General features: G+C 42.1%; 2 protein-coding genes, 3 long non-coding RNA genes, 2 other non-coding genes and 1 pseudogene across 15 annotated transcripts; 5 read left to right on the top strand and 3 right to left on the bottom strand.

The window, feature by feature from the left end:
- Positions 1-35,946: 35,946 nt before the first annotated feature.
- On the top strand, positions 35,947-39,869 carry FXYD4 (FXYD domain containing ion transport regulator 4). Of its 3 annotated transcripts, none has more exons than XM_032491767.1 (8): positions 35,947-36,084; positions 37,443-37,518; positions 38,137-38,169; positions 38,278-38,301; positions 38,976-39,050; positions 39,179-39,215; positions 39,480-39,517; positions 39,691-39,869. In XM_032491767.1, the coding sequence occupies exons 1-8, from the start codon at positions 35,974-35,976 to the stop codon at positions 39,708-39,710; spliced, it is 414 nt and encodes a 137-aa protein (XP_032347658.1). In that variant the 5' UTR covers positions 35,947-35,973; the 3' UTR covers positions 39,711-39,869. The 3 variants fall into 3 exon arrangements, with proteins under 3 accessions (XP_032347658.1, XP_014421324.1, XP_032347659.1); XM_014565838.2 differs by having other exon boundaries at positions 35,983-36,084; positions 37,459-37,518; XM_032491768.1 differs by lacking the exons at positions 35,947-36,084; positions 37,443-37,518; positions 38,137-38,169; positions 38,278-38,301 and adding an exon at positions 38,318-38,503.
- A 9,964-nt stretch (positions 39,870-49,833) lies between these two features.
- On the bottom strand, positions 49,834-69,041 carry HNRNPF (heterogeneous nuclear ribonucleoprotein F). Of its 4 annotated transcripts, XM_032491764.1 has the most exons (4): positions 58,167-58,347; positions 57,211-57,345; positions 55,572-55,631; positions 49,834-51,775 (listed from the first exon to the last, which is right to left on the bottom strand). In XM_032491764.1, exon 4 carries the CDS (start codon positions 51,722-51,724, stop codon positions 50,480-50,482), a length of 1,245 nt encoding a protein of 414 aa, XP_032347655.1. In that variant the 5' UTR covers positions 51,725-51,775; positions 55,572-55,631; positions 57,211-57,345; positions 58,167-58,347; the 3' UTR covers positions 49,834-50,479. The 4 variants fall into 4 exon arrangements, with proteins under 4 accessions (XP_032347655.1, XP_032347656.1, XP_032347657.1 ...); XM_032491765.1 differs by lacking the exons at positions 57,211-57,345; positions 58,167-58,347 and adding an exon at positions 68,947-69,041; XM_032491766.1 differs by lacking the exons at positions 57,211-57,345; positions 58,167-58,347 and adding an exon at positions 67,808-67,901.
- A 5,445-nt stretch (positions 69,042-74,486) lies between these two features.
- Positions 74,487-88,266, bottom strand: LOC116667253. Of its 2 annotated transcripts, none has more exons than XR_004324068.1 (3): positions 87,511-88,266; positions 80,420-80,701; positions 74,487-75,302 (listed from the first exon to the last, which is right to left on the bottom strand). It is a non-coding gene; the product is annotated as an uncharacterized LOC116667253 (long non-coding RNA). The 2 variants fall into 2 exon arrangements; XR_004324067.1 differs by having other exon boundaries at positions 74,487-75,305; positions 87,511-88,263.
- A 228-nt stretch (positions 88,267-88,494) lies between these two features.
- On the top strand, positions 88,495-104,431 carry LOC116667254. 2 transcript variants are annotated; one of them, XR_004324070.1, is made up of 3 exons: positions 88,495-89,145; positions 101,468-101,608; positions 102,037-104,431. It is a non-coding gene; the product is annotated as an uncharacterized LOC116667254 (long non-coding RNA). The 2 variants fall into 2 exon arrangements; XR_004324069.1 differs by lacking the exon at positions 101,468-101,608.
- Positions 95,094-95,165, bottom strand: TRNAG-ACC. Its single transcript has one exon. It is a non-coding gene; the product is annotated as a tRNA-Gly (tRNA).
- A 3,203-nt stretch (positions 104,432-107,634) lies between the features above and the next one.
- LOC116667382 lies at positions 107,635-107,761 on the top strand. Its single transcript, XR_004324271.1, has one exon. It is a non-coding gene; the product is annotated as a small nucleolar RNA SNORA18 (small nucleolar RNA).
- Positions 107,762-116,470: 8,709 nt separating this feature from the next.
- Positions 116,471-123,787, top strand: LOC116667249. Of its 2 annotated transcripts, none has more exons than XR_004324063.1 (4): positions 116,471-117,459; positions 118,017-118,075; positions 118,403-119,531; positions 120,102-123,787. It is a non-coding gene; the product is annotated as an uncharacterized LOC116667249 (long non-coding RNA). The 2 variants fall into 2 exon arrangements; XR_004324062.1 differs by having other exon boundaries at positions 116,497-117,459; positions 119,369-119,531.
- Positions 123,788-127,187: 3,400 nt separating this feature from the next.
- On the top strand, positions 127,188-127,918 carry LOC116666860 (annotated as a pseudogene).
- The last annotated feature ends 16,261 nt before the right edge of the window (positions 127,919-144,179 follow it).

The raw sequence follows: 144,179 nt of genomic DNA, 5'->3' as shown, positions 1-144,179 counted from the left end.
CCACCACCAACCCATTCAACTCACCCATTTAGCCTATGCAAAGACAGTAGACATGTGGATCTTGGAGAATGCCAGTGAACTTAGGTGTTCATTTTTCCTGAAGGGAGACATGGCCAGAGGTACGAGTCTCTGCTGATTCCTGGGCCATGGCCAATGCTTGGGTGATGCTCAGGGACTCAGAAGGAGCACAACTGGAAAATCAGTGACTGAAATTTAGGGATATTTAGGGTATGTGGATAGATTTCTCTAAATGGGCAAAAAGGCATTTGTGTCCTGTGTGAATGCTCACCAAAGGGTGACCCCAGCAGAGGAGAATTTTAATAATCAAGTGGACAGGATAAACCATTCTGTGGTTACCATTCATTCTCTTTCCCCAGCCACCCCTGTCATCACCCAACAGGCTCATGAGCAAAGTGACCGTGATAGCAGGGATGGAGGTATGTCTGGGCTCAACAACATGGACCACTCATCAAGGTCAACCCGGCTACAGCCACTAATGAGTTCCCAACCTGCCAGCAGCAGAGACCAATACCGATTCCCCGGTATGGAGCCATTCCCCAAGTGGATTATGTTGGATAGCTTCCATCATGGAAGGAACAGGACTTTGTTCTCACTGGAATAGATATTCTGGAGATAGACTCTTTTGCAGATGGGATTCTGGCTGTTCCAATATGGCAGTTAAAAAAAATGGCCATGAATTCTTTGAAACTTCTCCCATTCTGAAGTGTAGTCTAGGTCCCCTGCCCTTAAATCTGGGCAGCTCTTTAACTGCTTTGACCAAGAGAATACAGAGGAAGTGGTGCTAGGCCAATTTGGGGCTCAGGATTTTAGAGACTAGATGCTTCTTCCACTTTATGTCTCTCAGAACACTCAGCCTTGGTGTTCTCAGCTGCCAGGTAAGAATTCCTACTACACCCTTCTGGAGAGGCCCTGTGGAGAGGCCCTGAAACTGCATAGAGAGAAAACCCACTAAGCCCACCTTCTGGTCATCTCTGCCAAAGCACCAGGCATGTGAATGAAGCCATCAGGGACCCTCCAGACCATCCTGGCCACCAGGTGAACACTAAGTAACCCCACTGCACACTCATGGAGCAAGAGAAGTGGTGCCTGAGCCCTGCCTGCAGACCTGGCCCATGAGATCATGGCTATTGTTTTAAGCTACAGAGTTTTGGGGTGGTCCATCATACCACCATGGATAACCAAAACAACTTATTCTGTGTTCATCACTGGCAGCAGAGTTAGAGCTGGGGCTGCATTTTCCATGGTGCTGGGCTGGCAGAGAGACCTGAGAACTCAGCTCATGGGCAGAGGGGCTGCAAGCAGGATGAAGCCATGGCTAGGAGAGAGATAGAGATAGGAGTGGAGTCTTCCTTCGTCCTCATTCATGGTTGGAGACACATTTGAGAAAGAATGTTTGTCCCCTCAAAGAGCTCCCCATAAAAATAGCTAACATTGACTACCACCTACCCTCCATCATAAGCTCCTTAAGCCTTCCTCCAAACCCTGTGATGTGGGTAGCATTGTAAGCAGATGGAGAAAGCGAGGCCCAGAAACATTAATTACCCAAGGACACAGATATTGATTGAACTAGAATTCAAACCCAACAGACAGCCTGGCTCCAGAGGGCCCGCCCTTGCCCTCCAGGCTTCACAGCTTCCAGGCTGGAGGCCTGGAAAGGGAGGGAATGGGTGGGATGGGAAGGATTCAGGTGGGTTAACATAGAATATACAGAAGGGATGCTCATAGACAGATGGACAGACTGGCTGTAGAAGATGGAAGAATCTAGCAAGGGAAGGGTCAGCCTGGAATAGGAGGAGACAGGGAAAGGGCAACTTTGAGTTCAGACTGAACAGGGTGTGGAGGTCCAGAAGGAAGGAAGGGCTAAGTGGCAGAGAGATGGGGAAGGGAGAAAGGCCCCAACTCAGGGGTACTAGGCATAGGGAGCTGGCATCCCACAGGCTTAGGTTGGCCCCATCCCCTCTGAGCACTCAGGCTCCACAGATGGTGACTCCTCCCCTTGCCTGCTGGCCTCTTGGCACAAAGAATCCAAAAGTAATAGGGAACTAGAGGGTGGGTATAGCTCAGTGTAGAGTGCATGCTTAGCATGCACAAGGTCCTGGGTTCAATCCCCAGCACCTCCAACAAAAACAAAGCAAAGTTAACAGGGGACAGTCATGGCTGCACATTTGCTGATGCAGTCATTCTCCTCTGGAGCCAGGACCTCTAGGCTTCCAGAGCTGTAGAAATAGAAAATCTAAATTCCCCAAGCGGGTTACTGAGAGCGAGGGCCCCCACCCCCACCCTTTGGAACTCTACCCGTTAGGAGGTGACACAGCCTCACACAACAGAGGGTGGCACCCCCTCCTTGCAGGATTAGTCTCTTAGCTGGTGCCTCAACTGCTCCATCAAAAGTCCGTTCCAGCCCCCTGGTGGGTGGCAGTTGCTGGGTGTGGTACATGAGGGAACCAGAACGTGGTCACCTGCTCACTGCCACACCATCGTTTGCTGTAAAGTAGGTCCCTTAGTCCAACTCCTCAGTTACGCAGAATCCCATGTTGATGGTTGAAGCACCGTCTATGCCCTGGATGGTGGAGCAAGACAAACACACACAGAGTATGTGTCCTGCTCCTGTCAGGATGATCCCTGTCCTCCAGAGTGGAAGGGTCCAGGGTGATCAACTTGCCACCGAGTAGCTGGCTCATCTCCTCGAGAAATAATGCAGTATTGCAGGCTCCGTGTTGTTCTCTGTTGCTGGCAGGCTGGACAGTAGGCCGGGGCGGCATACAGGTCATCCTTGGGGAATGGGAGCCCTTGCTGTTGGGCCCGTGCACACCCCACTCCCACCACCATGGCCACCTTGTTCACTTGCCCATGGTGCCCATGCTGGCTGATGCCCATGGGTGAGGCATGCTGTCTACGTGGCGAGTAAACGCGCCCTTCTTGGGAATCTGATGCGCGCTCCCGCAGGCCCTCACTTTGCCTCACCTGGTCTGTCAGTTTTCTAGCACTATCAGAACAAATTACCACAAACTTTGTGACTTAAAAGAACAGAAATGCACTCTTCCACAATTCTGGAGGCCAGAAGTCTTAAACCAAGGTGTCGGTCAGCAGGGCCACATTCCCTCCAGAGGTTCTAGGGGAGAATTGGCTCCTTGCCTCTTCCAGCCTGTGGTACCTGCCGGTGTTCCTTGGCTGATGGTTCCATCATTCCTGTGTCTGCTTCTGTGGTCACATGGCCTTCTCTTCTTCTGTGTGTACCTAATCACCCTCTGCTTCTGTTTCATAAGGACACTTATGACGGCATTTAGGGCCCATTCAGATAATTCAGAATGATCTCCTCATCTCAAGATCCTTAAGCTCATTCCATTTGTAAAGATCCTTTTTCCAACTTAGGTCACATTTGCAGGTTCCAGGATTAGCCCATGGACATATATTGGGGTGGGGGGGGTGCAATTTTCAGACTCCCGCCCCTCCTAATCCTTCTCCTTGTAAGTCCCCGATTAACCGGCCAAGCCGTTAGTCATGGCCCATGAGCTCATGTATGATCGAACCTCAGTCCACTTCTTCCCACATGAAGTGAATGACCAGATGTGCTGCCTGAAGTTCTGCCCATTGGGAGGATTTCCCCTCACCACTGTTCTTCAGGGCCCCCTCATGTAGGGCTGAGGTACAGAGCATCTTTGGCCTATATCAACCTACCAACCCAAGCTTGGCCCCTTTCCTCCCTCCTCCGTCAGCTGTTTATAAGGGACCCTGCCTGCAGCCCCAGTCAAGAGCTGGGAGAGAGGCCCTGATGCAACAGTAGCAGATGACATGGGGCTAAGGCCACCTGCCCACTGGTGCTGACTGGCCCTGCCTGTGCCCAGTCTGGGATGAGCCACAGCCATCTTACTAGAGATGTTCTGGCTGCAGAGTAGTTTGATGTCTCTTAGTGGGTACTCTGTTTCCATCAGGGTCCATAGCACGCTGGGAGCTGTTTTGTTTTTCAGATGCTGTATATATAATTCTCAAGTACAGGTGTCATGGCCTTGATCCAGAACCTAAGTGTCTACCTTGTGGTTCTCCCATGGGGGCTTGCCGTAAATTCTAAACAGCGTCTTTTCCTACTACGGGTACCTCAGATACTGTAAGGTCTGCCAGACTCTATGGCACAAGAGCCAGGGCTGCCAGCACCACAGCCTGAACTTGCTACCAGCCCTTTCTGGCTCAGGGCCCCCGTCAACACCATCAGCCTTCCTTGTTCCTCGGTAAGTGGGTCACAGAGACATTCCCACTCATGGAATTTGCCAACCTCAGGCCCACAGGAGCCCCACCCAACATTGTGCTTCATTCTTATCAGCAGGATGTATGAGACACAATCATTTGTCCTTTACTTTGGAGGGACTGCCTAAGCATGCCCCAGACCACTGGACCCCGAAAATCTTCACTGAGCAGTTTAGCAGGTTGGAAGAGACAAGGTCAATATATATGTAAATAATAAGCAAAAAATAACTCAAAATGGATCATAAACCTAAATGTAAAATCTAAAATTATAAACTTGTATAGCATGGGTTAATTTCAGCTGATCTGGCTTAACTGACACATTTACCTCTAGGTTTGGCCCTTGGCCGATGCTGTGGACTCTATTAGCTAAAGGTAAATGATGTTCTATACCACGGGTCGTGAGTTGTTTCAAAGCAGGACTGCCAGCCTGTCAACGCTGTTCAGTAATCACTCAGCGTACTATTTGTACCTAGTCTTAAGGGGTCTGAGAGGTGTTAAAGGTTAAGGCTGGTCACGTAGCTGGAATGTACCTATGTGACCAGCTCACTGCAGGACCCCACCATGAGCAGACTTTGGGTTTCCTACTGAGGGATTTCTCACACACAGCGTGTAAGTGGTTTGAGACCTGAAGTCACAGTGTATCCTGTGCTACCCAGCAGTACAGAGACTCCCATGCCTGAGAGCCCCAGACCCCTCCAGTGTAGATTCCCCTGCCGCGGCTGTGCCTCCTGTAATAAAGCATGAGTACAAACTCAGTGAGTCTTGTAGGGCCTTTCAGCAATGGAATACGGAAGGTGACTAATGTGTAATTAGCACAAACTTCTAGAAGAAAACATAAGAGAAAATCTTAGTGACATTTGGTTTGGCAAAGATTGCTTAAAACACAAACAGAATAATCCATAAAAGTAAAAAAATCAATAAATTGGACTTCATCAAAATTAAAACCTTTATTCTTCCAAACACACTGCTACAAAGATGAAAAGGGAAGCTATAAACTTGGAGAAAATATTTGCAAAATATATATCCAACAGAGGACTTGAATCTGGAATACATAAAGAACTCTTATAACTCAGTGAGAAGACAAACAATCCAATTCTAAAATCCAGTTAATAAAAGAGCAAAAGACATGAACACACATTTTGCCAAAGAAGATATACACTGACAAATAAGTTCACAAAAAAAATGTTCAACATCATTAGCCATTAGGGAAATGCAAATTAAAACCACAATCAGATATCACCATATATCTATCAAAATGACTGAAATAAAAAAATAGTGATACAATAGCCAAGACATGGAAACAACCTAATGTCCATCGACAGAGGACTGGATAAAGAAGATGTGGATATATATACAATGGAATACTATTCAGCTATATAAAAAAATATAATAATGCCATTTGCAGCAACATGGATAGATCTGGAGATCGTCATTCAAAGTGAAGTAAGCCAGGAAGAGAAAGAAAAATGCCATATGATATCACTTATATGTGGAATCTTAAAAAAAAAAAAAGACAGAAATGAACTTATTTACAAAATAATAGATTCACAGACATAGAAAACAATCATATTGTTACCAGAGAGAAAGGGAGTGGAAAGGGATAAATTGAGAGTTCAAGATTGCAGATTCTAACTACTATATATAAAATAGATAAACAGTAAGTTTCTGCTGTATAGTACAGTGAACTATATTCAATATCTTTTAGTAACCTATAATGAAAAAGAATATGAAAAGGAATTTTTGTACATATATGTATGACTGAAACATTATGCTGTACACCAGAAATTGACACAGCATTGTAAACGGACTGTACTTCAGTAAAAAATAAATAGTGATAACACTGAATGATGGCTAGGATGCAGAGAAACTAGATGACACATACATTGCTGGTGGGAATGTAAAATGATACAGCCACTCTGGCAGATAATTTGGTGGTTTCTTCTAAAACTGAATGTACACATGTCACACAACCCAGCAGTCACTCACTTAGACACATAATTGATAAAGGACTGAAAGTTCACATCAAAACTCGATCACAGGTGTTCATTGCAGCATTATTTGTAATTGTCAAAAACTGGGGGGAAAATGTCCTTCAATGGGTGAGTACATTCTTACCAAGAAATAGCAGTAAAGTGGAACAAAGTATTAACATATTCAGCTTGGATGAATCTTGAGTGAATTTTGCTGAGGAAAGTCTATCTCAAAAGGCCACATACTATATGATTCCATTTATATAACATTTAAAAATAACAAAATTGTAGAGGTGGAAATCAGAAGAGTGGTTGCCGGGCTTAGGGGCAAAGGAGAGGGAAAGAGGGGGATGGAGCTAAGTAAAGGGCAACCCAAGGGAGTCAAGGTGACAGAATTGTTCTGTATCTTGATTGTGATGCTAATTACACAAATCTACCCCTGTGATAAAATTGTTTAGAACTATTCACACACATACGCACAAATGAGTACATGTAAAACTGGTAAAATCTGCATAGGCACTGCAAGTTCCTGGTCTTACATTGTACTGTATTAGGGAAGATGTTACCACTAGGGGGAACTGGGCGAAGGGTATTTGAAATGTCCCTGTACATTTTTTTACAGCTTCTATACAGATCTATAATTATTGCAAAATAGAATTTAAAATTTCATATATATTGTTCTTAAAAATGTCTCCCCATCCTCCTGTCCATCAATGTACTTCTTTTTTCTCTCTCTTTTTTTCAAAATATATTTTTATTGAAGTATAGTCAGTTTACAATGTTGTGGCAATTTCTGGTATACAGCACAACACTTCAGTCATATAGGAATTAGTCATTAGGGAAATGCTAATTAAAGCCACAAAATATACCTACACATCTGGCTATAATCCAAAAAAACGGACCATACCAGTGTTGCCAAGGACATGGAGAAACCAGAATGCTTTATGCTACTGGTGGAATGTAAAATGGTACAACCACTTTGGATAACAGTTTAGCAGATTTTTATAAAGTTGAACATACACATATTCTATGCCTCAGCCATTTCACTCCTCAGTGTTTGCCCAAGTTTAATGAAGACACACACCCACACAAGATTTATATACTAATATTGATAGGAACTTCATTTGTTGTAGCCAAAACCTAGAAAACATGCAAATGTCCATCAGTGGGAGAATGGATAAAGTACGGCATATCCATGCAGTGGAATACCACTCAGCAAAAAAGAGTGAACTATTGACCCATTAACATGGATAAATCTCAAAGTAAGCATGCTGATGGAAAGAAGCCAAACAAATATGACTCCATATTATATAAAATTCTAGAAAATGCAAACTAATCTACAGTGGGAGAGGGCAGACCATATGTTGGTTGGGGGCTCCCATTGGGAGGTGGGTGGAAAAGGGAGGGATAGATTATAAAAGGGCACAAGGAAATTTTTGAGGTGATGGGTATGCTCATTATCTTGATTGTGGTGATGATTTCATGGATACAGACATATGTCAACACTCTTCAAATTTTACAATTTACATATGGGCAGTTTATTGTCTGTCAGTTATATGTGAGTGAAGTTACAACAATAAAAGCCTTCAGTGATGTGAGGTCCCCTGAATCTTTGTAGGACTTATCTCCACCCTCTGGAATACAGAGCTTCCAACATATTTCCACACTTCTTGCTCACCTCGTCCAATCAGCTGGTGACACTGATGCTATCAATGCATTGGAAGAATGTGGTGAGCTCCAGACTGCCCAGATATTCTAAGCCCTTTGGCTCTATATTTTGACAAAAGGAGAATCAACAAAGCTCTGGGGCAACACTTTACATGTATCGTGCTGTCCACTCCTAGTGAGTGTCGACTGTTCCTGGTCTTCCACCCTGATAGGGATGGGAAGGAATGAGTTTTGCCAGAATTGCTGTGAACCATGCGCCTGAGGACATGGTAATCTGCTTTAGCAAAGATACTACATCTGGCACAGTAGCTACAAATGGGCCACTACCTGGTTGGTAGAGATAGTCCACTATCATCCTCTAAGATCTAGCTGGTTTTTGTAGGGGTCAAACAGGTGAATTAAATGGGAATAAGAAGGGAGACACCAGACTGCATCTTAAAGGCCTTTTGGTCAGGTTTGGGGGTTGGGAGAGCAGAGTTCAGAAGTTTCCACTTGGACTTCCCCAACTATGATAACGCTTAACACAAGGAACCAATGTAGTTGTTCTCCAAACATCAGATATGTCTTCCAATCATGCATTCCGAACCTGGGAAAATGATGTCTGAGAGGGTCCTTGGACACAGTGGACCTACTGTGAGCTGGACTTGGGCCAGGGCTTTATTTATTACCTAGCTCTCAAATGCCCCCAATACTAGAAAAGGATTACAGTGATGCTTTGGGTCCCTGTGTATCACTGTTAACTCAGACTCTGCATCCTATTGTCATTGAAATATTTGGATTCCCCTTTACTGAGTGGATGGTAATTCAAGTAAGTGACCATCGTGTTTTGGGGAAGAACAGAGCAATCATCACTACCCACCCTGCTGTGGTGATACCAGGTCCCTCCTCCTGGGGGCTCAGCCTCTCCTTTGGGCACTGGGGTCCAGGAGGGAAACTTACTGAGTTGACTGCCTTCAGCCTCATACTTATTCATCTCTGATTTCTGTTGATGGTGTAGATTAAGCAGTAACTCTGTTGGCTGCTTGTCTTTGTTGGGAATAACTTGCTCCATCAGGACAGTATGGAGGTTCCTTAAAAAACTAAAACTAGACTTATCATTTGATCCAGCAATCCCACTCTTGGGCATATACCCAGAGAAAAATAAAATTCAAAAAGACATATGCACCCTAATGTTCATAGTAGCACTATTTAAAATAGCCAAGACATGGAAACAACCCAAATATCCATCAACGAAGGACTGGACAAAGAAGATGTGCTACCTATATACATTGGAATACTACTCAGCCATAAAAAAGACTACAATAATGCCATTTGCAGCAACATGAATGGGCCTGGAGATGGTTATTCTAAGTGAAGTAAGCCAGAAAGAGAAAGAAAAATACCATATGATGTCACTTATATGTGGAATCTAAAAAATAATAATAAAATTAAAAATAAGGACATAAATGAACTACTTAGTATTTATAACTTAGATGATTGATTTCTTGAATATGTATAAGCACATTTGACTGTCCTTTATGACTGGATTACTGTGCTCTGTTGATTCTTATTTTGTGGCTGACTTTATTCCTTTGATAACTATGTAAGTTTAAAAAGCTATAGTTCTAATCTGTTCTTAGAAACAATGATCTGTACACATATGTAAACTAAAAACAAGTGCAGTATATTGTATATATGTATTTACATGCCATATAATGTATATGTGCAGTCAAACTGTAATAATTCTACCTAATAAAACTGAAAAAGGAAAAAAAGTTTCTATTCTCTAGCACAGGGAATTATATTCAATATCTTGTAGTAAACTATAATAAAAAATAATATGAAAATGAATATACATATGTATATGTATGACTGAAACATTATACTGTACACCAGAAACTGACATAATGTTGTAAACTGACTAGACTTCAATTAAATAAACAAACGAACAAACAAACAAACAAACAAACGTGCTCCATCAAAGGTCTCCATCACTCTCCACAGCTGGGGTCTCCCTGGCTGCCACGCTGATCCTCATTACCGTTGAGCCCACCTTTCCTCTGAAGGTTGAGCTCCCACCTGGTTTCTGCTATTTCGAGCCCTCCTGCTGGTGAGTTCTCCACTCTAGCACAGCCGCTTCTCTGAGCCTGGTGATCCCTTCTTCCACTGTCTGCCACAGCCCTCTGGCCTCTCTCCTTAGGGAGGGCCATTGCTTCCTCCAAGCTTCCAGGAGCTACAGGCAGCGCGTGGGCACCACCTCCTGGGTCTTCCCAGGATATCACATCCTCTATCATGGAAGAGGGCTCTCCCATTAACAAACTCTGCCTTATCCAACTTTATGTCTCCCCACCTCAGGACCCCACACATACTCTCTCAGCAATCTTGGCCAAGTCCCACAACATCTCCAGAGCTTGGTCCTTTTCCTTTCTTATCAAGCCCAACTCCTCAGCCAAGTTTAGTTGAGTCTCAGTTCAAGTTCCTGTTGTTGTTACTGGGGGGGAGGGGAGGGGGAAGCCTGAGGGGAGGGAAGGCACTTCTGCAGGTGCAGAGAGTTCCTGGAAATCTGAGCACAATTGTCTGATCAGATGTCCCCATGCTAAGCCGCAGGGGACTTCTGAACCAACACAGGGAAGGGAACTTGCTGAGGGTGAGAGTTCACCACTGCTCCAGCTCTAATTAAGCTCTGGGTCTGATTCTCAGTGTTTTCAGCCCTCAAGCAGCAGGAAATAGGGTCTCTTTCAACACAGCCTGGAAGGCCCTCTGACTTTGACAGCTTCCTGATCAGTTAGTGATGAGTCATGCTTGGCTTTTCATTGTCTTTCTCCAGCCCATGGTACCAGCAGCAGCTATCCAATTCCAGACCTTATAATTAGTCCTTCCCAGCACCTCTCAGAAGCCTGAGATATTGGGTCCCCAGGGCATTTTTTACCCTCCAATTCACCACCTGTGAAAGTGTTAACAACTTCACCTATTACCAGCATGTCAGGGGAATCAATACACCCCCACCTCCAGTGATGGCGGGTTTTGTCACCAGGCGGCCAGCAGCAATGACCTCCAGAACCTCAACCCACCATGGGTCAGCTTCCTCAACCCACCATGGAACCCACAGCCTTGGGTCAGGATCCCCAGGAAAAAGACTAAACTGGCCATGTGCGTGCAGGACATTTACTGTAGTGTTCTTGGGAACAATACCCGTGGGAGAGGGAAGGAGACGGGGTGGGCAGAGGACGACTGAACCAGGATGCCCTTCCAACAAAGGCCTCGTTCAGATTCACGGAGCAGCTCGGGAGCTGGGCTGGCTGCTCAGGGATGCCCTGCCTTGGGGCCAGGGAGCCTTTACACCCCACACTGCCAAGTCACTGGAGGTGGCTGCCCCAGGGGAGGGGACATGACCCTGGGCTAAGGAAAGTTCCTGGAGGAGCAGCCACTACTCCCAGCAGCTGGAGCAATGGGTGCCTCTGTCCTGAGGGGATCTAACCGGGCATCCCAGCCCCCACAGCCAGTCCTTCCCTGCGGTCCCCAGTGTACAGCGCACCAGATGCCTCTGAAACTCCCTTCCAGCACACTGCTCCACCCTGGACTACACAATGCTGTGGACACACCTCCAATTCCAAATCCCACAAGGGCCAGGCCGCCTGGCCACACTGGTGATGTGGAGAAGAGAACAGAATAGGCCGTCAGACTGAGCACATTGAGTTTGAATCTATATGGGCATCTGGCTGCCTGGAGCAGGCACAGGGTGTTGGGGAAAAGCTGGAGATGGGGCCGAATAGGCAGGGAGAAGTCAAGGGGGCAGGAAGATGCTGGAGTTGGAGCTAAGGAACCAGACATGACTAGAGAGGAAGCCGTGGGACCAGGCATGGTGAGAGCAATGCTTGAGAAAACTGACGTGGAGGGGGGAAGTGGCCAAGGAACTTTTTGTAACTGTGGGCGTGTAAAGGGATAAGGTGTGGGATAAGGGTCAGTCCCGGGAAATGAGGGGAGGAGGCGAAAGAGGATCTGGGAGACATCTGGAGGTGGCCTGCAGAAAAACTGGCCCGGGGGGTGGGGCAAGGCAGGCACCCAGTTCAGCCAGAAAGACCAGAAGAGCAACAGCAGGAGGAAGGTCAGAGGTGCGCACAGGCACGCATTTCCTGGGGCTGTGCCAGGGGCCCAGAGGACAGCTTTCATGACCTCCAGGAGCGTCAGGACCGGGAAGGAGGAACACAAGAGGTAGAAAGGAACGTGAGAGGTCGGTGAGGCCGAGGCAGGGCCCCTGGAGGGGACCCAGACCCCAGGGCTGGGGTGGAGCTAGGGCTACATCTACACTGAGGCCCTACAAGATGCTGAGGGAGGGCTGAAGAGAGGACTGTGCATCTGGGGTGAGTCTTGAGCAGAGCAGGGAAGAGGTGCCCTCGAACCAAGGGGCCAGTTTTCAACATTGGCTCTAGTGCTGTCATCCATGTGGGATGCTGGTACCGCTGTCGGCTGTGTGGGATGCTGGTACCGCTGTCGGCTGTGTGGGATGTTGGTATCGCTGTCAGCCGTGTGGGATGCTGGTACCGCTGTCAGCTGTGTGGTCCTGGGCAAGGCCACAGTCTCTCAGTACCTCCATCTCCTAATCAGTACAAAGGTACAAAAATAGTTCCTGAGGGAAGGGGCGGTCAGAGAGGCTGGGACTAACCCCAACTCAGGCCCAGCATCTGAGGCAGGAGACAAAGTCCAGTAAAACACCTATGTGTTGCATGTGGGGCCCCTGGTCTCCTCCACCTCAGCTCATCCTCAGGGCTGTCCTGCGGGGAAGGGCTGCTCTCATCTTCCCCTGTCCGGAGAGGAATCGGCTTCTCCCAGGGGAAGGGACAGGCCCAAAACAAGGCAGCCAAGAAGTGGCTGGGTCAGAACCCGAAGCCAAATGGGCAGCAGAATCCCTGTCCCCAAACATCAGGCCAGGATGCCCATCATGAAGTTTCAGGAGGTCAAGAACAGAGAGTACCAAGGAGAGCCTGACAAGGTGGCCCTGGGATGCAGGACTTGGGGCGGACAGGAGGGGAATGGTGTGGTGGGATGGACACTCTGAGAAGGAGTCTTCAGGAAGGGAAGAAGAATCCCAGTGGCGGCTTGGGGGCCTGGCAGTGCCTGGGAGAGCCTGTTACAGGAGAAGGGGCGGGGCCACAGTGAAGAGGCGGGGTGGGAATGAGCTCCGTGCTCTGCGCGGGTCACCAAGAAAGGCAAGGGGAGGACCCTTGCAGAGAAGGAAGACCAGAGACTCCGGGGGGACTAGGGTTGAGGAAGGCCTCTTATATGTTTTAATTTGGAAATGATGTGAGTGTTAAAACCTGCCGCAGCCACGAAGGAGGACAGTATGGAGATTCCTTAAAGAACTAGACTTACATATGATCCAGCAATCCCACTCCTGGGCATATATCCTGAGGAAACTCTGATTCAAAAAGACACATGCACCCCAATGTTCACAGCAGCACTATATAGAATAGCCAAGACATGGAAACAACCTAAATGTCCACCGACAAATAAATGGATAAAGAAGATGTGGTATATTTATATAATGGAATACTATTCAGCCATAAAAAAGAATGAAGTAATGCCATTTGCAGCAACATGGATGGACCTAGAGATTATTATATTAAGTGAAGTAAGTCAGACAGAGAAAGACAAATGTATGATGTCGCTTATATGTGAAATCTAAAAAAAAAAGAAATACAAATTTTATTTACAAACCATAAATAGACTCACAGACAGAAAATAAACTGGTTACCAAAGGGAAAGGTATGGGAGGGATAAATTAGGAGTTTGGGAGTAACAGATACACATTACTGTATATAAAATAGATAAACAACAAAGCCCCACTGTATAGCACAGGGAACTATATTCAGTTTCTTGTAATGAGTTGTAATGTAATGGGAAAGAATCTGAAAGTATATGTGTATATATATATATATATATATATATATATATATATATATATATATATATATATATATATATAATTGAATCACTTTTCTGTACACCTGAAACTAACACTGTAAATCGACTACACTTCAATAAAAAAAAGAATTATAAAATTAAAAAAAAAAAAAAACCCAGGAAGGAAAAAAAACAAACGTGCTGCGGGAGCCAGAAGGGTGGAGTGCTGACCCTCAGGAGATTGAGGGCCACCTTTGTATCAAGGGAGGAGGAAGAAGCAGGCAGTGGAGAGGCTGGCCTCGAGGCATACGCTGTAGTCACACACATCATGATAAAATGCACGCTGTCTGGGATGATGAGAATGCCACCTTGGGTGCCATGGATGGGTAAGATTAAACAATAAAGAAGATGAGGAATATGGGGGACTTATATTTAGAAAGTGGTATTTGAGGGGAAAAAAACTGAAAGACATGAGCTCCCAAGGGAGTGAACAAGTGGAAACTTCCTTAAGGTGGAAAATGCCTGATGCACTTGGTGCCTGGTGCTGTGGCTGGAACAGCAAGTGCAGCTGGAACAGAGGGAGCAAGAGTGAGGGGAAGAGTTGGTGGGTGCAGAAGGAATGAGGCAACATCATGTAGGATCTTGTGAGACCCTGCAAGTACTGTGGATTGTAATCAGAGGGAAATTGGAGCCATTTGAAGGTTTGCAGCCAAGGAGTGACATGATTAAAAAAAATATTATGTGGTTGTGATGCTGAAAAACTGAATGAAGGAGAACAAATGTAAGCTTGGGGAGTCCAGTTGGGAGGCTTCTGCAGTAACCCAGAAAATGCTGGCTGGCTGTAACCAGTTTTGTAGCAGGAGATGTGGGGAGAAATGGTCTAATTTTGGATGTATTTTTAGCCTTGATGCAACAGGATTTGTTTATGGGTTGTGAGTTGGGTGTGAGAGAAGACAAGGCTGAGGGTAATGGTTGATTCTATGTGTCTATTTGGCTGGGTCACAGAGCCCAGACATTTGGTCAAATATTATTCTGGGTGTGTCTGTGAGGGTATTTCTATGTGACATTAACATTTGAATCTAGCTAAAACAATCTTGAGAAAGAAGAACAAAGCTGGAGGAGTCAAGTTCTCTGACTTCAAACAATACCACAAAGCTACAGTAATCAAAACAACATGGTACTGACACAAAAACAGACCCATAGATCGATGGAACAGAATAGAGAGCCCAGAAATAAACCCACATACTGATGGCCAATTAACCTATGACAGAGGAGTCAACAATATACAATGGTGAAAACATAGTCTCTTCAATAAGTGCTGTTGGGAAACTGGACAGCTGCATGTAGAATGAAATTAGAACATTCTCTAACACCATACACAGAAATAAAATGGATGAAAGACCTCAAGGTAAGACTGGATACTATAAAATTCCTGGAGAAAAACATAGGCAGAACACTCTTTGACATAAATCACAGCAATTGGGAGGAGAGGAGTGGAATCTGTCTCCTAAAGCAAAAGACATAAAAGCAAAAATAAATAAATGGGACTTAATTGAACTTAAAAACTTTTGCACAGCAAAGGAAACCATTGACAAAGTGAAAAGACAGCCTACTGAATGAGAGAAAATATTTGCAAATAACATGACTGATAAGGTAGTAATAGCCAACATATATAAACAGCTCATAAAATTCAACATCAAAAAAACAAACAAACCGATTTAAAAAATGGGCTGAAGATCTGAATAGACAATTTTTCAAAGAGGAAATGCAGATGGCCAACAGGCACATGAAAAGATGCTCAATATCACTATTCATCAGGGAAATGCAAATCAAAACCACAATGAGATATCATCTTACACCTATCAGAATGGCCGTCATAATAAAGAATACAAATGACAAATATTGGCGAGGCTGTGGAGAAGAGGGAATCCCCGTACATTGTTGGTAGGAATATAAATTAGTGCAGCCCCTGTGGAAAACAGTATGGAGGTTTCTCAAAAAATTGAAAATAGAACTACCATATGACCCAGCAATTCCACTCCTGAGTTTGTACCTCAAAAAAACAAAGACACTAATTTGAAAAGATGCGTGCACCCCACCCTGTCCTCCCAGTGCCTGCTGCCCTGGGCCCCAGACCTCATTATTCCCTGTCCTTCCCTTGGGTCCCTCTCCCGGGTCTGCTTCTCACCTCCAGTTCCATTTCTCTGGGTTACAGTTGAAAGGATGGAGAGGGTAGCCAGATGAAGGCTGAGGTTTACCACCACCATGGAGACAGGTAGCAGTTGGTCTGTCGAGTGTGGGGGGGCCGGGGGAGAGAGGCAGGCTCTGGGGCTCCACTGGTCCTTCCCCCACCATCCCCAAGGGCTTCTCTCCCCCTACTGCAAGTCCTACAGCCCCAAGGAACTGGATTCTGCCAACAACCTGGCTGGGCTTGGAAGCAGAATCTTGCTCAGAGTCTCAGATAAGACCCCCCTGGCCCACACCTTGACTTGGCCCTGACACTCTGCCGGAGAACCCTGCCCAGCACACCTGGACTTCTGACCCCCAGAACTATGAGGCAATAAACAGGAGCTGTCTGTGGTAATTAATCAAACTGCAACAGAAAATGAATACACCTTTTTACAGTTTATTTCTGAGTAAATGGTAAATGATTTAGAATGCTGGGCCTCAGGTTTTAAAGGCTCTAGTGATTCTGACACACAGACTAGGTTTAGGAAGCCTCGCCTGTGTCAGATGGACCTGAGTTTTGGCAAGCCCGGCCCCATTAACACTTTTCAATTGGCACCACTTATATACGACCTCATTTCACCCTCAGGGCAGTGCTGTGAATGGGTCACTAAGATTCCAAGTCAGAGTAGCTGGTAGTGGAAATAATACCACAATAGGAACCAACACAGGTCTGGAAGTTTGTCAGGTCCCTCGCTCGGTGGCATCTTCATCTAAATCTCACAGTGACCCAGACGTAGATACTGCCATTAACATCAACCAGGGGAAACTGAGGTTCGGAGCCTTGCCCAGTTCCCTCAGTGATGGAGGGCAGACCTGGGAACTGGCTAGGAGGCCTGCTGGTCCACCAAGCTCTGGGCGCCCCTGAAGCTGGCCTTCCTGACCCTTCCTTCTGCCCAGACCTCCCTCCAGCTCACAGACACATTCTGTCTCCTTACTTGCTCTGGGAGACGCCAAGGTGAGAGCAGGGGGAGGGGCTTTGAAACGGGGTGCTGCCCCTCAGGGCCAAGTAGTCATCAGCAGAGGTGTCTCCGGAACCGGGCTGAGCAGAAGGCGGCTCTGTTGGGCCCCGTGGAGGAAGGAACTTCTGGGTTCCTCACCAGAAGTTCCTTGCAGGCTGGGCGTCCACAGCTCTGTGGAGTTACATTTCTTCCTATCAGTGCAGACACGTGAACCTCCCAAGTGCTGTCAGTGACTTACTCACAGTATTCACAGAGGCTGGTTAGGGCTCAGGCAGCCCTGAGCACTGGAGGGCCAGGCCTGGGAAGCGCTGGCTCCCTTCACGCTCTCCTGGCCCTCAGATCTCACATCCCTAGCAGTGAAGTTCCTCCACTGGCAGTGGTGAAATGAGATGTTGTACCAGCCCAGATTTGATGGTTATTTACCTGTTCCCCATTAACTCTCTTCTCAGTTCTGTTAGTCGACCTTAGCTTGAATTATTGTTTATATAGGGACAGGCTGGATGTGGACTGGGGAGGTGTTGGGGTGGGGGTGGGGGGCAAAGTCTCTTCCAGCATCTTCTGGGTCTTGATTGTTTTCAGCTGGAAATAATCCACATGCCAAAGAGACATTTTATTTAGAGTGGCAAATGCTGTTCCCCTACAGCCCGGAGATGATTTGTGGCCTGCCTAACCTGCCCTGGGACCCCCTCCTCCTTCTCAGAGAAAGGGAAAGGACGGTGAAAAGTGAAGTACAGGTGAGCTCTGGAAGGAGGGTGTCAGTGGAGCACAGGTGGAATCCTCGGCACAGCAGTGAGCCACATGTGTGACATGCTGGCCTGCAAGCTGCTGCCACCATGAGCCACGTCATCTCAGGCTCTGTCCTGCATAAGAGGAGCAGGAAGGACAGGGACCTTTGGTAAGAAGTGTAGAACCAAGCGGGGACACACACACACACACACACATGTGCTAAATTGAGACGTGCTTCACGATGACAACCAACCCCCACCAGTGTTGGGGGGTCGGGGAGGTCTGAGGGCTGAACCATCCCTGGGGGCCTCTGTGTGTAGACCAGCGTGAGATAAAAAAAGACCACTGAAAGTGCCACCTCCAGGATGGCGACCTGAGCGAAACAAGCAATGTGGGGAAAAACTATTTTTCAAAACTACACCATTTGGGGTAGGGTATATAGCTCAGTGGTAGAGTGCATGCTTAGCATGCACAGGGTCCTGGTTTCAATCCCCAGTACCTCTGTTAAGAAAATAAATAAACCTAAATACTCCCCGCCCCCCAAAAAACTACACCACTTAAAGTCTCTGGAAAAGAGTAAAATAAAGTCTCTGGAAATCATCCTAAGGGCAGTCAACAAATGAAGAAATGTTTATTCAGGAAAATCTACTAACACTCGGTAAGAACAGTGCGAGCCTGTGGGACCTGAAACACATCCTGCTCCTTCCCTTCTCCCTTCTCCCCAGCTCAGCCTGAGGGAGGCCCTACAATGGGCAGATGAGCCAAACAACAAGGGTCCCTCTCCCCTCAGCCCCAGTTAAGGGTGCAAAATAATAAAATATTCATGTTGGTCTCTGCCCCTGGTTCCTGGCACAGGAATCCTAAAACCCTGGTAACCTCCTGCGTGGTCAGAGCACTAGGGGCATCTTTTATTCTAACATTTGGTCTTTGACCCAAATTCCTGACTCAGCGCTCCTAAGCCCCTTGGAATTTCTGGGATGATAGGAGTCTCTTTTGTTCTAAGGATGCAACTCTTGGTGGGCTCCTGGGTAGGTTCAGGATCGGGGCTGGTCACCAGAAAGACTAAGTCATGATTAGAAGTTTGGAACTTTTCCCCCCACCTCCCACCCTCTGGTAAAGGAAAGGAACTGGAGACTCAGTGACTGACCAATCATACCTATGTGATGAAACTTCCATAAAAATTTCCGAAGTACAGAGCTTTTGGTTGGGAGGTGCTGGACGAGTGACTTGGCTGGAAAGTGTGTGGGAGCCCTGTGCCCCTTCCCACATGCCTTTCCCTGTGTATCTCTTCATCTGACTGCTCATCTGTGTCCTTTACTATATCCTTTTTTAAATCAGTAAATATAAATAAGTGTTACCCTCAGTTCTATGAGATATTCCAGCAAATCATCAAACCCCAGAGGGGTCATGGGAACACCAATAGCCTGTCAACTAGAAGTACAAGTGACAACCTGGGACTTGAGATTGGCATCTGGGGCAGTGGGACCGAATTCTTAGCCTGTGGGATCCGATGCTAACTGCAGGTAAAGAGTGTCAGAACTGAATTGGATTGTAGGACACCCATTTGGTGTCACAGGATTGTTTGATATGTGGAAAATCCACACATCTGGTGTCAGAAGTGTTGTGAGCATGATAGTAGCATGAGAATAAAAGAGAAACACAAGAGCGGTTTTCTTATCCAAAAGGTTAGTGTATTTCACCAGGAGAGGAAGGCCACCAGCATCTCCCATCTACAACTCCAAGCTGAAGAGGCTAAGTTCCTGGGAAGTGTAGCCAAGAGGCCAGGGGCTCCCTTCTTGGACCTACAGGGTAGAGGCTCGAGCCCAGGTGCAGCAGGCCAAGAATACTGGGGTCCTGATCACTCTTTCCCCAGCTCTTTGGTAGGACAGAGGTTCCATACCAGGAAAAGCAAGCCGAGAAGACCAGAGGCTACCACACCCACCCAGCCCCCTGCTCAGTGGACAGGGCAGCGAGGAGGAGCAGTCAATTAGAAAGAGAGCTCTGAAGCTCTCCCCAAAGGAACTGACTTTTTTGAAGCAGAGTGTGAAATTCAAGTTTAAGGGTATTCTTAAAAACTATAGCTCCTCTTAATTAAGAGCAACAAACTAAACCATAGGCCAGCTAATTCACCAGAGAGAACCAGGAAAACAGATAGTTCCTAGGAGCTCACCTGCTCAATAACTGGCATCAAAAATTACCCTTGCCTGAATTTAATTGGATCAGACTGATGAACAATTTATGCCCCAAGGCACTGTAGAAAACAATACAGCGATTAGCCAGTGATCAGCGGAGCCTAGGCTATGGGTGTGATACCAATGAGACCGACAGCTTAACAGAGATCAAAGGAAGCAATAGTCAAAAGAGCCCCCCTGAAAACATGGTCGCCCCAGGGTGAACGTGCATGAGCAGAAGACTGTGCCCTCTGAAAAGTATCACCAGAGGTTCCACCGTCCAGGGGAAATAGACTTCACTAAAATAGACAAATGAAGTCACAAAACAAATAAGCAAACAAACAGCAACAAAAACAAACCAGGAAAGGTGGAGGGGAATCAGCATTCAGAGCTGCTTTTCCCCTAAGATCAGGAAGTAAGACAAGAATGTCTGCTCTTGCCACTTCTATTCAAAATTGTACTGGAGAAATAAATATATTTTTTACTGGGACATATACACCAGAAATTGACACACTGTAACTGACTATACTTCAATTAAAATTTTTTTAATTTAAAAGAGTAAAAATTAAAAAAAACAAAATTGTACTGGAGGTTCTAGCCAGAGTAATTAAGCAAGAAAAAGAAAGAAAAGACATACTCAGATTGTAAGGAAGAAGTGAAAGTGTCTCTACTCACAGGTGGCATAATCTTGTTTATAGAACTATAAAAACTATTAAAACTAATAAGTGAGTTCAGCAAGGTTACAGGATAAAATACCAATACAAGAAAGACAGTTGTATCTGTATACACTTGCAATGAACAAACATGAACTTAAGAAAATAGTATTAAAAAGAATAAAATTCTTAAGAATAAATTTACTGGCGGGGAGGCTATGGCTCAGTGGTAGAGTGCCTGCTTAGCACACATTGATGTTCTGGGTTCAATCCCCAGTACCTCCATTAAGAAATAAATAAATAAACCTAATGACTTCCCCTAAAAAAATTTTTTAAAAAAATTTACCAAACACTTGGAAAACTTGTACTCTGAAAAATATAAAACATTATTGAAGGAGATCTAAATAAATGGGGAAATACCAAATGTTCATGAATCAGAAGATTTAACATTAGGATGGCAATTCTCCCCAAACTGATCTACAAATCCACTACAATTCCTATCAGAATCTCAGCTGATTTCTTTGAAAAAACTGGCATGCTGATAGTAAAATTCATATGGAATTGCAAGGAACATAGAATGGACAAAACAATCCTGAAAAAGCATAAAGTGGGGGGAGAGTGTAGCTCAAGTGGTAGAGTGCATGCTTAGCACTCACGAGGCCCTAGGTTCCATCCCCAGAACCTCCATTAAAAAAATAATTAAATAAAGCTAGCTACAGCCTCCCCTAACAACAACAAAAAAAGAATAAAGGAGGAGGAATCACATTTCCTGGTATTTTATTAGTAATTACTTTAATTTATGAACTTTAGTAATTTAATTACTGAATTAATTAAATTGATTACTAGTAAGTAATTAAAACTTATTACAAGGCAATGATAATCAATACAGTGTGGTACTGGCACAAAGATAGAGAATGGGATGGAACTGAGAGTCCAGAAATAAACCCATGTATCTATGATCAGTTGATTTTCAACAAGAATGCCAAGAGCAGTCAATGGGGAAAAAACAGTCTTTTCAACACATAGTGCTGTGTCAAGTACATACCCACATGCAAAAAAGTTAAGTAGGACACTTACTTCACACCATCTAAAAAAGTTAACTCAAAAAGACTTAAATGTAAGAGCTAAAACTATAAAACTCTCAGGATAAAACATGTGGTAAACATTTTGTGACCTTGGATTTGGCAAAGGATTCTTAGATATGACACCCAAAGCACAAGCAGCAAAAGAAAAAATAGATTAAACTGGACTTCATCAAAATTAAAGGCTTTTGTGCTTCAAAGGACGACATCAAGAAAATGAAAAAGACAACACACAGAATGGGAGGAAATACTTGGAAATCATATATCTACTAAGGGACTTGTATCTAAAATGTCAAAAGAACTCTTATAATTCAATAATAAAAAGACAGATAACCCAATTTTAAAATGAGCAGAGAATCTGAATAGACATTTTGCCAGGGAAGATATATGAATAGCCAATAAGCACATGAAAACATTCTTGACATTAGTCATCAGATCAATGCAAATCAACACCACCATGAAGCCACTTCACCCCCACTAGGATGGTCAGAATCAAAAAGTCAGGTAACAACCAGTATTGGTGAGGATGTGAAGATCCTGGAACCCCATACACTGTAAGAATGTAAAATGGTGTTTGGAAAATGGTTCCCCAAATGAACATGGTTACTGTGTGACCCAGCAATTACACTTACAGGTATACACCCAAAAGAAATGGAAACATATTTCCACACCAAAACTTGTACACAAATGTTACAGCACCTTCGTTCAATGATAGCCAAAAGGTGTAAACAACCCAAATGTCCATCAGTGGACGAATGGAAAACAAAATATGATATACCCATACAATAGAATATTATTTGGCCATGCAAAGAAATGAAGTGTTGATTTATGCTCAGGTCATTCGTAACTTGAATGTATATAAAGCAAACTGGTAGAACTCAAAAGAGAAATAAATGGTCAAAGTCACTATGGAAGAGCAAAATTTACACCCCAAATTGTGTCTCTTTGGCATGAGGATTAATTTAGGCTGATTATTTTTAACCTTTTTGACCTTCCCTGTAACTGCCTAACGGGTGCAGATAGGGGACCCATCCCAGGAGGGGAGCTATCTGCAGTAAGAACTAGGTGTGTACGCAGCGAGGAATATAGCCAGGTCTGTTGGTTAAAATTCCCGTGTCTCCTTGTCTCTGCAGGACCCAGCAAATAATTGTTTACGGAACATTTGCTTCTTCACCTCCATGTCAGTTGCCTTCCTCCTCTTTGAAGTCCCAGCCACTACCCCCAATATCCTCTTTGTCTTTTGCCAAAGACTACGTTTAAGATGAGGGCTTCAACCATTTTGGAGGGTCACTCAGTTTTCCTGGGTCTCTCCCATGTACACATGTTATTAAACTTTGGTTTGACTCTCTTCTGTTAATCTGGCTCACATCAATTTAATTCTTTAAACAGCCAGAAGACCCTGGAGGGGTAGAAGAAAACGTCTTCTTCCCCAACATCACCATCACGGTAAGAGACTTTAGCAATCCTCTCTCCGTGGCCGCCAGAACCAGCAGGTGAAAAATTAGTAAAAATATAGAAAAAACAAACAACATGATCAACAAACTTGACCTAATTGACACTGTACTCCCTCAACAACAGAACTCCCATTCTTCCCATATTACACTTGAAACATTTGTTAAAATTGACCATATGCTGTGCCTCAAAGAAATACACAAGAAATTTATAAGGATTAAAAAAGGCAGTAAAATTTATGGGGAGGGTATAGCTCAGTGGTAGAATGCATGCTTAGCATGCATGACGTCCTAGGCTCAGTCCCCAGTACCTCCATTTAAAAAATAATTACCTCCCCTCTAAACAAATAAAAAAATAAATATTTTTTTTTAAAGTAGGTAAAATTTGATCAGGCAAGAATGATCAATGGTGCTAAGTCCAGAGGGAAATTTTGATTATCAACAGGATATTTGCACAGTCTTAAAGTGTCTCTCTGCAGATTGCTTATTAGGTGAAAGGAAGGGGAAAATTAATGATTACACAGCGGAGAAATCAGGCAAGATCTAAATTAACATCAGCAATGGGAACAGGTGAACACACATGTCTCCAGCCTGACACCCTGAGGACATGTCACCTACCGCCCCAGTGTTCTGACCAAGAATAAATAACCTTAATTTAATCATGAGAAAACATCAGACAAACACAAAACAAGAAATGTTTTATTAAAAAAGAAAAAAAAAACAGTCTGAGCAGCTCAAGCAGCTCCTATGATGGCAGCGACAGGGAGGATCCACGCAGAGACTTCCATTCCCTGATTGTGCTTGGCCCACCCCCAAACGCTGAGGACAGAGAAAGCTCCTCTGTAAAGCGGATGAGGATGGACGCATGGGTGACCTAAGGCTTCCAGGCTGGTACCTTGTGTTACTGCAGTGAACTGCCCTACAGATCTAAACTGGTAAATAAGGACATGAGTTAGGTATATTTATATGTGCATACATACATATATATCCTTTTACATATATATGTATGTGGGTGTGAGTGTGTGTATGTGCGGGTATGTGTTACATACACACAATCAGGCACTTACCTGTAAATTCCGTGTAGATTTGCAGATGTGCGCCCCATGGCAAACAGACTAGCCGGTAGGCAGAGTCTAGTCTGGCACTTCCTTGGACTACTTGTTTCATTAGATAACCAGTTTTTGCAGAGAAATGTGTACCCAGATATGTAATCCTCCCACGCTAGCTTGCAGGAACCTAAAGGGCCCCTTACTTGTTTTATTTAACTGTGCAGTGACTGTAGTTACTTAAGAAAAATGCTTTGTAGAACAGAGCAGTGGAAAAGCAGGAACCAAGAAAACAGTACTACTCAACCATAAAAGTAATAAAATAATGCTATTTGCAGCAGCATGGATGGACCTGGAGAATGTCATTCTAAGTGAAGTAAGCCAGAAAGAGACAGAAAAATACCATATGATATCACTCATATGTGGAATCTAAAAAAAAAAAAATGAACTTACATATAAAACAGAAACAGACTTACAGACATAGCATACAGACTTGTGGTTGCCAGAGGAGAGGGGTGGGAAGGGATAAACTGGGAGTTCGAGATTTGCAGATATTGACTGGTATATATAAAATAGATAAAGAAGCTTGTACTGTATAGCATGGGGAAATACATTCAATAACTTGTAGTAGCTCAAGGTAAAAAAGAATATGAAAATGAATATATGTATATTCATGTATGGCTGAGGAATTATGCTGCACACCAGAAATTGACACAACATTGTAAACTGACAATACCTCAATAAAATTTTAAAAGAGAAAAAAATTACAAAAATAAAATAAAGGGGAGTTTGAGAGGGAAAAAAAAGGCAATACTGTACATAAAATGTCATTTATATTAATTACCCAACCTGGCATGGGTCTCTGTTGAAAAAAGTGGGAAGCGTTGTCTTTGAAAATGTGAATGTCGGTGGGAAGGGTATAGTTCAAGTGGTAGAGCACATGATTAGCACCCGAGAGGTCAGGGGTTCAATCCCCAGTACCTCCATCTAAAATAAATAAGTAAATAAACCTAATTACCTAACACCCCCCTAAAAAAAATTTTATAAAACAGAGAAGGAATCTGACATGCCATCTATGCAAGAAATGTATTACACATCTATCTCCCTACATATAGAAATGCAGACTGGTTTAATAAAAATTATGTGGTTAAGGAGTGAGGGTATATAGTTCAATGCTAGAGCGTGTGCTTAGCATGCATGAGGTCCTGGATTCAATCCCCATTACCTCCATTAAAAATAAACAAATAAACTTAATTACCTACCCCATAAAAAACTTTTAAAATAATAATAAAATAAATAAAACAAAAAAATTATGTGGTTAGACAAATATAGTGGTTACATAAATATTGAAAAAAATGAAGAAAAAGTGCTTAAGTTATTTCTAAGTGGAGAAATGTTATAGATATGCAAATATGCACATTTATCTCTGTAGATTGGCCAAGATAGCCATTTGCATATATAGTAGTTAGATGAATATTATGTTTAAAGTGGATACTATATATATATAGGGAAAAAATTTTTATATTTTTAATAGATAAAGTGTATGCAGTGATTCAATAAATATATATTAAGACACTTAATGGTTAGTTAAGTATAGTTGTTAAGGCATCTGGATGCTATTAAGACAAGTTTTTCCCACCCAAATCTCCAGCCAGGTCAAGCCAAGGATGGTCCTGTCCAGTCCAGTGCGAAGGGCACCAGTGGGAATACTGACCCAAGGGGGTAGCACCAGCCAGTGGTAAGAATAGATGAGAAATATGAGAATTGATGAGAATAGCATTTCACAGGCACTGAGCACTAAGTATGTGCCAGGCGATCTCCTCAAATTACCTCCCCAAGGTAGATTATTCCATTAACCCCAAGTTAGAGTAGAGGAAACTAGGGCCTAACAAGGAACATCTGGCACAATAGTAACTTAATAAACCTTTTAAATGTCAGGAGAATTAACGAGCTACTTCTAACTTTTAAAGAAAACTTCAGGTTAGAACAAATTTGCTGCACCCCAAATCTACTCCACGCTCACCTGTGCAGTGAGCGCGGCAGAGGAAGGGAACGATGCTGAAACAGTCCTTGACTGCCGCCTAGTGGCCATTGCGGGTAGACTCGGCCCAGTCTCCCACGGATGGGATCCCACATCTCTTATTTGCCTGACTCAGAAGCCAGGCCACAGAAAGGGCCCTCCCTGGGTGAGTAAAATGGTGAGCTAACCACTTGCTTTGTGCCTCGTGGGACTGTGGCCTGAGGGAGGAGGTGCTAGGCTTGGCCTGGAGGGAGATACCAAAGGGGACATCTGGACCACAGTAATGTTACAGAGAGGCAAATGCAGGGAGGTATTGAGACACCTGGACACAGCAAAGATACAGAAATAAAGATGCCTACAACTCAGAGACCAGAGAAATCGGGGCGGGGGGCCGCGGGAAACAAGGTCCCAGACAGACACAGAAAGCAACACCAAGGGTTTGGGAGACAGACACATAAAAAGGCTGAGGGCCAGGTAGGAGGACCCGCCAACCAGAAGAGCCCTTACCTTTGCTGTTCCCATGGGCTTCCAGGCAGTCCTCCAGCCCCACCCGAACTCCCACTTTCAGAAGGTCCTAGGCACCTTAATTCCCTTTCTGGGACTCATTGATAACAAATTAGCTTATTTCGGGGCTTTCCCCAGGACAGGTTGGGGTGCTGCCTCTGCTGTGGTAGGTCCAGGCTCATAGCTTCTGAAACCTGGCTGCCATGGTCTGTTTCCCCTCCTCCTTCCCCTGGTGAATGCGTTTCCCTGTTCTCCTTCATACACATGATGTATATTTTCCTATACATAAAAACTTTTATAGCGTTTGCCTGGAGAAAACAAAACTGACTGTGGGTTTCCTCCCAGCTACCTTTGTCCTGCTGAGACTAATAAAGAACTGTCAATTTGAAGGACCCAGTGACCTTTCTGGGCTTCGATGAAGACCCTTGCCTGGTTGATGAAAGCGGGGCCTGTTCTAATCCACTGAGGACGGCTAATGGCCTCATCCACCCCATGCAGTCTGCTCAGTGCATCAGCAGAACCAAGACCAGCTCCCTGCTGGCACTTAGCAGGCTCCTGGAGAATGTGGGGTGAGTTAACAGTGGAGGGACTTGGGAAGACAGGAAGCAAGCGTCAACTCTCAAACTCAATCCACCGTTTTCCAACATTCTCCTCTTCCCCTCCCCCACTCAGTCTCACCCCCCAGGCCACATTTGGGTTTCTTCTACAAACACTGCCCCTGTCTATGGCCTGGAGGCCTAGATTATGGAACCTGACCTTCCGGATTCTAATTCTGGTCTCACCACTTGCCATCTGGCTTCTCCTTGCCTCTGCTTCCCCAAATATAAAAAAGAGTATTGAGAGGGTCAAACTTCATAGTGCTGTTGTGATGCAATGAGTTAATATTGCAGAGTAAGGGCGGGGCAGGGGGTGGCGTGAAGGGAGGGTATAGCTCAGTGGTAGAGTGCATGCTTAGAATGCACAAGGTCCTGGGTTCAATCCCTAGTACTCCCATTAAAAATAAATAAATCATAGATAAACCTCCCCCCACCCACCCCCCAAAAATGGCATAGTATTACAAAGTGTGGTGCTGAACAGATACCGGGGACTCTGGAGTCAGACTGGTCTTGGGGAATTCACTTAATCCCTCCAGGCTTCCGTTTCTCACCTGTCAAATGGGCACGATGACCTAATTTAGAAGCTTGTGAGCATCTAATTAACTGCTGAGAAAGACCCTGAAGGACCTGAGATGGGAGACTTGGCCCTTGTGGCTTTGAATTGTCCTGTCCCTTCAAATGTGCTCCCTCACCCCTCCATTTTGTCATTCTAGATCAAAATAAACTTTCACATAAACTTGTTATGTTCATAGTTTTGTGTTCTTTTCTTAGATAGCACTTCCGGCATTGGGCCCGTTTTTATCCTACTTCCGGGACCTGCCATTGGGGATCTGCTGGGGCAGGTGTGTCTGCCCTGAGGGACACACCTAGAGCATCTATGCTGGGCACCATGTTTGCTCTATTTCAGTTTTCAGACGCAATGCCTCTTGTTTTCCAAGGCAGGTGTGCCAACTTGCAAATGGAACTGAAATGCGGTGCACCCTTCTCTGCCCAAGCCTAGGAACTCAGAAAGTCTGCGTCACCACGGATGAAAAAGTGAAATATAGTCAACTCCATCCACCCCTAGCCGCAAAACTGGTTCTCCAAATGCTCTGTGGTGGAGGGGGTGGCTTCAGACCCTCACTGTGGAAAATTCCAACGTTGATCATTAGAAGTTAATATATTAATATTTTACTAGTTTATTAAGAACTTGAAGGCAAGTACTAGCTCTCAAGACTTCATACGTCAAACTACACGACGTTCTACATGACAGGAAAAAGGTTAAAACTCTGCTACTCAGTTTTTTTACTATGACTTATTTCCCATTGTTTACTAACCTTCAATAGTTCTTTTTAATCTTGTAAACGTTGCTTGGAAGTACTTGTTATTCTCTCTTGTAGTCTGATGGGAGTAGAATGCAACAATAGCTCCCTTTGTTTTTTGGTAAAACTACATAACAAATGACCGCAAAATGTTGCCCGGGTTTTAGATGAGCTGCTGCAGTGAAGACAACAAACACTTTGTCAAGCTCGGATTGCATTTGAATCCAGATTTCAGGTGGCCACAGATTCAATGCATTCTTTATTTAACAGACAGAGTTCTAGAAACTACTGACACCCTGAGTCACATTCTGTGCTAACAAACACAGAACTAAGACCCTTTCCAATCACAGTACCTATGATCTGTTGAGCCACTATTTTCAGTTTTCAACTTTAATTTTTTTTTTATTGAGGTATAGTCAGTTTACAATGTTGTGTCAATTTCTGGTGTACAGCACAATTCTTCAGTCGTACATGAATATACACATATCCGTATTCGTATTCTTTTTCACCATGAGCTACTGCAAGATATTGAACATGTTTCCCTGTGCTATACAGTATAAACTTGTTTATCTATTTCAGTTTTCAACTTTAATATTCAGTGCCAGTAAAAACATTCCTTTACTCTGTTACTGCCAAATAAGTAAGTAATTCTCCTTATCAGACACTTAATCTTATTATAACTAACTTATACAAAGATGTAGATAAACAAGTTAGGAGGAGTGACATTTCTTGGAAGAAGAGCAACTGGTTCTAGATAAGAAATCCTTCTCATAAATTATGCTCTAATCTAAAACCTGGGTATATATTTGACTTTGTTGGCTTGGTTTACAAGGGGAAAAAAAAAAAAAAGGGAGCAAAGGGAAATTTATGACCATGTCAGACAAATGTTCTAAACCTAAGTTTCTAACACTGACCAGCTCTAACCTCCCAATCTCACAAAGCAGTCTCTCTATTGAATCACTCGCTGCATCTCAGCCACTTTCTGTCTTCACTACATTCATCAATTAATACTTGAAATACTATACCATCTATTTCTTTTTCCTACTAGACCCCATCATGTCAGCCACTCGGTGCAGTTCTGCATTACCTGATGGGAACCCGCAGTTACCGGAAAAATGCAGGAACAGTAGTGAGATTCAAAATATATGTTGAATAAAAAAAGGGGGCGAGGAGTAATAGCTCAAGTGGTAGAGTGCATGCTTAGCATACACAAGGTCTCCTGGGTTCAATCGCCAGTACTTCCTCCAAAAATAAACAAACAAGTAAACCTACCTCCCCCCACCAAAAAAACAATGTGTATATAGAGAGAGAGAGACAGAGAGAGTCAGTAAAGAAATATCACATAATCATATTAGAATGAAAATACCTTGAAAGTTGTAAAATCAAGTTATAAATTATTTCAAAAGCATGGTACACATAGTACATGGATAGTAAGACCAACTTTTCAACAATTGGCACCCTAATGAAAAGAAAATGTACATTTATTGACACAAAATATCAAAATAGTCATCAGCCTAAAAATCACATACACATGCAGGACTAAAGAAAAAAATATTTATATATAAAATGTGTACAAACTCTGTAAACATCCTTAAAAACACTGAAATTGTACAGTCTAAAGGGGAGAATTGTTTAGTAGGTGAATCATAACAAAGCTATCTTTAAATCACAGAAATAATTGATCATATGCACAATTTAACATGGAGAGTGGTGGTTAAGAGATGCTTCTGGGGCCAGGCAGCCACTTCCAGCAGTGAGGATGGGTACTTCTCCTAACTTCTCTTCACCTCATTTCCTCATCCATAAATCAGATGAGAGAGTCCTCCCTGGAAAGACTGTTGTGAGGATGACATGAGTTAATGCACAGAAAGTCCTGGAGAACAGACTGCCAGGTAGCAAGCACTCACCAAGACTGCCATTGTGGATGCAGTGGCTGCACAGAGCGACGGGTGCTAGTTCCCTTAAGGGGGTCATAATCTGAGGGGGTGACACGTATCAAACAGATAACCTACAGATGATGTGCTTAGTGGTGGCCTGTGTGACCAGGTGGATAGGGAAGTGACCTGAAATAGACAGGTTAGGACTGGGGGAGGTTTTTTTCATAAGTTGTTGACTGGGAGGTGTGTCCACACGGTACTTCGATCATAATGCCAAGGGCTGAGTAGTCTGGTGGATGAGAGACAGACATGCGCAGTAGTTGGGCAAGGAAGCTAAGCGCCCTGTGGGGTAGGAGGAAAGCATTACTGAGCTAACGGAAGCGAAATGAAGAAGGGTCATGAGAAGTCGCCTGGCAGCTCAGTTTTGTGAACCCTTGCCACTCCTCTCCTCTTGCACACGTCTTCATCCTCACCCTTCGATGGGCCCTCTCAAATGTAAATCTAACAACGTCTCTCCCCTGCTTGAAGCCCTCCCCGGTCCCAGGTCCACCTGCTGGCTTCCCGACCTCACTCCACACGGCCGCCTCCTAGGCTCTCCCGCATCCTCCCTGGCCTGCTCTGAGCTCACCCTATGCGCTGTCCTTTCACCTCAGCTATCCCTCACAGCCTCTAGGCTCCCTGTAAGACCACGACCTCCAAAAGACTGTGGCACTGCGGCGGCATGAATGGATGAATGGGGGGCACAAAGGAGCCAGCAATCACTCAACCAGAGCCGGCGCCTTTACAGGAGGACGCTGAGGATCAAGCAGCGCTGCGCCAGCGCAATAGTGCGGCTGCTTGACGGACACCCGGGTGAATCGCAGCAGCCAATCCGGGCGGGGGGGGGCGGGGCGGGACCGTCTCGCGACCGGAAAGCCCTGCCCACACTGCCTGGGCCCTCTCCTCACAGGCGGCTTCACCCACGGCCCCGCCTCAACGGCCGTCCCTTGGAACTGATGGGATGGAATCCACCATGGCCCTGCTCCGATTGGCTGTTTCTCGGCCCCTTTGACGGAGAGTGGGCATGAACAGCTTTTTGCAAGGGGCCTGTTAGAAGCAGATGGAGTTCCTTCTGGAGGTCCGAAGCACCTAAATGGCGCCTAACCCTCACTCCAGACTCCGAGGGAGTGGCTGTTGCAGAGACCCCCATAACCCCATTCTTGAGATACTCCCTGCATCGTTTCCGTATCGCTTCACCTGGAAGGTTCTTGGATTCCGCAGCGTTTAAGGGATCCCCTCCCGCCGCCTCCCTAACGCGCAGGAATCAGCAAGCCTAGATCTGGGAAGAGGCCCTTCGTCCCTCCGTCGTTCAGACAGCTGCTACCCTTACACCCTGTCTTAGACCTGCTCGCCTCCTGCACTCATACAGGCAGGCAGGTTAGCAGTATCAGGCTGCCTCCCTCCCCCATGGTCCTCAAAGGAAGTGAGACCCAGATCTGTGGGCTCCAGACCAGTTGGAGGCCAGCACCCTGAGCACTAGGAGGGGGACCTGAGAATTGCAGGGCGGCTCCTGAGGGGGGCCAGCACAGGAAGTGGGTCCAGGTGGAAGTTCAGTATTTCTCAGACAACTGGGAGAAGCCTCAGAGGGCAAGATTCCCTCTGCCCTTCCTCTGGTTCTCTCATGAATAGGATCTTTCCCCTCCTCTACCAGACCCTTCAAAATACACAATCTCAGCTTTCTCCTGATGCCTGTGACATCCAGGCCATCTTGGAAGGTAGGGAAAAACACGTTATGCTCCCACTGTGTGCCAGACATGATACTAGCTACTTCCCTTTTCTCGCTGGTCGGTCTTAGATAATTCCTGTCTTATTACCTTTAATGGCTTTGAGGATGCATCTATGTTCTTCTCAGAGCAATAGGTAGGGCTTGCAGAAGGGGGAAAGCACAGTCTGGGAGTGTGAGGAGCTGTGGCAGCGACTGACATGAGCAAAACAGAGAGTCCTGGGTGTGACCGCTGATTTTCAGGTGGCCACTCTTGCCAACAGACATCCCTCCTTCCACACAAGGTCTTTGGTATCATTTGCAGCACTGAGTCCAGAAGGGGAAGAAAGGGTTCAGGGCTAGATCTTGCAGCTTCCTCTCTCTTGACTTTTGATACCTCTAGGTTCGCATCTGCACCCACCCAGCTGAGGATGCTTCTCCATCACCCATTCCTCCCAGCCTTGCCTCATCTGAGGTTTGATTTCCCTGTAAGTCTCAGTGCTTCGCATCCAGCTCTCCCATCAGGTAAATAAGAAATCAGACCCAAATGGATGGCTCCAGGAAGTCTGATAAGGAGTGCCTGCCCAAGAAGCAGGGCAAATGGCCAGCCCTCCTCGAAAGTGACTTCCTGTGGGGTTGGGGATGTAGCACAGTGGTAAAAACGTGTGATTAACATGTGTGAGGTCCTGGGTCCAATCCCCAGTACCTCCATTAGAAAAACTTTTTAGGTTTTTTTAAATAAATAAAATGACTAAAGTTGGAATTGACCTTTTCTTATTTTTTCTTCTTTTTTTTTTTTTTTGGTGGGGGGAAGTAATTAGGTTTATTTATTTCTCCTTGGAGGAGGTACTGGGGGTTGAACCCAGGACCTCATGCCTACCAAGCAGGTGCTCTACCACTTGAGCTATACCCTCCCCCCACAAAATGATCTACATTTTAAAAAAAAGAAAGAAAGTGACTTACTGAAAACAGCCTTCAACTGCCAGTCCAGCTCCTCAGGAATCACACCTTGAGAAAGCAATTGTTTATCCTAAACACTCCTAACAAATGAAACACTTCTTAAAGCTTTTAAAGTTTTCTATGACCAGTTTCATGACCATTTGTAAGGACTGGGTTCAATATCTGAGAAGCTAAATTCATGAACCTGGGAACTGACTTGTGCCACTTCCAGTGTGGCAGGCACTGCTGCCTACCCCGAGCATGTGTCTCAGAGGGGACAGACACGATACTCAGCAATAGTGCGCCTACACCTAACTTTGGGGAATGGGGGAGATGAGGTGGTGACTTACCATTGTGCTCACAGAAGTTACCCACTGGTAGCTGGGCTCCCTCTCCCTGGGTTCAGTCCTGTGTTCCACCTGTCCTCTACCTTGGACCACTGTCAATAGCACCTGGGTCCAGTGAAGTTTTCTTTCTATCTGTTAAAGATGAAAACACCCTGTGGTGATAGGGATGGGAGTGGAGGAATCATAGAGAGGGTAGAAGCTTCAGGGTGGGGCAAAAGTGCTAGGACCTTCCAGAGAAGTGGATCTGAGGTCCTTTTCATACTTCCTGGAGAGCTTCCAAAGCACCTGGGACTTAAACGGTCCTCTTCCTACAAGTGTCTGCTTTCTTCTGCTTATTCCCCGTTGTAGCCTGACAGGGCAGAAGAATTCAGCTGCGGAGTCTGGAAACTTGAGCTGAGTCTCCACTCTGTTATCAAGATGCAGGATGTCCTTGAGCAAGACCTTTATCTTCTCTGGAGTGTAGTTTTCCCAAGGGGGTGAACTGAACTGTAATGATGCCCCCCCCCCTTCTCTTATGCTGCAGAGCTCACCGTGTGTGTTTCAGGGCCATTCCCAGCTATCGTCACAGCTCCTGTGCACTGAGCAGCATAATCAGATGTCATCATCACAAAAAACATTCGAAGTCAGCTCAGTCATCGGTCCCACTTCAGGGATGAGCGAGCAGGCAGGAAGAGGATAAGTCAGTTGCTCAAGTGCACATAGCAAGTGACTAACAGAGCCTGGATTTGACTCCAAAGTATGTGCTATTAATGGTTCTTCTTGAATCTTGAGGTTAACAGACTCTCCTCACACAGGGCCTGGGAGGCATTCATTCCACAAATACGTACTGTCAGCCCCATGCTCCGGCAGCACCTCTACCCTAAACCTGGAAGATAAGTCCTGTCATTAATCCATTTTGGGGAGCGGGAGCTGCCTGAGATCACCCAGGGAGCAGGTGGCAAGTTGGACTGCAAATCCAGTTCTTTCTGGTCCCAGAGCCCCTGTCTTTTTTTTTATTTAATAGACTTCATTTTTTTTTAGGGTAGTTTCAGGTTTATAGCAGAACTGAGCAGAAAATACAGAGTTTGCACATAGCCCTCCTCACCCCCACACATATATACTCCCCTTCCCTCAACACCCCTCATCAGTGTGGCATATTTGGTACAATCAATGAACCAACATGGACACATTATTGTCACCCAAAGTCCATAGTTTACATTGAGGTTCACTCTTGATGTTGTACATTCTATGGGCTTTGACAAATGCAAAATGACATGTAGCCACCACTATAGTATCATACAGAATAATTTCATTGCCCTAAAAATCCCTTGTGCTCCTTCTGTTCATTCCTCCCTCCCTCCCTCTCCCCAAACCCCTGGAAACCACGATCTTTTTATTGTTTCTGTAGCTGTGCCTTTTCCAGAATGTCATTTGGTTGGAATTGTACAGTTTGTAGACTTTTCAGTCTGGCTTCTTTCATTCAGTAACATGTCTTTTAAGTTTCTTCCGTGTCTTTCATGGCAGAGCCCCCATTTTACACTCTGTGCAACAACTGAATCTTGAAGGAAGTACCATGGAAGGTTTTCATGAGGAGATGCAACATGTTGGCACTAGGGTTGCCCTCCCGCTTCCTACTTACCTGAATCCTCCACACCCTGCCTTTCAGGGCTTTATTCTGCCCTCTGACCCCCCAGCACTGGGAGCCCCTGGTGGCTTCTTTGTCCTCACTGATTCAACAATTCAATCAAAATCTATTTATCGGTGTCCGTGTCTGGGCATTGGCAATAAGGGAGGCAACATTCCTGCCTTCAGTTGGTCACCATCCAGTGGGAGAGAAGGGTGAACACAGAAGAATTAGGCAGGGGAGATGGCAGAATAAAAAGGCCTGTATCGGGGTTGGGGAGGGCAGTTAAGAAGAGAGTTTGGCCAGCAGTTCACAAGGCAGGCATGGGGGTCTGCAGAAAAAGGTGGCCCACTCCTCATCCTGAGGTTGACAGTCCTCTTCCTCCCTCCCAGCCCACCCCTCAGCTTCCCCCTCACACCCCTGCCCCCATGCAGTAGACAGGGAATGAAGGCCTGGGCCTGGGTAGGTTCTGATTCCAGCTTTCAGTCTTCTGGGGCCAAGTAAGTAGTTGTCAGGGCCTGGTGGGTGATCCTGGGGTGCATCCATCAGCCCCAGCTCCTCCTCTTGATAGAAAGCAATGGGATCCCTGAGCAAATGGAGCCTCAAGGCCAGCCCCTGACTCCTTGTTGACAGTATTGTCCCCAAGACACCCTCCCCCCTAGAAGTCCTGGAACATCCACTGCTGGGACAAGGACCCAGAAGCATCCCATCCCCATCCAGCACCCCTCTGGGCCACTCTTTTAGGGTCTAGGTGAAAGTCCACCTTCTCAAGAGAAGGGTCTGAGGCCCATCCCTCTCCCCACCATCACCCTAGCCTCTGAGCTGGCCTGGGGCCCATGACTCCGCTCTGTGCTGGGTGTGGCAGGGTAAACAGTCTCCTTTAAGAGCACACTGGGGAGAGGGAGCTCCAGGAATCTTAAGGAATCTGACCAGTTCCCTTCTGCCTGATGGTATTGTTGCCCTGGGCGGGGCCACTAGGTTTAAAGAGCCAGAACCCACCTGGGCTGGACGCAGTCCCAGCAGCCTCCACAGACCTGCTCTCTGCACTGGACTCTCAGGTAAGCTCAGGAGCAGATCTCCGCTAGGACTTTGGGGCTACCAGGCAGAGGGGTTGGAGGCGGAGGGGTGGCCCAAAGTACCAAGCTGAGGAAGGGGCAGTAGGGGCTTGAGTTTTCTCAGTAATGGCTTTGTGTTTGGGGGTTTTGAGGATTGGGGGCTGCCTTCTCTGTGACCGCTGTCATATGGATGGGGGGGTTGGTGGCTGGAGGAAATAGGACCCAGTCTTTGACTAAAGAATATGTAAAGTGGAGTTGTGATCCTCATGATCCAGAAGTTTAGGGTGGTAGAACGGGTAGAGAGAGATGGGGAGTCCAAAGGAGGGCCTGGTTTGGAAACTGCTCACAGCCAACAAACCCCGGTGATCCGAAGGAGCACGTTAATAGTCCTTCCCTTCTAGCAAAAGGACCCATACATTTATGTATTTACTTCTTGTGACACATTTCACTACTTACTATGTGCTAGGAACTAACCTTAGGCTTAATATACAGTAACCGTATGAAGTTGCTACTGATAATCAGCCTCATTTTTACATGGCACTGAGGCACAGAGAGATTAAGTGGCTGAGAAAGGAATTCTCTGGCCAGCTGGGCTCAGCACATAATAACTAGGGTTGCAGTGTGGAACACACTGACAATCCCTATGCCTGCCTGAGGCTAACCACAGGCAGAAAGCTTGGGGCAGTCTTATCTCAAGGACAGAGCCACCCCCTGGACTAGTGAATGAAGACATGGATAGTTCCTACCCTAAGGAGAAAACAGAAAGGAGCAATGTCCAACCCACTAGGCAGTTTCCTGCCACTAGCAGTCTGTTCTCTGAGAGTGGAATTTAGGGCTACCTGGAGCAGCGTCCCTGGCTGGGGCTGGGGGAGGAGGCTCTTGCCTGCCTCTGGCACCTGGCGGCCACTCCCCGCCTTTCCCTGCCCAGCTGTTCACGCCTCTGCACAGCTCAGCCCTGGGTGTGCCTTAGTGGATGCTCTCTTGGAATTCAGTCTGGTAGTGCCCCAGGCCCAGACCTTTGGAAACAGTACACCAAGGTCTGACAACTGTAGTGGTTTGAGTAGGGGTTAGGAAGGCAGCCTGAGTTAGAAGAGCAGCCCTGCTCTCCTGATTGTGTCAGGCATCTGATTACCAGATTTTTAACAAAGCCCTGTAAGGCATTTACTATGTGTAGACACTATTTTAAGCACTTAACCAGTATTAATTCAATCCACGTAACTCCACAAGGCATTACTATTATCATCTCTAGATGAGGAAGCAGGAATTAGTAACTCTCCCACATCCAACCCATCAGCAAGGGCATCCTTGAGGCACAGGCACAGTGAGCCTGGGGCCGGTCTGGGCTGTCTGACCCCAGCCAGCCCCCTTCCCCTGCAGCCCTGTCCTGCAGCTGTGTCATGGAGGGACTGACCCAGGGCCTTCTCCTCCTGCTGGCCGGTGAGTCCTCCCAGAAGTGCCACTCACCCACCCACCAAAGCTGTGAAAACCAGGGCAGCATCTCACGAAGGGGGCCTGATGTGGAGTAAATGTGCTTTCATTTAAACTGTCAATGTAAAGAGAAACCTTCAGGAAATAACAGTACAGGGAGGAAGCAGATATTGCAAAAGTTATCCTGAACAATGGAACTTTGGGAAACTGTAACCATTTGTTGGCAGAAAGAGGACAGCTGTCCCTACTTCTTTAGGAGACAGAGCATTAGCCACAGTCCATGAAGGAAGCTTTTCAGGAGAGGATAAAAAGAAACCAACACACCATCCCATTCTGAGCGTAAGAAAGAATAGCAGGAAGGGTTGTGACTTGCGGGGTTGGGGGCAGAAGAGGGGTATTGGGGGGTGGAACTCACAGAAAGGCCAGGAAGTGGGAGACAAAAATCTCAAGTCTGTTTGCAGGGAAGATGTGAGGACGGGAACTTGTGACCTCAGGTACCCCCCACCCCCCTCCACAATCCACAGTCGAGGCTGCTAGTCCTCTGGACTGGGTGGGGTCAGGCCTGCTGATTCATTCTGAGACCAGTGTCATGGATTAACCCCCAATACCTCTGCTTCTCTCACCCAGGCCTGCCTGTCTTGGAAGCCAATGATGTGGTTGGTGAGTGAGGCCCCAAACTGCCCTGCTGGCCCTGCCCCCACCTTTTCCAAGACCACATATCCTGCCTCCTGGGTCTGGTCCTTATTCTTTTTTTTTTCTTTCCTGCAGATAAAGACAGTCCCTTCTACTATGGTACGAACTGATAACCCTTGCCCCTACCCCTACCCTTACCTCTCCTGGACTTCTTTGCTGGAGGCTGGTGAGGAGTGATGTGGAGGGAAAGAGGGGCGGATGGGGCCAAGACTAGGGATTAAAGAGTCAAGGTGGGTGGTCGATCAAAAGGAGAGGCCAATATGCAACATGGTCTTTGGGAGAACTTCATTCCAGCAGGGAGGTAAGGTACCCACTGGGTATTTGGGAAGACTTCTGGGGAAGGGCCTGGAGGCATCAGGCTGCTGGGCCCCTGGGGTATCTCACACCTAATCTCCTTCCTTCCACTCCCTCTCTCTTGCCTTCCCCAGGACCCAGCTCCTTGCTGCCCTACAGCCCCCCAGATTTCCTCTTCCTCTGCCTCTTCCTTCCCCAACATGCCCCTCATTTCCCCCAGGTCTCATCTCAAAGGCCACCTTTCAGGAAAGCCTTCCTTGATCATCCTCCAAACCCCCTTCTTTTTCTGTGCTCTTCTGCTTATTTTTAATTCCCAGCGCTTGTTCCCACCAGATAGTATACTATGTGTCTGTTTCCTGGTTTGTCTTTCTTGTTGCCTGGAATGTAAATGCATCTGTACAATCATGTGCTCGTAAATATCTTTTGCATGAGTGAGGTGGAGTCGGGCTGGTGCCAGCTCCCTCTCTGTGCTCCCCCAGACTGGGAAGGCCTGCAGGTGGGCGGGACGATCTGTGCAGTGCTCCTGTGCATCGCTGGAATCTTGTTCGCCCTGAGTGAGCAGTGGGACTGGCAGGGCTGGGGAAGGGGTGGGGAGGCAGGAGGTGGTAGGTGAGGAGGGGGTGGGAAGAGGGGTGGCCCAGGCTCCCCAGGCTCTTTGCATTGGCTCTCTCTTCCTTCACAGGTGGCAAATGCAAATGCAAGTCAAATCAGAAGCGCAGGTGAGCACAGGGCCCTATTGTGTTTACCTTGAGCTAAGCAGAGCTATTTGGGGATAAAGTCCTACAATTTGGAAAAAGAAGACAGCCTCCTTCCTGGCTGTCCCTGGGCTTGCATGGGATTTGTTTTTCATAGATTATCCACCCTGAAGGGCCCCAAATCAGGGAAAGCTCTGATTTGATCCTGTTAAAGTAGCACCCAGGATTCTGGGTGGCGGAGAAGAACAGAAGGTTCGAGGATGCTAATCTGATGTGTTCCTTTCTCAGCCCCTTACCCGAGAAAGCTGTTCCACTCATCACTCCAGGTGAGACAGGCTCCTTCCAGAGGCTTCCAGGCACTCAGGCAGCCACAGAATTTGAGAATTAATAACTGTTATGCTGTGTATAAGGCGGGACTGTCCTGAGCTAGTCAGCCTTGGGGCTGCCCGAGGCTGAGGAGAGTGTCTATGGTGTGACCGGAGCCCCATTCTCTCCACAGGCTCTGTCAGCACCTGCTGAGCCCAGGACCAGCTTCATGGCAGTCTTTTGCTCCCATGCTGTTCCTGCCCCTTGGGGGCCCCACCCTTCATCATGGCCTTTCTCTCCAAGGGTGGGCCCTTAGGCTCCCTTCTGATAGGGAGGCTGTCCAAGGCTTATTATTAAACTTCTCTCCCCCTACCATGGTTTTCTGTGGGTCTGGTTGAGGATGGGCAGGCTGGGCAGGGGCTACAAAATCTTGCTCAGGAAAGAGCAGGCCCCTCAGTACCTGGGGGAAGGAGGGGGCCCCATGGATTGCTAACGCATCCTCTGGCCACATGTCTGTCCTGAAGCCGACTTCCAGCATGCCCCGCGCTGACTTTGCGACCCTCCTGATAGTTGGTCTCCTGCTTCATGTGCCAGACACCTCAGTGTTTTATCAAAGGGCCTTGCAATTTCTGCACCTTGCTAGAGACCTCAGAAGTCCCAATGACCCAGGTACCCATGACATCCTATAGCCTAGAATGATCCCCAGTGGTTTGACACCTGCTAAGACCCCACCTCACTTATTGAGTGTTCACACAGCCCAGGAAATGCAATTGCTTCATTGACTCACCCCAGTAAAACCCTGTGTAATCCTCAGACCAACCAACGGACCCTCCCCCTTCTCTAATATCCGGTGAGACCCCACTGTGAGCAACATCTCAAGAAGCCCTGCATAGTGCACTTTAGAACAAAAAACCATCCATGCAAATCTAGGTCTCAGTATTGTCCAAAGTCCATTCCTGGAACACCTCCTGGGAAGGTCCCAGGATGCATAGGGTGGGGCTGGGAACAGCCTGTTCATCCTGCAACCTCACCCCTCTTGCCAGCCTCCATAGCCTAAGGTGGAAGTTGCGGAGGCACGCAGCCCGCTCCTGCTCCCAGAAGGGACCCGAGGGTGGGGTGGGCTGGGGTAGCAGAGATCTGCCCTGTCTGTGCTAGGCAGTGGCTAATGGTCTGGGTCTGGGCTGCTGAGGCAGCTCCCTGTCTTCGTGTTGCTTCAAACCAGCCCTCTAATGTGCCCGGCTCCAAACCTTCCAACCACTTCCCACGTTGGTGCCAGATCCTCTAGAAAGTATAATGTGTCCAAGATTTTGGGTCCCCTGACTTGTGGGCTGGGGTCAGGAAGCTAGTGCAGGGGATTCTATAGGTTGAGGACCTTACCTCCTAGTCTGCAGCCCATCCTTGGCCCTGAGGTCTAAAAATGAGGATCATAGATCTGTTTGGGGCCCTTGAAGCAGGACACATAAGCAGGGAGAGGGGAGGATTCCAAGTCTGGCTCAGAACTGCAGCAGGAACCCGAATGGGACTCGGGATACCGAGTGCAGCCACTGTCCTAGGTAGGTGAGGGGAGTGTGGCAGGGAGCCTTGGGGCTGTGCCACGCTCATCACCCACCCTGGGATGGATACTCTCAGACCTTTAAGGCCCCAGCATTGTGAGCCGGATGCATGCTGTGAAAAAAGTAAAAGGAGTGTGCTGCGATGGCTGAGGTTCATGGGTACCTCGTGGGTGATGTGGTCAGGGCAAAATGTGACATCTGAGCTGAATTCTTAAAGGGACATGGTGAGAAGGATCGGCCGCACAAACATCTTTCCTGGTAGAGGGGGACACTGGCCTTCTTACTTTTTGAGGACCAGTGTGACTGGTACGAAGACGATGAGATCACGGAGGAAGCAGAGGTGGCCACTGCAGGGAGAACCCCTGCCTGGTCCTGAGTCGGGAATCAATCGAGGGACCCGGAGCTGCGCAGGCAGCGGGAGCCGAGGCAGGAGCGCGCAGCGGCCCCGGCGCAGGCACGGAGCCCAGGGGCGGGCGCAACCCGGACGCGCGGCTGCGTCATCCGCCCGCGAGCGGCTTCCGACCCCGCCTTTTCCTCCTGGGATTGGGGAGAGGGGTGTCTTCTCCTGGAGTGTGGAGTGTACCCCTAGCTGGACACAGGAGGACGCTGGTGTGAATGGATTGCATTGGAGAAAGTAAAAACGAGTTCCGCCTAAGAAAGCAAAAGTCTATGGCCATACGTGGGGCTAGGGTGACAGACGCGGAAGCGACACCGTCAGAACGCCCCTTCTCGATGACTGACAGCTGCTGTCCTACTGAGAAACTTGGGTCTCTCCTATCACAAAGTGAGACGCTCTGCTGTTTGAAATCCGACCGGTAAAGAAGGAATCCCCATCGCTGCCAGGGAAAGCTAAGTCCCTTTGACCCCCTCGATTCCAGCCTACTACCCAGCTCCGGAAGAGGGGTTTCTGGACGCAATATTCCACATTCATCTTAACGTTTCGTTCCCTGGCTCCACTTTGCCGTGGAGACCAGTTACACAGAGTCATGATCCACTTTCAGCCTGCCAAGCTTCGCCTGAACAAATCCCACACTTTCCTCTCATCCGTAAACAGCCTAACGGCCCCACGATCTCTAAACGCCAACGTGTGCCGCTCCTTCATTGTCAAGTCAACGAGCGTGACTTTGTCCAAATACAGGCTCCTGCATGGTGGTTTAGGCTGATTCTACCTGTCCAGCGCTGGGGCAAGGGGCTCATGGAGGACATCTAGGGGCCCGGGTTAATCGTGGGTGAGAGAAGTCAGCGACTGTGATGGGAGGGCGGAGGTGGGGAGAGGACCATGCAGGAGAAAGAATTAGCCTATGAAAGTTGGCACCTGGGCCCTGGAGTTGGTCTGCTGATTCCCAAGGGTAATTAAGTTCTCCTCTTTCCCTCCCAGAGTAGGGAGTGGGAAAAGTAGTCACATGACGAGAGGAGCCTCTGCCCAGGTTTCACTGTGTCGAATTACTTGCTGTGCCTCAGGGACCCCTTCCTTGGGCCTGTTTCTCCTGGGGAAAGGGGGATGGGGTGGGGAGGCTTTAGTCATAATTCCTAACTCTTGTCATCTCCCAGATGAGGGGCTGCCAAGGTAGGAACCAGAGAAATCTAAGGGTAATTTCCACTTAATTGAACACTTGGTATGTGATGGACACGTTAACTCAGTTTTCCCAGGAACTTAGGTGACAGGAACTGGATCATCCCCTCTGTGCATAAGAGGAAACCTAGGTTCTAGATCTCACAGGCCATCTTGTCCTGAGCCTTTCTGAAGGACGGCTACACAGCCTTTCTGGTATTTATCACTGAGAGAGAACCCAGGCACTGTGGCTGCGTGGGAACTATATACCCCCACTCTTTTTGAAAGAATCTTATTTTTTTCTGATTGCAAACATCTTTCATGCTTATTACAGAAATCTGGAACATTACAGGGGTATCTAACTTAGAAGGCAAACCAGTTTCTAACCCAGCACTCAGAACTAATCAAGGATAAAATTTTGATGTATTATGTAATTCTATTATATATCATATATCACACATATATTATTCTATACTTCTCTGGAGCTACAGCCAGGTTATTACATGAATAGTTCATCATTTTGCATTACTGAATAGTAGTCCTACACAATCCTCTTAATATAAGGGAAGGCCTACTAACCTAAATATATAAGGTTTATTCTAGTCTTAGAATAGTCGCTTGAAAACACTGTAATATTTCTGTTTATTAGAAGATAGCAGCATCTTACCCTCAATTTTTGTGTAAATACTGGAAAACCCAGGGTAACAAGTGAGGGCCAACAGCTATCATGAGGGAGCAGTGGAGGGCCATCTTGGTTGGTCACTGGTGAGGTCCTGTGCCTGGTTCTGTAGAGGGATTTATTACTCAAGTCTCAACCCTGCCATCAGAGGAATATTCTTAAGGTCAGATCTGCTCAAAATGCACAAAAGATAATCTATTTATCTTACAGAAAAATCCCTTTAACATGGCCTATAGGCCCTACCTACATCTGACCCCAGGCCCCACATCTGACCATCAACTCTCCAAGCTCCCCCCTGTGCTCTCCCAAGAACAAACACAGTTTAGGCAGCAGCCTTAGCTTCAGGGCACCTCACTTCGCTCCCTCTGTCCCAATCTTCTGGCATCCCAGCATCACCAATCCCCTTCCTCCTTCAGGCTCTTTCAGGAGGCCTCTGGGGCCACTCGGCAGCGGCACCACCAGCATTTGTCCTCTCATCACTGTTGGCTGCTTCTCTTTGTACTCAGCTCAATTCACGTACTGTTTATATTTTACTGATTTATTTGATATGGTCTCCGACCTCTACAGAATGTAAATCCATATCAGCACCTGCAGACTTTTCTCAGTTTGGGCTCACAGATTAATTTATTTTCAGATTGCTGTCTTGTGATTTCCAGTGAGTACATATTGGTCATTTTGTGCTTCTCATGTTCTCAGGGTAATTTTAGGAAATCTGGTTGTGTTCCTTCCACCAGTCCCCTCACAGATGAGAATAGCACATGGGTCTTGAGGTCATCATAGGCTCACAGTTTATGTATACAACATCTGGCACCCTACCAAAAATATCCATGCATGAAAGACAAACGTAGACCAGGCAGACAACATACAGAGAAAGAAGATGCAGATGTTGGAATGATCAGACCAGGACTTTAAAACAACTGTGATTAATGTGTTCAAGGAAAGAGATGATATATGGAGATTTGCAGAAGAAAATAAACCTGTATGTTGTAGGTTAAATTGTATCCTCCAAAAAGGTATTTTCAATTCCTAATCCCCCATACCTGAGACTGTGACCTTGTTTGGAAGTTGGGTCTTTGCAGATATAATCATTTTAAAAGGAGGTCATACGGGATTAGGATGGACCCTAATCCAATGACTGGTGTCTGTGGAGCCGGCTGGCACTCTCTGGAATAATAAAAACCCCCACCCCTGGGCTGTCTGTGTGCCTGAAGCCTACTGACACCTTAAGCCCACTCCCCACTGCAGGATCCTTTGCATACCTGCATTTCTGCAAGATATAAAAGATCTCTTGATGTGTGTTTACCCTAACAAAACTCATCGCCCCAGGAGATAATAGCCCATCTCACAATACCCTAGGCGGACTCAAAGCACATCCTGCCCTTATCAGGGTTGTAAATCCTATTATTCAGAGTAGACCCTGACAGATCTTACAACCAGTCAGGTATCTGGGCACGAATCATGCAACCCGCCTACTGCTTGTGTGCACAGCCCCCTCCCCCCAATAGAAGACCCAACACGCCCATCCCTGGCACTCACCCGGGTGCCTCTCCATCTGTGTGGCCCTCTGTTGCCTATAGCAGCATCCCTATTAAGCTTTCCTAAACTTTTCTCGGTCTCCGGTAATTCTTCTACCAACCCGCGTGTCACTGTCACCATCACCATTGCCCACAACAGTGTCCTCCTAAGAGGAGGAAAATGTGGACACAGGGAGAAAGCCTTGTGGCGAGAGGCAGAGATGGAAAGATGCAACATGAAGCCAAGGAACACCAGGAAGAGGAAAGGAAGGATCCTTCCTCAGAGACTTCAGAGGGGGAGTGGCCTCGGCAACACCTTAATTTTGACTTCTCACCACCAGAACTGTGAGAAAATTATTTTTTTATATTACATTAAAAAATTAAGTGGAAATTTTGGAACTAAAAGTTCTTAACTCAAGTTAAGAACACAACTGATGTTTAACAATCAATTAGACTTAACTGAAGAGTGATTGGAAGATAGATTAAGAAAATAAAGACATATAAGGAAAATGTATTAAATAAAATCCAACATTTACTAATGATTAAAAAACAAATTTATACTAAACCAGAAGTAAATGGAAATTTTCCTAATAAAGGGTATGCAACCAAAAAACAATTGGTATTTTAATGGAGATTATTGAAAGCTTTCTATCTGAAATTGGGAATAAGATGCCCTCTGACCCCAAATTTGTTCAGCATCACATTTTCTAATGGTAAAAAAAAAAACTTATCTAAGAGTAGGCAATAAGGCAAAGAAAAGGAAAACGTACCTGAGGATTAGAAAAAAACTAATCAAACTTCATTATTTGCAAATGGCATGATTTTGTATGTAGAAAATCCAAAGAATCTATTCAAATAATCAAAGGTAAGTGAATTTATTAGGAAGACCACAAAGGTCAATATGAAAATCCTAGTTGTTGTTTTTTTTAAATCCTAATATTTCCAGTCCCAGGAACAAACTCTTCGGCAAAAGAAATAAGACACCATTTAAACTATAATAATAATAATTTTTTAAAAACCCTAAAAACAAATAATTTTTACACAAAAACATTTAAACTGAGATACCTTAAAAGAGCCTTACGACTTGATGCAAATGCCAACATCCAGAACAAGAGGGTGGTTGCTTTTTGAATTGTAAACAGCTCGCAGCTCTCTGCTTCTGAGGGCGTGGTGTGATTTGTGTGTGTGTGTGGGTGGTGTTGATTCTGAACACCCAGTGTCTGAGCTAGGACATGCACTGAGACTTGTCAGAGACACCACACAAGACCATTTATGCACAGTTGCCTGGATGACGGCTCCTGCTCTGTTCTTTGTGGCAGATGGCACGGCAGCTTGCAGACCCCCTGCAGCCTTCTGGTCACCTGATAATGGGGTAGGAGCAGTGTTTTCAAGTGTAAAATAAGGTTTCTCCAAAATCCAAAAGGCCCTACTGACAGTTATGCCTCGTTCTCAGTGAGGCAATGTATTGGCCTTTACATTGGAGGAAATGTCCCAGTTCTGCCCAAGGCCAGATGTCAGCGAACATTTCCTCTAAAGACTCAGATGGCAGGATCTGAGTTAGGATATGTTGGGTGTTGTGGGCCGCATGGCCACATGAAACTACTCATCTGTCAGCCAATGTAGCACAAGAGCAGCCTAGACAAAACACATGGATGGGCATGGTTGTGTACCAATATTACTCTACATACAGAAACAGGCAGCCAGCCAGGTTTGGCCCATGGGGCCCAGTTTGTCAATCTCTGGCCAAGACTACTAGACCCTAAAAATGTCCCCAATGTGGCAGAACCCTGAATCCTTCCACCCTCTAGCACACAGGTGTCTTCCTAGGGCATCCCAAGAACTCACTGCTTCCTTCTCACCGAGACTGAGTATGCCATCAATACAGTGGATCATGGCAAGGTGATCAGTGTCTCTTCAGACTCTGCTGTAACAGAGGGCAGGAGTTACCACACACCTGGAGAAAGACAGGCAATGTGTTCTGATGGCCATGTTATAAGACGGTAATTTTTTTTAAATCTCTTGCTTGATACTGATTGAAGAGAACATATTCACTAGATCAGGGGCTCCCCAAGTCCCAGAGTCTTGTTGACCTGCACTGGCAAACACACCACATTAAATACTGAGCTGTGACGGTGAACTCCATGGTTAAGTTTCTGGTCGTTCACTGTCAGTTCACCATCATCTGCTGGAATCCATCTGCTGTTTGCTGGGACCAGACAGGCAAATAAAAAGGGCGAGGCTCGCCCTAACTTCAGATATTGCACACGTGTTACAGAATCTCTCCTTGTTTACTGTCTTGGACGGGGAACATCATTTGACAGGTTCCTCTTGGCCTTTCCTACCATTATGAGTCTTACTTCAGTGTGTGTGTGGTGGGCGGATGGGGTCTGCAAACCTGTTTAACCCAGTGAGGTGAATTTGGGCCTAGGAATCCACCTGCCACCTGGCTTTCCTATGCTCCCACTCTAACAGAGAGGTGATGGTTTTCCTCCTGGTTATGTCAACTCAGACCCCCCTACCCAACAGCATGTAACAGACTTGGGTCATTTCCTACCCCTGGCCTCAGAGGGGTAGATTTATAGAACCCTTATCACATATAGTTGCTGCAATACAGTCAGGCCCTTCCTCCATTCCAATTGATGGTCTCTGGGGCTGAGACCTGGCTCTGTGCTGGAAATAAATAGAACAAGATCCTGATCTTCAGCTTTCTGCTCATATAACCAAAAAGGGGTACGAGCTGGGAGCACAAAGCTGATAGAGCCCAGAGCTGGGCCTCTTATGACCTCTGGACACAGAGATCTGAGCTTTCACCACGGACCTTTTGGGCTTTGCTGCCCATTCTGACAGTTACGCTACTTCACATCTTATGATGGCCACCACCTGGTCTCTGCTCTTCTGGAACCCTTTCAATCCCTATGTTCTCCTACTGCCAACTCTGGCTGAGGAGCACTTCCACTAGTCTCAAAATGCTGGTGCACCTCACTAGCACACTATCAGTTTAGCAAAGGAATGTTCTTGGGTCCTTTCCAAGGACATTTTTAGCTCAGTGTTTTTTCTAATCTTCCCTAGCATGCCCACCTGAGGCCTCCAACCCCTTTTCTCAACACTCAGCATCTCTCCCTCCCATAGGCCATTGTCTCCAACCTTTAAGGGTCAACTCTAGATCAGGATGGACCCCTAGAACGCTTAGAATTTAAATCCTGAGTCACAAGAGATGCCTCACATTAATCAATCATTTTATACTCAACCCTCTGCTCTACCATCCTCAAGATCCCCTTGTGTGTTCTAGGTCCTATTCACCTATTCACATACACTAATCAGGCCCTGCAGTTTCCTTCTGTAGGAGGGGCTCTCCCTTCTGCGCCATGCTCAGTCCAGACACTAGTTTTCTGAAACAGAAAAGTCAGTTGTCAGCTGAGTTTCCTCTAAGGGACTAGGCAGTATGTTTTTTTTTTTTTGCAGGCCAAGAGAAATGTGAAATATTCACAAAATTGCAATATTCTGTGCTACAAGCCTAGTAACAAGGGTGGAATTCTTTGGGGGGGGCATTATATTCCTAACTGGGGTTCCTTGCCATCAAATTCATCTGTAAAAACCACGCAGCTGGTACTTGGCTTACCAGCAGTTTGCCAACCCATTCTGCAAACAGTAAGACGTTGAGGGGGCAGGTATGTATTATCGTGTAATTCACCTACCTCAGGTGAGGCCTCTGGACAGTCCTCTAGTTAAGAGGCAGGTGGCTACTGCTGCTGGCCCAGGTTTCAGAGCTACCTTGGGATTTAAGGTCACCTAGCACACCCCCAACTTCCCATTCCAGGTTCCCAGAGCCCACTCCTTCCATATCTGGACCTTAAAATTAGTAACTCTACAGGGGGTTAATATACTCCTTGAAACTTCACTGCTCTATCAAACTGGCCTTTCATGGCATCCTAGCCACTGCTACTACAGGTTTCATAAGCTCCCAGGCGTTCCACCTCACAACCCAGAGGGCCTTTGCTGTTCCATGGTTGACCATCGCCTGAAAACGTCAGCACTGTAGGCTCATGGGACGAGCAGAGACCCTGTGAACATGGGAAGATGCAGTCTCTGCCCCACCCATCCACCTTCATGCTACTCAGTCTTCTCTGTTTATCTCCCCAGGTCTGCCTCTAGCATTCCTGGGTGATGCTGCAGCCCCATCTCTAGCCACGTGAGTCTGCAGAACACTGGTGGGAAGAATGGTGAAGTGGGGCGAAGCCCAATAAAGCCAAAGAAAGACTAGTCTACCTACAGATAGACACCAGATAAAGATCCTTAAAATGATGAAATTGGGATAACTGGGCTGCACTGCATAGTTATTAAAGACAACACTGTATGGTTATTAAAGACAAGTGGGAAAATAAAGCTGGGTAAACTAACAGCTATCAAGCAAAATTCTTTTTAATAAACTTCACTCACATTTTAAAGTCTTGACATTTTTATTTAATATTTGTGTAAGTGATAATGTGCTATGCGCAGAGCTGCCTGAAATGTGGAGCTTGCTTTCCACTGCTAGAAATTTCTAGTTAACAATTTGGGAACAGGTCTCAAGCTTGAGAATATGTGTATCCTGCAGTAACTGTTAAGTGCTAACCCAGGGTAAAAGTATGAAAAAAAGCGTTCAAATCAACATATTTTATATAGAAAAACTGAAACAAATTGTGGCTGATGATTCAGGGTATAAAGCACCCAAAAACGAAGATCTCTAGCTATGAATAGATGCAACTCCAGCATAAAGGAAGGGAACAGCAGGGCATTACAAATGGCTGATGAATAGGACATGCTAGCCACAGGAAGCTGGGACTATATGCTCATTCTATTCTCACACTTCCTGGTATGTATTTCTAGTCACCATTTCCACTCACATATTGAACATTTTAAAATATGATTTTTAATTTAGCCTTGTTTTAATACAAGGGAAATTAGTGCTAAATTTTAAAATTCACACTGAAATACAATAGTATTAAAATGAACCACCCAATCATTCTGCTATATTTGGTGAGTAGATAGTCTGTGCCAGTCATTGTGAAAAAGTCTTTTTATTTTAAGAAAAAAATTTAGTTAACAAAAAAATTTAACAAGTTTCACTTAGCAAAATACACCCGAAAGGAAATCACAGTACAAAGAAAGTTTTAAGTCAAGGCCTCACCAATTCCTACAGTATTAGTAATGTGTCTCAATTTTCAAAACTAACTTTTTAAAAGCTTAAACTTAACCTAAAAGATTTTAAATGAAAATAAACTAGAATGAACAAACATGAGAAATGTTCCTCTTTGAATTAGGGATCTAGCACCTTGAGTTTTAAAAAAAGAGAGAGAGAGAGAGAGAGAAAAGCACACCTCCCCAATGTGTTCACGATGATGTAAAAGATCCACATTTAACATACTTAAAACTACTTTATAACTCAGCTATAACATCACTCCAGAAGTACACTACCAAAATATTAATTGAGAAAAGCTGAAAATAGTTTTAGTTTACTCAATATCACATGCTAGAAGAAAGTTTGCATGAGAAAACACTGAAGAGGTAATTTTTTTTAATCCAGATTTCACAAACTCATGGTGCAAAACGGGTCCCACAGCTTCCTCTAGAGTAATAACTGCTTTTCACTGCTTGTTGGCTGCCTGTGAAAATTTGATTGAAATAACTCAAATGCTACTACAAAACTAGTCATACCCTCCCATGCTGTTCTGGCCACCGTAGCCAGCCCCGTAACAGCCACTCACGGATTGGCTCTCAAGGCCACTGTAAGTGGACTGGGTTGACACCCCCATGCCTTGCATCATCTGGCTGCTATAAGCCCCGTTGCTGGCCCCCGTTGTGGAATTCAAGAAAAGTTCTATGTATCTGTGCTGCATGTTGGCCCTGTCTTTGGACATGGCCGCCACAGCTTCTTCATGAGTGGCAAACTCAACATCAGCTTCGCCCGTCACTCTTCCATCAGGGCCAATCTCAATATGGACTCTCACAGGGTTGAGCGGAGAGAAGAAGTTGTAAATGTCGTTCTCCGTGGCCTTGTAGGGCAGCCCCCTCATGTGGACGCAGTGCCCGGTGGTGCTCTGGACAGTGAACTCGCCATCTCCATACCTGTGGTCGTACATCCCAGAGAGACAGTAGCTGAGGTCTCTTCCAAACAGGTCGGTGGTGAAGCCGTAGCCATCGCTGAGGCCGCTGTACTCCTCGTAGCCCCCATAGCCTGCACTGTAGGCTCCGGACCTCATCCTCTCCAGGCCTGCTTGTTTGACAATGCCGATGTACCTCCTGGCTGTGCCGGGGCGGTCATAGGGCCCCGGTCGCTGCACCGACATGAACTTCAGAGGGGGATCCGAGTATGACCTGACTTCTTCCTGACTGCTCTTGAACACCTCGATATATCTGTGCCCTATTCTCTCCTTGTGCTTCCCTAGAGCCTTCTCAGCTAACTCCTGGGAGGCAAACTGCACAAAGGCTTCCCCTGTAATCTTGCCCTCAGGGTCCACAGGCAATGTGATCCCGTTTGGCACGATTTCCAACCCTGAGAAGAACTGAACGATTTCTTCCTTGGTGCATCCAAATGGGAGTCCTCGAAGCCGCACAAAACCATCATTGGCGGTGTCGGCACTGTTTGGACCACTGTGCTTCAACACCCAATCCATCTCGGTTCTGTGGGACTTGAACACCTCAATGTACCGGTGTCCCATGCTTTCCCTGTCTTTTTTAAGGGCCATTTTTACATCTTCTTCTGATTCAAGTTCAACAAAAGCCTCACCACTCTGCCTGCCCTCTCTAGTGTAGATAAAATGAACGCCTGCGGCCCCATCATGAATTGTGCAGGTGGAGAGGAAATTCTGCACATCCTCAACAGAGCAGGACCAGGGCAGGCCACGGAGCTTGACCACAAAACCTTCACCTCCCTCGGGGCCCAACATCATGGACACTTGACAGGGCAGACGTCAAACAAGCTTGGGTGCAACTTTTTGTGGCTGCAAAGAAAGCAAAAACTACTTTACATAATTTTTCATTTAATATGTGCAACAAGAATATGCAATAAATAGCTTCCCCCCTTTTACAGATGAATGAAATTAAATAAAGATGTTAAGAAATACAAATACGTTTGAGCTCAGATTTAACCCTAGGTCTCCCCAAAAATGTTCGTATTACTCACAGATAGCTCAAAAATAACAAATTAAGGGTTGTTTTTCTTTAATAGTGATCTGGAAGTCAGGCAATAAACTAAAATTTACAAATCATAATTATCAATTACTATGAGTTCTAGGAGGGTAGACAGAAGAATGAGTTGAGGTAACATTCAGAAATACTAAAAGAACTCAGAACTGGAGGAAAATAGATGAGCTGTTTTCTTGCATCGCTAAAGTAAAGGATAGATGTGACTCGGTACTTTGAACACAGAAGAACCTAAGTATAAGGCAGAGCATTTTCTTGTTTTATTTATTCCAGATGTCTGTCATGAAATGTGTTAATTCATTTATGACAGTTCCTGAGTGATTTTTAAACTACAATCCTTATATTTAACCTATATGCTTGTTTGTGGCAAGATACTATACAAGCAAAAGGAAGTGATGAATACAACTATTTTAAATCACAATACAGAATAAGATTTTCTTTGATACTGGGATGAACCAGAATCAGTCTTTACATCAGCAACAATGCTGCAAGGACACAAGGAAGCAGTGACTTCCAGAGTCTAAGGAAGCATCATTTTGTTCCTAAATTGTTAACTCAAACATGAGTTAAGTGTGAGGTCAAACTGAAGACATATACAAACAAGCAGATAAGCCCATCAGATTAGTTATGTGTGCTGCAAATACAGAAATCAGATTATATGCTTCTCAGTCTCAAAAACATAACACACAGATTGCTGTTTTGTTGAGACTAGAAGGGAATGACCACCTCCAAGTACAAGAGGCATGCGCGAGCAGTGCCCTTCCTGACAGGGTGTCACTAAGTGCACGTAGCACCTGGTACCACTCACTGCAAGAGTAAAAGTCAAATTCATGTCAAAGGGCTATACTGGGAAGAGGAGAGTTGAGCCAGCAGACAGCAATATATGCATAACTGAGACAATGAAAATATTGATGGGGCCAAAAATATATTCTTGGTCATCAATACTCAAAATGGGCACATGTTAAGTATACGGAAATTACATGTTTCATCAAACTGTCACTGCCCATCAAGCCAACAGATGTAGTCATTAAAATCAGTGATAAGAGAGTTGCCTTTTCAAGAAATCCGGGCACAATGGTTATCACACAGATAAAAGCAGAATCTTACTTCAGATGAATCCGAAAAACATCCCAGATGGAATGGGGTATTGAGCCCAGGAAGATTAGGTATCTGACTGTTTCATACTGGGTACTTAGCACTTCCCCAAGCCCTCAAATGTCTGTGGTAAACCACACTAGTTCTAACCTTCCCCCACCCTCAGCTGATCATCATATCTTCTTAGAGGACTAGAAACCGGCTGAAGGAAATTAGAACAAGGTCTAGGAATTCATAAACAAGGAGTTGCTTCGCCTCATAGCTGAGATCAGTATCCATGACTCTTGCTCTGGTCTCAACTCCACCCATCCCCATGAAATTCTTCTCTAAAGAAACACCATTTTTCCTTATCAATTAAGGAGACTATCACTTCTAACCAATCCCCTTACACTTTCCCTAATACCAACTTTCCCTCCAGCGGATTGCTGATTGGCTTTCCCTTTCAGTAAAATCAAAAAAGGCCTGTCATCTCTACCCCGCACCATTAAAAAGGGCATGATCTCACTCTGCCAAGGATCTCCCAGGCAAAAAACATTTTCTTATCACCATCTAATTTGTTCCTACGGCAGAACTTGACCATCCTCTGAAAATCTCCTCTTGGTTCCTGGCTTTTCTCTTACTTCCTTAGACACTGTCTCTTTGAGCCTTTCCTCATCATTCAACTATAGGCAATCACTGGCCTTTTTGGAGGCAGCCTCACCTGATCCCTAGATCTTCAGGGCCAGCTCTGAGCTCAGGATACGCAAGTTCTCAGTCATAGGCTGAGTTCCATCTATGCACCAGAAATGAATGTAGCCATTTTCTCTCTGAAACTCTTCTATAGCACCCTGGTTGCAGCATAAATAGCCTTACCTGTCATCCAGAGGCTCCAGAATGAAACTGAAGAAAGCCCTGACTACTTCTTTCAGGCCCTTAAATCCAATGAGTTCATCATCTCTTTGCAGTGAACCCATTCTCCACCCTAATCCTTTTCCTAATTTCATGCCCAAATTCTGTTCAGTAACTCTTCTGACTCCAACATGTAAATAAAGGTTTCTCACAGCTCCTCCCTGTCCCTAGCACGCTGCTTGGCTGCTTGGTAGAGTATGAACTCCACCATTCCTTCATGACCTGAAATCATGTTTTCCCCTGCATTGTCCTCAGATCCCTTTCTATGTCTTACTTTCAGTACCAACAGCCCATTCCAGCATATTCACATCTGATCCTCAAACTTTTCCAAGCATAAAGTTGGCACTTCCTGAAGCCCTATCTGCAGCTCGCACCAGTTTTTTTTTGGTGGTGGTGGTGGTGGGGTTTGGTTTAGTTGTTTAAAAAATTTTTTCGAACCCAGTTCAATCCCCAAGACCTTATATATGCTAGGTACACATTCTCCCACTGAGCTATGCCCCTCACCCCTCTCATGTTCTTTTTTCCTTACTATTTTACAGTTTCATTTTGGCAGAGGGAGGCAATTTGGTTTATTTATTTGTATTTATTTTTTAGAGGAGGTATTGGGGATTGAACCCAGGACCTCATGCATGCTAAGCACACATGTTCTTTTAAAGTGACTTTTTCACTCTCCTGTTCTAAGACCTCAGTCGCTTCCCACCGGTTGGAATACAAACCACAAGCCTAAGAGGGTGCTCAAGCCTTGCAACTGTGGCCTGCAACACACTAAGCTCGTATCACTTCTATTAAAAAGAAATCTCTATTCCTGTATTTCTCTGTGCCTGGAATGTGCCAGGCTGTCTGCTCCCTAGAATTTAACACACGTGGTTATTCTCTCTCCAGACTCCACTCAATCTTCTGTCTAGTTAAATCCTACTAATCCTTAGGGTCTCAGCTCAAACACACCACCTTTCCCACAAGACCTTCCCCTTCCATAAATTAAGTCTTATGCTTCTATACTCCCTGAGCATTCTTGCTGTGATTTGTTTAGAAATCTTCAAAAATGCCTTGAGAGCATAGCAGGAAAAGACTTATCTCTTCTGTAGGTCATCGTGGTCCCACCCCCAGCACAGCAGGCCTAAGATTAGCAAGAGATTAACTGATGGCCATGTGGGGCCAACATCACCCTCTAGAATATGGCAGCACAGCTAGATTAAAAAAGACAAGCAAGAAGTGTGTAAAAGAACAGATATTTCGTGTAAGAATTACTTAAAATGCCCAATACAGAACAGAAAGTATAAATGTTTCTTTGTTCCAGAAAATGTTTCAAAAATAAAGTGGTTTCTTCTCTGAATGCAAGATGAAGAGCACTTTTCCAAAACAAGTATCTGTACATTAATTGCACATAAGGCAATAAATACCCTCACTTCTGCCCCCAGAATTCTCTACATTTGGATTCTTCGCAGACTTACATTACTTAGGACATGAACTAAAACTCAGAAATTAAGAGCACTGGGGCTCAAGTTGGATTTAAAGCTAGTGAAAAAACGTTTTTACTTCACACTCAAGAAAACTTTCTGCATCAATAAAATCAATTATAAAGAAATTACTTAAAAAAAAAAAACAGCTCACCTTAGAGAACAGTGAGAGATGCCCACAGTCAGAGACACTCCAGGTAGGCAACGAATTATCCTAAAAAAGAGAGAGAACGTTAATTTTGCCTCAGTGCCCCAGCATTCCCAGAGTGACTACAGAGGCAGCAGTCCCCCGGCTGGGATGGGCTTCTCGGAACCACGCAGCTGCCTCAAATTAAAGTACACACCTGCCACACCCTCGTTTCTAAAAGGTTTACCCTTTTCATAGGGTAATGCAGAGAGTAACAGCCACTCCCACTTGCCTTGAGAGATTTTCTCAGTACCGGAGTTCTATACAAGGTAAGGAAATTTAGATATTTCGATATCCAGGGCGGGAGGGGCACCGTCAGGGTGGGGCCTGGGCAAGGTCGGATGGGTCCCAAGAAGCCAAGGGCGGGGAAAGCCGCGCAGACCTGCACGGGACACGGGGGAGACGGGGCCAGATTTTCACTGGAATGGGCTCCAGGGAAAGGTTATTTGCTAGAAACTGATCTAACAGAATTTACAATTCACAAGTATCCCTATAGGATTGGGTGGAGATACTCAAAAGACCTTTCTTTCCTAGTTTTATTTGACAACTTCATTTCTTGTGACTTGTATTTCTAACACTGATCTTTTAATTAACTGAGGAGGAATGGGAAGGAGAGAAAGAAATAATGCTTTAACAGGAAAATCACTACCATAACATACAGCCACAGGACAAAGACGTCCCCAAAAGACTAGGATATGTGCTTAAGCCCAGGAGATACTCTGATAAATAAGGTACATTCTTAGTTTTAGAAACACAGAATTGAGAAACTCAAGTTAATTTCTCTAAGCCCGCTGTCTTAGTTATCTGCCATGCTTACTAGCGATCTAATTATTAGGACATGCACACCCAGGGCGGCCTGAAGCACCGAAGCCGATTTCCACAAGACTGAACCGTGGCGCGCACACATTTGAAACGCTGTAGAACACTGGTCCCCCACCCTCTCCACGCCTGCACCCTGTAATCGCCGGAGGAGTGTTACAAAATACTGCTCTTGGATCCTGCACCTGGAGATTGATTCAACTGTACGTACAGAAAGGGAAGCAACCAAAGATTTTAATTTTGCACAACTCACCCCAACGACTGGACTATAATGGAAGTGCACAAACGGACCACCCAAGAATCTTATTAAAATGCAGATTTTAAAACAATAGATCTGGGCTGGGGCCCAGATTCTGCATTTTCAACAAGTTTCCTGGACTCCTGGGAAGCTCTCCAGAACGCGCTGTTCCTCACTCTACTATACTGGTTAGACAAGATTTAGTTCGGATCGAGGTAGACCAATCAAGATAAACAGGGTGCGCCTCCAGCGCGCGACTGACTAGGTTTATCAACGGAGTACACAGGGCGGTCTAAACTGCACCCCCACCTTCTTGTTCAGGGACGGGAACTCGGCGGGACCTGGCTTCACCCTCCTTTATTTGTGTTCCAGGAAGGCCTGAAAAGCATTTCCGTCCTCACTTGTAAACGAACTGTAACCTACAACCGGCAGCACGCACAAGCCAGATTGTCCTGGGTGTCTTGCTCAGAAAGTTCTACTCTTAAATCACAGACCGCGCGGGAGACGCCGCCTCAGGATTACGCGGTTGACTCTTGCCCTGAGACTTACCGCTGAAAGCAGGACCGTTTTCTACTTTCATCAAGCAAGCGTGGTTTACAGCGAAAGGACCCCCAATTCCACTCGACGCTTAAAAACGCAGACGATTCCGGGCAAAAGCCAGGTGCATCTCCTTTTGTTATTAACCTGAAATTGAAACTCAACTGGCTGTGGGCAAACGCCTCGTTCGAGAGCTGAAAGTGCGGTTTGAAGCTCGCGGCCGCGGGCCGCCAGGGGCGAGTCTGAGCGATTCGGCGGGAAGCTCGGTATCGCGCCCGGACGCCAAGCTTCTGGCTGGGCCGCCTGGCAAGATGAAGCGGCTCGCTCGGCCTCCACCCGGGGATACGAAAGCCTCGAACCCGCCCAGCTAGCCCTACAGGAAGGCCCGACGCCAGGGAGCCCCATCCCCGGGCCTGGGCGGGGTCAGCGGGAGCTTCCGGGGCGGGGCGAGCTACGGGTGGGGGAGGGGGAAGAGGCTTCCCGGGCCTCGCGAGGTGGGGGAGGGGAAGGTCACGAGGCGAAGGCTCACCGGGCCCGGTGGGGGGGGGGGTCGCGGGGCGGGCGGAGGGGGGCTTACTAGGGCTGCGGGAACAAGAGTTTTCACGCCGGGGAGTGTGGCGGCAAGTGTTGGGGGTTAGGTGGGCAAGAGTTCTCGGGCCAGGTTTCCCGGCGCCGCGGGGGGAGGGGGCGGGGCTCCGGAGTCAGGGGCTTCGTGGGGCGGCCAGGAAAGAGTTCCCGGGACCCGGGGTGGTGGGGCGGGGGGCTCCCCGGGCTGGGGGCGGAGCTCCCGGGTCGGGTCGGGGGACTTCCTGGGGCAGCAGGGAGCGGGGGGAGCTCGTGGGGCAGGAAGGGGGAAGAAAGAGTTCCTGAGGTAGGAGCGGCTGTTGGGGGAGGAGGCGGGGAAAAGTTCCCGGGAACCGCGGGGGTCTGGGGGCGCAGACGGGGGTCGTCCGCTCGCGGCGGCTCACCACGACGGGTCCGAGGCCTGGAGTCCGGAAGGCCGGCGCGCGGGGCTGCGTCCCGGAGGCAGAGGCCGCGTGACTAGGAGGGCGGCGAGCCGGACGTGGGTCACGGGGTGTAAAGGAGGAAGTGCCACCGACGGGCCCGCCAAGATGTCACCAATGGAAACGCGTCCTGCAGGTGCGGCCCGCGGCCCCCGCGGTCGGCCAAGGGAGGAAGTGGGAGGAGGAGGAAAGAAAAGCAACGAGGAAGACGGGTCTGCGTGAGCTCTCAGGAGAGGTGCCAGGGTGGAGAAAAGTCCAGAGTACGGGCAGAGGGGAGGGGTGGACGGGCACCACTTACGTGGAAGGAGCCACCGTAAAATTAAAAAAAAAAGAAAAAAAACATCTCTGAAGACAAGAAGAATTCAGAATTGAAACTAATGGACGAAAGGTGGAAAACAACCTCTTTGTATACCTTGTTTTGTACATTTGGGCAGAGCCATGTAAGTATTTTGCACAATTCTAAAAAGACTAATTTTAAAACATGCAATTCTTAAACTTTATACCTAACAAGCAATTACACATTATGAACCTTTGAATTCTAATTCAAATGAACTGGAAAACAATTACAAGGCAACTGGAGTAATGTCAGCAGTGACTGAATTTACATTAAGAAGTTATAAAATTTTAGTTGCAACTATGCCGCTATGATTCTTTTAAGTCATTAAAGAAACATCTGATGTCTAGAATCTTTCTAAATCTGAGTTGAGGGAGTCGGATAGCAGATGAAACATGGACCAGGATTTAGTAATTACTGAAGCTGGGGGATGGGTACATGTAGTTTCATCATACTTTTGTCTCTACTTCTGTGTATGTTTAACCCTTTTAAGAATAAAAATATTTTTAAAAGAAAAAAGTCTTAATCTATTTACTAAAAATAAAACTACAGAATTTACAGAAAAAAGGAATGGTACTAGGTGAGAATATGATGATGCGGTCTGCAAAGTCAGACTGTGGGAAACTCTTAAAAGGACAACAGCCACTCCGACAAAATAGCTCCAAGGGAGCACTTACTGAATAAAATAAATTTAAGAGAATTATCAAGGATTCACAATGCATGGGACATATTCAGATCTTGATTCAAAGTGGTACACATTTATAAGACAAGGAGATAAATGAACACTGATTAGAATTTTGATAGTAAAGTATTATATTTACTTAACATTAGATATGATAAAATTTAGTTATGTTTAAAAATAAAGGAATTAATTTTTAGAGATACATTTTGAAATATCTGTGGGTGAAATGGTGTGATGGCTGGAATGTGCTTCAAAATTATCTGTGAGTAGGAAGTAGGTGGGAGATGTAGAGAAAAACTGTCCATGACTGGTGATTGCTGAAACTGGATGACAGGAATCAAAATCCAGCCATCCCATGGAAAGTGAAAAACAGACACTAAAAACTCATACATTCAAGAAAAATGAAACAATAACGTGAAGGAAAATTAAGCCACAAAATTGGCTTATTTCTGGAAAGACTGTCTCTACAGAAATGAGTACCTTGACTGCTTCATAAGCATTTTACTTTTTAAAATCCTCTTCGAAATATATTCTGGGTAATTTATATAACTGGCATACATTTTCTCACTTATTTTATTTAAATATATTCACTGCAGTTAAGTATTTTTACATATGCCTCTTTGACTTAACTGGCTGGTGACAATGGCTAGGTAAGTGTTAATAATCGATCAGTCATGATAGGGTTCCCACCTGGTGAGGAACAACATGTACAGAAGACACCGGGGAACGTTATGCTGAGACAGAAAAGCACCTGAAAACACAGAAAGCAGCCAGGGCTGAGATCAACAAGGGAGGGAAGCAGAATAAGAACCTCCAAAGCCCTGAAGGACTGGTTCAGTATTTTGGACTTTATTCCAAGGCCAATGGGAAGTCACTTAACTGTTTCAAAATGGGATGTGGTGTAATTTGAGTTTTGCTTTTCACCAGAACAGTCTAGCTGCTCTTTGGAAAATGAATGGTGGAAACAGATGCATGGAGATGAGATGGGAAGAAATGAGAAGTTTAGGAAGAACTGATGGTACTCTGCAACAGAAATATTGTGGTAGAAATTGAAGCACATGAAAGGATTTGAATGATGTGCTGTAGATAAAATTTACCCAACTTGGAGAGTCATTCATTAACCCAGAAATATTGTGCACTGACAAGATCCAGGTCCTGTGCTAAGTCCACAGAACAGTGGACTAGGAAATCAATAAAGAGAGGAACAAATAAACATGATGACAAATCCTGAAATAACCCAAAATTAGAAAATGGGATTCTGAGGAAGAGACATTTAAACAGACCAGAAGCATGAGCGGGGCTAGAATGTTAAAACCTTTTTTCCGCCTGGTAAAAAGCTATGGTTTAAAAGTAGTATTCAGAAGACCATATTATTCTTTTTTTCTCCTTTGTACATTACCTATTTATTTCCCCCTGGATACTTGTTCAAATTATTTTTAAATGTATCCCTTTGTCAGGTTATGTTGGTGTTGGCTGCTTTAAAAATACTTTTATTTTGTGGTGAATCTTTTTCTATTAAATTCAAAAGGGAAGTTTAGATACCATATCTGCTGCTTATATCAGTTTTCCACTTGCCGAGCACCAACAGGTCTGGAGAAGAAGCAATTCCCTGTCATAGGACAGTATATGAGCAGAGACCAGACCCCTATTTGTTTACAGGTGTTTTACTGTTATACTGGAAATTCCATTAGAAAACTCCAGTCTCTTTGAAACCAGTAGTTTTATAAAGTCCCAACTGAGTGGTTCTTAAAACACTTTTTTGCTCTCAGGGACTCAACTCAGAATAGGATGCAAGTCTTGATCAGCTTTTTCAAAAGTGTACCCCACCTCCCCCAGAGCTGTACCGAAATTTTCAAGGGGTCATGCAGCTGAAGTGTGAGAACTGACCCAATTTGCACAACATGCCAAGTTCAATACATAAAGCTTCCTAAGGTCTATTAAAGAGAGAAACTACAGATGGATGGTTAAATACATCAACATTTTAAGTGATGGATAAAAATGTAGTAATAGTAACAAAGAAGATATGTCATAATCTGTAAGCAACAGGAAAGCTATCTTCCATTATCTTTTAACTCTTAGGCTCTTTATTTTTCTGTAGCTGTCTCATGGTAATACTACACTGTTTTCCTCAGTGTTCATTTCTCAAAAGCTGTCTTAACTAAAAAGCAAAAATAGTGTAATGTAAATTATAGGTAGTGTAGGTAAATTCTAACTATAATGCCTGTGTTGAAATTGACACAAAGGACAAATTTTTAGCCAACATAGCACAGGCAACCATTGATCTATGATATTATTGATTGCATTTTGCAGGTGACTGAAGAATCAAGATCTAAAGACATAACAGGAAAAAAAAAATCAGGTGGGGTGTTCATAAAAAGAAACACTGCTATTAGACTTCCACTGCTAAAGATAAAATCTGTTCTCAACAGAGGGAACTACTTCGTCATCATATTAACTGGTAGGGCTCACCTCATAGTAGGAAATATGATTCTAGCTTAGCTAAGAAATGGAGGTTGGGAGTAGGGGGAGGGAAAGGAGGGATTTTGATAAAGAAAATACAATCGCTAAAATAGCTCCCAACCACCAGCTCTACCAACTGTCCTGTGAATGAGCAGAAGGCCTCAAGAGGCCCGTGGGTTACACTCATGGTCTCTAGGGAGACCTTTGCAGCACATGCCCACAGCCCCCTCTTGAGGCCTAGAGCTTCCTCCTGGGACTCAGTGGAGAGCTGACACCTAGTGTCACCATGCAGCTGCTGCAAGAGTGGAGACTGCTGTAACTAACTCCCTGCTCAGGGGACCACAGCACACTGCCCTGGGGAGTGGAGAACAGAGAGCCAAGAGGGGGAAAGGAACATGACCATGTGCTCCAGCACTAGGATACCACAAATCACACAGCAGGTTAGAAGAGCAGTTTTCAGGGAACAAGATGTGCACACACACACCTGAAACTAACCACACTGTGAATCAAAGACTTCAATAAGTAACTAAGTAAGAGGAAAAAGTACTACACAAAACTATTTTAACAGGAAAAATAACAAGCACTTTCAGATACTCAGTTACAGAATAAAGAACTTTCCAGTGCTAAAAACTGAGTTTTTATAAAGTTAGTAATGAATTGAAAGAAAGGATAGTGGCTTGGAAAACCAAGTGTTCTAAACAGCCCAAACAGAAGAAAATTTAAAAAACAGTAAGGGGAAAATGATATGAACTTCAGAGAACTAAGATAATTACATAAGACAGGAGAAATGGCATGTGAATGATAGGGTTTCCAAGAGAAAAACACAAAATGGAGGCAAAAGAGAACTCATCAAGAATGGAAGAAAACTTTCCTGGCTTAAGATAAACTCGGTTGTGTAATTCCCAACAGATACTTCAAAAACACACAACCCAGGCAAGCATATGTTAGTAAAACTCCTAAATTTAAAGTACAGAGAAAAATTGCTTTGGAAAAAGAACAAGTTAGGTACAAAGGATAAAAATATGGTAGCCACTAGCCACATGGGGATGCTAAGCATGTGAAATGTGGCAAGCACAAATCGAGATGTGCCAAGTATAAAATTTAGTACCTATAAAATGAATTTCAAAGATTATAAAAGAACATAAAATCTCTCAATTTTAACGTATTGATTATATGTTGAAATGATATTTTGGATGTACTGAACTCATTAAAATATACTAAATTAAAATATTAAAGCATTTCCCAACTTACTTTACAAAGCCAGTACAGTGTCCCCAAAATTCATATACTGAAGTCTCAACCCCCCAGGTACCTCAGAATGTGACCAGATTTGGATATAGTCTTTACAGATGTAATTAAGTTTAAAATGATATAATTACGATGGGCTATATTCCAATATCACTAGTGTACTTATGAGGGGAAATTTGGACACAGATAAGCAGAGAGAACCATAGACACCTTAATACAGGACTTATAGCCTCCAGAACTGTGAAACAACACACTTCTGTGGTTTAAGCTACCCAGACTTCAGGACTTTGTTATGGCAGCTGTACAAGCTAATACACCTGTAGATATCAAAACCAGACAGACATCACAAAACAACCCCTATGAGCATAGATGCAAAATTCCTCAACAAAATACTAACAAACTGAAACCAGCAACCTATAAAAAGGATTATGCACCATGACCAAGTGGGATTTATCCCAAGAATGCTTAAGGGTGTTTCAACGTAAGAATATGTTCTGGAATTAGATAGTGGTGATGGGTTTTTACAACTTCGTGAATATACTAACCTCCCCAACTGCCCCCCCTCAAAATCCCTCTGAACTATACCCTTTAAAGGGGCGAACTGAATGGTATGTGAATCTTATTATTTAAAAATTAAAAAAAAATTCATATAATTCTACTGGACAGCACTAATCTAACCAAATAATCATGTAAAGCAGAACAGAGACCTCAATTAAGGGAAGATGAAGAATGGAGATGACAATGATGGACCATTTTTGCAACATAAATAGACTTATAAGGAAAGACTGTGATAGGAATTTGTAATATTTATTATGAAAGTCATACTATCAGGGAAACCTATAGTTTAGATTTTTTTTCATTCTTGTCATTTCCCCCCCTTAAATGATTACCGCTTTTTGTGTCCTGTTTAAGAGATCTTTTTCCTAGTCCAAGGCCATATGGATTTTTTTTAACCTTCTGAAGTTGTTGTTTTCATCTACATTTTTAACATATTGATCTACAATAAACTTGGAATTGATTTTCCAAGAGTTTCATTATTAGTTTATCAAGTTTCACAGGCTAATTTCACTCATGAACTCATATGAAAAAACCCTAAATAAACATTCGCCAACCAAATCCGAAATACACAATGCTATTTAACACATCATGACCAAGTTGGGTTTATTCCAGGAATGCAGTTATAGTTCATCATTTCAAAGTCAATCACTGAACTGTCACACTGACATATTAATGAAGGTAAAATATGAGTTAGCTAAGCATTTTTCATGTTCTTTAAGAAATGCTAATATCCTAAATAACAAAAGATAAAAAAAAAAAAAAGATGAATTACACTATATATTGGAAGTAGGGAAAAACTTTCCTGACCATGACTCAAAACCCATTATATTAAAAATAACAAACAACAAAACCCAATCATTATATAGGAAAATACACACATACACAAAACAACCCAAACCTCATGCATGGCTAAAAACACTGTAAGCTAAGCAAAAATACCAATGATTAAAAAAAAAGATACTTGCAATTTATTTTCCCAAGGTGTTAATATCCTTAATATATTAAAGAGCTTCTAAAAAGAAAAAAAAAAGGAAGTCAAACAATCCAAGAAGGAAAATTGGGCTAGAGTTACAGACAGATGATGGAAAAAGAAATGCCCTTAAACACGAAAAGATGCTCAACTTCACCCATGTAAGATAAATTAAAATTTTAAATGAAATAACATTTAAAATACCCATCACATTGGCAAAAATACCGAAGTTGGATAACAAACTCACTTGCTGAGGTTGTTGATAAGCAGACTCTCAGATACTATTTGTGTAAACACTAAGTTCAACCCCCATGGCCAAAAAGGGAAAAGACACTTGTGAAGGCTATTCATTGCAGCACTAGTTCTAATAGAGAAAGACTAGAACAGCCCAATTGTCCATCACTAGAGGTCCAGTTGAATAAGCTTTGGTGGAGTGTTATACCTTAAACCAAGAAAACCAAAGACCACTGAGGTTGTATCAAGAAAGTCAGGAACCAATTTGAAGGGCTCCCACTGGCCAAAAATTGGATTAATTTGAGCATCAAAGAGAATAAAAGCTGCAATAGATTTAAACACATCCTATATGTAAAAACCCACAACTTATGATACCAGAAAAATTACTATCTCTGGCACATGCTAGGGATTCAATTCATTACACTAGATATTTATAAATACGAGGAAGGAATCAAAAACTTAAACTGTCTTTTATAAAGTACACCAGAGAGTAATCAAATGATTAAGAAGATTTCCTCTCTATAAAGTACTCCTGCTAATAAATGAGAAGGAATATTTAATTAAAATATAACTGATTTGGAAACTTAATTAACAAAACAATGGATCTAGAGAACAACCATCAATGGCTGCTAACATCACAAAGGCAGAACACCAACCAGTATGTGCCTCTGGCAGGAGCATACAGCACCTCCACGGCAGTGTTTCCCCAAAGAATCTCAACGGAATCAGAACAGCCTTAAGAGGTAACTACCATTTTACAGGAAATGCATAGGACAGAGATTCAAACACCACCACAGGAATGCGCTCAGAAAAATCCTGTGGGGAACGAATTCTATATGACAGAACCTGATTTGCACAAACGAAGATCTTAAGCATAGAGAAACGTTATATCATCACAATAAAGCCTATTGTTACACCTGAAAGGTAGGTGGTACAAATTGAGATGTGCTATAAAATAAGTACACACTGGATTTTAAAAGCTTAGTTTGAAAAAAAAAAAGCACGAAAAATATAATTTAAAAAATTGTATTACATAATGAAATATGTTGGATCTATTTTAGATGTATACGATGTTAAGCTAAATTCTTAAAGTGAATCACATCTGTTTCTTTTTATTAGAAAATGCAAAATTACTATGTGGCTTGCATTATTTCTATTGGACAGTGTTGGTTGCTCTGTCTTACAACTTAAGAGCAATGTATCTACCAAATATATAATGACCTTGCTTGGATCCCAAATCAAACCAACCAGCTATATAAAAACATTTATTACACAATCAGGTTCATTTGAACACTGGAAATTTGGTATCAAGGAATTACAAATTCTTTTAGGTCTGATAATGGTATTGTGGTTATTTTTTTAAATCCTTAGAAATACAAATAATTGTGGATAAAAATCTTACTAAGTCTGGAATTTGCTGTAAAATAAGCCAGGCTGGTCTTAGATGAGCCTGGTTCTCCCTCTGCCCAGCCTTTCATCTTCTACAAGAACCCTTGTTCAGGGCAACTAAGTAGGGGTAGGGGCCCTGGCAGAACACTGTCCCTGTCAGACAGACCCGAGTCCCAGTCCCAGCTTTATCCCTAAGGACACATCTATATTATGCTAACAGTAATGCCTCCTTATAGGCTGGTCATGAGCATGTGATTAGAAAATGTAGTAAACACCTAGCTCTGTGTCTGGATCCAGTAAGGGCCAATTAATGGGATTCTACAGAGTCTGAGAGACAGAGCGCAGATGCGACAGGGGAGGTTGGTGGGTAAGTCACCACAGTGGAAAGAGGCCCCTCCCATTTCTGTAGGCCCTCCAGGCACCTACTCCAACCGACATTCCTATGTCTCCACTCTCCCTCAGTTTTGGCTTTATCCAAGAATGAACTCTCTTCCTATTTAATCACTCCTTTCCCTTAAATCAATTCACGTTTTTATTTGAGTTATTTTTTAAAGGGAGCTTTAGTAACAATACTCAAGTGAAAACCAGTCACATGCCAGTTTAAAAAAGGTAACAAAAAGCAAATAGTACAAAAAGAATGTTACTAAAATTTAAAAAACCTAAAAATAAAAAAAGACCGTAACATAAAAATATACCTAATCAATGAACAGAAATGCATACAGGATCCCCAACGCAAAGGATGGCCTTGCTTAACACCAGTAATAAAGCAATCTCTCCCAATGTTCATTAAAAGCAAAACTACTTATTTTAAAATGAAGATGTCTAGAAGTTAGCACTGAAAACACCACTTTTCACTGACAGATCCCAATATATTTTTTGTCTAACCAGAGAACCCAAGGTATTTTCATTCCTAACAGAAATTCAGAAACATAGTTAACTTTTAAAGACGTGACTAAAATTAACAATGAGGTCGGTAGTTTCGATGATGTTTTTAACTAAGAAATTATTTGCTGCCTTCAACTATCCCTGCTCTACCAGGGTCCGAACATCCGAGAACGGCCGCCAACCTCTGGGGTCGGGGGGGGGGGCTACTCCCCTCCGCCACCCTACCCCAACCCTGGCGGTTCCGGGAAGCGGCCGCGACCACAAGCCCCCCCCACCCCCCAGCACAGCCGCTCGCGGGCCCCTCACCCGCAGCGACAGGCAGGAGCCGCCGGAGTCTCAAAAACAGTTGTAAAGCACGTTGGTGCGTCTCCGACCCCCAAAGGGAAGGAAACTGCCGCGAAGGGCGTCTTGGGGGACGCAGATGCCCGGGGAAGGGGAGGCTCCCCGGGGCCTGGGGGTTGTCTGGCGGGAACCTGTGGGGGTCCTCTGAGAGCCCCTTTAAGTACAGATTAACCGGGAGGAGCCTGCGGCCCCCAACCGTTTCCGTAAGACCAGGTCTCGGGACCGGGGCCGGTCGGGTCCCCGCGGCTCGCGCAGCGTCACCCAGGCCGCCCGGCGCCACCGTCAGTGAACCACGAGGGAACCCGGGAGGCAGAGGGCGCCGCGCGAGCGCCGGCAGCGTCCAGAAGTTTCTCGGGCTCAGTCGGTAGTCAGCAAAGATACATTCAAAGATCAAAGAAGTACAGGGCAAGGAAAAAGAAATGGCCGGTTAAGTTCGCTCAGAAGCCTGCTCACAGCAGGTAAAGACGAGAACCCGAGTTTTAACCAAAATGCCGACACGATACCTCTGAGAGCGGGAGTCAAACGCAGACAGGTTCAGGGCACACACGCAGCACGGAGAGGGGAAAAAAGGCCGCAAAGACGGAAAGCGGAGGTTCGGCGGGAACGTGGGAGGGGGGAGGAGTCAGTTCAAACCAGTCTTGCGCAACTGTCGGACGCCTCCAGCCACGTGAAAGTACTGCTTTCATTTTTAAATGAGCCCCTTCTCCGACCGTCGCTCGTTGCCCTCACTCTACGCCTGGCAGGGGCGCTCGGGCTCTGCTCCCCCTGAAGTCCGCGTGAGGCTCTCCTTCCCTTCCTCGCTTCGGGCCCTACCTCCCCAAACCCCAAATCTCAGCTCCCGGTCCAGTCTCGGATTGTAAGGCCCTTCACCTCAGGCCCACCTCCCCGAAGTCCAAATCTCAATTCCCCGGTCTCCGGGTGTGCGGCCCGTGACCTTAGACCCCACCTCCCCCGACCCTAAATCTCAAGTCCCGCAAACCCTTCCCCTCAGTGAGCCCAGTCCCGTGTTGGACCCCAGGTGTGTGGCACTTCACCCCAGACCGCACTTCCCTGACCTCCCCACCCCCTACTCAAATCTCAGCCCCTCCGTCCCCGGTCGGTCTCCGTGTGTGCGGCCCTTGACTGCAGACCTCTCCTCTCCCTATCCCAAATCTCAGCTCCTCAGTCCTCACCCCCACGGGCCGCAGTCCCCAGTTGGTTAGCGGGTGCGGGACTCGGGACACGCTGCCCGTCCCACCCCTCACCTCGGGCTTCGAGTCTGCACACTCCCGCCCTTATTCACATTTGGCACCTCTGTCGTCCCTCTGAGCACCTAAAGGAGGGTGGAACGCGGGGGACTTGGCAGTTGTAGCTGAGGCAGTTGAGGCTTGTTTACCGTCACCATGGAAACCCCTGGCAGCGCGCCCTGGGCGGGGCTCCCGGGGGGCGGGGTCAGGCGCGCAGCGGGCCTGAGTCCACAACTCCCGCGCGTCTTGCGCACGCGGAGCTTCCGGAAGCCCTTCTACCCTCGACGTGCCCTGCCCCCCCCCGCCCTCCGGCCTTGCGCCCAACCACCCAGGAACACCAGCCTGAGAAGCCCACGCTCCCGCCCCGCTTCCGGCTGCCGCCGTGAATGCGGGCCGGTTCCCCTGCAGAACCCCACCTTTCTCTCCAGTAAGACGCGGAGCAGTCCCACTTCCAAGACCGAGCCGGAAGGACGCAAAGACCACGACGGGGTGGAGTCCCCGTGGCGAACTTCCGGGGGTGGAGCCGCGAGGGCGCCATTGTGACGCACCCGGAGCAGAGCCAGCGATTGGTCGGCCAGACTTGGGGCGGGGCCGAGGCCTGCAGAGCTTGGGTGGTGCGGGGAGAAGGAGCGGCTGGACCTTGCTCAGGAGAGGGACGTAGGTCGCTGAGCGCTCCTGAGCTTCTAAAGATACTGACTCCGAGAGTTTCCCAGTGAGCCCAAAGGGTGCCTGGATTGAGGACCAGCGTGACAGAAGAAAATGAGAGTCTTTTCCTGCCGAGGAGAAAGAGGGAACCGAGAATACCGGAGACAAAGGCGGCTTCTGCGGCAGGGTTTAGGGAAGAATTAGTAGGTTGACTGAGGTTGCTCACGTGATTATCCCTTAGGCTGAGAAGCCCCGGTGCCTCCGAAGGTGACCCAGATGACTCAGGGGGAATGTAGAGTTTTCAGTCAGTGAGCACCTAAGTCGACAGGCTGGATGGAAATGGTTACCCTGCCTGAGGCAGTGGAGCTGGGGTTTTTTATGTGTTCTGGGATTAGTAATTATTACCATTTTATTTTTAGAGACTCGGTTCATAAAGAGGACGATATCAAGGCACTCATCACAGTTTATGCAGAAGATCTTCTAAAATCATCAGTTAAGGGAGTACTTGGAATAGGGATAGATTAGGAATGGCCGACTCTAGTAAAGGAAAGAACACGGTTTCTCAAAAGAAGCTGATTCCAGGAAAGACGAAAATGGGAAGAGTAAAAAGCTGAAGCTGTCAGGGGAGGTGAAAATGTACCATAAAATTAATCTGAGGCATAATTACAGAAAACAGGTCCTACAAAAATCAGATAGGTATTCCTAAGAAGCCTAATGACAACACAGCTGGTACTGTAGAAAAGTCTGTTTCTTGAGGGAAAATGCAAGTAGCTGAGGCAAATATTAAAATTATGCCAATAGTAATGATGCTTCAGAATTTAGAGACTGTGAAAGCAGGTCCAAGAAGATACGTTCATGCAATCTAGTAAGAGAGCCTCTGAGCCAGGTGGGCTTTTTGAACTCCTCATCAAGTCTGACAGTTCTCCAGCATTCATCAGTGATGCAATAATCTTTGAGGTCTTCTCTGAACAAAAGACTAGGGCCTTGTCCTGATTATGAGCACCACCTTGTTCCTAGGGAGTTACCCCAGGTGTCCTCCAAGACATCTTTTGGCAAGTGAGTCATTTGTAGGCCCTCTTCCACAGTAAGGGCTGGAATCACTTCGATTGGTGCCACAGATCCCAGGTCTGTTCGACAGATGTCTGTCTCATGTCACTAATTGGAGGAGGCTTGCCCCCACCCCTGGTCTACTTGGACTGCCTCCTCAACTGTGGGGCTTTAGAGGCCTCCACCTTTTCTTTTCACCTCTATGTCTCACCCAAGCTCTGAAATCTAAAAAGAGACATTTTTTTTTCATTCTTGAGAGTACCTGCACAGAGATAGACCTCAACAGTCTGGTTTAAAAACAATGAATTCACCGCAAATGAAAATCATCCCAAGATGTATCCATTTACAAATGGACTTGACTGTTTATTTCCTATTGTTTGTGTAAACAGATTATTATCACAGATTTAATACCTTTTAATAAATATTTTAAGTTTTAAAAGCTCGTCTCTGGAAACTTTTCCAGAGGTTTGTATTGTCTAGAATTTTCTAGCTGATACCCCTTGAAAGATTTTACCCATTAAGCTTTAATTTCTCTTCCTTTCCCAGGAGAGTGCTGCTGGATAGGCAGGATGACGAAGGCTCAGAGAAGGCTTTTACTCAAAATCACATTATCTGTCAAATAGCAATGACAGTAATAATAGCTAACGTTTATTGCACCATCACTGTGCTTTGCACTATTATGAATACTTAATCTCATTTCAGCATCATAGCAACCCACCAGTAGACGTTGCTACTATCACCACCACTTAATAGAAGGAAACTGAGATACAGAGTCATTAAGGTAACTTCCCTAAGGTCACGCAGCTTGTAGACGGCAGGTCTGAGCACTGGGCTTAGGTATGCTAAGTTCCAGGGTCTGCACTCTTAACTACTATACTCTCAAGCCCCGTGAGAGACGGGACTTTCAGGCTGGCTCACAAGACCCTCCTCTGCCTTCCTTTCCCATCTGAAAGAAGGAAAGAATGAAATGAGAAAGCAGTTTAACTATCCAGTCACAGAATAGGTCCAGTCCAAAAGGAGTGTTTCTCATGGAGGCCAAGTACTCTAGTAGACAGAGATGAGGGATAAGATAACCCAGGTGGGATACAGGCAGGTCCAGCGGTCACAGCCTTGTGTGGCTAATTTTCTTGATTAATATAGAAAAATGCACCTTTGAAGCAGCACCAGTGCTTTTTCAAGAAGTCATCTGCAGAAGGCTGGACCCCTGAGTTATTTACAGTTCCTTCAGGATACTTCATAGTTCTTTCAAACTGTGGTTTGTGTTAAATAGTACAAGAGGAGTAATGGTACCCCATGAGCTTGATGGTTACTTGCTTGAATTGGTTTCTGTGCCTAGCCAGAGTGCAGGTGGACTGGGTGGGCCTGGGCAGTGTTGTGTGGCTGCCCTTACTTTGACCATTTCTTCAGCAGGTCTGGCCAGCAGCAAGCCCTAACTTGAGCTAAGGTCTAGTTGTGTCTCCATTCTGAGTTGTCAGCCTTTAACCTGATCGTGAATGTTCCCACCCAAATATATGTCCAGTTAGATTCCTTCACTTCTGTGGGGCCTCAGGAGAGTCAGAAAACTTCATTCGCCACAAGATGTGCTATTGTATGTCAATTATAGCTCAATAAATCTAGGGGGGAAAAAAAGAGCTGGGTGCAGGGCAGCTGGCAGCCTTTCTCTTTCTCTCTCAGTAACTTCCATTTAAAAAAAATTACGGAATATTTAAAACATACAGAAAATTACAGGCTTGCACACATTTAAGAGATATTAATATTTTGACTATTTCCTTTCATTGTTTTTGGCCAAAAAATTATAGATAAACCAGTGCCTGAGATGCTTTTCAACTTTCCAAAAGGCAATTATTATAATTTTTTTCTAATTCCTTTTTTGCTTGTTTGTTTTTTGGGGGGAGGAGGTAATTAGCTATTTATTTGTTTGTTTATTTATTTATTTTTAATGGAAGTACCAGCAACTGAACCCAGGACCTCAGTGCATGCTAAGCATGCAACTACCACTGAGCTATATACCCTTTCCCCGTGATACAATTTTTGAAAGATGAAATATTTCAGAATTTGAGAAAAATCTTAAAGATAATACAGTCAGTGGGGAGTATTGAAGTTTTGAGATCAGAAAAATAACAAAATATGTAGTCCATTTACATACATTTTTTAAAGAGTATTGCTTCCTATGGTCTAGTTTATGTGGGTAGGTGTGGGCCATCTTCATCCAGTTTCGAGGCCCCCAGCTAGAGTCTGGTCAGTACCTCTTCCTGAACAGACGATTAGGTCCACACCACCGAACACCTCCCTTATGGGGTTCTCACACCCTGGGCCACCATACACTTACCCTAATTGCCCAGGGGCCAGATATAAGACAGCCAGGGACAGCCCCTGTGCCCCAAAATCTACTGAAATTATTCAGATTAGTCAACCATAAACCTGCTTGCCCTGTCTCTTTCCTTCCAGCAAAACCACAATAAAGGTGGTTTCCCTGCAGCTTGCCCTCCCTTTGCCTGGTGACTGACTTCGTTCTTCCCCTGAGTGGCCCTGAGTGGCATGCTGTGTTCTCCCCCAAGAGCTATGGGTACAAACCACTGTAAAAACTTTCCAGTTTTTCCCTCTTGATATGCCTCTGACCTCACCACACCTTACCCCAGGTAATACGGTTAAAACAATTCCTTCTCACTGCAGCTTCCATTTCAAAACCGTGGGAGGAAGCCTGGCAGGAGGTCCCTGCATCAGTTCCATTTTGTCTTTGAGTACTAGCCCCTCCTGGGGAGCAGCATGTCCTGCCTCTGCTTCTTCATAGCAGAGTTTGTGCTCCCTAAGGCCAGTGAGCAAGGAGGCCAGGATTGGCCAGTGATTCTTCAGCCTCACTCCACGTGGGAAAGAAGCCTCACTCACTGCATGTGGGATACAAGTGTGGGCCCAGGTTAAGTGGGTGGCAGTTCTCCTGAGAGCTGACTAACTGCATTTCATTACCCATGCTTTTGTCAGAAGTTCTCTTTTTCATCACTTGGGACTTATTAAGCAGCAATGTGTCCTAACATTTTCATTTTGACCACTTTATGAAAAAATAAGCCCCAAGTTTTATCCTGGAAAAAGGGAATAAATTTGAGGACTTATCTTCATAAAGGTTCTTAATAATGTTGATTTTGAAAGTTTCTGACCTACAACAGAGAAAAAAGAGGGGGTGGTGAGAGTTTGTAAGTTAACAATCAGTTGATTAAAGTGATTTGGCTGTGACTGACAAGGGATCAATTTTCAAAATATATAAACAGCTCATACAACTCAATATCAAAAACAAACAAACAAAAAAATCAAACGACCCAATCAAAAAATGGGCAGAAGAACTACATAGATATTTCTCCAAAGAAGACATACAGATGGCCAACAGGCACACAAAAAGATGCTCAATATTGTTAATTATTAGAGAAATGCAAATCAAAACTACAATGAGGTATCACCTCACATGGGTTAGAGTGGAGAATACAGTCTACAAATAGGGGAGAGGGTATAGCTCAATGGTAGAGTGCCTGCCTAGCAGGCATGAGGTCCCAGGTTCAATCCTCAGTGCCTCCATTAAAAAAATAAACCTAATTACCTCCCCCAACAACCAAAAAAAGTAGTTTACAAATAATAAATGCTGGAGAGGGTGTGGAGAAAAGGGAACACTCCTACACTGTTGGTGGGAATGTAAATTGATGCAACCACTATAAGAAACCATGTGGAAGTTTCTTTAAAAAAACTAAAAATACTAAAAATATAGCTACAATATGATCCAGCAATCCCATGCCTGGGCATATATCCAGAAAAGATGAAAACTCTAATTCGAAAAGATTACACACCAGTGTTCATAGCACCACTATTTACAATAGCCAAGACATGGAAGCAACCTAAGTGTCCATCAACAGATAAATGGATAATGGAAGATATGCAATGGAATGTTACTCAGCCATTAAAAAATAATGAAATATTGCTATTTGCAGCAACGTGGATGGACCTAGAGAATATCATACTAAGTGAAGAAAGTCAAAGACAAATATTATGATATCACTTATATGTGCAATCTAAAAAAGAATAAAATTTACAAAATAGAATTTTATTTTGAATTTATTTAGAAAATAGAAACAGATTCACAAAGAAAACACTTATGGTTACCAAAGGGTCCTAGGGTGAGGGTGTGGATAAATTAAGAGTATGGGTTTAACAGATACACACTACTATATATAAAATAGATAAACAACAGGATTTACTGTATAGCACAGGGAACTATATTCAGTATCTTGTAATAACCTATAATGGAAAATAATCTGAAAATATATACATATATGTGAATCACTTTGCTGTACACCTGAAACACAGTATTGTGAATCAACTATACTTCAATAAAAATAAAAAGTAAGTTAAGTGGTTTAGTGTGTGGGTGGCAATGAGAGATGGGGAGGGCAGCAGGGGGAGGAAAGAAAAGATAGGGCTTATTCTTCTATATAAGGAAGGAGAAATCAAAACTTCCCTGCATCACAGACAGCCTCATGTCAGGAATCATGGAAACTACCTAAACTCTTGCTTTTGTCAGGGCATCCCAAGAGGCAGGCCACATGGAGTGCTATAAAGAAACTAGGAGGGGAGGGAAGGGTAGAGCTCAGTGGTAGAGTGCATGCTTAGCATGCACGAGGTCCTGGGTTCAATCTCCAACACTTCCACTAAAAAAAGAAACCTGATTACCTCCCTGACAAAAAAAAAAAGAAAGAGAGAGAGAGAGAAAGAAAGAAAAGAAAGAAAAGAAAGGAAGGAAGGAAGGAAGGAAGGAAGGAAGGAGGAAAACCAGAGGTGGTGGCTTCATGCTGTGGCAGCCTGGCTAAGCAGAAGGACATTGCCCGGAATCCCTTTCATGTGTGTTTCCGAATGGGAAAGGAAATATAAGATTCTTCTGTGAGATTTGGCGATGGAACCTGCCATCCCTAATCCTCTTCAGTGAGTGTCAGTGACCAGCCTTGCAGCTCTCCACTTTCCTCTGGATCCTCTGTTAACTTCCCCAACTCCTGGGTCAGGTGTGAGTTTAGCAAGGCAAGAAAGGGTCTTCGACTGGACGCCCCTACTACCAAGGTTAGAGGCAAGGAGGACAAAGAGAATGGAGCAGAATTTCAGTTTCAGGTCTGATCTGTGAGTTCCAACTGTCCCCACTTCATATCCATCTTTCCTTCCCCACAGAGAATGCTTAACCAGCTCCCACTGTGGCATAGCTGTCAAATCCCTGTAACAAGTTAGATATACACATCTCCTGGTGGTTCTGTTCCTCTCTTTGAACCTTGACAGATAAAGAAGGCTGCTCAAAATTTTTAGTTGTACATATAAAATAAATGGGTACTTAGTGACATGGCTGTGTTCTTAGTGCCTTCCTACTTAACACATGTAGAAAATATAAATCACATGATCTGACAAGCAGTTAAGTATGCTGTCTTCTTGGCATGCTGATAGCAGAGATTTTTTTTTTTTAATGGTCTGGTGTACATTTTCCTAAAATGATATATTCTGGTATTGTGATTAAATACAAAATATAGATCTATATCTATATCTATCTAGAGGGATGTACCTAAAAATGTTAACAGTGGTTTCCTCCACACTTCCCCTCTTCTGAATATTGGGACCACTGCCTATTTCTACTATTCTAGCCCTTTATCCTTTCTCCAGGGCTTCTCCAAGCTTATGGGACCTCACTGTAGCAAACTCACTTGCAGGCCATCAGGTCACCTCTCTTTGCTCTTACAGATCTCAACTGCTCATTATCAATGTTAACTTCATTGACTAAAACCAGCATCTGAGGTGCAATCTCCTCATCAGATAAAAAGTTCTTACATTTTTCTGAATGTCTATTTTATAGGCGCTCACGAAAAAGTGCTAATAAAGACAAGTCATCTACCTTGTAATCTTTAACACCTATGACTCACAAATATCTCTACACTACCATATATAAAAATGTGTTCAGGAAACCTAACTGGAGTTGGGAAGCCATGGAGAAAAGGAGCTCTCACGCATACATCACTCATCGCAGCATGCATAGGAAGCAGGAAGAAGGAAGATTTTCCCTTGGCTTTGCAACAGCCAAGCTACAGGTGCCCAGCACAGAAAACTGCCTTCACCTGTAGCCAATGGTACCATGTTATTGCCTGTAGCCAATGAGAAGCCACCACCACTTTCAACTCTCATTTTCTTCCAGTGAACTTTTGTTTAAAATAACCCCAGCATCTCCTAACTTCCTCCTTTCCTCTATAAAAATACACTTTCCTCTTGGGTTCTCTGGACTTGCCTATGGTTCACCATAGTGTGCTTGTCCCGAGTTGCAATTTCTCTGCTACTTCTGAATAAACTTGATTTTGCTGGCTAAATCGCTTTACCTTTTTCTTTTTAAAAAATTGACATTTCTAGTGTCAGAAGTGGGATCCGAAGATGACGAATCCCTGAGGAGTTAACAAGCCTGGAACTGTGTGTGGTGCCCCTTTGAGCCCCTTGTGCCCCTCACTTCCATGAGTCATCGTCGTCCTTTTGGTTTGGTAAGTCTCTTCTGAGATTCGAGCTCCCCCCATTTTGGTTGAGCTCTCCAACTTTATTTGGGATCCGTTTTCTTGCAGGCATCATCCTTTTGGTGAGTACTCATTTGTTTTCTGAACTTCTGGTTTTGAAGTATGGGATCCCAGTCCTCTAAATTCTCTCAGCAGAGGACTCCTGGGACACCCTGGCCGGTTTAATGTTAAAAAAAAAAAAACTATGGTCCCTCCTTGTGTACCTTCTTAAAACTAAGTGGATCGACTTCATCAAAGATCATTTACAACTCCAATGGCCATGAGAGAAACTTCCAACCTCCCCAAGCTTGTTTTTCTCAGAACCAAATTAGAAGACTGTAGCTCTAAAGTCAATCAGACTGAATGGGATCCCTCTTTTAATTGGTACCTGGAGGCTTCCAACAGTATTCAAGATTCCAAAACCGCCTCTTTACAAAATACCATTTCTAAATTAACCAACAATTGAAAGAGGACCCCCAAAAGAGCTTCTGAGGTCTCTTTTCCCCTTCCCCCATCCTTTGTCTCTGGAGCCAGCTTCCTTTCCCTTCTGCACTGTCCCCATCTCCTCCTTAGTCTCCACTTCCTCATTCTAATCTCCTCACTGAACTTCCCTTTTTCTCTGAACCTCTCCTTGCCTCCTCCTTTTCTGAACCTGTTAAAACTTGCGCCTCTAAAAATCACACTCTCTGAGGATCCAAATGCCTAACCTCTAATTTTTGCATGTTTCCTGGACTAAAAGCTGAACTATGAGCCATAGTCAAAGGTGTTTCCAAGGTAACTGAGGATTCCCACAGATTTGCTGAGGAATTTAATATAGTGATTCACATTTACCAACTAACTGGGCTTCTCTGACTTATATCAGCTAGTTCATATTCTTGTCAGTGAAGGCCAGGCTCACACTGAATGAAAACTGCCAATTGAGAGGATCCTGAGAAATCTTTAGAATTACAACCCTAGGACAAAGAAACTCCTGAGGTCTTATTATATGATCAAACTCATGGAGTCACCAAGCGACTCCACTTGGCAATTCCTAGGACTTTCCCAAAGCCGGTTGACTGGAATAAGAGTCAGGCTTGCCTCCAGAAGCCTGATGAGCTCATGGCATGATTATTACAGCCAGTTCCAAATTGTCTTTAAAGAAAACTCTGGTCTTCGTTTGGATGTTGAATCCACTCGACTTGCCTTTAATTCTATGTTCATTAACAGGCTAAACTGGGATCTTTCTCTTCTAGCTAAAAGGACCAGGATGTAATGGGAAACTGTGTCCACTCTAGATTTAGTTAGTTTAGAAAACCAACTCATGCACACCCTAGATGATTCAACTAAAAGGAAGACCACTAAAATCCTTAATCTTCAACTCCAAAAATGGAGGCCTCTAAACAAAACCAAAACCCTCCTGACCTCCACCATTATTTTAAAAAGCTAGGACACTGGAAGTAAGAAAGGCTGCTACACTTAAGTATTGCAAGGACTTTTAGTCTTCTAATCAGCCTTACCAATGTCCTCCTAATCTTCAAGGACTTTGAGGAAATACAGAGGATTTCCCCAACCTTTTCTCTTGTCTTGAAGAAATGACCCTTTAGAATGGGAATGCATCTCTTTCTGTCCTTTTTGCACCAGAGCTATATTCTTGGTGCTCAGTCCCACTACCATTAAACAGCCCCTGCCTCAGAGTACTAAATGGTTCAAATAGTGGGGGGTCTCTAATAAAGCTCAATAAGTTTTTATCTCTAAACCTACCTCCTTCATACTCAACACCTTTCAGTAAGCCATCTCACTTGCTATGAAATTCTCCTGTTAACTGCCCCTTGTATCACTCTTGTCCACTGTAATAATCTTAATCCTGCTACTCTTCTCCCCTCTTTACTGATGAAACCCTTCATGACTGCTTATAGGAAATTCCCTTAGATAATGTTGGCTTCTCATGATTCACTAATGGTTCTTATTTGAAAGACAAAAATGGTAAATATTATGTTGGATATGCAATGTCAACTCTTCTTTAAGTAACTGAGTGGCACCTTTGCCTTTGGCTACTTTGGCCCAGTGAGCCAAACCATACAGACTCACATGGGCTTGTATCCCAATCAAGGGCAAAATTGCCAACATTTACACTGATGGCAGCTATTCCTTTGGCATTGCTCACAATTTTGGATGTTATGGAAACAACATGGCTTCCTTACTTCCAGTGGAGATAAAATTAAAAACAGCCTTTATGTTCAGGAATTATTAGATGCCATACTCTTATTACCTGCTGCTTTGACTATTATTAAGTTTCTGGGCATGCTAAACTTGACTCTTTAGAAGTTAAAGGAAATTACCTCATTCACATTTTTTTTTCCCCAAAAAATGCTGCCCTCAAAGGGTCCAAAAGTCAAGCTTCTGTCATGGTCCAAAGGAACTTGGACCCTTCTGATTGTTGGATCTGTCATCAGAAAACCCATTCTGTCCATGACAGCCATGACTCTATTCTTCACTGTAGCAAACATTTTCCCTTCATCTCCTCTGTGACCGCTAACTACAGCTTACTCTTTTGGATATATCTCACTGAGTCAAACATCTACAACCAGGTTTTCCTGCACCTTGCTTTGACCTCTCTCATGTCATACCTCTCAATGCAACTAATCATACCTATTTCACCTATACAGTTCCCAGTTCTCACCACTAGGTTAGGTGTGCTTGCCATGGGAAAACAACTCCGTTTTGTATGGCCTTTGAGAACAAAGTCCACAGAAAGCATGGTTTCCCTTTAATTGTTCACCAAACACCACTGACCCTTGGTTTGAAAGGGCCAATAGAACAATCTCAATTAACGGCACTATTAATAACCAAACCCTAGCAGGAGTCTTACATGAACCATCTGGTTTTATCTTTGTAGCCAATGGGGCTCTCCATGGGCTTATGAATGTTTCGACAGCTGGTGGGTTAGAGGCCAGTGCTTACTAGGATTTCTAACTGTCCACATGGACATCCACATGGAAATCTGAAGCTTCCCATTGGTCTTCCCCATTAAACCTTCACAGCCACCTTAAATGGGAACTCCTGGGAGGTATACACGACTCTGGATTTGCTTCCATTGGAAGGGCACTTTTTCATTTAATGCAATCATTATTTCTCACGGTAACCCCAAGAGGTAGTTTTATCTCAATTTCATAGGTGAGGGTCTTGTCCAAGTCATCCAGATAGAAAGTGGCAGATCCTAGATTTAAACTAGCCTGTCAAATCCTGGAGTCTATGTGCCTCTTAAACTCTCTACAAGATTGCACCTTGACACAGCTAGGCCTCGCTTTGTAGGGTTCCTGTATGCACAAATTTCACTTAACAAAGTTTAATTAAGTAACACCAGCCCCCAACAACTTGGTTCAAATTCCAGTTACTACGTGTATTAATTGTACTTGTATAAAATATAAACGTGGCTGCTAGCTCTTCAGGCTACAAATCATAATAGAAACAACAGATGTCCATCATGATCAGTGACCAATAATGTAAGTTCTCTGAAAGTCTGTCAGTGAGCACTGTGAGGCTGTTACTTAGTTCACACATGGACAGAAAAGCATGTGGTTGTGTTGCTTGATTCCCAAATTAAACCTAAGTGACAATTTTTAAAAAGGGATGATCAAAGAGGGTACTCAGGCTAAGGTAGTGTCTTACTCACAGATAGCTGGGTGACAGCTTCCCATGGGCTGCGTCCACAGACATGTGAAGACTCGCACCATGAGCCATGGAAGGGTTGGTGCCACTACTGCAGTATATAGTGCTGCAATTCTGGGGTGCCTCACTGCTGAGGTGCTGGAGTGGCAAGTAATGCTTCCAAGGATTTCAGAGTAGAGCAGATCACTCCATGTCACCTGCAGCTTGCAATCCGTGGTGAAGAGCTGGATTCTCTTTTCAAGGCTACCATAGCTGGTGTGGTGTGATCCCTTATATTCCCAAGTCTCTGGAAAGAAGGGACAGCAGAAAACTGCTTAGACAGTTGTTTTAACCAATACTCTTTCCTCCCCCATCATTGTACTGTAACTGGGATGGAAGAAATAATGGGAATATGTGGAATTTTTAAAATAGTTATATTGAAAAGCATAGATAATTACTGTAGACATGACAAAAGAAACATTTGGACATTCTTAGATTTGAAGTTGGTAAGAGTACCCTTTTGTGTAGCAACAATTGTGTGTTGATTGGCTAGGTTCCTCCCACATGTTTTACACAAAAATGGAATTGATAGACCATTTTTTACAAAAATAATTTGTCTCAAGACTCTTCTATTTGTGATGTGTCAGAAATATTTTGCTCATATTTTCAAATTTTTAAAATTTCAAGTTGGTTATATATTCTGAATAACCTTAAAACAAAAGCTGGGAATATAGTGTTATGATGATTGATTACCATATTAGGTTGAAACTGAGATGCTATCCATTTGTAGTATGCACCATTATTTTACATACTCCTAAAGAAAGAAAAATTCTGTGAATTAAACTATGATATCCCATCAATTATGAGTTGTATCCCAATTTCAGAGATGTTAGAATACAAAAAAATGTTCATTTAGAAGTGACAAAATAGGGTAGTGGAGTTATTTATTTGCTCAGCACTTAGTATATGGCAGGCCCTGTGCTAAGTGCTCTCTCTATTGATGAATTTTTTCACCTCCACTTTAAAGATGTAAACCTGAGGCTCACAGAAGTTAAATGATTTGCCAGAATCACTCTAGTTATCTAGGAGATAGACTAGTAGATAGAAAAGGGCAGAACTAGGATACAAACCTAGATTTGGCTGACCCCAGACACCACACTCATACCTAGAATTGAAGTTAAATTTATCAAAGTTTTCTGCTTTTGGCTTAAAATTCCAACTTTCAGTGGTCCTTTATTGATATGTTAATATTCAGTAATTCATATAATATTTTAAAAATTATATTTGTCAGTTTCTAACTAACTGTTATACGATTTAACTTAATGTACTAGTTAATGGTCCATCAGAAAGTTATATTTTTCTGCCTGGAAGTCTTCATTTAAAAAAAAAGAATTTTTTGATGTTTTATAATAGTATCAAAAAAAACTTCTTATTTTAAAAAACTTATTTTATTATGGAAATTTTCAAAAATACAGAAAAATAAAGAGACTAAACAGTATAATGAAAAAAAAAAAGGGGGGGAACTGACCAACAAAGAGGAAAGTGCAGCAAGTAAATGAAAAGTGAGTGCTGGGTGTGAAACTGGAATGAGCTTAAATGGATTTATGGAAGAAACAGCTGAATGGAGGAATGTTGACACTGCTGCTGTTCAGGAGACTAGATCTGCAACCAGAGGAACCCGTTGAAGGAAAACTTATCAACAGAAATGAGAAAAGTGTGATGAAAAAGATGAAGGTGTCCTAGAGGATGTGATGCTGGCAAAAAACTTCACATTCACGGCTTCTTGGAGATATTTCATGACATTAAAAGTGGAAAGGATAAAATGTTGGAAGCTGGCAACATTTTATAAAGGGGTATGACAATTCACCAAGGCACTGAAAAGATGCTTGCTGTATCGTAAATTATACAATGAAAGAAGCAGCAAGTGTTGTTTAGACTACTCTTGGTAAGTTTTTATAAATAAAACACTTTAATGCTCAATGTTTCTAGTAAGTTATATAATACAAAATAAATATTAGTTTTAGTATTATATAACTGTCAAGAGAGTTTTAAATGTTTTGGTAAAAAATTTTAAAGGTCACAGAACGATAATAATATTCCCCCACTGAGTATTAAGATTGCTTTGCATGGTTTCAGTTTGCATGGCCACTCTGACAAGCCCATGCTGCCGTGCAAAGCAAGGAACACACACACACACACACAGCAAAGAATTAGTCTGACTTAAGAGGACGACCATTTGAATGGGATCAAAGTACTCTAGGTTTCTATGCAACCATTTACTATTTGGGCAACTTTGGAAAAATCACTTAACTTGCCAGAGTTGAGTCTCTTCAGCAGTGAAATAAGGCATTTGAACTATAACTTTCTCTTCTTTCCTGGCCAGTCTGACGTCTGCTAAGTGACAACCTACGAGTTACTAATGGCAAAGGCCTTTCTTTTGTCCTCTAAGTGAGAGGGCCACCTGACTCAATCTACAATGTGATCGTGAATATTAAATCTATAAATAAATCTAAGATAACAATCTATAATAAATGAAATCTGTAAATGCAATAAAAAGCAATTTGTAAGCCACTGTTCCTTCTGAGACAGACCGCATTCTTCTATGAATATCTCTCTAAATAAACTTGCTTTCACTTTACTATGGAAAAAAAAAGCAAGTGGCCATTTCCTGAAAATGTTAACTATAAACTTTTTGTTTCCTATGGGGGGGTTCTGGCTGATTTAAGAGTCACAAAGTTGGTTTTCATTCATCCAGACCACGACTGACACAGGCCCCTTTACATGGCTGAGCTCTGTGAGCATGGTTCTTTCTGACACTGAACTCACTTGGGCAAGTGTGCCCTTGAAATGTGCCTTTACGTTTATAAAATCTGAGCGATGTTGAAAACCTCACTTTTGCTCTACTTTTTAAACACTTAGTATATTTACATGAGAATTCTTCCTAAGGATTAATAAGTGCAATTAGATACTCATTTCAAAGCAGTTTACTTTGGTTCTTCCTTCAGGCAGGGGACCATGCCAGCTGCTCTGGACACAGTAGTAACTACATTTGGTCCCCACCCTTGATTACTGGTGAGCAACAAAGACATTTAAACCTTTTAAAATAAAACCAGATTAATTTCATTTAGATTACACATGAACACCTACTGAAGAAGCACTTCTAGCAATCAGCAAATACTTTTTGAGAACTTATTGGAGCTCCATGCTTAATGGTATGGAAGATAAAGAGAATTAAATTGTTCTGTCTTTGTGTTCAGACAGCTTACCACAAAGCTGAGGTTTTGGTTTTTTTGTTGTTGTTGTTGTTTTTTCTGAAAGAGCACAACATGTATGCAATCATGCCTTTTCAGAAAAGAAAAAGTATTCTCAGGGTCACATTTCATTAAAAACTCCGAGAACAGAAAATTCGATTAAATCGCATAGGACTAAAATATGAAGATTGCAATAAAAATAATGACTCCAGTCAATCCTTGACTAAAATTTATGTTAAGCACCTGTGAGGGATCCTAAACTGTACTGAAAGCTGTAAATAAAAGCCAATCACACTTAGGCCCTAGAGGGAAAGTCAATGGCAAACCTTGGTGATGCTTCATACCTCTCCTTCATCTTTCTGTCCCTGAGATTTCAAATCTCTTGCTATTCACAAATGAGATTTTACAAAAAGCTGCTTTTAAATCTTGGACATCGGATCACAGTGAAATAATCCATTGTGGGATAAAAGTTCGCAGGGTGGCAAACGAGTTAGAGGAAGCATCTGGAGCCTTTCTTCTGAGAAATACTACACCCACAGAGTTAACGGGGAGGGCTAGCGTTCTAGAAGGCCGCACTTCCTTCTGTATACAAGTGAAACTCCCTCAAGGAAAAACTTTTTTCTGAAGTAATTAGTAGGAGTACCACACCTAAGACTGAAAAAACAGGTTCTAATCCTCCAGGCAGAGTGAAGAAAGGCAGTGGCTTCCAGCAGAGACAGAGCCATAGGGCAGTTCTTTCAGGGTGTTAGTTGAAGATCGGATTTTTTTTAATTGAAGTATAGTCAGTTACAATGTGTCAATTTCTGGTGTACAGATAGGATTTCAGTTCCTCCTTTCCTTCAGTGTAAAGCTGTCTTGTGTGATAAAGTTGGTGGGGGGACAGGCATTTTGCCACACAGGTTTGTTGAGCACTTGAAATGTGGCTAGTATGACTGAGGACCTGACTTTTTATTTTGTCAAATACACAACATAAAATTTATGGGGGCGGGGAGGGTATAGCTCAAGTGGTAAAGCACATGCTTAGCATGCACAAGGTCCTGGGTTCAATCAATCCCCAGTACCTTCTCAAAATAAAAATAAACCTAATTACCTACCCCACCCCCCAAAAAAAACCCAAATAAAGAAATGACTCTTAAAAAGTATTTTTAAAAAATAAATAAAATGTATCATCTTAACCATTTCTAAGTTCACTAAGTATATTCAGTATTGTGCAAGCAACCTCCATAACTCATTTTTATCTTGAAAACATGAAACTCTTTACCTGTGAACAATTCCCAATTTCCCACCTTTCCCCGTCTCTGGCAACATCATCATTCTACTTTCTGGCCCTATAAATCTACTTTTGATACCTCAAGTAAGTGGAATCATATAGTACTTGTCTTTTTGTGACTGGCTCTTTTCACATAGCCGAATGTCCTCAAGGTTCATCCATCTTGTAGTGTAATAGAGAAGAACAAATCTGACTCCATATTAGATCTGTTTCTTTGGCTCTAACCCTGTGCTCTGTTTCTTGGGCTTAGTCATGCAAGTTCTGTACCTTTTGTAAAAAATGTTTCCTATAGCCTGAAATATACAAAGACAGCCAGTTCTCAAGGCTCTGATCTTTAAGGATTTAACACTTTCCCATTCATATAAAGATAAAAAGTTGCAGAATAGAAAATAACATTTGTCTTGGAGGTTTACAGGGGCCCCATGACCTGACCTACCTGGACAGCTATAAAAACAAAGGATTCTGACACTAAGAAGTTTGGAACAACCAACCACACCCCTTCCCCTTTTTAGTATAAAAGGAGCCTAAATTCTGACTTGGGTAAGATGGTTCTCCATGACATTAGTCTGCCATCTTCTCAGTCTTCAGGCTTTCTGAATAAAGTCATTATTCCTTGCCCCAACACCTCATCTCCTGATTTACTGGCCTGTTGTGTGGTGAGCAGAACAAGTCTGGACTCAGTAATAGTGGCATGTCTCAGAGTTTCCTTCCTTTTTAAAAAGGCTGAATAATGTTCCCTCTTACGTATGCACCACATTTTGTTTATTCATTTAATGGTCAGTGAACACTTGGGTTGCTTCCACCTTTCAACTATTATAAATAATGCTGCTGTGAACATTGGTGTACAAATATCTCTTTTAGACCTTGCCTTCAATTCTTTTGGGTACATATCCAGAAAATAGAATTGCTCGATCATATGACAATTCTTTTTAATATTTTTAGTTGTCATACTGTTTTCCATAGCAGCTGCACCATTTTACATTTCTATCAGCAACACACAGGAGTTCCAATTTCTCCACATCCTTGCTTTAATTTAAAATAAAAACTCATACTCAATCCAGTTATGGGAAAACTTTTAAGTATGTTTGGAACAACATGGATATATGAGTCTGCTTTTCAACTGTAAATTTTATGAAATCTAAATATACATTAAGTATTCCCAATAAAAATTAAAATTCCTGATTAAAAAAATATATGGAGATGTAATATAAATGGAAAACACACACCAGGCTTCAAAGGAGAAAAGAACATCAAACATCTCATTGATAATGTTATATACTGACTACATATGAAATATTTTGAATATGTTGATACAAATAAAAATATTAAAATTAATTTTACCTGTGTTTTTACTTTTGTAAATGTGGCTACTAGAAGAATTTTAAATTACATTTGTGGCTCACATTATATTTCTATTGGACAGCACTGCTGTAAGGGTAGACACTATTCCCACCACATAATGAAAGCCATCAGATTCTGGAAGACTTCTTCTGGAGTCCCAATTACTGTAAGTCAAACAAATACTTTTCATTCTGTCTTCTGTCCCTAATATTTATATCCATCTTTCTTTTACTACGGGAGGATTACCTGAATGAAAATCTCTATCCACTGTTACTGAGAAAACCTGGACTGCTATATCCAGTCCCTCAGTGACTATCTGGTGTCCAGGCTTGGGTATCCTATTTTCTGTTTTGTTGGTGTATCATAGCCTGATGCCTTCCATTAGAGTGTCAACTCCCATGCCTGGGATGAAGGATGGGGACTGTGTGACACCACACCAGGGAAAGCTCAGTGGTGGTAATGTGTTTGCGGAGTCCAATTTCATTCCTTCTCCTTAAACTTGACAATGCTTCCTTAACACAACTTCTCCTCCTGTACCTTTGTGATTCTTACCCATTTACAGCTTATTCCCACTCTGAAAGCAGGCAGAAATCCTGGGGTTCCTTCTGTCTATGTGATGACAAATACTGGGGCAGGACCTAGGCCAGGCGTGGTCACTTTCAGTGACTATGGCTACATGCCCAGAGGAGTGTAGCCCCTCAATCTCACATTGCATTTAGAAGATTTTTATATACCAAGAGCTTGCCCCATTTTACCATTCACATTAATGTTTTGAGTTCTCATTATAGACTCTAAGGTTTTATTTTTGTACGGCTATGTGCAATCATAAATACGTTTTCATACTGGTGATGCCCACCAAAGACTACCAAAACACAGTTATGGTCCAACAATGAAGGGTTGTATGCTGTAGTGAGGGAGACCTCACACTCTGGGGAACCCTGGGGTATCTCACGAAGGGGGTGTAAATCAGAGGGTTTATTATAGTATTCGGGCTTGTGTTAGTTTGGGGAGGGCCCAAAGAGACAGTGATCTGTTCTGGTGCCGTCAGGAAGTAAGGGCAATTCAGTGATACACTTATCTGGAAAGCAGGAGGAATGGAGTAGGGCTAGAGTTGTCATTGGAGAAGCAACACTCATGTTAGCTAGGGAAAGGATGTTTGGTCATCTTTTTTGTGGTTGCATTGCGTTTTTTACCTGTTCAGGCATGATTAGTCTAATTATCCCCACCTTCCATCTCCTCAGAGAGAGACCTCACCTGACATCAAAATTCCATGACTCTGCTTATGTTGATCAGGACATTCAGGTCACCAAAGGTGGCTCTCAGGATTCCTTTTCTTCTTAGCGCTGAATCTGATCATAAGACGGAAAGCAAAAGATTTGCTTAGCAGCTTTTGCTACAGAATATGACAACTCTTGGTCCCCGATACTGCTAATTCCGACTGTGTATGTGTGCTTAACAAACAACTTCTCCCAAAGAATGGAAAGTTCAGTCTGTCTTGTTTACAGCAAAAACAGCTGGCCCGGATGTAGCAAGAACTCAAATGACACTGAAATGGAGCGTTTCTTACAGAAGTGAAGGTCTTAGAGTTGACACCCCAGCACTTTGTCTCTGAGGATCGGGCCTGAGGCGAAAGCCCTGCCCGCCAAAGGAACCCCTTGAAGTAGCCAGGTGAGGTCACCTGACGGTGCGGAGTAGCGACCCAAGAGCTGAGAGCGCAGCCTGCGCCCGCTCCTAAAGTTCTGCCCTCGGAGCCGCCTTTATTGGTCTCGGGGGTTCTCGGCTCCCTCTTTCTCCTCGTCAGGAAATGACTCTCATTTTCTTCTGTCACGCTGGTCTTCAATCAAGCGCCCTTTGGGCTCATTGTTTGGGAGACTCCGAGTCGGTAGCTTTAGTGGCTAAGGAGCGCTCTGCGAACCCGCTGCCTCGCCTGATAAGACCTCCCCCACCTCCCACCGCTTGCTACACGAACCGCCTCCGGAATTTCGCCCACACAACCACACTCACCCACGCCCCCGCCGCACCCCGCCCTCCGAAGCCCCGGCCCCGCCCCGAGCCTGGCCGACCAATCCCCTGCTCCGCTCCAGGCGCGACACTTGGGGCCCTTGCTGCCCCGCCCCCAGGCACCCGCCACTGGGGCCCCGCCCCGCCCCGCCGTAATCTTTGCGTCCTTCCCGCTCGATTTTGCAAGTAGGATTGCGCCCATCTTCCTGGAGAAGAAGGTGGGGTTTGGAGAGAACCCGGAAGCGGGGCGGGGGCGCAGGCTCCTAGGGCTTTTGTTGCCGGGTGCATGGGCGCAGTGCCGAGGGTAGCAGGGCACGCCACTTCCGTGCGCTGCGTGCGCCGTGCGCTACGTGCGCACGACGGGCGGGAATTGAAGATTACGGCTAGCCTCGCCCCTGGCTCTGCCCCCTTGAAGCCCCGCCTAGGGGTTTCCATGGTGATGATAAACTAGCCTCAAATGCCTCAGCTAGGCCTCCGCATTCCGTCCTCTAGGTGCTCAGAGGTACGACCGAGGTGCTGAATGTGTATAAGAGCGGGAGTGTGGAGACTCGAAGCCCGAGCAGAGGGGTGGGACGGGAAGCGTGTTCGAGACCAGCACCCCTTGACCAACTGGGGACTCTTGGGGTCGGGACAGCGGGTCTGCGATTTGGGATGGGGGCGGAGTCGCTCTTTGCAGAGGCAGCAAGGAGTATCCTTGGCTTCAGTGGAGGAGTCTTCAGCCCACCCGGGAGACGGAGACCGGAGGAGCCGGAAGGGGACGAATTTGAGGAAAATCCCTTTTTTAGGGCAGGGATGTCGGGGGAGCCCTAGACGGATCCGTATCCTAGGACATGGAGGTTTGAGAGGTCTGCGCCTGCCTGCGAGGACACCTTAAACGGTGCAGACGTGGTAGGAAAAAATTGTTTTATTTCTTAAGGCAGTAAGTCACATATTTAAAGACTCCCAAGCTTGCACGAGGCTTTATTACTCAAAAGCTTTTCTCCTACCCATTTCCTGCTTCCTAAGGAAATAGTTCAAACCTTTGAATTTTTCTAATCCAAGGAGTTTTATTTCTTCATTTTGTATCTGCATCTCTTCTTTGTGTTCTTCCTTCATCAGCTTCACTAAATTTAAATCCATCAGTCTGAAATATTTCCTAATTGAGTTCCTTTGCCTCTTGGTCACACTTTGCTGCAGCATTTGTGTAGTCAGCCATTTGCTTGTCTTTCTCTTTTTCTTGTCATACTCATGACTACATTTTACACTGGTTCCTTTTTGGCAAATCATCTTGGAATGAGCCTGCATTCAGCAGGTTGTGGGAGTAGATCCAGGGTTTTGTCCCACACTCATATTTTTTTCTTTATTATCAAGATTTTTTAGTTTAGTTCTTTTTCTCCCACTTTAAAATTAAGAAAGATGACACAGATATATTGTAAAACATATCTCGAAGGTGTAAAGAATACAGCTCAACCTAGAATCTGTGTACCCATCACTAACCTTTTTTGGGGGGTTATTAGGTTTATTTATTTATGGAGGAGATACTGAGGATTGAATCTGGGACCTCGTGCATGCCAAGCATGCGCTCTACCACTTGAGCTATACCTTCCCTCCTTCATTAATCTTAAGAAATAAAATTCTACTCTCAGGTTCCCCTTCCCATTGGTTCTGAATACTGGTCTTGGTAGTTGGAAAAAGAATAGTAGTAATGAAGCTCTCCATACAGTGCCTGTGTTAGAGCAGGCAGGTAACTATAGATACGAGCAGAGAAAGGGGGATGCAGGCCAAATGGCAGGAGTTGGGCAGAAAGGAGAGACACAGGCCCAATGCAGGAAACCATACATCATGTAAGCACCAGCAGTCCCTGGGCAGAGAAGGAAAAGCAGGAACCTCTGGGCTAAGTGGTCACCCTTTGGGGATGATGAGCAGCCTGGAGGCTAACAAAGAAAGGTGGGAAAAGGCCGGAATTTCTAGTGTCTGAATGTAACATTTTGCTTATTATCCCCTCATTTCAATAAAATTAGCCTTGCAGATTAGAAGTACCCATCATGCACCAACACCATGACACTTCTGATCCAACCTAAATAAGGAAAGAATCCCTCCTCCCTTTGGGAAGGTGGAGTTGGGATGAAAATCAGGGAGTATGACCCCAGACCCTTCCCTCCCCAATAAATACTCTGCCCGTTCATTTTTACACTCTACGTAACCAACTTGCCAAAGAATCTTGCAGCAGCTGCTCACCTGAGCCCGCCTGCTCTCCCCTTGAAAGTGTACTATTCATTACTTAATAAATCCTCACTTTACTTTATTTAAACCTCCACCTCTTGTCTCTGAATTCTTTCTGGGACAAGAACCTGGAACACCAGTTACATCCATTGGCAACACATGTAGTCTACTCTATAGCACGTGGGCTAGTTTCAAACAAGGTTGAATTCTCTTAGAACTTGTCTCCTCCTCCCCTACAACATGGCATAATCTTAGGCTTGAAGGGACGCTGTATGTGAAGCTCTGGGCAGTTGGTACAGTGATTGCTGACTGATACTTCTGTATTTGGAGGGATTTATCAATGGCTCTCTTGCCTCTTGATTGAGTGTCCCTTTTTTGTAAGATCTGTTACCAGTAAAGCTGCCTTCATCTGTGATTGTGGATCTGTAGAGTAGTGAGAGAAACTATGGGAAGAGGCAAGCTAAAAAATAACAGGCTGTTTTAGGTTGACCTTTTTTTTTTTTTCTAATGTTGGTACCTGGCATGTGTGTCTACTGAAATAAAATGCACAATGTAGAAGTTGAGAGTTATATTTTATTCAGTGGACATTTCTGAGGAATCGAACCCTTTGAACGAACCCTTGATCGCAGTGAGGGACTGATCCAAAGAGGTAGGGGAGGAGCCAGGATATATAAGAATAAAAACAAAGACCAGGTAGCCGGAACATCAAAAGATTACTGTTAATGAAAGAAAACCAGATAGCTCAAGTTAAGGAATTTAGTGCTTTTCTAAGTATGGGAAGGTGCAAATGTCTGGACTTCTTGAAATCATTCCTTTGACATGCACCTAGCTATCTAGGGCCAGTATCCTGTTCTTTCACGTCCCTCAGGGTGTCCCTCAGAGGCCTGGCTGCCTGCTGGTCTACATCCTGAGTTCACTGGCAGGGAGTGGCAGGGCTGGTGGTAGCGGCTGATGACTTGATGGCCACAACATTCTTTGTTTATTGATATGGCTTGCTGTATTTTTTGTTCACATAAATGACCAATAAAAGACTACTGGATGAAAAAAAAAAAAAAAAAAAGAAGGAAAAGTAGAACACTGCCTTTTATTTTATGATCCTTTGTGTAGTCCTAATCATCACAGCTCCTCCCATCTCTATCTTGAATTTTATGTTGGTTAGTTGCTTGCTTTTCTTTATAATTTGACTAAAATTGTGTCCCACAGAAAAATGTACTGAACAGTTCTGCATGTCTTTGGATTCTTTATGTATTGTTTTCCTACTCCGTGTTTTCTTCAGTGCCTTTCTTTGGTTAGTTAACCTCATCTGTTGTTTTCACAGAATTATTCCAAAACCAAGCATAAAGCTGTAGTACTTTTTGCTGCTAAGTATTCCATTTGATAAGCAGGCAACAATGTATTTCTCCACTGTTCTGTTAAAGGACTTATAGGCTGTTTCTAGTTTGGGGTATTGTAAACAGTGATGCTTTGAATCAGGACATGTCTTCTGGGACACACGTGCCTGACTTAGTTTTGGCTTCTGTACCTATGATGGAATTTCTGGGTCATAGAGTTTGCCCACATTCAACTTCATCACATAAGGACACTTTCTAAGACAGTTGTACCAGTTTATTTCCCTAGCCCCAAGGGGATTGCTAGATTATATAATGAGTAAATATTTAACTTTATAAGAAATTACCAAACTTTTCCAGAAGTGTCTGTACCATCTTGCATTCTCACTAGCAATATATGAGAGTTCTGATTGCTTTACATCTTCTTAACATCTTTTAAAACATTTAAAAGTATTTTAGCCATTCTGTAGGGGTATATGGCCATATTTTGTCATGGTTTTAGTTTTCATTTCACTAATGGCTCATAATGTTGATTATTTTTTCATGAGCTTACTTATCATCCCCATAACCCTTTTAAGGTATTTATCTGATCAAGTGTTTTGCCCATTTAAAAAAATTGGGTTCTTTCCTTCCTATTGAGTTTTAACAGTTCTTTATGCTTTGAAAATACAGATCCTTGGTGTTATATCTAAGAACTCTTCGCATAACACTAAGTCTTAAAGATTTTTCACCTGTATTTTCTTTTAAAAGTTTTACACTTTTATATTTTATGTATAGATTTATTCCGAGTTTTTTTTTTTTTTTTGCTTTTGAATGAGGTGTGAGGTTTAAATCAATATTCTCTCTCTTTCTTTTTTTTTTCTGCATGTGGATATACAATTGTTCCATCACCATTTGTTGAAAAGACTACTTTCTCTGCTGAATTGCCTTTGCTGTATTGTAAAAAATTTTTTAAAAATCAGAAAAAAAATTTGTGTGGGTCTGGACGTGGACTAGTTACTCTGTCCCCTTAGTTTATATGTGTATCTTTTCATCATTACTACATTGTCTTCATTGTAACTTTATGCTAATTTCCAAAATAGTGCAGTGTGAGTTCAACATTATTCACCTTTTTCGAAATTGTTTGGCTATCCTAATTCCTTTGCCTTTCCATGTAAATTTTAGAATCAGTTTGTCTATATTTATTAAAAAATACTGCTTGGGGGTAGGTATAGGTCAGTGGTAGACAGCATGCTTAGCTGGGTTCGATCCCCAGTACCTCTTCTAAAAGTAAAGCAAGCAAGAAAGAAACCTAATCCCCCCACCCCCCAAAAAAGGCAAAATCAAAATACTGCTGAGATTTTGATAGGAACTGTATTAATCCTAATATCATTTTGGGAGAGAATTGACATTTGCCTTTACTATGTTGAATCTTCCAATATGTGAACACAGTATGTCTATTCATTTACTTAGAGCTTCTTGGACTTCTTTCATAAGCATTTTGTAGTTTTTAGCATCCAAGTCCTACATACTTTTTATTAGATATGTGAGATATGTAAGTAATTTTAATTTTTTGAGCTATCATAAATGGTATTTCAAATTTATATTTCCACATATTTTATTGCTAGTACATAAAAATACAATTGATTTCTGTATGTTGATCATGTAGTCTATGACTGTGCTTAACTTATTAGCAGGACCTGTGGCATCCCCTCCCCCACCCCCCACAACCCCTGCCTCTTGTTTATGGAAAAGCTGAAGTCTCCCAGGCCTCCCTGAGTCACAGAAGAGCAGGCTCAAGTAGTTGATTAGGACAAGCCTGCAGGCTTTGGGAGATGGCAAGAACTCTGACCACCTATCTCAATGATTAACTGAGATTATTCCTTCATTTCCCTTTAAAACTTCCGTGGCTGAACAGAATCTTTGGAGGTGGTTTTTTGGGAGGGATGCTGGGTCCACAAGGTTGCAGGCATTCTGATTAAAAGCAACTTCCTTTTTGTTACCAAGGCTCTTGCCCCCAGGATCATACCCCTGCCCCTTCCTCATATAGAAACCAATTACTCTTGTCTAAGTCTCAGGAGGCAGCTGCAGAGAAGAAACAAGAACTGGTTAGAACTCATAGAGACCAAGATGGTGGAGGATCTAACTTCCAGTCGACCTTGAGCCTCATTATACATTCATTGTAATGTGTGTTAACATGCTCAGTGACATACCCATGAGTGCCATGACAGTTAACAATTGCTATGACAACCACCAGAAAAGCCCATAGAGGACTGAAAAACTCAGAGCAGGGACTTACTGCCTCCACCACACATTGAAGGCGGACATGATGGCAGAAGCTTCCCATAAAAGTCTATGTGGCCCAACCCGGGCCAGAGATGTCTCTACCACCCATCTTTGCTGATGGCTCCCCACTTGAGTGCCTCTTCCTCACTTAAGCACTTTCCTCCCATTTCCCCTTCTGCAAATTCTTTCTGCTGTGCGAATTCTTTCACAGCAGGTGCCAAGAACCCACAATTTGGTGGGCCTCCTAATTTAAGGGTCCTCCCTCCGCAAACAGTTCTAGGAGTTTTTTCCTTTTGTTTTTTGTTTTTTGTTTTTGGTACATCTCTTGGGATTTTCTGTGTAGCACATCATGTGATCTGCAAAGAGGAGGTAGTATTTCTGTTTCAATACATACTTTTATTTCCTTTTCTTGCCTTATTCTGCTGAGTTGAATTTATAATATGATGTTGAATTAGAGTGGTGAAGTGGACATCCTTGTCTTGCTCCAATCTTGGAAAGAAGCATGCAGTTTTTCACCACTAAGTGTGTTAGCTGTAGTTTTTTGTAGATGCTCTTTATCAAGTTGAGGTGATTCCCCTCCATTTCTAACTTGCTGAGCATTTTTAGCATGAATGGAATGTTGCATTTTGTCAAGTGCTTTTCCTATGTCAATTTATGTGATCATATAGTATTCCTTTAGCCTGTTGATATGATGTATTACATTGATTTTCAAACTTGAACCATCCTTGCATATCCATACTCTACTTGGTCATGGTGTATAATTCTTTTTCTATATTACTGAAATCTATTTGCTAATATTTTATGAAGGGCTTAGCATCTATATTTATGAAGGATATTGGTCTAGTTTTCTTTCTTGATGTCTTTGGGTTTGGTATCAGGGTGTACCTGACCTCATTAAATGAGTTGGGGCAGTGTTCCCTCCTCTTCCATTTTCTGAGATTGTTTAAAGTTGGTTTTAATTCTTTTTTGTTTGTTTTTAATCTTTTATTTATTTATTTATTTATTTATTTATTTATTTATTTACTTATTTATTTATTTAGATGGAGGTGCTGGGGATTGAACCCAGGCCCTTGTGTGTGGTAAGCACACACTCTACCACTGAGCTATACCCTCCCCTCAATTTTAATTGTTTTCTAAATATTTGGTATTACTTTTCCTGTGAAACCATCTGGGTCTGGAGATTTTAGGAGAAGTTTTCAAAGTAGAAATTCAATTTTAAAATAATTACAGGGCTGTTCATGTAGGTAGAACTGTAGTAGTAGCTTTTTGAGGAATTGGAAAATTTCCTCTCACTTGCCAAATTTATGTGAGTAGCATTCTTTATAGTTTTCCCATATGACCCTTTGGGGTTGTTTTGCCAAAATTGGAATATTTTTAATTGTTATTTGTTCAGATACGTTCTAGGCCCACACTCTTTCTCCTTCCCTTCTTGGACTCCCTATGATGCGAATGTTAGATCTTTTGTTATAGTCCCACAGCTTCCAAAGGCCCTGGTCATTTTCTGCTGCTCTGTTTTCTGTCATTCAGATTGGGTAATTTCTGTTTTTCTGTATTCAATTGCTCTACCTTTCTCCTCTTTTGGCTCCTTTCTGCTTTTGAGTTTTTTATTTTGGTAATTATATTTTTCAGTTCTAGAATTTCTACTTGATTCTTTAAATCTTCTGTTTCTCTGCTGAGTTGCACTTTTTCATGTGTTTCAGACATATTCATAATCGCTCTTTGAAGCGTTTTTGTGATGGCTGCTTTAAATTCCTTGTCAGATAGTCCAAATATTGGTGTTGATGTCTTTTGGTTTTCTTTTCTCATTCAAGTGGCTCTTCTCCTGGGTTTTGGTAGGGCGATTTTTTTTTTTTTTTTTTTTTTGATCCTGGACATTTTGAGCATTTTCATGAGACTCTGGCTGTTACCCAAATCTCCTATTTTTAGCAGGTTTTCTCTGACACCACACTGGCAAGGGAAAGGGAGGTGCTACCTTATTGTTGCCAGGTTGGATAGAAGTCCAGTTTCTCCACTCAGCCTCTGTTGACTGGGGGTGGGGAAATCAGAGAGATGCCTCATTCCAGTGCACTGGGATGTCTGTTAGGTTCCCCACTGGACCTTCAGTGACAGCAGCTTGGCTGGGAGGGTAAGATGTAGTTTTGCAGGCTGGCAAGGGGAAGTCTAGGCTTCCTATTAGGCCTTTGCTGATATGAATAGGGGTGGTATCACCCTTTTTTTCTGTGGAGCTTGGCTGGAGTATGGTGGTTATTGTCTAAAAGTTTTGTCTTACAAGGCTGTCCTGTCCCTTTTCTCGTCCTTTGTCTCGAAGACCAGGATTTTCTTAGGTTTTTAAAAATTTGCACCTATTGACATTTTCAGGTTGCTGGCTTCTCTAACACCCAGTGTGAAATACAAGAAGCAAAAAGAAAACCCAGGAAGCCCAACATCATTTCATTTCTTGGGGCCAGGATCCCTTCTTGATCTGCCATTTCTCTCCACCTTTCAGTCTTGTTATGTTTCTTAATGTACCATTATGTTTAGCTGTATTTAGGGAGAGGAATAGGAAGTGTATCTTCTCCATCTTGTCCTGAACTGGAAGCTTTGCCTTCATTTTTGAAAGATATTTTTGCTATCTCTGGGATTAGAGTATGACAGTTTTTTTTCTTTTAGTACTTTAAAGATTTCATTCCCCAGCCTTCTCTATTGCATTGTTTCCAGTTAGAAATCTGATGTCATCTTTATATATGTTCTTTTCATAAATTTTTTTTACAGTTTTTATTCAATTTTTAAAGGTTACATTCCTTTTCCAGTTATTACAAAGTGTTGGCTATATTCCATGTGTTGTACAAAACCTCCTTGAGCCTACCTTACACCCAATAAGTGTAAGGTAGTGCTTCTTTTATATTTACTAGTTTTTTGGATTTTTTAGATTCCACGTTTAAGTGATATCATACTGTTTTTTTCTTTCTCTGACTTGTTTCACTTAGCATAATGCCATCCAAGTCCATCTGTATTGCTGCAGATGGCAAAATTTCATTCTCTTTTTATGGTTGAGCAGTATCCCATTGTATGTTTATAAATATACCACAACTTTTTTATTCATTCCTCCGTCGATGGACACTAAGGTTGTTTCCATGTCATATATATATTCTTTAACATGTCTGTTTTTTCTGGCTGACTTAAGATTTTTAAAAAATCACTTATTTTGAGCTATTTGATTCTGATATTCTTTGGTGTAGTTTTCTTTATGTTTCTTAAAAAAATTTTTTGGGGGGGACGAAGTAGGTTTTATTTATTTATTTAATGGTGATACTGGGGGTTAAACCCAATACCTGGTGTATGCTAAGCACGTGCTCTACCACTGAGCTATACCCACCCCCCTCTTTATGTTTCTTTAGTTTAGGGTTCATTGAGCTTCTTGGAACTGTAAGTTTATAGTGTTTTTTTTTTTAAATTATGGAAAGTTTTAGGCCATTATTTCTTCAAATATGTTTTCTGGTTTTTTCATCCCACCCCACCCTTCAGTTATCTATGTATTAGTCTTCTTGAAATCATCACATAGTTTCTGATTTTTTTTTTTCTTTTCAATTTGGGTTGGTTTTTTTTTTTTTTTTTTTTTGGCATAATGAGCTTGATTGACTTCAAGTTCAGTAATCTTTTCTTCTGTGATATGTAATCTGCTGTTCATCCCATCCAGTGTTGTTTTTTTTTTTTTTCCTCCATCCAGTTTATTTTTTATCTCAGACATTATAGCTTTTGTTTCTGAAAGTTTGGCTCGAGTCTTTTTATATCTTTCATGCCTGTTTTTAACTTTCTGAACACATGGAATACAGTTATAGTAATTGTGTATATGTCCTTTTCTGCTAATTCTAGCATCTTTGTCAGTTCTTGAGTCAGTTTCAATTCACTGATAATTCTCCAAAGATCATGTTTTCTTGCCGTTTATGTGCTTGGTAATCTTTTGTTGGATGCTAGGTACTGTGAATTTTACTTTGTTGAATGCTGAATACTTTGTATTCCTATAAATCTTCTTGAGCTTTATTTTGGGAATATAGTTAAATTACTTGAAAACAGTTGGATCTTTTTTGGTCTTTGTCTTTTTAGGATTTGTTAGGCAGGTCCAGAAAAGTGCTCTGTCTCGGGTTAATTATTCCCCACTACTGAGGGAAGATCTTCCGGAGTACCCTACCCAGTGGGCCAAGAATTATGAAATTTTACATTCTGCTAGCTTGGAACAGGCACTATTCCCCTTAATGAGCACAGGGTACTGTTCCCTCTGATGCTTTTGAATGATTCTTTCCTTGGATCTCTGGTGTTTTCCCTACCTATACTTGCTGACTCCTACTCCCCCGAATGCCAAAGGGGCCCCCTGCAGATCTCTGGGGTTTTCTCTCCCTGTTCTGTTCCATGAACTCTAGCTAGCTGCCTTGGCTTCCCGGATTCTCAAATCTCTCTCTTCAGATCAGGGAGTCTGCTGGGTTCTGCCTCAGTTTTTTCTCCCTAAAAGTCTAAAAACTTCTCAGGTGGTGAGCTGGGGCAATTGTGGGGCTTATCTCCTTGCTTCCTGTCTCCTTTGTTGCCTGGTATCCATTGTTTTGGAAACCATTTTTTCCTTATATTTTGTCAATTTTTTTGATTGTTTCAGGTGGAAAGGTTAATCTGGCCCCTGATACTCCATCTTGCCTAAGAGTTGAAGTCCTCCATATTTTGTTTTTAATCTTTACACAAATCTTTTTTTTTTTAATTTATCTGTTTTTTAATTTGGACTGGAGGGCAGAGTAAATTTTTTGTTTTAGTTTACAACACTCTATTGTTCCCTTTGTTATATTGATATATTTATTCCCTTTAATCCCCATTTCCTATTTCCATTCTCAGTTCATGGTAAGTTTTTTTTTTTGGTCATGGTACGAATTCTAATTCATATTAAGTGTATCCTTTTATTTATATGTGAACTTACTTGTACTATGTATAATTTGTTTTCTGAGTATGTATCTGCAATGCACATAACTCATATTCTTCTGGTGAATTTGTTCATTTGTCCCCAGCATGGTGTTTTCACATCTCACCTTGTTGCTGTGTGATGGTGATTCCATTTAAACTGCTTCTTACTGATATTTGCTCATATACACTATCGTGTGCCGCACCGCATTGCACTTGTAAGCAGGATTGCTAGGTCCTAGTTAATGCATATGCATCTTCCACTTCCTCCTGTTCAGTATCTCCAAGTGGAGATTATTTACTCTTAATTTTAGAATTTTATTTTATTTTTTATAAAGTATATTAATTTAGACTTAGCAATATATTGTATACTTTTCTGCCATCAACCATTATATTTATTTGTATCATATTTTCCTTTTAGAATCATTTTTTTATTTTGATAGATTCCATTCTCTAATTCTTAAAAATAGTGTTCATGGATCAAAATAAATCTGCATTTAGGCCTTACTAGATTGATTTTTTTCTTTTTTTTTTTTAACATTTTTTTTATTGAGTTATAGTCATTTTACAATGTTGTGTCAAATTCCAGTGTAGAGCACAATTTTTCAGTTATACATGAACATATATATATTCATTATCACATTTTTTTTTTCATTGTGAGCTACCAGAGATCTTGTATCTATTTGCCTGTGCTATACAGTATAATCTTATTTATCTATTCTGCATATGCCTGTCAGTATCTACAAATTTTGAAATCCCAGTCTATCCCTTCCCACCTCCTGCCCCCTTGGCAACCACAAGTTTGTATTCTATGTCTATGAATCTGTTTCTGTTTTGTATTTATGTTTTATTTTATTTTTTTTAGATTCCACATATAAGTGATCTCATATGGTATTTTTCTTTCTCTTTCTGGCTTACTTCGCTTAGAATGACATTCTCCAGGAACATCCATGTTGCTGCAAATGGCATTATGTTGTCAGTTTGACTTTTTTTTCTAATTGAGAATTTTAGGATCAAAAGTATATTCCCCTAGGATGTAAAAGCCATTGCTCTCTTATATTCTTGTAAACATCATTGCTGATGTGATTCTGATTCCCTTGTAGAATGGCCAGGATTTTGGTTTTCTACCTGTGGTTTAAGGAATTCTGATATATTCTTTATTCATCTTTATTTTAACCAAAATTTGTTATAAAGATAAAGCCAGTGGTTGCTTATGACCACAAAGGTATTAAGAAAAACTATTTTGTTGGTTCTGTTAATCATAACAATTACTAAAGCCATCGACAGTGGGTTAAAAATTAGAAGGTTTTGTCAGGTGAAATAGCTCAGTGGTAGAGCTCATGCTTAGCACGTGTGAGATCCTGACTTCAATCCCCAGTACTTCCATTAAAAAAGGGGGGGGGGCACTTCTGAGCCTATAAATATGGCCAAGAGAATAGGGCCATATTAAAAAAAAAGCAGAAGTTTGATCAAGATGAAATTCAGCTTCCATAATTAATCATACTCTGTGTAAATATACCTCCTACCACAAATAAGTAAACCCATGTTATTGGTTAAGGATAAGAGTTTTTGCTTTAATTATAACTAAGAATATTATAGGGTTTTTTTTTTTTTTTTGTCGGATCACCAGGTTTTATCATGACATTATAAGGCACCCTCTCCTTAACTTGACAAATATTTATATTCCCAGTATTTTGAAACATCTGAATTATATATATCCTCCTTCTTTAGACATATGGTGATACATATAATATGTGGACTCATATTTTTCTCCAGTTTGGAGTATTACTTACTGTTCTTAGAGCATTACCCCACGTTTATTCTCTTTCTTTCTAGGACATTCAGTAGTTGCTTTTAGAAATTATAGCTTGGTCCCTTTAAACTAAAGATCATACTTACTCTTTACATTTGCACTGCATTTGAGATCACTGAGTGGATCTTCCAGCTTGCCATTCCACTCTACGAATTTCTTCTATTCTGCTACTTCCTTAATTTTGTGAGCTTTTTTTTTTTTTTTTTTTTGGATTTTGACACTATTTTTAATATCCAAGATGGCTAATTGTTATTTATAATAAAAGATATATATATATGATAAAGATATATATTTATAAATATATGTATAAATTTATATATATAAATTTATATCTTTAAATGTAAATATATATATATATTTACAGGTGTCTTAATCTGTTGTATTGCTGTGCACATACTAGGCATACATCTTTGAAAATCTCCATCTTTCAAAATCTCCTGCTTTCTGTATTGACTTAGTTTTCTTCAGTGTTACCTTCCGTCCTTTCAATGAGGTGATGCTCTTTGGGGTGTTGGTTTTCTTCAGATGTTGCATGAAAATCCCTGCGGGCCTGATTCTGTTTACCTCTGCCCTTTATAGGTAACAGGACAGGACGTGGTGTGTGTGCCCCAGTAATGATATGGGGTTCCTAAGGCATCTTGGTTGCTGCCAGACACCAAGGGCACCTTAACTACCTCTCTTCCAGCCTAGGAGTGGACCCACAACTGCTTTCCCAGCCCTCTGTGTACAAGGAGGAGGGAGCCCCAAAACTCAAGCTGTCGCTGGAGCTTCTTGCATCTTTTCAAGCTGTCATCTCCTGCAGGTTTTGGACTATGGATACAACTCTGTGGGCACTCCATCTTCTTTGAATTCCTCAAAATTCCCTGTCCACTGAGGGTGACTCTTCTCAGTTTCCAGCAATCATACCCTTTCATATTTTTAAAATATCTTTTGTCGTTGCTGTGGTCTTTCACCAGAGGACCTACCGCAGTATGTCCTCTGAGTGCCATTTTGATTCAGTTAAATTGTGCACACTCTGTCCTTTAGTAAATTAGGTAGTCTTTGTGGGTGGGATGGGGGAGTTTGTATAAGTTTTGGAAACAGAGACTTGGGCTTAAATCTCAGCTCTAAAATGTTTTTGGTATTTTAAAGTCTCTTTATGTAATTTGACTCATCTTTACGTTCCTCATCTATATAATGGAGAAAATTATGTTCATTACATATTCTTGTTATATATATTAAATGAAAAATTTACAGGTTTTGCTTTATTTTCAGCCACAAAAAGTCGTACCCAAGCGAGTTTGATGCCTGTCCTGTCAGGTGTCTCTGCTGCTTGGTCCTGAAGGCCGTGGAGGACTGGTGGCCCAGCTCGTCCTGGTGCTTGTCTGCTGAGATGTGCAGAATTTCCAGAACTGAATATGGGGCATCTGGTGTTGATCTCATTTTTTTGTTGGATGCTAATCAGAAGATTATATCAAATGGCCCTGAAAAAAGACAGAGAAACCACGGGACACAGGTATATTGAAGTATTCTAGTCCCACAGAAATGAAGCAGGTGGGTGTTGAAGCACAGTGAAACATACTGTATTAGTCAAGACAGCTGGTTTATAGGAAACCTCTACTGATTCCAGCCTAACCTTACATGGGGAACCCAGGAACAATGAATAGCTGTTTTTATAGAAGTGGAAGCTGTGTAACCCAATTTGCACCATGAACTTGTGAAATCAGTTGTTTATTTTTTTAGAATCCCTTTTCAGTATTTTGTAATGCCTCAAAATGCTTCTTGCATGTTGAGCTTATTTCAATTTATATTGTAGTGGCATACCTCAGCAGTTGTATATTTATATTGAAGTAATTTCAGTTCTGTGAAATAACTTTTATACCATACTGATCTAACACATTCAGGAGACATGCTTTTAAAAAATTCTATTAAAGGTCTTAGATCCATAATATTTCAAAAATTTGATGCTTTTTTTCCTTCTAGTATTTTTCCCCCCATTTAAAATCCTTTAAGGTAACTTCAGATTTTACAACATTAAATTTGAAAATTGAAATATAATACCAATACTGTTGGGTTTTGGTCTTTGTGACTATGTGAAATTGTGAAGCCTTAATTTAAGCTTCTCTTTTTATCATTATTTCCTTTTAGGTGTGCTTTGCTAAGTGAAACATTTAATAATTTTGTTAGCAAATTAAATTATTTTTCAAAGAAAGACTCTCAGGATTCAGGATATAGTTGTGCTTGTGGCCATGACTTATTACCACATAAGGAGGCAGAGTAGAATCAGCAAAAAGGAAAAAAAGTGCCTGGGATGAAGTCCAGAGGTAACCTGACATGAGCTTCCCAGAATCCTCTGTTAGTGGACTCCCACAGGATGCACTGAATTCCCCCGACAACTAGCTGCAGCACTCGTGGGAAGTGTTGTCTACCAGGGAAGTTTATCAAAGGCTAGGAGTCCAGGGTGTTTCTTGGGGGTCAGTCATGGAGGCAACATGGTACCCATATGATTGATGAGGGAAGCAGGTGTTCAGCAGTGACCACATCATTTGTTAGTTTAGGTGTGTATTGAGCCACTCTTATCATTTAGGGGAAGTTTTATGTGAATGTAGGCAACTGTTTCCCAGGTAAGTTCTCAGATACCAGACAAGGGCCAGTCTTGCAAGCAGGCCTTTCTAAGCAGAGGAGGCTCAGGCCTGCTATGTTAACTCTTTTTGGCATGAAATATAAATGGCACAAACACACCAGTGAAATGACAGATTGTCAGAGTGGATTAAAAAAAGACTCAGTGTGTATAAGAGTCATTATGTATATGACTACCTATAAATAATAGGTAGTTTTAAAGAGATGAGAAAAGGTATAACATGCAAACAGTAAAAAAAAAAAAAAGGATATCTGATGTGAATGTATTGCTATCAGACAAAGCAAGCTTTTGAACAATGAAAATTACCAGAAATAAAGAGTATGTAATGAAAAAAGACTGAGTAGCCAGAACTATTTTGAAAAAGGATAAAATTGGAGGAATCACACCACTACCCAATTTTAAGACTTACTATAAAGCTATTGGAATCAAGACAGTATGGTATTGGTGGAAGGATAGACTGGTTAGTGGGACAGAATAGAGAGTCCAGAAATTGACACAGACATGGCCAATTTTTGACAACAAATTCAATGGAAACAATTTGCAACAATTCAATGGAAAAAGAATAGTCCTATAAATAAGTGCTGGAACGACCAGATGTCCATCTGCAAATAAAATGAACCCTAACTGAAACCTCACACTTTACATATTAACTCAGAATGGATCACAGATCCAACTATAAAACTATAAAGTGATTTGTTAGTTAAACCCCTTAGGACTATGTTGAAGTAACAGCAATGAAATATATCCTAAGAATACCTCCCTTACGGTGTGTGTATCATGATGTGTACCACCACTGTTATAAATGAGGGAACAGGCAAATAGAAAATTGGCAACCTAAGGGCGCAGAGTTTGTAAATGTGTCTCTCAGCGATGGTTTATGAGGGATTTGTGTTGACAGAAGAGATGGTGAAGAAAGGGATGGGGTAGGAAGCAACTGTTTTAGAAGACAATTTTTCTCAGGAGGGTCTGGATATCGGAAACTTGTTGCTTCTGCTGATTCTGTTAATAAATCACAATTCCCCATCTGTATGTATTGCCTATTCTATTTCTTGGAATCCCTACATCAAAGGAAACACTGTAATCCATGGACTGGGAAGGTGAGAGGTTCACCCTCCCTGGTGGCATGTGTCAGTTGTCCTGGGATTGGACCCAGCTGGACTGCCCAATGCTGAGATGCTCCACCTGTCCTTACCTTACCCCATGTAAGAAGTTCTGTTTTGTATCTGCACACAATTTCTAGTTTGTCCTTATAAATGTCATGCTTTTCTCAGTAAAGTTATACCTTGATACTTTTATGTTTACAGCAATACGAATAGAATTTCATTATATTTATCAAATTACTATTGGTGAACAGGGAAGTTTTCAGGTGATTTGCTTAAATTAAGTTCAAATGTCCTGCTAGTATTTCAGTAGTTCTTTTTCCTTTAGTTTTGTCTTCAATTCATTTTTAAATTTATTTATTTAAAAAAAATTGGGGGGGGGGCTAGGTAATTAGGCTTACTTTTTTGTTTTATTTTTAGAGGAGGTGCTGGGGATTGAACCTAGGACCATGTGTATGCTAAGCGTGCGCTCTAACACTTGAGCTATATCCTCCCACCTCAATTCATTTTTAAAACTTGATCTCTTTTTAATAGGTATTCTACTTCTGTTTCTTGAATTATTGTATTGATAAGAATTTGGGGACAATATTAATAATGGTGATGCTAAGTCTCCTTGTTTGGTTATCAGATTTAATTTGGTGGAATTATTTTAGTGTTTTATTATTAGGTAAAAGGTTATATAGGGGCTATCTAAAACCCTTAATTCTGTTACAAGATTATATTATCTCTGTTTTCTAAAGCCATGTTCAGAACCTCATGGCATACCATCTGTATTCCAGGCACAAAACCCGTCTTTTCATTTTTATCGTAATAAAATCTGGGGTGGTGATTTACTATTTCAATCACTCGTCTAAGACTTTCTACTTCCTGCCATGATCCCTGCTCTGTGGTTGTGACACAGACTACTTGTATTAATAGGGCTGCTGTGCAAATTGCCACAGATCTGGTGGCTTAAAAGGGGAATTTATTATCTCACAGGGCTAGAGGCCAGAAGTTGGACATCAAAGCATCTGCAGAGTTGGCTCCTCCTGGTGGTTCCAAGAGGGAGTCCATTCCAGTCCTCTCCTAGCTTCTGGTGGCTGCTGGCAATCTTTGTTTTTCCTTGGCTTGGGACTGCCCTCTGAACTCTGCTGCCATCTTCACATGGCCTTTTCCTCTGTGTATCTCTGTATGTCTTCTTTCCTGTCTCTCAGAAAGACACCCTGCATTGGATTTACGGCCCACCCTAATCCAGGATAATCTCACCTCCAGATCCTTACTTGAACTACATCTGCAAAGACCCTTATTCCAAACAAGGTCACCTTCACAGCTTCCTGAGTTTAGAACTTGGACATACTTTGCAGAGGCCACTATTCAACCCATGACATTACTAAATGTAACAACTTGCTCGAGTCCCTCTTGGTAGGAATGGTGCCAGATATTCCTGGATAGGAAGGTGAATGAGAGTAATGCCTTTAATATCACATATTCTAATTCCAAGAAAAGATATAGAAACCCTCACACTTTTAGAATGACATGTGTTAAGTATAATGAAGAGATAGGTACAAACCCTGTGGAAACACAAATCAGGATGCTCACAGAGATAGTCCTTGTAAAGGCAGTATCTGTCTAAAGCTGCCTTGTCACAGGTGGTTGCTGAGCACTTGAAATGTGGCTAGTGTGACCAAGGAACTGAATTTTTCCTTTTAATTTTAATGTAAGTTTAAATACAGATATTCGATTCAGTTACTGGGAAACTAAAGTGTACCTGGAATAACTTGGTAGGTGAATATTTTTTTAACTAAATTTAATGAAACCTAAATATAAGTCGGATATTTCTGAGGAAAATTTAGCATTTGATTTGAGATGCTCTTAAGTGTGAAATAGACAGTACGTAAAAAAAAGCTTCAGCATTTCCATTTCCTTGTCTACAAAATGTGCTTGACAACACCTTCACTGTGATGATCCTATAAGCAATCTATTTGGAGGAGCCTTTCAATTTCAAATTTTACATAATTAAAAAAATTTTTTAATTGAAGTATAGTCAGTTACACTGTGTCAGTTTCTGGTGTACAGCATAATGTTTCAGTCATACATATACATACATATAATCGTTTTCACATTTTTCATTGTAGGTTACTACAAGATACTGAATATAGTTCCCTGTACTATACAGAAGAAATTTGTCTTTTATCTATTTTATATATAGTAGTTAATATTTGTAAATCTTGAACTCCCAATTTATCCCTTCCCACCCTCTTTCCCCCAGTAACCGTAAGTTTCTTGACTGTCTGTGAGTCTGTTTCTTTTTGTAGATGAGTTCGTTAGTGCAGGAGCACAATTCTTAATGCATACTGAAGTTTGAAGTGTGAAGCAAAGTAAAAGCAATCTTAATATCTCTGAACATTTCTGAAACCAGGGGTAGAAAATTGTGGAGTCTGCAGATGATAAGTAATTGAAAAAGCAACCAGCTTATTAAATGGACTTATCAGTACTCTGTTCTGTAGTATAACTAAAAACTTAGAGTTTGAAAAACATTCTTTTTCTAGTAATCCCTTTATTTTGTGTGTCTCAGTCTCTTGCATATGCGCAACCCAATTTTAAACACTTCTCGGTTCATACACATCTTGAGGACTCTTCGGCTTTATATTTTCCTTTAAAATTTTATAGTCTGAGTTATTTTATTTTTTTTGATTTTGAAGTTATTTCATGGTGTTAAGATATGTGTAATATTTACCATTTTCCCATGTTTAAGTGTACAGTTCAGTGGCATTTACATATACATCACCACTATCCATCTCTATAACTTATTTTTAATCATAAAATACACATAACATAAAATTTACCATCTGCCATTTTTAAGTGTACAGTTCAGAAATGTTAAGTAATTCACATTGTTGTGCAACCAATCTCCAGAATTCTTTTCATCTTGCAAAACTGAAACTCCACACCCATTTAAAAACTCCCCATTTTCTCTTCCTTCCAGAACCTGGCAACCACCATTCTACTTAGTTTCCATAAATTTGCTTATTGTAGGTAACTCACGAGAGTGGAATCATAAATTATTTGTCTCTGTGTGTCTGGCTAATTTCACTTCGCATAATATCCTCAAGATTCGTCCCTGTTGTAGCATGTCTCAGAATTTCCTCCCCTTTTGAGGTCTGTCTAGATGGGGCTTTTTCCGTAGACCTACATAGTTGGAAATGTCTCAGTAACTGTGTGCTTTCCTTTACTCACAGAACTACATGTTAGATCTGTGCGAAAGAACTACAAGACAGAGCTGCTAAATAAACTATGAAAAACTTAACAAACTCTTTATCTTAGATATTGGCATATCCCAACGATCGGTTCTGTTTTAGGGTGTGATAAGCTTAGGAGTAAATATGATTTGAACTTAATGCATGTTTAGAGGGTGTTTAAATTCAGAACCAGGCAGATCCATCTTCCCTGACCCCAAATACGTAATAATCCTAAAGTAAATTGCTTGATGAAATTGGATCCCAAAGATTACAGGTGAGGAGTTTTTAAGTGTGTCCATGTTCCACTGGAAATAAAGAAACTCAAAGAACTATGGACTGACTGACATGACAACTGTTGATTGAGCAAAAATTCTTGTTGAAAGGGCTATCTTGAAGATTATGACTCAAACATTGAGGAACTAAGGTGATGGGCAGTGGAAAGAATCAGAACACGTGAAAATTTTTTTTAAATTTTAACTTATTTTTTTTGGTGGGAGGAGGTAATCAGTTGATTGATTGATTTTTAATGGTGGTACTGGGGATTGAACCCTGGACCTCATGCATGTTAGGCACACACTCTACCACTGAGCTATACCCTGCCCCCAGAACATGTGAAATTCTTAAGCAATTTATTGACTTAAATAATTTTGCCTCTGTTACACAATTAAAAAAAAAAACCTTTACACTTTTTGTAGAAAAAAAAAGAATTTCCTCCCTTCTTAAGATTGAATATTCCATTGTATGTATGGTCCACGTTTTGTTTATCCACTGATGGATACGTGGGTTGCTTCCACCTTTCGGCTATTGTAAATAATGCCACTATAAACAGTAGTGGGCAAATTGAGTCCCTGCTTTCAGTTCTTTTGAGTATATATCCAGAAGTGGATTGCAGGATCGTATAGTAATTCTACTTTTAATTTTCTGAGGAACCACTGTACTGTTTTCCACATTGGCTGCACTATATTACATTCCCACCATCGACACACAAGGGTTCTTATTCTCCATATCCTCACCAACACTTACTTTCTATTTTTTTGATGATAACCATCCTAATGGGTGTGAATTAGTGCCTCATTGTGGTTTTGATTGGCTTTTCTCCAATGATTAATGATTAAATTATTTTAAATTTACAGGAAAGTTGAAAAGATAGTGTGGGTTTAAGTATATTCTTCCAGCCTCCCCTAATGTCAACAACTTACAGAGCCACAGAAACCAGGAAATTAACATTGATATGATACATTAAACAGCTAACTTTATTCACATCCCACCAGTTCCCCTAATTTCTTTTTTCCTATTTGGATTCAGTTCAGGATCCCACATTGTATTTGGTTGTGTCACGTCCCAGTCTGTGACACTTCTCCAGTCTTGTTTTTCATGACCTTAACATTTTGATAAGTACTGGTCAGTTATATTTAAGAATGTTTCTCACTGAATTTGTCTAATATTTTTATAATTCGATTAGAATTATGCATTTTTTGCCAGGAATACTATGGAAGTAACGTTTCTTTCTCAGTGCATCTTTGATGTCTCTGTCTTTTACTGGTGGTATTAATTTTGGTCACTTGGTTAACATGGTTTCTTTTGGGTTTCTCCACCATAAGTTTACTGTTTTCCCCTTGTAAGTGATACTTTTCTTGTTCGGAAATACTTTGAGATTATGTATATAGTGTCTACGTTTGCCCACTGATTTTACTTAGTATCCATCGGTGGATCTGTCTATAACAATTATTTCCATGGTGTTTGACCAGTGGTGATTTTGTATTCCACTCATTCTTTCTACAATTATTAATTGGAATTATTTCGTAAGAAAGAATTATCCCTTCTCTTATATTTATTCTTAGATATGTTCTTGCTCCCTTCACTGAATGATGAGTAAGGGGTATTATTCAAGTGTGATAGTCAGTTACGACCTTGATCTACATGGGACTGTCCAGAACCTAGAGATCTGGAGAGTTTCACAAGGGTGGATGATACTCGTGATGGGTCTTTAGTCTCACACCTATGAAGAGCATCTCACATTGAAAATCTGTCCAACAAATCTCTTGAAATCCAGTGGTCCACTACATCTCCACTTGAGATATGGAAAAATCATAATCACAAGGTGCACAAAGGACAAACTGCCTACTTTCAACAGACGTTCAAGGCCAACAGGAAAGTTACAAAAGTAGGGAAACCCTGAATTGGGAAAAAGCCTAGATACAATTGATTTTTAAAAGTCAGTTTGTCAGGGAGGAGGGTATAGTTCAGTGGTAGAGTGTATACTTAGCAAGCATGAGGTTCTGGGTTCAAACCCCAGTACCACCCCTAAAAAGTAAAATTAATTAATTAGCTAACCTAATTACCTCCCCCACCCCATGAAAGGTTGTGAAGTTGTAAAGGGGTCTTTGCCAAGTGCAGATCTGATCTTTGATCATTTCTTGTTCTTTGAAAATTTTAGTCTCACTGGCTCACTCTCTCCAACCTGCCCATGTCAAAACTGGTCATTTCAATATCCGCATAGATGACAAGTCTAACAAACTGGCTGCTCATCCCTTGACTCCTCCCCTCCAGTGATCTTATTTGCCACCTTGTTATGATCCTGTCTGAGGCCTTGTCGTTTCCAGCTGCCCCTCACCCAGTGATGTCCCCGTTCCCTACTTGCCCAGCTTAACGTTGATGCTCAGTCATTATTAATCCCTCCATTCTTGCTTTATCAGTCCCCAAACTCGGCAAATGTTGCCTGTTATGCTCTGACACCCATGCAGCTGGACTTGGGTGAAAACACTGTCATTCTGATCACTTTTAAATTTGTGTCCACCAACCAACATGGTTTCTTCACATGTTCAGCAGATGTAGTACAGAGTCTAGTTGCTCTTCCCTTCTTCCAGAAGATGATTTCATGCTTATTTCACACATCATTTATTTGCGCATTCAGTATATTCTCCCTCCCGTCAGCAAGGAGACCATCCCTACGATGTGAAAGGGATGGTCTTAGTCTACTCCTGTTTCCTAGGCCTAAGGATTAGTAGTGCTCATTTTCATTCTCAAAAGTGTTCATGTTTGGGTGCTTAGATGATAATCACTCTACTCATACCAGATAACCAGATGTTTAGGGCAGGACTTAACGCTTGGGCCTTTTTCTCTTTTCTATCTCACTGTTCACTTAATGTGATTTTTTAAAATCATAAGGCATTAAATAACACCTATATCCCTAAAAATTTCAAACTCAAATCTCTAATCCAGACCTCTACCCTGATATCCAGAACCCACGTATTCCAACCATTTGCACAGCCTTGCGTGTTGGTTAAATAGGCATCTTAAAATCACTGTGGCCAACCCAAGGCTCCTAATCTTCCCCCATCAACCTGTTTCTCTTGGCCTTTCCCCATGACAGTCACAATTCCACCTGCCCAATTACTTAGGCCCAAAACGTCAAAGTCTATTTTGGGGTGGGGGAGGTAATTAGGTTTATTTATTTATTTATGTTTAGAGGAGATGCTGGGGATTGAACCCAGGGCCTTATGCGTGCTAAGCGTTCACTCTACCACTTGAGTTATACCCTCCCAATAAAGCCATTTTTTGACTCTTCTCTTTCAATTACACCTCTCATGCACTGCTAAAAAAACCCTATCAGCTGCACCCTAAAATATATTGGGATTTTGACCACTTCACCCCATCTCCAGTGATATTACCCCAGCCACCACCGTTATTTTGTACATGAATTATTGCAATGGCCTCCTAACTGACCCTCCTGCTTCTGAACTTGATCTTCTTCAGTCATATTAAGGGCTAGGCATCTGGATAGTATCTCAAATAAATAGATCATCAATAGAGGCAGGTTATAATTGATTAGGGAACAAAGCCTCCCATTTTATATAATCTGCTTAAATATATATTGGCGTCTCAAATAGAAAACATGGGCTTCTGTACTGTGTCCAGCAGTAATATTCATGTTTACCAATCAGCTGTTCAGCCCAAACATGTGGTCCCCTAGCAGGCCTCTAAGATCAGAGAGGAATACAGGGAGCAGGTCGTCTACCATATGACTTTTGCTCCTGGTGACAGGTTGATACACATCCCTCCCCTTCAGGATTAAAAGCAGAATTCCCTAATTCGATCTAACACAAAGTCTGCAACCCTCACACTGAGACAGAAACAAAAATGAGCAAAATGCACCAAATTGGAAATTGAACTTATGTAAATTACACTCAACTATGAAAATGTGTCTGAACTATTTTTAAAACTTGAAGTCTAGTCAGTTTACAATGTTATGTCAATTTCATATGTACAGTATAATGTTTCAATCATACATATACACACATATATTCCTTTCCATATTCTTTTTCATTATAGTTTGCTACAAGATATTCAATATTTTCAATTAAATATCTAGTTCCCTGTGCTATATAGTGGGAACTTGTTGTTTATCTATTTTATATATAGTAGTTAATATCTGCAAATCTCGAACTCCCAATTTACCCCTTCCCACCCCTCTCCCCACTGGTAATCATAAGTTTGTTTTCTATGTCTCTGAGTCTGTTTTGTAATAAGTTCATTTGTGTCTTTTTTTAGATTCCATATATGAATGATATCATATGGTATTTTTCTTTCTCTTTCCCTGTCTGACATCACTTAGTATGACAAACACCAGGTCCATCCATGTTGCTGCAAATGGCATTGGTTCATTCTTCTTTATGGCTGAGTAGTATTCCATTGTATAGTTATACCACAACTTCTTTATCCAGTCATCTGAACCATTTTTTAAACTTAGAACAAAATTAGAATACAAGAGAAGAGAGTCAGCAAATGAAAGGAAATGCAGAAAAACATCTGGAACAGAAAAACATGGCTGGGTGCAAAGACCCTCACATACACAGGGCCGTAATTGCATTCTACAGAGGACACTGCCACCATCATCTCCCTTCTAGGTGATTTGTCACCCTCAGTGATCCCAGTCCCTGGTATTCACATTCTGGTATAATCCCCTCCCACAATGCAGTGGGGTCACCTCCGTGATCAACAGGATGTGGCAGAAGTGGTGGCATGTCACTTCTGAGGCAAAGTTATAAAGGACCCTGGTTTCTACCTCTCTCTCTTGAATTGATTGCCCTGAGGGAAGCCAGTTGCTGTGTTGAGAGGCCTACATGGCCAGGAACTGGGACCTCTGCTAAGAGCCTTGTGAGCTGCCATCCTGGAAGTGGAGTCTGCCCTGGCCAAGCTTTCAGATGGTTGCAGCCTGGCTGAGAGTGTAACCTCAAGAGAGAATCTGAGCTGAAACCATCCAGATAAGCTGCTCTTGACTTTCTGAAATGGTGTGAGATAATAGTTATTTGTTGTTTTAAGCCACTAAATCATGGGCAATTTGTAATGCATCCATAGACTACTAATAAACTACCTGAATATTTTGTGACTCTGTAACAATTTCCTAAAAGAACTGAGCTGGAAAGAGACAACTGGTTTCACTATATGTGCAGAAGCAGTTTGCTGGACACTCTCTGAAGTTCTGGACATCAGTATAGCAAGACTAACATCTCATAGAAGACTAACACAATGGCTTAGAAAAATCCCCAGAAAACAGTATCACTTCCTTTGGGACCTCTTTGTTCTTTTTGTCACTTCCCTCATTTATAGCAACGAGTTCCCCTTCAGCAAGTTCCTCCGGTTGCAAATCTAGAGCCTCTTGAATGGTGGCAGTGTTGGTTGGCATCCTCCACTCCCCACCCCCAGCTATTTCCATTTATGTTCAATTCGAATTTCACTTCCAGCATTATCACTTTTTTTTTGCTGCAATTTCATCTTTGCTGGTCAATTTCCCATTAATTTTCTTCTTCCTTTTTTTTTTATGTAAAATGTAATGTGGCTTTGTGTGATAGTCCGACTGCACGTTTGATGTTTGACTGAGAACAGCTTTCAAGCTCCACCAGTCTTCCTTCCCCTTCTGGTTAGCATCTGGGCAAACGGCTATGAAAACCCAGGTGCTCCCTCCTCTGGCTCTGGAGGGAACTTCAAACCACACAAGCATCTGCATGTGCATTGGAGCCCATATTCAGTCCCATCCCTTAACTGCAATAAAACCTCTATGCCAGTCTCTCCCCTGTTCTTTCAAGCCATTTGTGGACCTGCTTGGGAGCGTCCTTGTTCACTCCAGACAGCCTCACTCTGTGAGTAATAAACCTCTATACCCTCTTTGTGCATGTGGCAGGTCATCAGTTTTGACATCCAAACCAAATTTTACATGTGGAATCCATTTCATATCTTCGGGTTTATGTCAAAGATAAACACTGCTGGACAAAGGTTAAAGCAATGAAAACAGATTTTATTCAGTAACTACTGACAGTAAGGGTAAGAGCTGTCCTCCACCCGGATTCCTGCAGAGGTGACTAGACTCTTTAAAAGGAGAGTGGGGGTGAGGCAAGCAGGGGCTTGAGTCAGAGAAGTGATAAATTAGAGAGTTGGTCAGTGTAAATGCAGTTAGGCCGGCTGTGTGTGCTATCGGTCAGCAATTATTGAAGTTAGCTTTCTATCCCACAGAAATTGGAAGACAGAGGCCCTGTTCCTTCTGATGACTAATTTTAAAGGCTTTAATGTCCTTGAGAGAGACACTTTTGAGTTGTAGGAGATTCGTGTACTTCTTGAAGGAACAGAGGAAGGATTCATAATTGTAAGTCCATTTTAGTAAATGCTCTATGAAAGGGAGGTCAGGGGCCTATTATTAGGTGTAAGCTGGAAGTAACAGTAAATTCTGACATCATTTTAACGGAGTGTGTGTGTGTCTGCGCGCGGGCGGGCATGGTAGAAGGATGGGTGTCAGGGGATTCATCCCAGGGATGTGGCCTTATGCTAGAGTTAGGTCGTCTCTCTGCAGAGGTCTGGATGTAGTCACTGCATCCCAGGAGTTTTGCAGTTCTTAGTAACCACAACAGTTCATCACTGGGAGGCAAAGAGCCCAGACAACTATGACTGTTGCTGTTTCTGCCCGAATTGAATAACAGATTCGCTGTGACCAATCGTCAACAGACTTTGAAAGAAATTATATGATTGGCCACTGATTATGATATCATGTATTATTCCTGCTGTGATTTGTAGACTGGAGAGCTAGCAGCCAAGTTTGTAGTACTTTAGGGGATTCCTCACAGTTAATATAAAGTGGGAATTGAAATTTGATTTGTGTTGTTGGGGGAGTAGTGTTATGTAACTAAACCATGTTGGAAGAAATTCATGCACATCTGAGCCCTGCGAAAGATTGCTTGTACAGTGCTGCCACATTTTATGAGAATGTAAATTGTGCAAATTTAAAATGATATGAATAATATGAATAAATATTTGAAAGTTGTATATTCTGCACAGTTTAAAATAATGCAATTCTCTTAATATTTAAAATAATTGTGGGGAGTCACAGCATTTCAAAACTCTCTTGAACAGCAAATTGAGGCAGTGTTTGTTATTACTTACAGGTTCACCTTTAATACACAAGATTTAATTCTATCACGTGTCAGTCTCCTATAAATGTTGTGTATATGCTTTGAAAGTTTTCTAAATGATCTGCTGACTTGTGCTATTTTAAAGTGATGTTAAAATTCAAAAAAAGTTTTTTTTAACCAACTAACCGTAATATTCATTTAGGACTGGTGTTAAAGCTTGTGCTGTGAAACATGCCTGAACATTGACAACTCTGGATGGGAATTTTGTTTTCTGATAAAATTGGATTTTGACACACTGTGCAGTTGGATTGGTAGAGAACAGTCTGGAATGCTCAGAAAGTATGAAATAGAATTAAAACAAAATTTCTCTATCCTCTTTGGAGGTTTATGCTCTTTTTTAGAATGCACTTCCTACACTTATTCCAGTGGGAAAATTAGTACTTGATTCTTTAGTGAATCAAGTGAATCTTGCCATGTCTACACTTACACTTTCCTCATATCACTACTGTATATTATAATATGTGGGTTTTGTTGAATCCTGTCCTGGTTTGAAAAAACAGCTTCAAAGACTTAACAAAACCTCTATAACAGACACTCCTGGGATGATCGGAGAAATGTGAATATGGACTTGATATTAGATGCTTTGTATGGAATTACTGTTAATTTTATAGGTGTGATAAGTGTATTGTGATTATGTAAAAGTATGTCCTTCCTCTTAGAAGATACATGCTGACACACTTAGTAGTGAAGTTTCAACACGAAGACACGCCTAGATAAAGCAAATACGGCAAAATATTAACAGCTATTGACTCTAGATAAGGTATGTTTGCTGACCGAATTCTTTCCAATTTTCTGTTTGTTTGAAATGTTCGATGAGGAAGAGCTGGAAATATATTGACCAAGAAAATGTTTATATTGTTTACCAAGTACTTAAGGCTTGAAAATCCCATTTTTGTAAAACGTCAGAAGGTTGTGCACTGTTACCTAAGGGGGAGGAGGCTGTGTGTGACAGTCTTTACTTTGTATTTTTATTCATCTACAATTTTTGGTATTACAAATAATCATCGCATTTTCTCCTCATGACTACTGTTGCCAACTTCGCCAGCACATGACTACTGTTGCCAACATCGCCAGCACTAAGCTGCTGTGCCTTCTTGGGAGAAGCCCTGATATCACGTGGTTTGTTTTATTTTAAATGTTTGCACCGCGGTCTCCGGGCTTTCGCGGCGTCAGGTGCTGGGCTAGCTTCACACGAGTGGGTTCGGATCCCGCCGCCAAATCCGGGGCGGGGCGGAAGCGCAGGGGCGGGGCGGAAGCGCAGGGGCAGGGCGGGGCTCCCGCCGCGGAGCCCGACGGGAAGCGCCTTAAGAGTCGGCGGCGCGCGCCGGCGGGCGGGGGCACCGGACCGGCGCTTTGGCGCATGCGTCACCCCGCGCGCAGCCTCAGTCTGGGCGCGCAGAGACTGGAGCGCGGTTGGGGCGTGGCCCGAGCGAAGAGCTGGCTGAGCCTGCGGGAGGGCGGTGTACGGACCTCGGATCCTCGCCCGCTAGAGTAGTCGCTGTGGGTCTTTGGGGCATGGCCCTAGCTCGGGCACCGGCGCCTGCGGATCCTAAGAAAGGCCGCAGTAGTGTTGTCGACCCCTGTTTTAAGGCCGCCGCGCGCTCCGTGAGGACTGCAGGGAGTTCTCGCCCTTCCGCTCTAATAGATCAGGAAACAGAGACCCAGAGAGGCCAGCGAGTGCCTCAAGACCACACAGCCCGCGGGAGGCGGCGCTAGGGGGCACATCCACCTCTCCCTCCTCCCTAAGAAACTATTCTGCCCGAATCTGGCATTGCATCCTTTCCAGCACTGGACGTCGCTGTGAAGTATAACGTGGACTCTTTATCACGGGGCACCTGGATTTGTGGGATTCTTGGTGTCTCTTCAGGGCTCTGGGATCACAGTTCATAATGGTTCTTTCTGGGCCTAATCTGAACTGTCCAGTCAGTGTGTTTTCAGTGGTCCCAACTTGAGTTTATTAAAGAACCCACCGGAGATTTTTGGGGCACAGGAAGTTCCAGGTTTGGGGGCCCTCATGTAGGTTCCAACTAAAATGATTTTGTCCCCTAGGTTCAGGTTTACCTCACAAAGCCCATCTTGTGAGGTAAAGAGGAGTCCCACGTGGAAGATGGCTCTTCTGAATGGAGACCTCCCGCCAGGGCTGCAGAGCAAAGGAGGATCAAGGCCAAGAAAGAGGAAACCCTAGATTTGCACGGCTGGTAGCACTATGGGATCCTTGCGCTCCGCAGGCCACCCTGCAGACTGAGACAGCCTGAGGTTTGAGCCAAGTTTCAGGAGAGGTGAGCTAAGCTAAGGCAAGGAGCAAGTCTGCCCAAGAAATTACACTTGAGGGTTTGAGGGAGCATAGTCTGGGGGAGGGGGCGGGGGATGCCAACTACCACTAAGAACATTTAATTTCAGACATTCCTAACAGCCTATTTCAGATTCTCCACTCTTCAGTTCCTGAGAGGCTCTCACTTTTGCCCTTTATTACACGTGGCACTGAGAGATGGGGGTGCTTCCTTCATCCTGGCTTCTCAGGCACAGAAAGTAGTGAAGGAAAGAGCTTCATGGATCACCTGTTTTTGCCTAGCATGAAAGATGAAAACCACTGAGCCCAAGAGGTTGACTGGCTCATTCTCAGCAGCCTAGCCAACAGTCAGATTTTCAGACATAGTTAAGTCAAACCCAGTTACTATCAAAAGACTGAGAAATTATTGCCAATGTAATTAAGGACCAAAAGATGCTCTCCTACTGGGGTACATTTTATCTAGCTAGTGTGTGGAGCTTGTAGGCAGGAGAGTTCAGGAGATGCAGGGCAGATCAGATCTCTTGTGATCCATTCTTTCTTCTCCAGCCCCACCTTTGTGATTCTCTACATGTTTCCTAGATCCACAGAAAATGAATGTATCTCAGGTGAGTTATTTTTTTCCCCCTACTTTGTTTACAATTTCCTATATGAGACTTTCAAGGTCAGTGGGTTAGAAGGGAAATACAGAAATAGATGAAAATCAACTTCAGAGATAATATGCAGGAGCATATGTCAGTATGCAGAAATATGCAGGTCCTATTCTATTTCTATGCTATTCTGTGCTATTGTTGGCCAAATTTGTTTGATTTTTCTGATGGTTACAGCAAAAATGCAGCTGTTGTCTGTTACATGATTTGCATTGACCCTAAAAAAATTATCATGCTAATTCTTATGAGGCATTAAGAATTCTAAAAAAAATGTTCCTTTCCTAGTCTTCCTGTAGGTATCACAGTAAATAATCTTTAAGTGACCACTGGATCTCAGTGCAGCCTGCTGCCTGTAATTGCTTCTCCGGGGAATCTGGACACTTTGTGCCAAAGGAGAACTCAGTCAATGCAGGTCTCTAGGTCCTCCAACAGCGGGGCCTCGTAGCCCTCTTTCTGATGGTCCTGCTTGATCCAGGCGTGGAACCAGGGATATCTGCAAGAAAGAATGGATTATATCACCTTCAAATAATCTCCTGTAATATTATGTGTAGACTGTGCAGCGGATAGGTTAAAGTTGTATTTTCTGGCAAAGGCTTCCCCATTGTCCTTTCACATTCAAACCGCTTCACTTGTTGGATCTGTCTGGGAAGGGATAGCAGTGGCCTTATTAAGACAAATGTTGTGATTCTATAGTATTTGCCTCAATTGAGCCTTCTGTCCAGTTGGCACTCATGTTCAGTCCCTCCTGGAAAGTCTTGATTGGTTTCTGGTCTGTTCCTTCCTCTGTGATTATTTCTTTTCTGTTTTCTCCATGGAGCCTTCTTCCTCTTCTTGCCTATTATTACTGTTTCTCCCAAGGTGTCCATTTCTGGTCCCCTGTTGTCCTCACTTTCCTCAGGTCTTGCTGATTGATCTCCTCTCCTCTCTGGGGCTGTACCATTAGCTGGGAAGCTTTTCCGGCTCTCCAGCCCAGACCTCTCCCCCACCTTAGACCTAAGTGGCCAACTCTCTGCTAGACATCTCTGTATAGCTCTTCTAAAGGCCCTTCAAACCCTACAAATCCAAAAGGAAAGCTGTTACTAATAACCCCACCCTTCTCATTTATTTCCCAACATATGTTATTACCAGCCAGCCCATCATCCGGGTGACAAACAGCATTTATTTCTAAGTGCTGTCCTTTACCTGCACATCTAGTCAGTGATCAAATCTTGTTTCTTTCAAGTTGTTAACATTTCTTTCTTTTTTTTGAAGTTGAAGTGAAGTGCGCACAAATCCTCAGGGAACAACTTGATGAATTTTTCATATGCTCTGCAGCTGGATAACTAGCACCCAGATCAAGATAAGGGGCATTTGCTGTACCACAGAAGGCTTCCTTGTTTTCTTTCAAAGACTGTACTTGCCCACTCACTCAAGGGTAATCATTATTTTGACTTCTATTATTAATATTAGTTTTGTCTCATTTTAAACTTCATACAAATAGAATCATGCAGTATATTCTGCTCTGACTTCTTTTACTCAACATTCTGTGTTTGAAGTCATCCATGTGTAGCAGTGGTTTGGTTTTCTCCCCCCATGGTATGAATATCTGTTCTGCTCTGGGTGAATATTTGGGTTGTTTCTTATTCTGGCTCTTGTCACTGTGCACTTGATTCTGAGGGATATAAACCTGGAAGTGGAATTGATGGGTCATAGCACACGTACACAGGTTTGGCTTTGATAGATTCAGGCCAACGGTTTGACAAAGCAGTTGCATTGCTTGACCTTCAGCCAGCTGCGTGTGAGCGGGCCTGCTGTGCCAGAGCCGGGTTGGCATTTGCTGTTGCTTGTGAGGCTTTCTTTTCTTTTTTCTTTTTCAGTACTTGGTGGATGAGTGTAGAGGTGTAGTGGTAGCTCACTGTGGTTTTAACCTGAATTTCTCTAAACACTGATCATGTTGAGCATCTTTTCATGTTTTCTATTTTGATCATCTTTTTTTTTTTTTCAGTGTGTGTTCCAGTTTTGTTTGTTAAAAAAAATGGATGAATTCTTTATATGTGCTAGATAATGAGTCCTTTTTCAGACAGATGTACTGCAGATGTCTTTTTTGAATCTGAGGCTTGTTCTGAATTTTAATTAAGTCCAGCTTATCAATCTCTTCTGTAATGGTGAGTGCTCTTTGTGTCCTATTTAAAAAAAGCCTTGGGCGGGGAGGGTATATATAGCTCAAGTGGTAGAGCACATGCTTAGCATGCATGAGGTTCTGGGTTCAATCCCCAGTATCTCCTCTAAGAATAAATAAATAAACTTAATTACCTCCCCCCACCAAAAAAAAAAAAAAAAGAAAAAGTCTTGCCCATCCCAGAGTGACAAAGGAATTTTCTTGTTATCTTCTGAAAGCTTAAATTGTTTTAGCTTTCACATTTAAGTCTATGATCCATTTCAAACTATTCTACACATATACATAAACATGAATATATCTTTTTTTGGGCTGTGGCTATCCAGTTCCTGCAGTATTTTTTTATCAAAAAGACCTTCCTTTCCCTGCAGAATTGCAGTGGTATCTGTTGGAAATCAGGCAACCGAATGTGTGGTCTCTTTTTGGGTTCTTATTTCTATTGTCATTGCTTCTTTGTCTCGCCTCAGGCCAGCACCACCCTGCCCTTACCACTGTAGCTTTGTGAAAAGTACTCATATCTATGGATATATGTTTTCCACTTTTGTTCTTCAAGATTTACTTCGGCTGCTTTAAGTCCTGTGTATTTCTGTATGAACTTTATAATCATCTTTTCAACATGCCCCACCTCTACCTGGGAATCTACTGGAATTTGGTATTGCACTGAATCTATAGATCGATTTGGGAGTTGGTTATATTAATATTGTCTTGAATTTTCAACTCATGAACATGGCCTTTCTCTTCATTTACTTAGGTCTCCTTTAATTTTTCTCATCAATGTTTGATAATTTTGATGTGTAAATGTTGTGCTTCTGTTAGATTTATTCTTAGGTGGTTGAAAAATTTTCTCCTTACTTGGGCATTGCTAGCATAAAGAAATAGTGTCAATTTTTGTATATTGAACTTTTTTTAGTGACCTTACCATTTATTATGTCTAGCATTTTATCTGTAAATTATTTTGGATTTTCTAGCCACACAATTATGTTATATAGCCATTTCTTACTTTTTAACCCATTTAAGAACCTTTCTTTTTATTTATTGCTGTGGCTAGGAGCTCACATGTATCATGAAATAGAATAGTATATACTTGTTTTCATCCCAGCCTTCAAGGGAAACCTTTCAATATTTTATCATTTAGGATGGTATTTGTTGTAACTTTTTTGGTAGATAGTCTTTGGGAAGTTTCATTCTATTTTTCGTTTGCTGAAAGTTTTTATTATTCAATGGGTGTTGAATTTGTTGAGATGATTGTATGGTTTTCTTCTTTATTCTTTTAATGGATTGATATTAGCATATTAATTGAGGTAATTCTGTTAATGTTTTGATTTTCAAATGTGAAACCACCCTATTTTCCAGGAAAAAAAATCCCACCTGTTGTTGATCTTTAAATATATTTCATGATAAGTCACTTAGGATTTTTGTCTTTATTCATGAAGGGGACTTTTATTTTCCTTTTTTATAATGTTTTTGTCAGGTTTTATATCAATTTTATACAGCCTTAAAGAAACATGTTAAGTGTTTCCTCATTGTCTATTTCCTGGAAATATTTGTTGAAGATTAGTTGTTTGTAAAAATTCACCAGTGAATGCATCTAGGGTCTGGATTTTCTTTATGGAAAGTTTTACAATTATAGGGTTTTTTTATATTAGGGAAATTATTCTCTAGAACATAACATAAGTTGCAGTTATTTCTTCCCCCCTTGTCATTGGTCATCCCCAGGTGGGAGCAGGTGCCTTTTGTCCCAGGGCAAAGCACAGCTCACACACCTGTTCAGATAACCCACCTGGGCTTTCTCACAGTTTGCTTTGCTTTCTGCCTCTGTTTCCTCCTGGGATGATCATCTGGGTGGGATCCAGCAATGGTGCTAATTTAGCATACTGATAGGAACTAAAAGCCTTAACACCCTCTTCCACCCCTTAACGTTTTAGTCAAGGTCAGCACTGAGCTCCATTGTGAAATCCAGTGGTGAAGTCTCAGTCTTCCGTCTTACTTGACTTTTTAACCACATTTGACGCCATCGGCTACTTCCCCCGCCTCCATCCACTTTATTCACTTGGCTCCCACACTTTGTAAATTTTCCTTCTCTCTCACTGTATGCTAGTTCCTCCTCCTTCCTACCGCTGGAGGTTAGTGTGCCCCAGAGCTCAGTCCTTGGTCCTCCTCCTTTCTCAGTCTGAGGCCTCTCCCTTGGTGATCCCGTGTCTTCTCATCAGGACTGTTTGTGGCCTGGTCACTTCTGATAATCTCTGGTGTGCAGACCTCTTCCTGCACCCGAGATGCTTTTACCTAATGGTTCACTCTGTGTCTGATTGAAAGTTTAATAGACTTGAGCTCACCATGACTAACACTGAGGTCCTGGACTCCCCCTCCCAAACCTGCTCCCTCTGGAGCCTTCCTTTTCTTGTTTCATAGCAGATTCCTTGAAAACATCTTTGACCTGTATTTTTTCTCAGGTTCCACATCTTTTTGGTCAGCAAAACCCCTGGGCCCTGTATCTAAAATGTATCTAGAATCTGACATCTTTTGATCCTCCCCGCCGTGGTTACCCTGACCAGCCCAGGGTACTTGGCTGCGTTCTGGGAACAGGCTCAGAGCAGGGTTTGCTGCTCCTCCTCCCTGGCACCTGAGCATAGAATCCCGTGTGCGCCTCACAGAATTGTGCGTGGGGTTATTCTGTGTCACTCCTCTGCTCCGCATCTACATTTTTCTCTGGGTGAAAGCTAGAGTTCTTAGAGTGGGTTAGGTGGCCCCGTTATTTCTCCAGTCTCACCTCTTCCACCCCTTGATCACTCTGCTCGGGCCCCACTTGCCTTCTCGCTGATGTAGAAGCATACCGGGCACGAGGCCATCTTTGTCCTGGTACCACGTGTACCTGCCTGCCTTACGCGTTCCCCAGGGAGCCTGCTGGCTCGCCCCTCCCCCCCACCTCGGGACCTTGCTCAAATGTCACTGCTCAGTAAGCTCTACGGAGACTTCCGGCTTAGAATTGCTGCACTAACCCCCAGCGTTCCCATCCCCCTTACCTTAATCCACTGTCTATTTTTAACATAGCATTTCTCATCTATCACACCCGGGTTTCCTTGTGACTGTGCTGTTCACCGTCCCTTTTCCTCTTCTTGAGTGAAGGCTGCAGGGGAAGGTCTTTGCTTTTCACTGTTGTATCCTCGGGGTGTAGTAAGTGTTGAAAAGTTATTAAATGAATGAATGAACTTTTATGAGATGTTTTAAGTGTCTCCTTTGTAAGCACCATGTAGCCCAATCTTTTCAATCTAATCTAAGAATTTCTACCTTTTTATAACAGACTTAATATGTTATTGCTTGAGTGTTTCCTTGTTTTTGGTTTTGTGTTTTATACTTTTAATTCAAATATATATTTTTATACAGTATAAGGTGTAAAATTTTTTTTTGGCAAATAGACACTGTTCACGTATTTGACTGTATTTCTGGACTTTTTCTTGTCACTAGTGTATTTTTCTTTTGACTAAGGGAGCTTTGTAATAAAAAGTAATATCTAGCAAGAAAAGCCCCTTTTACAGTCTTTATTTTTGACATACCTTTTCCCCCTTTGAATTAAAAGAGTTACATCAGGTGGATCTCGTCTCCCTTTTGTAAAAAATTTCAAGCACAACCCAAAAAAGTGTTTGCTAAGTTAAATTGTCTGAAAATTTTATGTTAGTTTTGATGGCTCAATATTTTGATAAGTCTTGGATCTCAGGAACATTGCTTTATGTCTTACAGAAACACTTTTTTAAAGAACACTTTTACTGAGATACAACTCATATACCATATAACTCCCATTTTGAAGTGTACACTTCGGTGTCTTTTAGTATCTTCACAGAGTTATGCAACCAGCAACACTAACTTCAGATCATTTTTATCAGCCCCCAAAGAAGCCCTGTACTCATTAGCGGTCATTCCTCATTCTCCCCTCCCCTAGTCCCTAGCAGCCATTAACGTACTTTCTGTCTTTGTGGATTTGCCTATAATGGACATTTCATATAAATATATACATAGTTCATATATAATATGTGCCTTTATGTCTGGCTTCTGTCACCTAGCATAAATGTTTTCAAGGTTCATTCATGTTGTGGCTTTTATCATCTGTCATTCCTTTTTATGGTCAAATAATACTCCACTGTAGGGTATGCCACATTTTGTTTTTGCAGTCATCAGTTGATAGACATTTGGGTTATTTCTCTCTCTCTCTCTTTTTTTTTGGCTATTATGAATGCTGCTATGAATATTATGTACACGTTTTTTCACTTTTACATTCCCACCAGCAATGTATTAGGGTTCCAATTTCTCTACATCCTTGCCAATATTTGCTGTTTTCTATCCTTTTAATCATAGCTGTCCTGGTGGTGAAGTGGTATTTCATTGTGGGTTTGTTTCTGTCTACATATTTTTATTGAAGTAATAAACAGTTTATGATGTGTCAGTTTCTGGTGTACAGCATAATGTTTCAGTCATACATCAACATACGTAAATTTGTTTTCATATGCTTTTTCATTATCAGTTACTATGAGATATTGAGTATAGTCCCCTGTGTCACACAGTAGGAGCTTGTTCATCTATTTTATATATAGTAGTTAGTATCTGCAAATCTCAAACTCCCAATTTATCTCTTCCCACCCCCTTTCTTCCCAGTAACTATAAGGTTGTTTTCTGTCTATGAGTTGTTTCTATTTTGTAAATAAGTTTGTCATTTTTTTTTTCACATTTCACATATAAGTGATATCATATGATATTTTTCTTTCTGTTTCTGGCTTACTTCACTTCGAATGACAGTCTCTGGATCCATCTATGTTGCCGCACATGGCACTATGTTATCTTTTTTGGGGCTGAGTAGTATTCCATTGTATAAATATACCACAACTTCTTTATCCAGTCATTCATTGTGGTTTTGATTTGCATTCTCTAATAACTAATGATGTTGAGCATCTTTTCATGTGCTTATTAGCCATTGTGTATATTCTTTGCAGAATTGTCTATTAAAGTTCTTTGCCCATTTTTAAAATGGTTTTTTTTTTTTGTCTTTTTATTGAGTTGTCAGAGTTCTTTATATATTCTGGATATAAATCCCATTCCAGGTATGATTTCTTTTCTAACATCTTAAATGATTTTTGACCTGAATTATGTAACTTTCTAGCTAGTTATCATTTTCAACATTACATTACTGTTATTTTTTTCTTCCATTTCCATTACTAAATGGTTGTTGCCAAAATATAACTGAAAATTTGCATCTAATTAACTAGTGGTTTTCATCCTGTGTCCCAGATTAATGTATTGATATAATGATTATATTTCCTATTGTTGAACTGGCTTTATATTTTTGGAATAGACCTGACCTGGACTTTCATTTATTTAAAAAAATTTATTGGAGGAGGGTCTGGCTCAAGTGGTAAAGTGCATGCTTGGCATGCACTGAGGTCTTGGGTTCAATCCCCTGTATGTCCTCTAAGAACAAATAATAAACCTAATTACCTCCCCCCAAAAAACTCAAAAAATTTATTGAGCATTTCCTATGTTTTAGGTGGAAAGTCCACTGTGAATAGCAGAAAGCCACTAGACAGCACATTTCAGTGGGTCATGATATATTATTTTTATAATATACTCTTGAGCTAATATATTAGTAGGTACACTTCAATCAAAACTATAAGAGAAGTTTTCCTATGGTTTTTCGTTAATAATTTGTGGAGCTCTCCATATTTTGTGGAAAGTGTGTGACATCATGACTAATCTGCTCTTGAAAGGCTGGCTAGAATTCAGGGCAGAGATTCACAGTCCTGTTGGCTTTTATGTCATCAATGGATTTGCAAATCTCATCTTCAGTTATTGGTCTAATGACCTTTTTTTTAGGATCAGTTTGTTAAAATTTTACTAGTAAGCAATGTTTCCTTCTCTATATTCGGAAAATTTTTTGCTGTGAAATGCCACATATGATTCTCTTAAAATTTTACTATCTTGCATCTTTGTGGATATATGTGGTTCCTCAGGTCTGTTGTATATTTTTGTTTTCTCACTTTCCCCCCCAAATTTTGCCCATTTTATGTGACATATTTAAAAAATGCTTTTGGTTTAATTTAGTCTTCCTTGTTTATTTTGGCTTCATTTTAATTTTATTTATTTTAGATTTTATCCTTTTGTTTTCATGCTTTCTTTGGTTTGTTATTTTTTATATTTATTTTAGCTAAATATAAAGTTCATAATTATTTTTAGTCTTTAAAAATAAGTTAAAGACAAGTTTTCTCTGTAACAGCTTTAGTTGTAGGTCTTAAGTTTTCATGTAATGAACTTCCCCATTGTTTCTTCCCAGGAAAGTAGTAATTTGGATGTTGGTTACTCTTCTTTGATCTAAAGTTTTTAGTTAGAGAATGTCTCATTTTATGAGTTAGTGACTTTTCACTGAGTTTTTTAAAATTTTGGTTTTATATGTCATTATCAGACAAAGTAGCTTGTAAAACCTCTGATTTGTAGAATTTAGTAACATTTTCTCTGAAAGCACAGCATAACATAATAATTATAAGTAGCACTTTATTTTCAGATGACCTGGTTCCAGTTTAGGAGAACCTGTTAAATGAGGAAAATAGTATCTATCTATAGGTTTATCCCCAGTATGAGATAATATATATTTAAAATATTCCACGAAAGACATTCTTCTGAGTAACTGCCCAGTGAATTTAGCTGTCATTAATTACCTGAACATGAGAATTCGGTGAACTCTGCTTGGTAGTCCTTTCTTGTTGACAGAGATATATTGTCTCTTAGTGTAATTATGATTTGTTCTCTTTAATCAAACTATCTTGTCATTGTAACAGTTTTTCTGTTATCTATTTGGATACATACAGATGTGACCTGAGCCTTGGTTGATGTTATCATTGATCATTACATGGTACCTGCCTTTGTTTGCCCTGTTGAAAGTTTAAGGCAGCAGCGTCTGGCGGCCGGTGCTGCGCGGCCAAGGTGGCGGCCTCCGGCTGGACAGGTGCCGCCATGGACCTTCTCTGTGTGTCTGATCTGCTGCTGCTCCTGCTGCTGCCAGCTCGGGTCTTGGCCGCCGTCGGCCCCCCGAGACGCCCAGCGAGGCCATCCCGCCTCCCTGGAAGAAGAAGGACATTCGCGACTACAGTGATGCGGACACGGCTCGTCTTCTGGAACAGCGGGAGAGAGATGACGGCATAGAAGGAGACCTCCGGGAGCACGAGACCCTCCGCTACTGTTGCCTTCTCACAGAGAGACCCCAGCAAGCCTGAGAGCATGCTGAAAGTGACGAAAAAGGGCAAGATTCTCATGATGTTTGTCACTGTGTCGGGAAGCCCCAAGGAGAAGGAGACGGAGGAAATCACGAGCCTCTGGCACGGCAGTCTTTTCAATGCCACCTACGACGTCCAGAGGCTCCTCGTGGGGTCAGAACGCGCTATCGTCATGCTTCGTGATGGAAGCTGCGCCTGGGAGAGCAAGGGCTTTTTGGTCAGTCAAGACAGGTGCGCTGATGTAACTCTGGAGGGACAGGTGTATCCTGGCAAAGGAGGAGGAAGCAAAGAGAAAAATAAAACCAAGCAAGAGAAGTCAAAAAGAAGGAGGGAGAGCCAAAGGCCCGGGCTTCAGAGGAAGACAACAGAGCTGTGAGTAAAAGAGAAGAGCTGTGAGGGGGTTGCGCCGCTCTGCGGGGGAGCGTGCGCGCGGGGATGGGGGCGGGCGTGGGGAACCACACACGAATGGAATTCCAGTTTCTTCTAGGAAAGGTCTGCCTCGTGACCAGTTTGTGGTCAGCATAAGAATTACGGTGTAAAAGTCTTCCAGTAAGAAGACAAAGGCTTTGTAATTAACATGGGACCCTGACACATTGACGTCTACTATCAAATAACTTTAGACGGAAAGCTGACGGTGTTGCTTTTTTCCATTTAAATGTGCGTGGGGAGGCCGCCAGTCGGACTGTGGCACGGCTCCCCTCAGTGCACCTCAGACGTGGCAGCTTGTTGCGTCCGGGCGTTCCATTTTCCCTTAACTGAAAGGATACCAGGTTCTAATCAAACTTTAAAACTCTTGATTTAATTGAATCAAGCTCTTCATGCCGCAGACATCACTACCATTACTGTGGGAGCGCCGGCATCTCAGTACACAATCAGGGTGTGTAAATCACAGATCTATGCAGAAGACGCAGAGAGCGGAAAATTACGTAACTTGGAAATCCTGAGTATTCACTTTGAGTTTCTTGGACTTGAATTCCTCTCCTCCGGTTACAGAGAGCTCTTGGTGTCTATCAGGTTTTATGGGGTCTGTCTGTTCAGGGGGGACTGTCAGAAGAGGACTTTATTTAGGAAAGAGTCATGCTGGTGTTGAGAGCTGTGTATTCCATTTAATGTGATCATTTTAAAGGGTGTAAATCAGGCATCAGCAGAGACCCTTGCGGGGGGGGGGGGGTAGCAGAGGACTGGTAACCTCATTCATTTCTAAACTCCTTTTTTTTTGAATATAGTGCCTAAATTTGTAGTGTTTTTCGTATGGTACTATCATGATATACTGCCTGTCTAATTTTGCTGTTCTATGTCAGAGCCCACTCTGAATAAGAGCTGCAGAATTTATATACAGGTGTCATTTTTAAGAACTAAAATTACTTGTAAAAAAAACTTCTGTTGTGATTTTAACAAATTAAAAATAGCACATGGTTAGGAAACATCAACACCGAAGAATGGTACAAAGTCAAACGTCTTCACCTCCCCACTGCCACTGCCTTGCCCCAGTGGAAGCTACTATTCATTTGTTTAAAAAAAATACACTTACTGGTTTATAGTGATGTGTATTTGTTTTTGCCTCATAGCACCTATTTCCCCCCCCCTTTTTTTAAGAGAAAGTACAGTATGAGTACTTTATTTAAAAAAAAAGTTAAAGGCTACAAATTCTTCTTAATCTGATATAAATAAGACCATGCGTGCTTCCCTTTTATTTGCATTTTTTGTAATATTTTGTGCATTCCATTCCTTCTTTTATAAACATTCTTTATCGCTTTGTTTTAGATTTATTTTTGGTAAACAACAAATGGCAACATCTTGTTTTTTTAGACAAAAATGACATTCTGTATTGGATAAGAAATATATCCTTTCACAGTGTCTGTGATAATTCATGTATTTGGTTTTATATATCTGTCTTAGTTTCCTAAATACTGCTTTTGAGTACACATAATACAATATGTATCATAATTAATTTTCTTATTTTTTATTATTTTTTTTGGTGCCAAAACCCGGGAATGAACCTATATCATAACTTATACTACTAATTATACTTTTTCAGAATCTTTACCTTTTCTGGCATATTCATATTTTTCATTATTTCATCTTTCTTCTCTGTTAATTTGGTAGTTTTGTGATATTCAATTCTCAGAGCTGCCAACCCACACCTAAGTATTACAACTGAACTTACATGTCCTAACATATCAGGATGACTTCACTGCTCATCTGCTGCTCCTCTTCCCTGGCCCCTCTTGGATGACCTTAGTAAGTTTGAAGTTGCCCGTCTAACCCACTCCACACCCAGACTCCATTGTGCTAACTTGTCAGTATATTACTGGCTCTTCTCTTACGGAAAGTCTTTTCTCTTTCAGGAGGTCTTCTCGAACATTATGTTATACATTTCAAATCATGTTAATATCATCCATCTAGTTGTAACCATACGTCAATAACAAGATCTGTTGTTTCTCACTCTTTCCTGTCCTTTTCGCCTTCCCCTTGCTTGAGACTTGTTTGGCAGCTTGTTAGCACCTCCTTAGTGTTTTCTCTGCAGAGATTACATGGTGATTTATTGCCTGAGGCCCTGCTCATTTGAATACGTCTGATTTGGGGGCCTTTCATATGAAAGACAGTTTTTTTAAATGTATAATATTCCTCCATTGAAATTCTTCTCTTGTAATCCCACGGTCTTTTTGCTTTTGCCACTGCAGAGGGGAAATCCAAAGCTAGGGTACTTCTTTTTACTTTGTGAGTCAGCTGTTCTTTCATCAGGAAGCTTGTAAGAGTTTACCCTTGTCATTCAGAATTATATAAACGTATGACTCAGTGTGTCTTTTTCATTAATTTTGGGTTGGTGGTTTTCTTCTTTTATCACTTTGGATATTTCACTCCACTCTCTTCTTGCTTGAATGGATTCTGAGACTTCTGTTGTAATTCTTATCCTTGTTCCTTTGAAGGTAAGGTTCACACCGCATCAGCTACCCTCCTCCCGCCCCGCCTTCTTAGCTTCTTTCAAGATCTTTTGTTTTGGAGGTTTCTTCAGTTTGATATGATATGACTAGATGTGGTTTTTGTGGGTATTTATCCAGCTTGATAGTCTCCGACTTCTGGATTTGTCATTAGTTTTTGACTGTTTTTGGTTATGTACTTCAGGTATTTCTTTGGCTCTGTTCCTTCTTCTTTTGGTATTCGAGTTATATATATATTATACTTTCTTGAGGTTGTCCCACAGTTTTTGGATGTTCTGTTTTTTTCTTTCTTTTTCTCTTCACATTTCAGTTTGTGACGTTCTTGTTGCCCTGTTTTCAAGTTCACTGGTTCTTTCCTTGGCTCGTGTGTGACTCGTGCATTTTGACTTCTAGCACTTGATTTTGATTCTTCCCTAGAATTTCTATTTCTCTACTTATATTACTCATTTGTATTTGAATGTTGTCTAATGTTTTCATTCAACACATTAGAGTTAGTTTAAACTCCTTGTCTGATAATTCCAACATTTGTGTTGTATCTGAGTCTGTTCTGATGATTTCTTCATCTTTTCTGAGTCTGTTTTTTTTTGCTTTTTGGTTTGTCTTGCAGTCATTTGTTATGAGCTGGACATGTATCTGGTAATAGAACTGAGGTAAGTAAGTTTTTAGTGTGAGGATTTATGTTATTCTGGCTAGGAGTTGGGCTATATTTAGTGTTGGTTGTAGCTGTAGGTGCCAGAGTCCTCACATTCCTTTAGTGTTCTTATTTTTGACTCCCCTAGATCACTGGGTTTTAAACTTCAGTGTCTCATACCTGGAAGGCTTCTTAAAACATAGTTCGATAAGTCCCACTCCCAGAATATCTGTATTAGTTATCTAATGCTGCACTAGAATGTACCCCAAGCTGCTTAAGACAGCAAGAAACACTTACTATCTCATGCAGGGGCCTCATGAGGCTGTAGCTTAACTGGGGCTGGAGGATTTGCTTCTGTGATGGCTCACTCACATGGCTGGCAAATTAGTATTGATGTTTGGAGGCCTCATTTCCTCCCCAGGTGGACTTCTCCTTGGGGCTGCTGGAGTGTCCTTGTGACACGGCAGGTGGTTTTTCCTGGAGAAAGTGATCCATGAAGGGGCAGAGTGGAAGGAACAGTATTCTTCTGTGACCTGGCCTCATTAGTCATACTCTGCTATTTCTGCAACATCCTGTTGGTCACAGAGGTCAGCCCTGTTTAGTGTGGGAGAGGACTGCATGCAGTCATGAATCCTGAGAGGTGAGAATCGTCGGTGACCATCTTGGAAACTGGCTGTGATGTTAGGTGTGGAATGGGGCCTGAGGATTCTGCATTTCTGGCAGGTTCCCAGCCGACGCTGATGTTGACCTATGGACCACACTTTGACATTTTCCCAGGGGTGCCCAAGAGAAGCTATTGGAATATGGGAAGGAATTATCAACGTACCTATATACAGATATTTGAGTTTGAAAAATAATGAGATTTCATGTATATATAAATACATAAATAGCTGTGCTAGGTGAGTGCTCCAATTTTAATTAGCTCCAATTTTAATTAATCATTTAATAATGATCAAATATTTCAGAACCCTTAGGCTGTAGGATCATGTCCTCAATTATAATCTTGCTCTTGATTATCTTTGAGGCTTTATCTTAATGCATCTCAAACCCTTTTCTCCTATCATGTAGTTCCAATAATTATCAAGTATTTTTTTAATGCTTCCATGCCTTTTTTATGTAGTTTGCCCAGATTTATAAAGAACACATGATTTTGTGTCAAGACTTAGTGCTTTACCCCTCAGTAAAGCTCAACCTGATAATGCAAAATAGAACTTAAACTTTTCTCCCCCCTTTGCAACTACCCATTTATGTTTCAGAGACTTTTAGCATTGCTTCTATACAATTTTTTTTGCAGATATTTATGTTTAAATATGTTTTCTGATCTGATTATAAACTCCTTGAGAGCAAGATTAAGGATTATTCTTTTATTGATCTTCATAGTCCCAGAAATCGGAAGAGTTCCTGGCACACTGGCAGCACCTCATACACTTTTTGTGTGGATTAAGAAATTAATACACGGGCAGGTCCTTATGCCAGGATTCCTCATTTTCCCACAACATACAATAGTGACACGAGGGTTCCTATGTTGCATTTTCCATTCAACTGTTAACTGTGAACGTGGCAGGATGTTAGATCCTCAGCACACTGCGTGTTATCCAGTTCTGGTCACTCTGGATTGAACACAGATGTGCTGTTTCAGGGGCTAGTGTCATTCGAGTATGTGACTGTGGGCTTCACCCAGGAGAAGTGGCAGCACCTGGACCCTGCTTAGAGGGCCCTGTACAAGGACATGATGCTGGAGAACTATAGCCACCTCCTCTCGTGGGTAAGGGATTGCATAATTTGTAACTTCAAGTAACATTTGTTTCCTTTTTAGCTGCTAATATAGGTGGTTTCTTTGTAGAGATTAATGATTTATAGATTTGAAATTCAGGGGTCAGAGGTGATGGATCCCTTTCAGGGACTACAGAGAACATTTGTTTCCTCTTCCCCAGTGAAATGTTCAAGTGGACCTACCTTCGTGCAGGCGTAGCTTTGTTCTCTTTTAAGGGTCCTGAACTTCAGGCCACCTGTTCCAAGTCCTATGCAATTTCCCCTTTACAGGGTATTGTGTTACCAAACCGGAGGTGATTTTCAAATTGGAGCAAAGAGAAGAGCCATGGGTATTAGAGGAAGAGTCCCAAAGCCAGAGCCGCCCAGGGGAGTTAGTGAGCGCAGAGGTTACTGTAACCTGGGGAGGAACTGGATCCCAGAGAGTTAGTTCAGTTGTTGGCATCTTTGAGATTTTTCAGGAATTTTTTTGTAGAGTTAGTAGAACTTTGTAAGTGATCGAGTGAATAATTGGCCTTTATGCCTCAGATGCATAATCACACTGGCAGATAACAGCTAAATGGTTTCTTCTTGGGTTTTCTTCCAAAAATCCAATTCTTGCCTCTCTGTTTAAATATTTGATTATTCTTTCCACATCAATTTCAGTTGTCTTCTTTTAATCATATATTATGTATTCATTCAATAAGTATTAATTTGACATCTACTGTATGCCAGGTTTGTCTTGTGTGCTGAGGATACAACTTCTAACAATATGATGACTGCATTTTAGTGGCAAGAGAATGAAATGTGCTGTTTATGAAAGTGTGTCAGGAAAGAGCCTCTTTGAGGTCAATATTATAATTAACACAAATGTGAATGGAGTGAGGCAGTAGATTTTGAATATTCCAGCCAGATGCCGTGAACCTGAGGCCAGGAGTATGTGTGCCAGGCTGGATAGAGGTCAGTGAGTAACGGAGAGTGTATTAGAGATGGTGTCAGAGAGGTAGTTGGGGCCAGGTTGTGTGGCCTTACTGGCTGTTGAAAGCTCCTTAGTTCTAGTAAGGGTTTTTTTTTTTTTTTTTAATTTTTAATGGAGGTACTGGGGATTGAAGACAGGACCTTGTGCATGCTAAGCACGCACTCTAACACTGAGCTGTTTTCCTTCCCGAAAACTCCTTAATTCTAACTGAAACAGAATTATTGGAAGGGTTTGAGCAAAGGAGCACATGTTCTAATTGGATTCAGGTATATCTCTGGTTGCTGTACAGTAGAAATGCTGACAGAAGGTGGGGTGGAGGGAAGAATAAAGTCAGGAGGATAGTTAGAAGTTCTCCATGTGAGAGATTGTGGTGCGTTGTACTGGCTTGGAAATAGTAAAATTAAAGTGGCAAGGTTGGATTCTTGATACATTTTGAAGTTGTAGCCAAGAGAGGATTTGCTGTTAGATTGGATTATGGGTACAGGAGAAAGAGAATAATCAAGGGAAAAACTCAAAAATTTTTTCCCAGAGGCACTGGATACCTGGTAATACCTGTAACTCAGTTGGGGGAACTTGAGGAGAAGCAATTTTGGAAGGAAATACGTGAGGATGTGGGTACTTAAAACAAATATTGTTTTTTTTAAACAATATTTACAGATGATCCCCAACTTATAATGATTCATCTCATGATTTTTCAACTTTATTGGTGTGAAGGTGATATACATTCACTAGAAACCATACTTTGAATTTTGCTCTTTTCCCTGGCCAGAGATCTGGTGTGGGATCCTCTCTGGTGCTGCTGGGCAGGGGCACCTGCAGCCCCCAGTCAGCCGCACGTCCACTGGGGTGGGCAGCCATTCTGGGCCCAGACAGCCGTTCTGCTTTTCCCTTCAATACAGTATTCAATAAATGATATGAGATATTGAACACTTTATTATAAAATAGGCTTTGCAGTAGACGATTTTGCCCAACTGTCGGCTAATGTAAGTGTTCTGAATACGTTTAAGGTAGGTGAGGCTATGCTATGATGTTCAGTAGGTTAGGTGTATTATATGCATTTTCAGCTTGTGATATTTTCAACTTACAATGAGTTTTGGGGGACATAACCTACTGTAAGTTGAGAAAGATCTGTAGTAGTAATGTTTATTCTGTTGGGTATAAAAACAACAAAAATAAAATATTGAAAAATGATAGCATATAAATTATTTAACCAATTGATTAGACTCATGTTCTAATATCCTTGTATTGTTTAGAATGAGCGTTTTTCAGTTAAATGTGAAGGTCAGATTTAATGAGTAAATGTCAAAAGTAATGTGTAACTTCTAAACTTTTGAAAAGAATAAAATGGAAAAGAAAAAAATATCTTGGATCAGATCAAAAAAAGACAATGAAAGAGAGGGGAAAAGCAAATGAAACTTAGAAAAAGTGGAAACTGTAAGTGCAGTGGAGGAAACCAACCTAGATATTTTAGTAATTACAATACATTCAACAGGACTAAACCTTATTAAACAAATATTGTCAATATGGATTTTTCCAAATATAGGTATACAGTGTTTGAAAAGTACCTATGAAATATAAAAAGAATGCACTATATTCCATTATTGGAATATGAAAAGAAATAATGATATACTTCAAATATTAGACTAAATAAAATACTAAGTGTCAGTTATACCATCAGGGTTGTAGTGTACCCAACTTTAGTTTTTGAATTTCTTTTTGAAGCAGTTCTAATTATTTGCAAGAGTTGATGTTTTGTGACTTTCATAATTTCTTTTTTTTTATGTATATTTTTATTGCAGTAGAGTCAGTTTACAATGTTGTGTCAATTTGTGGTGTACAGCACAATGCTTCAGTCATACATGAACATACATATATTCGTTTTCATATTCATTTTCACCACAGATTACTGCAAGGTATTGAATATAGTTCCCTGTGCTGTACAGTATGAACTTATTATTTATCTATTTTATATATATTAGTTAATATCTGCAAATCTCGAACCCCCAATTTATCCCTTCCCACCTCCTTCCCCCACCTGGTAACCATAAGTTTATTTTCTATGTCTGAGTCTGTTTCTGTTTTGTAAGTAAATTCATTTGTCTTTTTTTATTTTTTTTTTCAGACTCCACATATAACTGATATCATATGGTATTTTTCTGGTTTGATAATTTTCTTTTGTATTAGCTTGGTTTCTTTTTGGTTTTTGTGACTCTGTTGTTTGCTTTTGATTTGTGGTTACCTTGTCATAATTTCTTGTAATTAAAAATTAAAATAAAAACTTCCCTTGGATGAACAAAGAGAATATTTATTTACATTTTTAAATTGAGTAAAACTCATTTTATCTTGCAGTGGGTGATTTGGTCTTGTTTATAAATCTAAGAAACATGAGACTGTTGTGATCTTATTTTAATATATTTTGAAATGTTTTGCTACTTTATCACCCTGGCAATTATTCCAACACTACTCATCACTTATGTCCAACAGTGCTAAAATACACTAACATATAAGAAAATAGAAGGATGATAGAATTTCTTAGAAGGACAATGCAAGTGAAGTAAATCTTCACCATTTATATCATCCTTCAGTTTTATTATTGACTTCCTTGGAATACTGCATCAGTTGAGCACCTCTTTCATACCTTCATGACAAGGACAAGGAGTGTGGAGACACCTCATGTGTTCTCTTTCTTTCTCTCTCTTTCTTACTTTTCTTTCTTTCTTTTTTTCTTTTCCTTATTTTAGCTTTTATTGACTATGATTGAGATTTAGAATTTTTATTTTCTGCCATTAATTGCAAAGAGCAGAAAATCGACAGAAGAAGAATTGCACAATTATTAGACAAATCAGTTGAGTGTAAAGAGATGGGTAGAAGCACTCTGGACTCTAATGATGATGGATAATTGATTGTATAAGTGAAGTTCTGTAAGTTTTAGATGATTATATGCTAGAGAATAAAGATGTGCATCTGATCCTGTTATTAGAATAGCCTGAATATGTACTTCATTTTGACTCTACTATTCATTGTGAATCCCATTAAGAATGCAAATATAGCCTAGGTTTTCCTTTTATCTGTGATGGAAGTGAATGCTTTCTGGAATTTAATTTGGTGGTGTTATGTGGAATAGAAGAGAGGGGGATGAGGTTGTAGGCTTGTATGTTAGTGAGGCTCTTGCTTCAGGTGACTTTTCCAGGTCTAATTGCTCCTTCATATCTCCTCTCACCATCATTGTCTATTAATTTTCCTTGTGGTTCTACTTACTATTTGTTGAGTTGTTGGGCTGATTCTGTTCCCTGTGAGGTTCCCCATCCCAGGATTAAACAGTCACTCAAACATTTTAAAAATTTATTTGTTGTGCTTATTTCAAGTTCTCTGCTCTGTCTACTTTTGAGTGTCACATTTTTAAAAACTGAGATGTTAATTGACATATAACATTTGAGTGTCAGGTATACAACATAAGGTTTTATATTGGCATATATTGCAAAATGGTGACCACAATAAACATTTTTGAAGTGCCAAGTTATCATGTTTTGTTGCCAGATTCCCCGTTTTCCAGCACTGCAAGTTATTTATTTATTTTTCAAACCTAGAGGAGCAAGGCAGTATGCCCTCAGGATTATTTTCACAGCAAAAGACTGGGCTAGAATTAAGACATGAGAATGTCTTCTTTTCATAAGAAATATGTTAACATTTATAAACTATGGTAAATTATTTTTATTTCTAGACTTCTGCGTAGTTGACCTGTTGGAGAAGAGCCAGGAAAAGGAAGAGCAGCATTTGTGGAAAGTTGATTTTGTCAACAACAAAATGCTGGCTAAAGAGGGGAATAGTGTAATAGGAAAAACATTTTCTCTGGATACAAACCCTATTTTATCAAGAAAATTACCTAATAAATATGACCATATGGAATGAGTTTGAATTCTGATTCAGAATTCTTAGTAATAGAAACGCCTTTGTAAGGAGGCTTGACAAGTTTAATGCACATGGGAAAGTATTCCTCTGTACAAAACACAAGAATTCTCATTCCAGAAAGATTTTTTTTAAAATTTTTTAGTGGAGAGAGGTAATTAGGTTTGCTTATTTATTTTTAGAGGAGGTACTTGGGATTGAACCCGGGACCTTGTGGATGCTAAGCATGTGCTCTACCAGTTGAGCTGTACCCTCCCCACCAGAGAGAAAGTTTTTGAGTATTATAGAAGTAGAAAAACCATCAGCCAAAATGAGGACTTATTTCAGCATCAAGATACTCAAACTCTGAAGCATTGTTTTGAATATAATGAATATGGGGAAGCCTTCAGTGACGGGGCAGTTTTCATTACTCTGAAGAGAGCAAGCTCATGGGAGAAGCACTATGAATATAATGAACGTGTGAAAGTCTTTTCTGATAGACTAACATTCACTATTCATCAGAGGACTCATACAAGGGAAAATCACTGTGAATTTAATGAGCGTGGGAGGTGGGCTGTTGGTGAGAAGTCAGCTTTAAGTAAGCACCATAGAATTATCGGGGGGGTGGGAGACATACTATGAGTGTGCTGACAGTGAGAACAGTCTCAGCAAGAAGTCACTCAGCGAATTTATAAAGGAGAGTCTACTGTACGTATTTACATGCAATGTAACGTGTGTGTGCAGTCGAACTGTAATAATTCTAATAAAAAGGAAAAAAGAAGTACTTCACCCTCTTGTTGGATTCATTGTGTAGCAGAACAGCCTGCTATGAGATTGGGGGGCCAATAAATATGAGAAATCTTTTGCCCACAAGTGACATTTCACTGAATAGCAAAGAATCAATAACTTGGTAACTTTATTAGTGTTTTGAAGATGTTACAAGGTCCAAAAGAGTTTAAAAAGTAAAAAAAAAAAGAAGAGGCCTTTTCTTCTGCAGAATATGTGTAAGTATGCTATATAAGAGAAACTCTGCATGATTTGTTTATTGGAAACCAACATTATAGTAGGAAGTATATATTTGCTTAATAACTCATAAAATTTTTATTTCATAATTTTAATATGAAATACATAAGGTGTCCCATGCTTAGTACCTATGTGATTTTTTTTTTGGTTTTAGTTGAAATTTTTATTGAGATAATTGTAGGTTGTAAGATGCAGTTGTAAGAAGTGATACAGAGAGACCCTGTGTACCCAGTTTCCTCCAGTGGTGACATCTTACAGAACTGTAGTACACATATCGGCCGGGATAATGACATTATTGATAGAATCCATTGATCAGTTCAGTTTCTCAATTTTATTTGTACTCTTTTATGTGTATATATACTTAGCTCTGTGCGATTTTATCTCATGGGCAGATTCATGTATCCACCACTGACTGTGGGATCCACCGCCACAGTCAGGATGCAGAACAGTTCCATCTCCACAAGGATTCTGTGTGTGCTCTGTTATAACTGCATCCACTGCCCTACAGTATCTCCCTTATTCTTATTTCTACCAACTGATAATATGTTCTCCATTTCTAAAATTTTGTCATTAAAATGTTATATGAATGTAATTATACAATAGGTAACCTCTTGTAATTGACTTTTTTCACAGTATAATTCCCTGAAGAGTCATTCATCCACATTTTGTGTATATCAATAGTTTATTCTTTTTTCTTTATTTTTTATTGCTATTCCAAGGTGTGGATGTACCAAAGTTAGTCTACCCATTCACCTGGGCTGTTTCCAGTTTTGAACTATAATGAATAAAACTACTATGAATGTTTGTGTAGAGAATTTTTTTTTTTTTAATGAATGGAACTTTTTACTTCTTTGAGATAAATGCCAAAGAGGACAGATGCTACGTGGTATGGTAGTTGCACGTTTAGTTTTTAATGAATCTGACAAACTTTCTTTCTAGAGTGCCTGTGTTATTTTATGCTCCCACCTGCAGTGTATGAGCGATCCACTTTCTCTACATCCTCACCAGCATTTGGTTTGTCACTATTTTAAAAAATTTTTACTTTGGCCATTCTGATTGGTGTGCAGTGGTAGGTCACTGTGGTTTTAACCTGCACCCCCCTGAGGCTAGTGTTGAACATCTTTCCATGTGCTTATTTGCCATCTATGTATCATCTTCAAAGAAATGTCTATTCCTGTCTTTTGCCCATTTTTAAGTTGGATTATTTTCTTACTATTGAATTTTGGGAGTTCTTTATATTTTCTAGATTCTAGTCCTTTGTCAGACATGTGTCTGCAAATGCTGTTTCTTAGTCTGTAGCTTGTCTTTTCATTCTCTTTACATGGCCTTTCACAGAGTGAACATTCTTAATTTTTATGGAGTCTGATTTATTAATTTGTCCTTTTATGGATTATGCTTTTGGTGTCAGGTCTGAGAGTTTTTTTGCCAAGCCTTTGACTGTGAAGATTTTTTCCTACTTCTTAACAGTTTTATAGTTTTACTTTTTACTTGTAAGTCCACAATATTTTTTGAGTTAATTTTTGTATAGGAGAGTGAGGTTTTGGTTCATCTTTTTGGCCTATAGATATAAAATTGTCCTAGTACCTTTTGTTGAAAGGCTATTCCTTCTCCATTGAGTTAATTTTGCACCTTTGCCAAAAATCAGTTAACATATATGTGTGGGTGTTTGGATTCTCTGTTCTGTTCTGTTGATCTGGGTCTATTTCATCACCAAACCATATTGTCTGGACTACTGGTGCATGTGTATACACACATATAGACAAAATTACTGATTTTTTCCCCCTTCAGTCTTTATCAAGATTGTTTTAGCTATTCTAGGTATCTGTTTTTTCCATGTTAATTTTACAATAAGCCTGTCTATGTGTACAAAAAATTTTACTGCGATTTTGATAGGAATTGTATTTAATCTGAAGATCAGTCTGGGAAGAATTGATCTATTTTTTAATTATATTGGGTATTCTAATCTATTAACATGGTGCATCTCTTTATTTATTTAGGTCTTTGATTTCTTTCATCAGTGTTTTATAATTTTTGGCATGCATATCCTGTATATGTTTTATTAAGTGTATACCTAGGTATTTAATTTTCTTGGGAGTTATTATAATTTATTTATTTATTAAAAAAATCTTAGGGGGGTAATTGGGTTTATTTATTTATTTATTTTTAATGGAGTTATTGGGGATTGAACCCAGGACCTTACGCATGCTATGCAGGCACTCTACCACTGAGCTATACCCTCCTTAGAGCTATTCTAAATGGTATGTGTTTTTAAGTTTTGATTTCTGAATGTTTATTGTTGATTTATAGAAATGTGGTTGATTTTTCTTTGTTTTTCTTGTACTCTAATCTTGCTGAACTCATTATTTATAGGAATTATCTCTCTCTCTCTCTTTTTTTTTTTTTGTAGATTCCTTTGGATTTTATTTGTAGACTATCCTGTTATTTGCAAATAGAGATAATTTTATTCTTTCCTTTCTACTCTGTAGGCTCCCCCCCCCCCCCATTTGCTCATTGTAGTCGCTAGAACTTCCAATACTATGCTGACTGAGAGTGGTGAGAGTAGACATCTTTGCTTGTTCGTGATCTTAGGGGAAAAGCATTCAGTCCTTCCACATTAAGTATGCTGTTAGCTGTATATCTAAAAAATGGATTCTCTTTATCAGGTTGAGGTAATTTCACTCTCTTTTGTGCGTCCCCAAGACCTCCCCTAGGTTTGGTGACTTGCTTGGAGGACTAATAGGACTCAGCAAATCCAGGTGCTGCCCGCCACAGGCCAGCCTTGCGAGCAGGCCTTCCTAAAGATATTAGTCTCAGGCTGGCTATGTTAACACTTTTCTGTACACTTTCTATTCCTGACTTGCTCGGTATTTGCCCAGGTGTTGGATTTTGTTAAATGGTTTTCTGCATTTGATATGATCATATGATTTTTCTTCATTACCCTATTTATATGATGGATTACATTATTACTTTTGTAATGTTTAACCAACCTTACAATTTGGAATAAGTCCCTCTTGGTCACAGTGTATACTTTTTATACATCGTTGGATTTGGCTCACTGCTATCATGTTACAGATTTTTGTGTGTAAGTTCATGAGAGGTGCTGGTCTGTAGTTTTCTTTTTCTGCGCTATATCAGGCTAATATTAATGTCACAGAATGCATTGTAAAGTGTCCCTCTTCTGTTTTTTGGCAGAGAATGTCCAACTGGTGTTAATTACCCTGTCCTGTTCAATCTGGGGGAATGAATGAACCTACGTGCACTTGCTTCTGTTGCTAGGTTGGGGCTGGCAACACTGGGCCTGGATTACTATCTAATGTTGCACGTGGGGATATAAGACGCCCTGCCCTGTTGTTCCATCAGTCCTATGGCCAAAACCAGTTTGCCGCCTTACTACCTTTGAGAGTTTTCCTTTGGTTGCCTCCTGGAGTTTATAATTGTACTTAGAAATGAGTGTATGCCATCTTGTCTGGACTGTAAGTAGTATTTTTCTAGTTTAAAAACACAATGTATACTTAAAATATTTCTGAGATTTAAATTACTGTATAAAAATCTTTGTATTTGTACTCTCAGCATATATAAATAGGTATGACTAGGTTTTTTTTTTTTTTTGCTAAACTCTTCAATTAAAAATTCAGTCTGTGTTTTTGTAAATATTCCAACTAACTTAGCATTAGTCTCATAGAATAATAAAGTATACAAATGTTAGGTACAAAATATTAATAGGAATTTGTCCTATTAATTTATCCTTTCGAAGGAATAAATCCTATGGACTTGTACTTCTGCCAGAAACTAGAAAACTGTAAGTATATGGAAGAAGCAGAAAACTAGTTGGCTGTGCATGTGATGGTGAAGATCCACGGAGCTGGGTGAGCAACACATGCTGAGGGAAAAACAATTCCTGAGACGCTCTAAGCTGAAACATTTCCATAGTGTGCAAAGAGCTGGAAAGTCATTGCAGTTCTCACCAGCCAAAGCTGAGAGATCTCTGAATACACGAATATTCAGTAGATACCACAAATAGAGCATGCCTTTTTGATGATTTCTAGAGCTGTGGAGGAAGGGCTGTCTAGATTACCTCTACAAAAGCATAAACGCTGAAAGGATTAAACTGATCTATAAATGATTGTTTAGAGGCCAAGTTAAAAAAAAAGTATTAATAATAAACCCCAGCATTCAACAATATAATCACAATGGCTGGCATGCAGTATGATATTACTGGGTTTACAAGAAAGCTGTAAAATGTGACCTAAACCACAAGAATAATTAACCAATAGAAGCAGACTCATAACTGACAGTAAAGGACTTTAAAACAGTTATCAGTCATTTAAAATATATTCAAGTTTGTAATGGGGGAGATTGAAGATATTAAAAAGATCCAGTAGAATTCCAGAGATGAAAAATACATTGGATGAGATTACACTGCAGAAAAGAGGTTCAGTGAGCTTGAAGACAGCAATAGAAACTACCTAAAATAAAGCACTAAAAAGAAAGGAGTCAAGGGCTAAAACAGAGCTTTAATGATCTGTGGGACAATAGAATGCAGTCTAACACACAGGTAAATGGAGTCCCAGGACAGGGATAGAGTGAGGGAGAAAAAATATTTTAAGACTGAATGGCCTCTCAACATCATGAATTACTAGAGAAATGCAAATCAAAACTACAATGAAGCATTGCCTCACATCAGTCAGAATGGCCATCATTAAAAAGTCTGCAAATAGTAAATGCTGGAGAGGGTGTGGAAAAAAAGGAACCCTCCAACACTGTTGGTGGGAATGTTAATTGGTGCAGCCACTGTGGAGGACAGTATGGAGGTTCCTTAAAAACCTAAAAATAGACTTATAATCCAGCAGTCCCACTCCTGGGCATATATCTGGAGAAAACTATAATTCAAAAAGACACATGCACCCCAGTGTTCACAGCAGCACTATTTACAACAGCCAAGACACGGAAATAACCTAAATGTCCATTGAGAGATGAATGGATAAAGATGTGGTATATATATAATGGAATATTACTCAGCCATGAAAAGAATAAAATGTCATTTGCAGCAACATGGATGGATCTGTTGTCATTAAGTGAAGTAAGCCAGAAAGAGAAAGAAAAATACCATCTGGTATCACTTAATGGTGGAATAAAAAAAAAAAAAAAGAGAGAGAGAGAGAGAGACACGAACTTACTTACAAAACAGAAACAGACTCACAGACATAGAGAACAAACTTATGGTTAGCAGGAGGGGAAGGGGGTGGGAAGGGACAAATTGGGGGCTTGAAATTTGCAGATACTAACTACTGTATATAAAATAGATAAACAGCAAGTTTATATTGTATAGCACAGGGAAACACATTCAACATCTGGTAGTAACCTATAATGGAAAAGTACATGAAAAGGAATATATGTATGTATATGTATGACTCAGGCATTATGCTGCACACCAGAAATTGACACAAT

The sequence above is a fragment of the Camelus ferus genome, chromosome 11, assembly GCF_009834535.1.
Source record: "Camelus ferus isolate YT-003-E chromosome 11, BCGSAC_Cfer_1.0, whole genome shotgun sequence".
Taxonomy (NCBI): Eukaryota; Metazoa; Chordata; class Mammalia; order Artiodactyla; family Camelidae; genus Camelus; species Camelus ferus.
This window is presented reverse-complemented; position numbering and strand designations above follow the sequence as displayed.

What these genes read in the sequence shown, in the direction of transcription:
- FXYD4 (XM_032491767.1), top strand. Translation starts at nt 35,974, where the DNA reads ATGGTATTGTTGCCCTGGGCGGGGCCACTAGGTTTAAAGAGCCAGAAC. An exon ending in TCTCTGCACTGGACTCTCAG is followed by an intron (nt 36,085 to 37,442) that starts GTAAGCTCAGGA and finishes GACCCCAGCCAG; the next exon opens with CCCCCTTCCCCTGCAGCCCT. An exon ending in AAGTCAAATCAGAAGCGCAG is followed by an intron (nt 39,216 to 39,479) that starts GTGAGCACAGGG and finishes TTCCTTTCTCAG; the next exon opens with CCCCTTACCCGAGAAAGCTG.
- HNRNPF (XM_032491765.1), bottom strand. Translation starts at nt 51,724, where the DNA reads ATGATGTTGGGCCCCGAGGGAGGTGAAGGTTTTGTGGTCAAGCTCCGT.